Raw genomic sequence first — 122,470 nt, 5'->3', positions numbered from 1 at the left:
TATAGTTTTCCGCTTGAATGATTCATTTAGCAGACGACCTTCGATGTCTCTCACCTTCTTGCGTTCATGCTGTTTTATATCTTGTGTATTAAAGAAATGCTTTGCGACGACATATAAACAAAAGTTTGGATACATTCATTTTTTTGTAAGAATAAACTAAAACTTTCCCCTTGCCTGGGCAATGCCAGAAGACAGCGTATTAATGAAAATAAATGTGGTACTTTGTGTTATGTCGTACTTTTGTTGAAAAGGAGTTTATTATTAATTGATAACAGTTTCATAATTTCGGCGTTTCTTTACTCACAAATTATTGATATATTAGTGTTTGTTCTTATGCTATTTGAAATATGCAACTGTGTTTTTTAAGATGCCGATAATAGCCAAACAAATTAAGATTTTGATTATTAAATAGCCAAACAAAGGACGTGTCAGTCGAAGCCATGCATATTGCCTACTTTAGTTCATTTGCTAACTTCAAAAAGCATATATCTTCTCAGGCCACCCGAACATTGTATAGTCTGCTCCGAAATTCCAATCGTCTTTCACTAATGGCCAACGCATAGAACTTTATGATTAAACCTGTTTTATCATATGGTGCAGAAATCTGGGGGTTTTGTAACAATGATATTGGAAAGGGTTGAAATTCAATATTTAAAGTATTTTCTCAAATTGAAACGCTCGACGCTAAACTACATGATATACGGCGAAACCGGAATGAAACCCTTATCGGTTGATATAGAAGAAAAACATATAGCCTTTTTGGGAGATTACTTTTCCGAACAATAACCACCCCAATAGATATAAGTTAGAAAAAAATCAAGCAACAAGCATACGAAGATTTGTAACTACTATATTTTCAAGGATTAAGTAGTTAGATGGTTGTAAATACTTTAGTCAGTTGTAGCTATACTGATATGTTAATTACAGAACATTTGTATGTTTGTACTATTCTGTTTAATATTATTGTATATGCTATACTCAATGTACAGCTTTTGTCTAACCAAAGACATACACGCATAAATGTATATGTACATGTGTATGAGGACGTATGGTATGGTACAAATGAATGTTTATTCATGAATTACAAAATATAGTATATAATTTCACAAATGGCTATTTGTTAGAAATTTCATTAGCATACATTTAACAAAATACAACACTACATGTATTATGTACGACATAATTAAGTGACAACACAAAAGTAATAAAATAGCAAGCATGTAATTTAACTAGAACTAGCTGCCATTTAATGCATACATTATCTATTATAAGTAAAACATGATGCCATTTATGTTTAAAATAAGAATCACCTGCTGTGTCTATCTACATAAACTGTTACCAAGTTAAGATTCCCTATTGTTTTATTTCGGATAGTTGTCAATCATTGGGTTTCACTTCCGTGTTTGTGTCTCTAAGTTAGTTATGGCTTTACATGTGTACATTTAGAATAAAGCTCTACCATTCGGAACTACTCGGGCATTTTCCATCGAAAACAACAACGGTACATCAGCCGGGTACATCCGTAGAAGTAATTCATTAAATTTAGATAATAGTATTCATTAATTATTTATTGTTTTAACGTGTATTTTGTATATCTACGTTTAAATTGATTGTAAGTGAAGTGTATTTTTGCATAAATAATTATGTTTCCCAACAGTAAAGTCACTAATTTTAATTTCTAAATTGAAATTACTACGCAATCTACTTGTAGCGTAGTTCAATGATAAGATTTCTGACATTGTAAACCGTCCATATACATCCGAGGCTGTTATCAATCGAAAATGGCCGATGAGTTCCAAATGAAGCTCTATTCAGTATATATCGAAAACTTATTGCATGTCTCGCCAAACCTACATTCATTCGATCTAAAAAATGATGTCAGAAAGTAATTAAATAATAGCAATTTTAAGATTCTTATTGTTGTAGCAATATGAAAAAAGCATTGATGCCCAAGTTGTCTTCTTAAAACCATTTAAAACTATATGGTATTGTTGTTTACCCAATTGCCTGTATATGTTATTACATCATCAGTGTCTGATACCGTGACAAAATATAAAAAAAATATGACTTATGTGTGGTAACATCCTCATTTGCTTTAAATGTACTTTCAAGTCAAGTTACTGTTATCCTATTATCCCCCTGTCATTCACACACCTTTTCAGTCACGGACGATACTAATCGATTTTGAAACAGAGACCGGGACCGGGAAAATTTAATAGTATTGCCCTTCGACGCACTCAATAGTCTGATTCCCAGCTTACTCTGCACAAAAAGAGTAATTAAATGGTAAGGGCAGGTAACCCAGGCTACGCACTCAAGTGCTACCATTTTTGCAATTTTCACGCAGCGGTATATTTTATTTCCACAAAAATCTGCGGGAAACACCGAAGTGGGAAAAATGACAGTTGACTGCTTATTTCTGGAGAATATCGATGAATACGTTAATGATGAGAGTAAAATAGTAAGCACGCGGTCTTCTGTGTAATTTAATATTGCTCTTAACAATTGTGTTAGATCTGAATAATATGACACATGTTTTCGTGACCTCGTTGAATTAACTAAAAAATATTCCCTACTATGACATTGGGACATACTACATTGCATTTTTTACATGTGGGTGGAAAGAATGATAATTGAGGGAGAAGATCTTTATTGATTTGTTGTTGTCTGCCATCGATGTAGACACAATATAGTCCAAATAATTGTATGTTGACGGAGTTACTATTTTTGATATGGCAAATCCTTCACTACAAATTGTTTTGTTCGAAAAGTGGGTAGTTATTATGGTCGGGATTGCGGGTTAAAGCATATTACATCTATAAAAATCATAAAAACAGGAAATATTACCAGATCATGTTATTTTATATTAGTTCCGTACACAAAAAAATAAATATTCAATGAATAATTATGAGTTTGACAGTTTTCTTCATTTCATTCTGTCAAAACATAACGATATATATGAAGGGCACATGCAAGGCTTCAGGGCACTATTTTAAAACAATCGGAACATTTCAGCACTGGCCGAGTTGTTACGGTTGTATTTACAAGGTCTATCTCGAAGCTTGTCTGAGTTTGATAGTTTTCTTCATTTCATTCTGTCAAAACATAACGATATATATATGAAGGGCACATGCAAGGCTTCAGGGCACTATTTTAAAACAATCGGAACAATTCAGCACTGGCCGAGTTGTTACGGTTGTATTTACAAGGTCTATCTCGAAGCTTGTCGGAGGTGGCCGAGATATTACAATTGGGTCGAGTTGTTCCACTTGGCATAATTGTTGTCTGTGTCAGTCAACTTTCGTTTTATTGGAAAGGTAAATAATGTGTTTTAATGCATTAAATGCTTGTTTTGTACAAAATAACTTTTCACTTAACATGGTAAAATATGAATATAAACCTTTATGATCAATTTCAACCATAAAATACTTCACTTAATACAATTTCAATATTTTCAAACACCCCCTTTTTTGCACAAACCCGATTAGACGTTTGGGTGTTGGAATTTTGTGTACTGCAAATGTGTACTAATGATCAGAATAGGTACTCACAATCAGTGTCACAAAAGTGTTTTATGCTTACCTGTTATGAGTCATTAAGCATCTATGCGACATGATATTAGTTGTATCAGGGCTTCTAAAATTTTGGAACCTCAATCGGTCCAGACCCGGCGTGATTGGACCGACTGCAAGCGCCTGCTAATTAACAGATAGCCTATAGAGTGATCAGCGTAGCGGAAAAAGAAGCTGGTCGCATCGGTCTCATGGTAACCAAGACACTTTTATGACCTATTGGATGTAGTTTTGAATGTGTGAATGACCCATGAATGTTTGTGTATTACAATTTCTACATCTTTTACTGACTTAGTCGTTTTGGACCGAAATTATAAAAAAAAAATGAAAATTTCGGACCGATTTTTTTACACTTTTTGAAACTGAAATCGGTCTGGCTTGGTCAAAATCGGTCCAGACCGGCAATTTGTCGGTTTTTAGAATCCCTGAGTTGTATACTCATTAGCGTTTGTCCTCTAGTATTTTGTTTTGAAATATGGCCTTAAGGGACTTGCAAATTTTAGAAGTAGTTTTTTATGAGGTCGGCAAAACCGACTCGAATTTAGCGAGCTTAAATTGGAGCCGGACCACCCTGACAATAACAACTGTTAAAACAATGTTTGTCTGTTGTAGTATGTAGCAGAGCCACTGCTGGTATTAAAAGCTATAGGAGTGGAATAACATGTAGACTAGTACAAGTAGTAAAGAAGCACATGACACCCTCACATGATCAAATGAACAGTTACCTTAAGCTAGGACTTTAGGTGCCAGCCGGCTTTGCTATTTTTGTAGAACTTTTCGAAGATACATCACTTGGTCTGATCATTTGATAACAGGCAGTCTCACTCTTGTACCAAAGTTTCCAAATTATTATACCAGTCCACTTGTTGCACAATAAATGTGCTGCCAAAAGCTTCATGGAAGCTTCATGGTTGTTACATAAAATGTATGTTATGCTTCTTGAAATGCTCTGACATTTTACATGTTTTTTATGTTTAATGTAGATGGTTAATAATTTTTTCACTTCAGACATAGAGCAGTAAATGTTATGGAACTGGTTTTGAATATGTAATCTTTTGTTATGCTTTTCAGGTGACATACAAGTGGTTGAGTCAAACGCTACAAGTAAATTGCAATGTCGCTAAACAGTAAGTTTCATCTGTCATAAATGTGCACTTGACACATTTAGCTTTAATATTGAAGATCATATGATGAAACACGGCATTCAATGGTACATATCCGGTAGTATGTTAGTAGAAAGCCCATTTATATCAGTTTTTCCTTGTGGCTCAATTGTTTATGCTTGCAAAGAGCATTCTTCGGTTACAGAATGTAACATCAAAAATAAACTGTACAAACAAATTCTTGATGTATTTATTTTACCTACCTTACTCTTTTTCTATTGATCAACTTATTCTGTTTTTAACATGAAGCATTTCTGTAAAGAAGGTCATTTTCTTGTGAGAAGCGCTCTGCCTGCATTTTCAACTGGCTTAAAGTATGAAACATATGAATACATTAAGGATTTCAGCTTATGAGTAACAGAAGGGTTTTACACCCTGTCCTTTTTGGTAGCACCCTTGTGCCCTCATGGAGAGCAACAACCTGTCCCTCTTTTGCAAGACTATGCCCTATCAACTGTCAAAACACTAACATATTAAATACAAACCTATATAACATTTTTCTTTTTGTCCTTCAGGATGTTGTACCAGTTTGTGCAGACAGAGAGGAATGAGAAAGGCAATGACAACATCACCGTCACTTACTTTGTGTCCGGGTTGACAAAGCCGGATGGGGAAGGCGTACAGGTAATGGAGCATTGATTGATTAGAACGTTGAGAACATTGTCTCCATCTATCTACTCAACTCAATTTTATTGTAAATGAAGACCTCCGACCCAGAATACAGCATAAAAACAATGTTTACAATAATAATTAATAGTTCAACCATACTTTCTTGACTGGTTTATCTATTTTCAATCACAGTGATTATTTGGGACAAATGAATGACATATATTCGGAAGGTCAAGATTATTTTTATATTTTCGAGTGTTTTAGTACATTTAAATCAAAGTTTCACCCGAAAACTGAATAAAACAGTGCTATTAAGTATTGAAGAAGTTGAACACAATTTTAAATATGTATATAAAAGAATCATAATTCAAAAATTATTTGTATAATGTATAAAAATCTGTTTTGCTAACAGACACTTGTTTTACTTTGAAGATTAAATGGCCCAATGATTTAATATACCGGTAGTCTGTATTAATTGGGTGAAACACTGCAAGCGTTTTGCTTCAACTTACAAAAGAAATGGCGATCATTATGTCTCCCCCATTCATTGGGAGACATATTGTTTTTGCCCCGTCCGTCAGTCAGTCAGTATGTCACATTTCGTTTCCTCTCAATAACTATAGAATGCTTAGACCCAGGAACTTCTTACTTGGAATGCTAGTTGTTCATGACTAGTAGATGACCCCTATTGATTTTGATATCAAAAGGTCAAAGGTCAAGGTTACCTTCAGGTTAAAAAATCGATATGTTGGCAGTGACCCTTAAAAATGGTTTCTGCTCAATAACTAAAGAACACTTGTACCCAGGAACTTAATACGTGGTATGCTAGTTGGTCATGACTAGTAGATGACTCCTATTGATTTTGAGATCAGTATGTAAAAGGTGAAGAAACAGTTTCTGCTTAATAACTTAAGAACGCTTGCACCCAGGAACTTCATACTTTGTATGCTAGTTGGTCATGACTAGTAGATGAACCCTTTCGATTTTGAGAGTACTAGGTCATAGGTCAAGGTCAACATGACCTTGAGTAAAGAAACAGTTACCGCTCAGTTACTAAAGAATGCTTGCACCCAGGAACTTCATACTAGGTATGCAAGTTGGTCATGACTAGTAGATGACTCCTATTGATTTTGTGATCAGTCTTTTTGTCAGTCCGTCAGTCTGTACGTCACACTTTGTTTCCGCTCAATAAATAGAGAATGCTTGCACCAAGGAACTTCATACTTGGTATGCTAGTCGGTCATGACTAGTAGATGATCCCTATTGATTTTGAGATCAGTAGGTCAAAGGTCAAGGTTGCCGTGACGTTGAGGTGAAGAAACGGTTACCGCTCAGCAACTAAAGAACATTTGCACCCAAGATGACCTTGGGCTGAAAAATAGTTTCCGATCAATAATTGAATAATGCTTGCGCCCAGGAACTTCATACAATTCAAACTTTGTTTACATTTTCCAAGATTAATCAACATCAATTTTTTCTCTTCGCTATTGAATAAGGGTGAATAAACCAAACTTCACTGTTGGTTCGTCTCCAGTCCAAAATAACAATTTTCATGTCCATCATTTATTTTTTCTCAGCTACGACCACACTATAGGGGAGACAAGCGCTTTTTCAAAAAAGCAATCTCTAGTTATTATTAAATTTATTATGTATTTCAGGCTTTCAAGTGCGCAGTTGTACCGGAGGAAAAACTAACCAGTTACAAGGACTCGTATGCAGCGGTCACCAGTTGCCATGTGTACAGTGTACAAAAATCACCACTCAAGGTTGTGAATAAACATTAAGATGAGATTTTTCATCTTACAATTAATTTGAGATTTAAAAAAAACTAAATGTAGCCTTATATGACAAAACTACCAGTTAAAAATAAATAAGCACTTGATTTTTAAGCATGTGTCATCCTAAGCACATCCTTAATAAAGGTTCAAGTACAGTCATAATGGACTCATCGAAATAAGACTTTGAATGAACAAGCCCCTATTCTTACATGAGTGCATGACAATAATATTGTTGATAAATTTTGCCATTTTAAAACCAGAATATGATCAAGCCCAGATAGCAGTTATCAGTGCAGGGCTAGCAGGCCTTAGATAATTTTGACCAGTGCAAGTAATTATTATAACTTTCTACAAGTTTCTACAGCCAAACTTTTAGACACATGTATTTCCATTTTCTAACGGTTTGTTTCCTTGATATTATTTTGCAGGATTCCAACGCCTTATACACGACTGATTATGAAAAATTCAAAGAAAATGTATTTGAATCCAACAAGTAAGTATTACGGAATTACTGCTTTTTTTAATTGCGCTGGACACAATGCACCAGCCTTAAGACCCAACACTGGTCAAAATCTATTTTAGGTCAAGGGGTTTTAAAGTTTAGGCATGGTATTCATAAAAAATCTTGAGTAATTTCTTAAGTCATTTTCCTTAACTTTGCAGGTAAATTAAGAAAAGTATAGGTGTTTTTAAGGCCTTTATGTCATGTGATAAGTGAGATTCTTAACTTAAGAAAATGACTCAAGTTAGGAAAAGACTGAAGAGGATTTATGAATACCTGTCCAGGATTCGTTCTGTTATCATGATTGAGAGCTTTTAACTAATGACTATTGTACAGTTGTAAAGATTGTTTTGTGCTTGGTCATTTTGCATTAAAAACATTATTTCGTACCTAGTCATAATTATAATAACTTTGGAAACAACTTCAAAAAGGTCTTAGCCCTGAACCCCTCTTTGGGCATGAATCGCTCATACTCAAATTGACCCCCGGCTATTTTCCAGGAGTGACAATTATCAGCTATAGAACCCCTGATTAACAGAAGTTGTATTTCTCAGGCTTGTCTTGTGTTTTGGTGCTGTTCATTACAAAACTTGTGGGATTTCTCTTGGGCCTATCAATTTGAGTGTTATACTGGGGCCATATAGCTGAAATGTCTGGCAAAAAAGCACGATTTCAAAAAAAATCTATGAACTTCATAATGCTTTAATTATTTATTGCCCGATACAATGTGTCCTTTTATCCCTCAGCACCTTGTCTCTTTTCTGCAGGACCCTGTCCTTTTTAAAACCTGGCTAAAACTCTAGCATCACTTGTTCTTGAATGTCTTATAGCAGGGTTCGATTTTATACAAGAATACATGTCAGACAGTAGGTTTAAACCCTTGAAAAACCTTTATATCCGTAAGTGTGTGTAAAATATGATTGATTGATTTATTCTTATACCGGGATTTCATTCGAAAGTGTGACTCTTTGACTGCATCTTATGTTTTCATGTCAGGTTTAGCAGCATAGCGTACAGTAAGGCAGAAGCACGGTCCAAAGAGGATATGGAAATGTTGACCATGAGCCATGTGCCAGAAACTGTTTCTGAAAAGGTGATTCATTCATGTGCTTCATATTGTACACAAAGTGGCGGCATATAGGGTTGCCCTTGTCCGTACGTACGTCTGTCTGTCTGTACGTACGTACGTCCCGAAGATTGTTTCCGATCTAATTCTTGAAAACCGTTTGTCCAATCCTCACCAAACTTTAAACACATGTTTGTGACCATAATATCTTGATCAAGTTCGATAGTCATGGAAATCGCTTTAGTCATTTAGGAGTTACGGCCCTTTTTTGCCAAAAATACTTCAAAAATATATGTTTCCAATCTAATTCTTGAAAAGTATGTGTCCAATCCTCACCAAACTTTACATACATGATTGTGACCATAATATCTTGATCAAGTTCGATAGCCATGGAAATCGCTTTTGTCATTTAGGAGTTACGGCCCTTTATTTGCAAAAAAAGACTTGAAAAATACGTCCCGAAGATTGTTTCCGATCTAATTCTTGAAAACTGTTTGTCCAATCCTCACCAAACTTTTAACACATGTTTGTGACCATAATACCTTGATCAAGTTTGATAGCCATGGAAATCGCTTTAATCATTTAGGAGTTAGGGCCCTTTATTTCTCAACAATACTTAAAAAATATCTTATCCGATCTAATTTTTGAAAAGGATTTGCCCTTGTGCAGATTATCCTGAATAATCATTATGGCTTATTTTCTGTGACAAAAAATCGAAGTGGGGGCATCCGTGTCCTATGGACACATTTCTAGTTTATTTTATGTCCACCTTCAGGTCAATGACGAAGGTCAAAGTGACCTTTATTTAAGAAAAGCTTCTACCCGAATTATCAATCTTGGACCTATTTCAACTTTAAAGGTGGGAATACGCTGCTAGGCAATATTATAGGCAGAAATGTTGTAAGACAGTTTCATCTACTTGTATGAGCTGTTGAAACTAATTCCTATTTCTCTCTGTTCACTGATATATGTAAAACAAAATTAAAATATGGAAGAAATCCTCTCTCTTGCAGAAGGCAGCCCCAGTAAGCGCTAAGCCAGCACAGAAGCCGATGACAAAGTCTGCCATTCAGAACATGTTCGCAGCTAAAGCAGAGAAAAAACCCGCACAGGAGAAGGGGAAAGCTGAGAAGAGCCCACAGAAACAAGAAGAGCCCAAAGCGAAACAAGAGCAAAAGGTTTTGATTTTTTGCCTGCAAGTCGGGGCTTTCTTTCTTATAAAAATATTATTTTTGTATGGAGATTACAAAAAAATTGAGCTATCAAAGAAAATGATGCGTTAATACATAAGCAATTAATGTAATTTCAAGAGGAAAAAATGCTTACTTAATATATAACAAACTTTGGCAATTCAGACTTTTTACCACTATAAATTAAAAAAATATTCGCAAAAAAGGGGGTTAAACTCATGAGATGTCATTTACTTTTTATACAAATTTACTTTTTATACAAATATAAACACATCATTATAGTTTTAAACTGATATTGTTGGCAAACACTGATGGCAAAATTGATATAAATATTACTATTGCAGGGGAAAGGCAAGGCAGCAGCCAAAAAGCAAGGAGGAATGACAGCATTCTTTTCAAAACAAGCAGGTAAACAGTTACCTTCACATTTCAGTATTTTAAATACACAATTTAGAATTTAAGTTATAGTTACTAGGCACCCTCACCTGCGCTATTAAGATTATACACCTTCACTTTAGTTTTAGTGAATATATTCGATCACAAGAGTTGTGGGTGAAGTAACTGTATTTTACCATCTTGTCAAGGACAATGTTCAACAAGTGTGCAGTATAGGTGAATAGCTTTGTTATTCATCCACACTGTAATTTTAGAATGGTCGTCTCTTCTGTTATGGCTCTAGTTTTGATCTTTTCAGATAAGAAGCCAGAAACCTCTGTAGCTGCAGCTAAGAAGACTGAGAAGATTTCGCCTGCGAAGATGAATGTATCGCCAGCTAAATCTGCAACAAAGAAAACACCTCGTCAGGAGGACTCTGGTAGGCTATAACAGGCATCAGTAACTAGTTAAATTAGGATAAATGCTGTTAAATTATCATAATTAGGGTTCGGTGCAGAAGGGAAATAAATCTGAATAAAAATATGAAGAGAAATGTCCAGCTTTTACTGAGCCTGCAATTTCTATGTATATAATTGCATGTTATGATTTATTGCTTTAATGGCTAGTGATGGGAATTTTGGTGGCATACCTCTGCCCTTATTTAGACTTGTATGGTCACCGTTCTTACTTTATATATAATTAATTGATTAGGAATTTGAAATATTTCTTTCGTTTTGATTTTAACTTGCAACATGACTTTAAATACACACAAACTTGACATAATTATTTGACAGTTGAAACCTACTATGACTTCAATAACTTTAAACACAATTCCTTACTATTACTGTCAAATTCATGTTTGATATATTTACTGCCCAACACAGTGTGCCCTTTTCTACAGCATCCTGTCAGTGTCTGTTTTAAATCAATGTTTAATCCCTATGAATTGGATGTCATGACTTCATTTACAACAGTTTTGTAACCCAAATGTCACTCTACATGTTTACTATGACAAGATCACATGCAGCATACATATCACGCTCTTTATTTGACAATTCCCATATGCGAAATGTGTCCTGTTTATTACCTAAAGCATTGAAGAAATTACATTTGAGAGAATCAAAGACAAAAGTTGTTATCACCGTGTGTGTACTGGTAAAGTACTCTAGTTCTTTATTTTATTGTACCGGTAATTTATTTTGGCTTGATGGTGAAGACATCATTCTTAGAGTAAATCTGTTTCCTGGGTCACAAGGAAGTACTGTTGTCATGTTTCAGAGGCCAAGAGAATGTTACATGTGGTCGGAATCAAGCCAAAAATCCAGATAAAAAAAATAATTCTTGTTTTTGATCACTTGTGTTGTGTGAAATGTGCCCATTTTAAGTTCATGTAACTGGAATAAAATATGCGATGTTTGTGTGTTACAGATGATGAGGCCATCTTCCAGAGGAAACGTCGGCGTACAGATCAGGATCTGTTTGACAGCGAGAGTGAAGAGGGTCGGTGATTTTTGTTAATATAATAAAATTAGCTCCTCTAAGTGAACTAATGTATTGTGAAAACATACATGGCTTCTTTCATCAATATTTGTTCACTTGTTTACGCTGTTGACCATTCATTTGGCAGAAAGAGCCTTTAAATTAAACATTGTTGCCTTTTGTTGTAAGTGTGGGGCCTTTTTATAATATAAAAAAATTTAACATAAAATGATTACAGTCAATCTCAGTTGCTTTGTGAATAGGGCCACAGGCAATAAGTGTAGGGATGAAATTTTACTGCAGCTATTCACTTATTTTTCCAGAGATGGAAGCAGAGCCAGAAAGCCCCGTCCCACCAACTCCTCCAAGGGAGAAAACTCCTGAACCAAAACCAGACTCTCCAGTGATTGAGGTAGAAGAGGACCCCATACCAAACAATCCTCCAATTGAAGAGTCAAACAAAGGAGGGAAGGGAAAAAGAAGAGTTAAAAGGCGCAAACATGTCAATAAAACTTACATGGATAAAGATGGCTTTATGGGTATATTTTAAATCACATAATTTTTTTCACATTTTTTTTATGTTTTGATGATATATTTTTTGTAGACAAAAGACACAAAATTAACCAGCATTGAATTTAAAAGCTTGTACGTTTATTGAAGAAAAGAGCATGGGTATTGTTGTAGCCTTGGGGAAGTCATCAGTGTTGGCGTGCAAATGCTGTAACCTTGGACTCTTAAATATTGTTTTAGAAATACAAAATATTCAAATGAAATTTGTATATTTGATGCCAGAGACGATGCGCTCAAACATAGCAAGGCCCATAAATCTAGCTTTTATAATTTTCAAGAAGTGGCTCCTATTCGAATCAAATGTCAAAACTTAGGTAGTGTTGATGTTTGCACTGAAGCATTTAAGAACATGATAATTTAAAAACTGAACATTTTTAGCCAGATTTTTAATTAAAGTCTTCTGGGTTATAGATTTGCAAAGAAGTGGGCAGGCGTTCCAGTGTTGGTAACAATTTTGTGAAACTTGGTCTTAATGTATGTCAGCATGACATTTAAAGATCTTTGTGAATATCCGTCATCTCTGGTCTAAATTAGGTGACAAGGTCAAATATAAAGACAGCATTTTGTGGTAATTTCTTATTCCTTTCAAAATTCCATTAGCGTTCATCCAGTTTTCAAGACACTCAGTCTGAATATTTCTCAGCATGATATTTAAGACGAGTGTGAATATATGGTCACTTCAATCAAAAACTGGGTCACCAGGTCAAATCAAGAAAAAAATTGTTCATTTATTCAACAGTGTTTATCCAATGGTCATAAAACTTGTTGAGTATATTTTTAAGCACGCTAGTTAGGGTAAAAAAGAAGTTCAAACCAGTGTGAATATGCATCATCAGCATTTACTTTTCTCTATAAACATGTATCCTGCTTCTAAATGCATTTCCCAAATACAAAAATTTGGCTTTGATGCAATTTCAAAGTGTCCCTTGTTTTAAGTTCTTTTAAATTTTAAGCTTTGGTGATAAAATTTGTAATATAACTCGTAGTATAACTTCAATAGAAAGCTCATTGGTTAATAGATTAACATGACTATTGCCTTTCAAGTGACTGAGAAAGTTTGGGAGGAGGAGTCAACAGATGCCTCGGAGGCAGAGGAACCAGTTGCCAAGGAAGCAAAAAAGGGCCCTCAGACCAAGTCTCCGGCCAAGGTAGGGGTGTGGGGCAGTATTTTTTATGTATCTTGTTATGTACTAGGTGACCCCTTCTTCAAGTAAAGCAATGCACAGAATTATGGTTTACTGCACCTGTGAGCTAGCCTTCACTGCCTGTGTACTCTGCTAATTAATTAATTGGTTTTTAGTTAGTAAATCACATTGGTCAATATTTTGATATCTTCCTATGGTATAAAACTGGATAGTTTATTATTTGGCGAGTTTGCACATAAGAAGAATTGGAATGACTCATCGTTTATTTAGCCAACTTAAAACAAACTAAAGAAATAGCCCGTTTTTTCGCAAACTGCTGCTGGAATTTATGAAAGCATTGTTTTGCCATACATGGTAAAGTTTTGTTTCAGTGGAAAGAGTTCATTTCTAAGATAAATTACAATAGTTAAAGCCATTGGGCTTCGACTTTTTTTACCATAATAATTGCCAGACAGTTGCCAATCACATTACTTTTGTGCTTAAATTGAAATATCACATGGGGTTTTGTCTTCAGCATAGTTACGGTGTCAGACTAACATATAAGTTCATTTAAAGATGCCTGGTGACCCTGTATTACTTTGGTATCGTTTGAAAGGGTATTATGTGTAAAATAGCAAAATGTGAAAATGAGACAGATGATAGTAATATAAGAACAAGTTTTTTTGGCCTTGAAACATTGCAAATAGGTTAGTTACGGGGGTCACCAGGCAACAAAATTTAACATTATAGTTAATGGAACTATCAGAGAACTAGCTTATTTGTGGGGGAAATACCTTAAATCCCTGTTACAGCAGCTATTTGTAGTTCTACATGTGGATATGCCAACTCTTCTTTTGCCAGAAATTGCATTAAAATTGTCAGAATTGCAAAGACTTAATTGATGATTGCTAGAGTGGTTTTCAGTATGCAACTTAAGTCAATCTTATGGTCATACATCATTGACTTCATTCACTCTGTGAGTAGGTTATTAACAACAAGTAATCTGATTAGCTACATTGTTCTTAGATCCAATTTAGAGTAATATTGAATACCAGCCCAAATCTCAATTAACAGTCCTTAAAATTAGACTTTTGGATACAAGCCCAAATTCTTATACTATTTTTTGGCATCAAAATTTTGAACAAACCCTGCTATATAAAATTCAGAATTTAAGCAAGCCCAGATGACATTTTACCAGCTCAGGGCTTGCGACTTGTGTTAATTTCGACTACTGAATTAATAAACATTACATTTGTTTGAGTTAAGAGTCTGCCATAACATGTATGAACATATCTCGTATCTTTCAGGGCAAAAGAAAAGCCTCTCCCAAGAAGCCTTCACCAGGAAAGAAGAATTCAGGGAAACAGACATCACTTACGTCTTTCTTCAAGAAATCATAGTTGTTACTTTGTGACTGCTGATATTGTATTTTGTATTGGTTAATTTATTGTGTGGTTAACATTGTCCATTCTCACTCAGCAGAGGTTTGATAATGATGAATTTAAGTGTTGTACGCATAGCATCATCGCTCTTGTGTACGAGAATGACATAGTCGTGATATTAAAGTACCGAGCTTCTGCTTTATCATTCAATACTTTTCTAATATCCGAACATTGTGATCTATTTTTTAATAAAAAAAAAATGTGTTAAAATAATCCCTTTTTTGTATGAAATTTATGTCTAATGATATATACATGTACTTATTCGAAACATATTGTGAGTAGAATATGCATGTCATACATTTGTGCACCTGTAACTTAATACACATAGCAAATGGTGTTTTGAAATAAAATATGCCTATTGAAACAAATAAATGATCTTGTGCCATATTAGTGAATTAGTTGTACTTTGGCAAAATTTTGAGAGCGGAGTCTGTCAATTCAGTTTTTGCCAGACTGACAAGGACAAGACTGATTTACTGTAAATTATATAATTTAAGGGCGATAACTCAAGTGACTCGAACGATAGTCCTGGTTAACGAACTTGTCCAAGATATTTTGCCCATTCTTATTCTGACCAAATTTAGTGACGAAGGGACAAAGGCTTATTAATCGAAGAAGACCGATTCTAGGAAAATTCTGTGATTGAAGGGCGATAACTCTCAAGTGGTATGGCTGGTTATCAAACTTGTCCGAGATATTTTGTTGATACACATTCTAACCATATTTGGTGGAGATTGAATAATGTTTTAAGTTATTGATTTCACAACATACATGATACAGGACACCGCCCGAAATTCGCAGGTGAACCGAGATATGTCCAATTCTATGAACAACATATACGGCATGAACAAAGTTGGAGAATGAAGAAACTATTATAACCCAGTAAATAATGTAGGTATGCTATTCATGTCCACCGTATTGAAATCCTGGTATCCATTACCAAAAGGGGTCATCCGCTGTTAGTGTTCAGACCGCCTACCAAGTATAAGGTTCTTAGGCCCAAATGCTCATCCGTTATTGACTTTAACCTTCGATCCACTGACCTCAAAAAATGATAGGGATCATGTGCTGTTCATGGTTGAGGTCCCTGTGCTCCAGGTCCTTCAGGTATTGATCGGAACTACATGGAAAACAAACCTGTGATCAAAGGTTTATTCATTTACTTGATATTTTGTTCCATCATTGAAAACGAAATCGGTAGAGAGCAATTCTTGTCTTATGGCTTTTTTATTTGAGAAGTACACTGTATGAGGGTTTTTTAAAAGGACTAGACACCAGATGATACAATTGCATGAAAAAAAATGCCAAAAACTTACCATTAATATCGTCTTGTACAACACATTGAATCTTACTTAGTAATGAATCACATCGCTTACGACTCATTAATCTGTTGCAGTTTGTGCGTATTTTAATCAATTCGAAATTTACTGGGTATATCTACCCAGTAATTCAAAGTTAAGTTTAAAACAGTGTCCATATATGTATCGACACTCATCACGTGAATTTCACATGCCAAATAAACACACTTCATCGATGATTAAATTGATGGATGGAAACTTGTGTAAGAGAGTAACGCTGCTGAAAATGACAGCGAGTTGGCTAAAAGTTTAGTGCGTGAAACGATCTCGTGTTGGGCAAAAACACCCCGCGAGAGAATGGACGCAGTCTTAAATGAGATAAAAAATCAAAAACTTCTATTATTACAATGAGAACACATTTCACCCCAATATTCAATTCAGAGACGAAAACACATACGTTTTCTATTTCAGATACGGATGTAAAATTTGAAGCGTTTGTTCAATAATCTGAATGAATATGACATTTCCAACAACTTTTTTTTAGTCCCAAAAGCTTAAATATTTTTTAATTTCAAAACCTGTCCATCATTTTACCTAAAGTTACTGGATTATGAAAATTGTAAATTAATAAGCAATTCATTTTACATGAAATCATTACCGTCATTCAGCTGTAGATAACATGGAAAGGTCGCCCGACCTACCCTAAATCTGTCCCGACGTCAAAGGGTCAGCCCAAATCGAGAATCCTTACGCAGTTTACCTTAATTAGTTTATGTATATTTTTCAGCGCTCATTCTATTAGATGTTCTACCATTTTTGTAGTTTATAAGTTTCATAATTAATTTATACCATGGAAATCAGTACACAATTGTGCGTTTCCAAGTATATTTTAATCAATGTACAATGAATGTATAGTGAACTTTTACTCTCAATACATGAAGATGACGCGCACTGACACAGACATATACACTGTACACCAACGAAAGGTCAAACGTGCATAGACAATCATATGTCATGAAGCAAATGTATCTTTCGAAAGATCACATGTCAAAGATATAATGGACGTCGATCATGGTTACTAGTATATATTTAAAATAAAACAACCATGTTGGACGCCGAGAGACTCGGAAAGCTTTGCACGTGAACGGGTTTGGTGCCGTAGATCCGTCGTGCGGGGCTCAGCCTATGAGTGCCGGTAGGCTATTGTGGGTCTGTTCGCCTGTACTTGTTAACTGATTAAAACTTAAACCGTTGGTTTCCAGCCATGGAAATCGCCTATCAGCCTCCAATAAGTATCATTCTTTAAAATCGTTGACGGTTGCGGTTACAGACATCATATAATTAAGATGGCCTCCCTCTGGCTGAAAACATGTTTGATTACTAAGTCATTTAGAACATACTGTATACGAATTTGGTCAAATATGTTCGATCTAGTACTGAGCTTTTTTTTAGCTCGATTTGATTGTTGAATCACGCTACCGTTTCGTTCGAGTCCGTTCACTACCGTTTCGACCTCTGTGTAATAGTTGTCTGTAACCATATCAATTTTTTCGGCTAATTTATCTCTTGCGGTTAATATACCTGTGATTTAACCCCTGACCCGAATTAATGACACGCCCACCTGTCATTAATCAATTAGAATTCATAAACAAATATTGAAGCTATGTTATCAGCAATTTTGAACTGTTTGTTATAGAATATCAAATACTGTCCTTTCTCATAAAATATATTTATTTATATATATCAAATATCAACACCTGTCTAGTTACCTGCAATTAACCTATGTCACCTTATTTCGCGTCGCGTGTCAACAGGTCACCGGAAATCAGCATCAGAGACAGAATCTGGAATTCCATAGTTATTGGCATCTGTGCAATATTGCGGAAGATTTAAAACTCCAGTTTAAGACTTACCAGGTAGGAGAAGGTTTTGTTAACTTGACTGATCTATGCTTTAATAATGATTAAATAACAGGTAATTTCATTTGTTTGTATTAAAAGTCCCAGATATTAATTAAACTGTTTTCGATTTTAGATTTAAAAAAGTTTAAAAAAACGGAAGGAAGCAATTGTTTATTGGATATTTTTTGAGAAAAAATATCAAAATAATTGTAGTGCATTGAAAATGCTTGTAAGAAACATAATGTTATATGTGGCATTATAATCTTTAGGTTGATGTCATTGAAAAATAATCAAACCAGCTTATGCACCAGTCAATTGTAACCACGACCCCTAGTCCACCTTAATGGCCGTCAACAAGTCTTTTGACTATTTTTTACTATGGCAGACTCGAGACAGTGTTACAGGGATACACATGAAATGTCAAAATAATAAAAAAAAGTATCCCTGATTGCTCATTATTGTAGCTACCACAACCCCCTCCCCAGGTCTGGGGTTATACTGGGGGAAGGGCTGGGTTTTACCTTCGGGTGGCCCTGCAGTGCCGAGTGAATGCGATGGTTATGTTTTTGTGGCGGGGAATTGGCCATTACTAGAAAATCACCGGGATGTAGGGGCATTTGGCAGGGATTTTACCTGCAGTTTGTTGCTGCAGGACAGGATTTTTAACCAGGATTGGCTGGACCAAAAGCCAAAAGTCCCTGCTTATTCCCGGGTATGGGGAGCCTGTGGTAATAATTGACTGGTGCATTAGTGAATGCTATTAGCCACAATAATGCGCATTAAGGGAACCTTTTTATCATTTGGACTCCTAAGAATATCATAGAGTCCCCAAAACAAAAATCAAGAAAGACTGTGAAGCAGCAGCTGTTAATATTGTCTATGTACGCTATATGACATTAACATTTTTGTGCTTTGCTAATTAATCAGACAAATAAAATATAATGCAAATGGGAGCCATTTGTTTATTTTAGTTTGTCACAGAAATCCTCTTGATTATACAGCCAAGTGGTGTTATTCATTGACAAAATATAATTCCTTATTGGTCAATTGTTCAGGCCAAATTAGGGTGACATCCTCAATACCCCAAAATAAGGGTAACATCCTCAATACCCCAAAATTAGGGTAACATCCTCAATACCCCAAAACAAGAGTAACATCCTCAATACCACAAAATAAGGGTAACATCCTCAATACTCCAAAATAAGGGTAACATCCTCAATACTCCAAAATAAGGGTAACATCCTCAATACCACAAAATAAGGGTAACATCCTCAATACTCCAAAATAAGGGTAACATCCTCAATACTCCAAAATAAGGGTAACATCCTCAATACCACAAAATAAGGGTAACATCCTCAATACCACAAAATAAGGGTAACATCCTCAATACCACAAAATAAGGTTAACATCCTCAATACTCCAAAATAAGGGTAACATCCTCAATACCCCAAAATTAGGGTAACATCCTCAATACCCCAAAATAAGGGTAACATCCTCAATACCCCAAAATTAGGGTAACATCCTCAAAACCCCAAAATTACAAGGTCGGCTAGGTAGGATTTGTTTTTCTTCATTTTTTTGGCAAATAAACATTATCAAAATCTTTTTCTCACCATTGACACTTAAGTAATATGTGCTGTCGTTAACTTGTAATGGATTTTAATTCAGACAAAGATTGATGACAGAAGATTTTGATGTTTTGTCTTGTATTGTGTTTAATTCCAACAAATACATGTAGATTCTTTTTTACATATTGTAACATTTTTATGTAAAGCCCCCTTGTGATGAGCTTGGTGAAGTCACTTTTATAGCTGCTTAGAGTATGTGTGTCCATGCATGAATGCGTTAGTCTGTTTTATTAAGTGTTGTGCAGGTTGCATTTGGCCATGCATATGGGGTATCAAATTAACTTGGTACAAATGTTCACTATGATAAGACAGTGTGTTGTCTAACAGACCTTTCGACCTGATTACCTTAAAATTTATAGGTTCATATACTGCTCAGCCCCACCTTCCATGTCAAGTTTAAGGATCATAGGTCTAGGCATTGTCAAGGTCACTGTAATGTTGACCTTTGACCTGATGACCTCAATATCTTTAGGGATCATCAACTGGTAATGCCAAAACTCCAAGTCAAGTTTGACGACCATAGGTCTTGGCATTGTTGAGTTATTACTCTGATAAGCTTTGGTCTACCGACCTACTGACGGAGTCTGACCGAGAGACAAACTGACTAACCCACATGTGCATATCAATATACCCAATCTTTTTAAGGCAGAAAAAAGAAATGTGAATAGCAAGTATATGAAACATGTCTTGATAAGATGGCCACATTGAATATTAGTATGTGTGTAGCCTTTTATAGTCTTCAGAAGGTAGAAACAGAACCCTTGCACGTTTTTGAAATGAGTTGTGATATTATCAGCTTCCATGAGTAAAAGCCGCCTTGTGCAGGTATATTTGATTTATTTATTTATTTTTGATTGCCAATCAAACACACAATTACATCGAACCTCATCAGCGTGGTCACATATATACAGTCAGTTAATATTACTGCTTTGCTGTTTTTGATATTTCAGCAACATCTTTATATGTAACTTGCCAAGTTCAAATCATTTAATGCCTGATTTCGAAAACGAAAGACAATAAAATTAGGACTTACATACAATCGTCTTGAACATTTAATGTTCATTATTATCTCACATTGTGGACAAAAACACTAGGGTCAGGTTCATGTATCTGTAAACAAATATTTTTCTTTAGGCACATTAAAGCTGCACTCTCACAGATTGAACATTTTCACCACTTTTTTATTATATGAGCCAATTATTTTGAAAATCCATGGTAACCAGTTATAATAAAACTGCTGACAAAAAAATAGATCGCAGATTTTTATATTTAAGTTAAAAATTGATGTTTTATGCATTTCCAGAAAACATTAATTTTCAAACTGAAATATGAAAATGTACGATACTGATTTTTTGTCAGCAATCTTATATCATTGGTTTGCAGATACTAAATACGCAAAAAAAATGCTCATTCCAAGACAAAAAATAAAAACAGTTGTAAAAATGGTGTATATCTGTGAGAGTGCAGCTTAAAAGCACTATGAAATATAAATTGGCAAAAAAATATTAATAATTATTTAAATCACATGTTCCACAAATATGTTAAAACTCTAATAAGTGAAACCATTTGACTCACATGTTTTCTTTCTATTGATCTTTCAGTTCTCTTATCAATACCTCGGAAAATAAACATTGTCATGCCTATATTTAGACTAGTGATACACAGGTGATATGCATTTATACCAGTTCAGGTCTGAGTCATGAATGCGTAATTGTTTTATCATATTGTAATTGGAATCAACTTGCAATTATACAGCAGTTTAACATTTAAAAGTATGATAGTGAATGTTGTGTGAATGAATGCATTTCAATTTCTGGATTGACAAGTTTAACTGGAGTAATGTGTCAAACTATTGGTAAGATGTTAAGAGTTTTATTGTTGTTAATTGATAATTATCTATAAATGTAGTATAATTATGTGCAGTTGTACAATATTTCTTTTAAAAAAAACATATAAAGATATAATCTGCAGAAATAAATCAGATGGTAAAGAATGTGTGATTCAGATACATGTACATGTACCAGTCCTGTATACCGGTATATAGAAAATTGTATGAACATGTGTTCTATGACAGTTTGCTGTTGTTGCTTTTAAATTATGTATCTGTATATACTAAGTTGAAACTCTCTCATACATGTATATTGGCTGGTAAATTTTTAGATTTCTTTCTTCAGAATTATATATAGATTTGGTTTTTTTGGTGAATTTATGAACAGGGTTTGTGAGATAATTATATATATATATTGTACTTAACGACTGTTGACATGGCAAGAGGATTTGTTAATGCATGTTCTGATAACATCTCCTCTGCCATTGTCTGTGTGAATTTAATACTAGTTTTTGAGCTGTCCTGTGCGTGTTTTGTGGCCCTTTTTGGTGCTGAAATATGGCTCCATTCCCCGCCTGAAAAAGTATTTGTCCCCTGCCAAAGTAAAAAACTCTCTTTTAAAAGAATAATATATATGAAGTGCCATTCATGAATATTAACATATATAGCAGTGTGTGCATACCACATGTTAAATTATGTCATTTATGCTAGTTTGAAAGGCAACAATTGCTTAAAATGATGACTCAAAACTTTTATTTACTACAACATTTTAAATGAAACAAAGGGCAGTCTTTGCCGCATAAAAAGCTCCACCTTATGTTATTTTTGGAGTTTGTTACGTTGATTAGTTTCATCAAACGCTTTGACAAACTTGTTACCATAATAATGTTTTGACAGACCCCCCTTTTGTGAAAAGGTTTGCCAAAGTGTCTTAAGTAACTAAACTCTCCATCAAACTCTGTTTAAAGACCGAAGAAGGGGCTGAGTAAGAGAGAAGACTGCTCTATGTTTCATTTAGATGGTAAAGAAAAAGGGAAGTTTATATCTTTGTTAAAAGTCTTCATACGAAGCAAATATTGCACTTTGATATAGCATTTCTGACGCAAATTGTTGTGTGGTATACACACACTGACATAGGATGTTTGTTGAATACAAAGTTAGACAACAAGTTTATTGGTATCATTTAGTATTAGTCCCCTTTTTGCCAAAATGATGCTATTTTCCCCTATCAATGGACTCTGCCACCATGCCATAAAAAGTGAGAAAAACTATGCTGTCAACTAACGCCCTCTGTCACCTGTCAGTGAGTTTTGGGTGTACAAAGTCTGCCCATGCCTATATGGCTTTACAAAAAGAGCATCCACAAGGCAGAGGCAGCTGGGAGGGGGGCAGTTAGAACAGAATTTATGTGCAAACCGTGTCTGCTAGGGGGACTTGGGCATGCTCTCCTCTTAATTTATTTTTACTGTAGGTGTGTTTTCAACTGGAACTTTGAATTGAAAAAACAACATTGAAAAAAAGACCTGCTAATACTTTTATCTGAAGCGTATACCCCATACCCCTTCAGATTTAAAACCACTTTTATTTTTTAAAGACACCATATTTGAATGTCTACATGGAGCTGTGCTAGTGTGAGGCTGATACCGTAACATTGCTTCAGGTGAAACATGAAGATCGACAATCAGTGTTAAGACGGTCCCCAATATCTTGCATAACCTCCCTTGCCTGGTTCCAATGAGCGCTGTTCATGTTGTATAATGTTGTGTTTTGTAGGCCAGAACCTAATCAATACTGTGGTGGCTGGTAGCCGATTGCGCTTGGTAATTATTGATGGCTGGAAAACTGCATTTCCCCAGCTATGGTTATTGGAATTTCAAAATGATCCAAGTACAGCTTGAAAGATACCTCAAAATTATGTCATATTATGTAATTCATTCATTTTTTTGTTCAATTTTGGATATTGAATGGACATTTGGTGAATGGAGGTGATTTTCATCATGGGAATTCTTTGGAGTTAAAGGCAGAGATACTAATGGTATTAAGTGGAAAGACAGGCTGAATGTATTATGTTCTAACAATGGATTTCACCTTCAACCGGTGATGTGTTGTGATGCCGTGTTTGTAGTATCGTACTGGGAATGTTCACATGCGGGAATTCATGCTGACCTTATGTTTTAAATTGTATTTTCTTAAATACTAATCCGCATAAAAAGTACAGTATAAGTTGGCATCTTGAACCATCTTTGTATGTCTGGTGACAATTAAGGTCTCTGATTTACAAACAAGTTAAAAATTTGGATGCCTCAGGTGACCCCATGTAGGTATCATTTGAAAATGTAATACCTTTAAATAATGCAAAATACATTGCAGATTAAATGATGGCCATTTGTATTTTGTTTTTAATTCAACTAAATTCTGAAGTAAAATGAACAATTTTTCTGAAGGGAAATGAACGATTTTTCTGAAGTGTCAAATGGCCAATTTTTCTGAAATGAAATGACTGATTTTTCTGAAGTAAGGTGACCGATTTTTCTGAAGTAAAGTGACCGATTTTTCTAAAATGAAATAACCAATTCTTCTGAAATGAAATGACCAATTTTTCTATAGTGGAATGACCATTTTTTCTGTAGTGAAATGTCCAATTTTTCGGAAGTGAAATGACCGATTTTTCTGAAGTGGAATGACCAAGAGTGACCATTTTTTCTATAGTGAAATGACCGAATTTTCTATAGTGAAATGATTAATTTTTCTTAATGTAAATGACTGATTTTTCTGAAGTGAAACAACCGATTTTCTAAAATGAAATGACTGATTTTTCTGAAGTGAAATGACCAATTTTTCAATGTGTCAAGGTTAAAACAGTGTGTTTGCAATATTTTTTCTGGTTGAGATATAACGTATTCTTCCTCAAGATATTAAACCATTTTAAATGATAAAAAAATAATATAAGGTCACCAGGCCTCAACATTTATCACTGTAAATCGGTTACCTTTAAAGGACAACCAGTTTCTGAACAATTTCCTTTTGGAATTGGAATTATTGAGATTTATGATGCTCGAATGTCTTTGACTGAGTGTATAATTTCAATCATAAGGGTTGCTACCGTTTAGACTGGAAACAGCACCACCTTTTTACCCGGGCCTGGCCCCAGGAATATTTGGCTTTTATGACTCTTTTGAGTGGTATTTCAGGTTAAGTTTATAGGTGATTTAATTAATAAGGTTGTTTACTGAATCATTTAGTCATTGAATGTTAAAGCTGATTCATTTCCTCACTGTAAAAGTTTTTCTTTCCAACATGCATTTTACTTGCTTCCTATAAATGGAATGCTTGCATTAACTAATTGTCAACAATTATTCACTCCTGCATTTTATCAGCGTTGACCTTTATTCAAAGTTACAACTTTATTTTAATCATTGTGAACATTTACATGAGCTAACTCTGGCAAAATCTTGTTGATCGCTCACTGTTATTGTATTTTGGGAAGCAAATGATGAGCCATTGAAATCACATGATGGTCACTGTTAGTGCACCATGGTGATGATTATGTGTTTTTTGCTATGTCAACATCTGACAAACAATCAGAATTAATTTTTAAAACAGGTATTTGTGATTAGATGAAATCAAATTTGAATCTGTTTAATACTGATAGTACATTATGTAATAGGTATAGATTGTTAGGAAGTATGTACTTAAAAAAATCATCGGTTTGATGTGGTTTTAGTGGTCTACATTATATTGTGCAAAATATTGCAAAAAAAAGTGATCTTGTAACAACAAAAATGGCCTAGCTATGCCCTTATGTTATTTCCCAAACGTTAAAAAATGGTTCAAAGGAGTATTTGGGTATAATCAACCTACTCCATTCTTTATAAAAAAATCCAAACTTCATGAAAATAGCATGAAAATTACAAATTCCAAGTGTATAGGGCATTTCCCGAAATACTGAAATAAACCGATAATTATATAGACAGCCCTTCAAAACATTTCTTTTTTCATAGACCAGACTCTTGTTTACATTGTTAGAAATTAACTTGGGACATTCTGAGTTTCTATGTTGTCAGCTTTTCAGGGGAATCTAGACATTATTTTCTCCGAAAATAGGTCCCAAATTATGTATCTCTGCCTGAGATTCTTATTAGTGGCTGTAAGTTATTGGTCAGTTTTGTATTCTTATCTGGCTTGCGTCATTCGGTCGGCTGTAAATAAGAACGATAGTCCCTCCTGCCAATATTGGAGACTCGGTTCTGTAGAAACTGATGTCCAAAAGTGGAATTAATGGCCCTGATGTGCGGGATTATTAAAGAAGAAAGATTTTATTAATATCTGATAGTGAACTAGTCAACCAGTCTTTTATGTTGGAGTTATTGCACTTTGTGGGAACAGTAGAAACAAGAATAGGAATGACAAATTGAGCTACAATCAAATCCACATTTCAGATTATTTAATTTTATGGATGCAATGTAATTTGGTTCTCCTCTGTCTTTTTGTAGTTCAATAATGATTGATCCATGCAAACCTTTCAATTAAAAGATGCAGACATATGTTTTATATTGAAACTGTTTTTACTGCAGAATATGTTATGGGTTATAATGCCTACAATGAAATGAAGATTTTTACTTTTCCCAAAGGACTTATAAAACAAATAAGGGAAAATTGTAATACAGTACTTTATGACTTTGAGTGGAGTTTTGATGAATACATTGTCAAAATGACATTGGAAGCTTCAAGCAAGAAAATCATTATCATGATGAAAAGAGTTAAGCGAGAATATTAAACAGACACATGAGTGACAAATTTAGGCAATGCATAGAATCTGTTTATATGATGTGCATGAAATTCATAGAAAAGTAACAATGTAACACCTGCTATGAGATGCATTGTGCGCCTACGATTTGCTCGAGCGGGTCGCGACCCCACCGAGTTCGAGGTCAACGCTATTCAGGCATAGAGGCTTGTAAGATCGAGAAAGAAATTGAAAACTTTGTGGAGAACTTTAAGAAAAAGGGCTCAGTATTGGACCAACCCTCGTCAATTGACCGTCCACCAAGTCTCGAGTCCAGTTGCTCATCTTTGTCCAAATCGTCACGACCTTCAAGCTCGCTTTATTCTTCTGATTTTACTGACGAGAGTCCGGAAAAAACAGGTTACCTTATGCCGGAGATCGTTCGAAGGTATCGTTATTGCAGTACAACGACAACAAGTGACTCTGAGGGAGGGGAAGAGGACTTTCGACGTCTTCTCCTGGCATATAAGGACAGTAAAGGTGCTGCTGGTCATAGCAGAGCGGGGTCGTTGGTCAGTAGTCAGCATGGGGACACCACAAGTACAAATACAGAAGGTCCTGATGGATTTGTAGGTAAATTAATGGACATTCTTGATCAGTATGTTTATGAAAAATGTCACGGAGGAAGTAAACTTCCTCAGAGCAGTTTTCATATCAATACAAATCAACGCCTGGCCATGGGTGTTATTTATCATACTGATGTGGATATTTAATATTAAGCAAAAGATTTTCCTAAATGGTAAAAACATGATACAATAGTTGTATATATATTATGTGGCTCGACACCACATAGTCCCAAACTCAGCGAATACATTATTTCCACAAGACAATAAATTGTCAATACGATATATCGAGCTAGTCGATAATACATAATGAAAATAATATTTTGTCGCTGAATCAGCTAAGATTACTCGTTTAAAAATAGCACATAATGGTTTGCCTGTTTATAATGTGTATATTTAGCATGTGAAAGTACAGATACATATACAGATGTTATTTTTATTTGAATTAACTGGGATATACGTAGTAGACAAACCAAGTAAACTCTGAATTCAAAAAATGCATCAAAACTGGGAAAGACACTTGTGTTGTAAGCAATGCGATGCATTAGTAGGTAAGATTCAATGCGTTGTACACAACAATATCAATTTTTTGGTAATTTTCTTTTACTTGCAATTGTATAATCTGGTGTTCAGTCCCTTTACTGCATACACCATGATTATCCATACACATTGATACATAGGTGACCATGATTATCCATACACATTGATACATAGGTGACCATGATTATCCATACACATTGATACATAGGTGAAGGCCATTTAAAGTGGTACATGAAATGAAAAGTTCCAATGTACTGTTTGCGCATTTTTGAAGTCCTATTAGGTAATCATTTAACCGCAATTAATAATGTGAAGACGAGATAGAGTTTCAACATTTGTTATCCATAATAGAATTTGCCTTGATGGTAGGCGTTGTATATAAAAATGCAAAAAGATGCCGCCATTTTGTGTTTCACGAACAATTCTTGGTAACAGCTGTCTAGGCTAGGCTGATTTGTTCACATAATATCATGTGTTTGCAGAAAGATATAGTATTACAGTTGCGAAAAATCTATAACAAAATTGTGCTTGCTTTGTTCTCTGCTGCATAATTTATATGATATAATATCTGTCAATTTTAATGGATAAGAAATGGACATATTTATTTTAAAATTGTTTTTGTTTACCAGGTTTTCACATAGTGAGACAGGGTTATTTTTTATAGATTAATGTAGGATTATTATAAGTTTACTGCTATAATATAAATGTGAACTACCAGTAATATATTAAAGGGAGGCAATTCAAGATTAAGTTAAATAGTTATATGTTATGCAGGAATTTGATCTGTTTTTGAAACTGAATATTTAGGAAGGAAAATTAATTTGTTACAGGAAGTTCACTTAAAATGAATTTCAGTTTAGATGAGGTAAAATAATTTTACCGTACTGTGTTTCACAAGTTTATTTTTAGGATTTTGGGATGAATGGAGATCATTTTTCGAGTGATTGCTATACATGTAGGTACTTCTGCATTGCTTAGGGTAAATATGTTATCAAATGAATTAATCTCAAATAGTATAGAGGCATACTGGCAGAATTAATCAAGTAAGGTTATATATAAGTTCTATTATAATAGTGTATGAATGTATCGTTATATCATATTTAACTACATCTTGCAAAAAAAAATCCCTCTAAACAATACATTTCTGTAGAAGTGACATGAATATCAGACAACAATGTGTTTACTGGATTTCTTGTTACGTTCAAACATGAACGTCAATGTTGGGAAAACATGTCTGATAGCGGACATCATCAAAGCTAGATCTAAGGACTCCAATGTGTCACTTCGAAGTCTGCTTGGTTGTGAGGAAGCTGAGGTTATATACAAGATATGGGCATATCACGCAGGTAATACCAAATATGGGCATATCATTTAAGCATATTTCTCAGGTTATACCAAATATAGGCATATCACTTTAGCATATCACTCAGGTTATACCAAATATGGGCATATCACTTTAGCATATCACTCAGGTTATACCAAATATGGGCATTTTACTTTAGCATATCACTCAGGTTATACCAAATATGGGCATACCACTTTAGCATATCACTCAGGTTATACCAAATATGGGCGTAATAACTCTAGCAAATCACTCAGGTATTACCAAATATGGGCATTTTTCTTTAGCATATAACTCACAGGGTTCTCAATAAGTTGAGGTTAAACCGTCTCAAATAGTAAAGTAACTGACCAGCTTCTACCTATTCTACTTATTAAAATTTATTTAAAAAGTTTTCCAAATTTGAACCGTCCCAATTGCAATTTGGCCGGCAGCCGGCTCTTATTGAGAACACTGAACTCAGGTTATACCAAATATGGGCATAATTACTTTAGCATGTCACTCAGGTAATACCAAATAAGGGCATATCACTTAAGCATATCACTCAGGTTATACCAAATATGGGCTTATCACTTAAGCATATCACTCAGGTAAAACCAAATATGGGCATATCACTTAAGTATATCACTCAGGTTTTACCAAATATGAGCATTTCACTTTAGCATATCACTCAGGTTATACCAAATATGGGGCATATCACACTACCTCATCACTCAGGTTATACCAAAGATGGGCATATCACACTACCTCATCACTCAGGTTGTACAAAAGATGGGCATATCACACTAGCTCATCACTCAGGTTATACCAAATATGGGCATATCACTGTAGCATATCACTCAGGTAATACCAAATATGGGCATATCACTCTAGCATATCACTCAAGTAATACCAAATATGGGCATACCACTTTAGCATATCACTTTAGGTTATACCAAAAATGGACATATCACTCTTACATATCACTCAGGTAATACCAAATGTGGGCATATCACTCTAGCTTTTCACTCAGGTAATACCAAATGTGGGCATATCACTCTAGCTTTTCTCTCAGGTAATACCAAATTTGGGCATATCACTTATTCATATATATCACTCGGGTAATACCAAATATGGGCATATCACTTAAGCACAACACTCAGGGTATTCCAAATATAGGCATATAACTTATCAAAGGTTATATAAAATATGGGGAAATTATTCTGGCATATCACTCAAGTAATACCAAATTTGGGCATTGCACTAACATTATGCCAAGTACACGCTTAATATCACTCAAGTACGATCTTGTTTAATATGAGCAAATCATTCACAATACAAAATTTGGTCATATTACTCAGGTTATACCATACATAAACATATCACTTGGGTCATACCAAAAATGGGCATATCACTCAGGTAAAATCAAATATGAGCATATGACTCTGGTAAAACCAAATATGGGCATATCACTCAGGTTATACCAAATATGGGCATATCACTCAGTTAATACTAAATATATATATAATCTTGTAATACAAAATATTGGCATCTAATGTTATACTAAAAATGGTTGAACTTGTATCACTCAGGTGATACATAATATATGGGCATATCACTCTGGTATGACCAAATATGGGCATATCACTTAGGTGATACAAAATATGGGCATATCATGCTGGTAATACAATGTATGAGCTTATTACTCTTGTAATACCAAATATTGGCATCTTATGTTATACTATCACTCAGGTGATACAAAATATGGGCATATCACTCTGGTTATACAAAATATGGGCATATCACTCAGGTGATACAAAATATGGGCATATCACTCTGGTAAAACCAAATTTGCGTATATGACTCTGGTAAGACCAAATTTGGGCATATCACTCTGGTTAGACCAAATATGGGCATATCGCTCTGGTTAGACCAAATACGTGCATATCACCCTGGCTAGACCAAATACGGGCTTATAGCTGTGGTAAATCACTCAATACAAAATATGTGCATATAAACAAATGGTTAGAACAAATATTGGCATCTCAGGTATAACAAATCTGGCCAAAATATTCAGGTCATGATATCACATTATATCATTCAGGTATATTGGCATATCATTTGGGACTAATAAAATATAAGTGTATCTTGAGACAATTCAAAATGTGGGTGTTTATTTTAAGTTTTAAACATGGCCGCATCTTTCAGGTACAATATAAAACAGTGTTTCAAGGTTGTATTGTGCCAGTTTGCAGTGCCAGTTAGTATTGATCTACAGACTAGCAGTAATTGTTTTAATAGTTTTCATACAGATAGTTTTACAGGCTCTTTCTCTTAAAGCAGTCTGACAGATTTTAAATGTTTATGGAAGTCGGTCAAATTATTGGGGCGAAGGTAATATGTCCAAGGACTGTACATATACCTTTTTTGACAGCCCTGATAGCTCAGTGGTAGAGTTTTTGCTTTGTGTGCAGAGGTCGGGGGTTGAAACCCTGGCCGCTTCAAACCAAAAGACATAAAAATATGGTCCCAGTTGCTCCCTTGTCTATAGTGCTCGGCATTTAAAGGGTAGAACTGGGAAAATGGTGTAGTCCTTGTCTATAGTGCTCGGCATTTAAAGGGTAGAACTGGGAAAATGGTGTAGTCCTTGTCTATAGTGCTCGGCATTTAAAGGGTAGAACTGGGAAAATGGTGTAGTCCTTGTCTATAGTGCTCGGCATTTAAAGGGTAGAACTGGGAAAATGGTGTAGTCCTTGTCTATAGTGCTCGGCATTTAGAGGGTAGAACTGGGAAAATGGTGTAGTCCTTGCCTATAGTGCTCGGCATTTAGAGGGTAGAACTGGGAAAATGGTGTAGTCCTTGTCTATAGTGCTCGGCATTTAAAGGGTAGAACTGGGAAAATGGTGTAGTCCTTGCCTATAGTGCTCGGCATTTAGAGGGTAGAACTGGGAAAATGGTGTAGTCAGTACTGGTTCAACTCAGGAATTTTACATACGGTGTATACCTGCTTTACACAGAGCACGTTAGAGAACCAAGAGGTTTCTTTGCAAAGGGCTAGGGTATTGCACTGGGATCTTTTGTAAAAAAAATTGTCACTCTGTTTCTTCAAGTCTTCCAATGTCTGAATTTGACTGCTTATTGATGTCACTTCCATCTCATGTCACTCATGGCATTTAAACACAATTTAACTTATAATGGTTTCACAGCGGGGTCAAGCCATAATGCAGCCAATGGGCGTGGGCAGACCTTGATAAAATCAAATTTACAAAAAATATACCTTTCTGCTATTCATTGGTGTGTTTCACAGTTCCTACATATTTTAGGCATATTTCATAGTATCAGGAGAGTCCACTGATTTCTATACAGTATCTCAAGGCTGTTTCTTTTCATCATTACAAATTCATTGCCCCCATCCTATATGTAGAATAAGCTACTAGATAATTCAGGAAACGCACAAAGAGAAACAAATATGACCAGACTAATGACCTTAGTGATTGATTATTGCTGGCTGGTGACTTTTTCAAAGAATGAAGTCAAGGAATTTCCATAGCATTGGCATCGTTGACATTGTCAACTTGGCCATAACTCCCAAACCATTGAAGATATTCAAATGAAACTTGGCACACTTGTTGCCAGAGACAACAACCGGCAAGAATTCGGCTTTTGCGCAGAAGCCCTCACTTTATTACTTTTATTATGTTTTAAAAATTCTGCCATTTTCAACAACATTCAATATATACATAATAATATATTGATTTTTTTTTGTACTTTCAATAAATGTTTTAAGCTGCCAAAATAACTACATGCAAGATCAAATAAAAGGAGGCGAGAAATATAACAGTAATTAATAATAATTGAGTACTTACATTATGGGAAACATTTGTTGACATGAGCAAATGAGGCACTTAACACACAGCGATAGCTTGCAACTATGTCCCCATACTAAAATGGTAATACTTTTATAGTTTTTTTCACCACTGTACGTACATATAGCTTTGTTTTTATTATTAACAGGGGAATGTCATATATATATATTGTTATACCAGTGTTGTATTGGAAGGCAAATGACTTGTGTCCTGCAGCAGACAATTAAATATATGTTGCTCAGCTATTTCCAGGCAGCTGCTTCCATAACAACAAGGGGTCATAATTCTGCAAAGTTTTCATTTCTCATTATGTGCCCTTTGTATTTTTCAGGGGATGGTATGGGTATGGAAACATGTCCTTACAGTGTACTAGATGTTGCCCAGCTCCTGCAGACCAAGTTTGCCTTTATCTCAGGTATTTGAACTGTGCTTGGTATTTGAGATTTTAGATATATATCGCTCTGCAAAACATTTGTACTGATTTATCTCCCTTGAAATGCAGAACAGCTGTAAAATTGTTTGTTTTTGTTTTCCTGACCTACCCTATTTTTATCCTCCAGATGCTCAATTATTGTAATTCCCATGAGATGTTTGTTTTGGCATGCTAAGTTATCATCCTTAAAAACAGATGTACTGAGTTATTGCCCTTTACATGCAAAAGAGATGTACTGATTTAACTCCCTTGAAAAACAGATGAACTGAGTTATTGCCCTTGACATGCAAAAGAGATGTACTGATTTAACTCCCTTGAAAAACAGATGTACTGAGTTATTGCCCTTTACATGCAAAAGAGATGTACTGATTTAACTCCCTTGAAAAAACAGATGTACTGAGTTATTGCCCTTGACATGCAAAAAAGGTGTACTGAGTTAACTCCCTTGAATAAACAGCTGTACTGAGTTATTACTTTAAATTTGTGAAGAGACTTGTACTCCAATTATATAATATAGCTTTTTAAAGCACGTTTTGATTTCATTAATTTTTTAAATGATGAACTTTAACTGCATTGTAAATATTTGAATCTGTATTTTCAACTTTAAAGGTGGATGGCAGGGCAACTTTCTTACAATTTTGTGTATCTGCAAAATATCATGAGTTTGATTATATGGACCAAATTGAATAAAGATACCCTTGAAGTTGTATTATTAATAAAACACAAGTTTTAAAAGCTTTATATTGACTTCAGGTGCAAAGGCCCAAAATGGAGCCCCGATAATGACATTTCCTGACCGACCCCACCTCCCAGAACCCAGTGATGAAGAGTATCGGAAAGTTGTCTCCTACCTCTGCAGTATTCCTGCGTACGTATCTGCGTTATAGAATAATGTTAAACTTTATTAGAGTTTACTTCACTTATTCATAGAAATGTTCATATTCTCGTTTTCCCCCATTGCCATTAATGGGCACTGAAAAAGTGTCTCAACTTTTACACATAACTGGTCATGTGAGACACAAATGTCTAAAAACTAGCATTTTAACATCCATCATAAATTCCTCACCAGGTAATAAAATTTTGACAAACTTTAAATAAACTTTGCACCTAGTATTTCAGATTCATTGTTTCTGTTTTAATATTAACCAAAATGGTCAACTCTTTAGTTAAGAGAAACCTAAGTAGGCAGATCTGCTTTAAATAAACACAAGATTAAAAGGGATAGTTTTATTTGAACCTTTAGACTATAAGGTAAAATTTATGTTTTGCAGACATTTACTCCTAACACATTTCAGGTTACCCGAGAGTCAGCTGGGGTTCGTGTTGCTGGTGGACAGACGACAGAGTGGGTGGGGCTCAGTAAAAACAATCCTCATGAAATTCTCTGTAAGTACTCTGTAACAGGGCTTCAAAACACCAACAATTTGCTCCAGACCAATTTTGACTTTGCTGGACTGATTTTAGTAACAGAAAATGGCTGAAAAATGTGTTCATTTTTTTCCAATTTCGGTCCAAAACGGCTAAATCAGTAAAAATTGAAGAAATTTTATTTGTAATATTGTAAGAAATCAAAATACATCTTGCATTGAATATCATTATAATATTCAAATTATGACCTGCAAGTATTTATATAAAATATTCAGACTTAAACAAAAAGAGAGTATTTATATAACGACCCAATGGGAGTTAACCTTTACTGTAAGGGCAGAGTACTCTTGTTCAAAATGAAGTTAATGTGTCTTGGAAAAGCGATTAAACAGGAATCTTTAGTCTTGATACTGTTCAGTCACAAGAGAGCTATTTATATTGTATTGTTACGATATGCTTTAGGATTATTTCCCCTCCCTGATGCTGTAGACAATCTTTGTTACCATGGACACCCTTAGCTTAATTGTCCTAATCTTAGACCCGCCTGCCATTTTAAGACCTTTTTTAAACCCATGGCGTTTATTAAGAACCACAAAAATTGGGGATCGTGTTAAAAACCCAATACAGTACATTTTATGACTGATGTTAGCAGGTGCACACGAAATAAAAGGGGGTAACAGACGCAGCGTTTACAGAGAAAATAGATTTTACCAAGTCGGATTAAGCATTATTGTCCTGAAAATCTGATAAAATATTCTGCCACTCCTTAAGAACATCTATATACATTATGGTATTTGAATGATGGAACTTGTGTTTCAGGGTTATTTTCCGTGCCACCTACATATACATTATGGTAGTTGTATGATGGAACTTGTGTTTCAGGGTTATTTTCCGTGCCACCTACATTTACATTATGGTAGTTGTATGATGGAAATTGTGTTTCAGATTTATTTTCCGTGCCACCTACATATACATTATGGTAGTTGTATGATGGAACTTGTGTTTCAGGGTTATTTTCCGTGCCACCTACATATACATTATGGTAGTTGTATGATGGAACTTGTGTTTCAGGGTTATTTTCCGTGCCACCTACATATACATTATGGTAGTTGTATGATGGAACTTGTGTTTCAGGGTTATTTTCCGTGCCACCTACATATACATTATGGTAGTTGTATGATGGAACTTGTGTTTCAGGGTTATTTTCCGTGCCACCTACATATACATTATGGTAGTTGTATGATGGAACTTGTGTTTCAGGGTTATTTTCCGTGCCACATCCAGGTGGTATTTCTCCTACAACCACATGGCTTCTTCCAGCGGGCATTTTCAGACTACCGGTCCAAGTTTAAAGAAGAACTGGAATACAAGGTTAGTATGTTTAATCCTTACTTTTAAGAGAAAAAAATATATAGGTTAATTATTTGTTTTGTTTTAAGTAAGCAATATATTTCAAAGAGGAAGCACCAAAATTTATTTCACAAGTGGCTGATTGGTTTTCGCAAGGTGATATATATTGAAAATTTATCAAATGGAGTAAATTCATATTTAATTTGAAAGCCCTGCCAATTTTGAGCCCAAGGACTTCATGGATTTTACTTTCAAGCATTGCGTGCGTATCTTTCATTTTTCACGTGAAAACAGGCAAAAATTGAAAGAAAGAGTGAAATTGTATTTTGATCGAGATCAAGATCATTTCTTGGAAATGTCACTCATATATATATTGCTGTTGTTATGGAGCTTTATTCTGTCAAAAATGAAGGACAGTTCACGTCTTACTTTGTGTATGTATATGTGTGTTGTTGTATTACAGGTGGTTTCAATAGACACCCCGGAGGAGATGTTTGCTCACATAAGTGCTGACATGGTGACGACTGACATGGGTGGAAACCTGGAATTTGACGCAGAGGAATGGACACAAAACAGATCTGTAGGTTTTGAGCATTGGTGAACGCAACACTTACCTAGTTTCATATAAATACTAGTGGACTAAACTATCTGTGCTGGTCAAAAATACTCCTTCGAAATATAAGAAATAACAACTTTTTGACAGATTTTTTTTTGAAAGTTTGCCCATATTGAGTGAATAAACCCTCTGTTTAAAATGGGCATTGATATGTAAAATGAAATGGATAAACAACACAAACTTATCAGAAAATATGCGGAATAGGTATCCACCTCTCACCCTAGAGGTTGTGGGCTCGACCCCCCATCAGAGATATTTTTTCATGCCCTCTCATAAAAGACACAATACTGGTTTCTGTCCAAAATAAGCACTCAAAAGTGATTCATACAAGCTTACAGCAGCTGTTGTACAATCAATCGTAAATAAATTAGTATAATCATCAAATGTTTTCAGGCCTTTAAGATCGATTTGTTATCATGCACAGGTGTTGCTTTCTACAATCATTTTAAGAAAATGTAAACATGCCTTTGATAAGGAGTATTTAATGATACAGAATATGAATGTTGTGATGTGATGACCACTTATTTATAGTACATCAATAGTTTTTATCACTTAATGTCAACAACACTGAAAATGAAATCATGTATGCTAAAAATAAATGCTGTTTGTTCTAGGACATTAAACATTCAGCATTGTTTTAGTCTTTTAAAGCAGTTCCAATTTATAAATAATAGAGACAGATTTCTAAATGCTGGATGTTCTGTAATATGTTCAAATGTCATAATTTCTCTGAACGATTTGTTGTCAATGTACTAACAGAAAGATGAATTTAATATGGAGTAACTGTAGACACTTGAAAGGGTTTTAGCTAAAGAGTTATGGAAGGGTGCTGCACCCTGTCCTCTGGTAGCACCCTTCTGCCCTCATGGAGACAAGCATGTGCACCCTCCTGCCTATATAGAGTTAAATGCTTCAGATCATCGAATAATTCTTTTGCTTTGAACTTAACTTAAACTTATAAAATGATTATAGATTCCTACAACACTGACACATTTGGCTGTTAGTTACAAGCTTATATTACTTCAATAAAGCACTTTTCATGACATTTTCTGTGAAATTCGTATTGTTCCAATTTTTCAAAACCCGGCGCAATGTGCCCTATTCTCCCTTAGCATCCTGTGCCTTTTCAGCAGCAGCCTGTTGTTTTTAAAAACCATACACTTGTAACCAGAGATTACACAAACTTATGTGTTGGTATTAATCGATTATGATTACAACAATCACAATTTGTTTATTATACATTTAAAATTATGCTTTTGAAGGGATGAAGTTCCAAGGTCCGGTAAGAACATTCACACTGCTGCATTGTTCAATGTTGATTTTCGCACGATAAAGCAAAACTAGAATTTTGTCCTGGTTATTGCATAGATGAGTTATTGTTTTAAAAACCTAAAAATGATTTTTTTAACGGTAACTGAATGTACTAACTAGCATCGAATGATGATACGGTTACTAGTCTAAATGTCTGCTAACCCCTGTTCTGTTTGATAATGATTTTTTTTTAAATTGAGTCCAAAGACAACAGTTTCCCATTATCTACAGTCAACACAAATTTTGCAGAATATATCATATAAAAGAGAAATATTTATTATGTCTTTTATTAAATTTCATATAAGACGCTTTAAGTATCAAACTATGGTATTTTTTAGAGATAAGAAAACATTTTTATTTTACCTGTATACACAAAAAAACTCATTAATGTCTCTACCAATACAGCTTATGCCAATTATATATTCACTTACCGCTTCACTGTCCAATTTGAAGCATTATCATTAAAGTTTCATTTTCATTTATTTCCTTTTTAGGCTTTAGAAAAGTTCAGCAGTAACACAGAGAAGATAGCTCTGACGTTGACCACCCTAATACTTAAATATGAACACGCTCTCACACCAAACGATGTCGAGGGCACGGAAAAACAGATTCATGAGCATTCTGCACAGCGACGCGAGCTTTTAGAGGATCTTGAGTCGTCAACATTTCATGGCCAGACTTTGCTGACGTGTATAAAGGGAGATAATGAGAGAACTCCTCTTGTTCATGTATCACATGTGCTTGATATAGAAAGGTGAGTTGTTTCCCTTTGATATAATTTCTGATTTATTCTTAAGATGATTATTCAGATGAAATTATAACAAATTATATGATTATTTTATTATTTGTAAGGCTTTTTTTACTTTTTACCAAAGTAATGAAATATTTATTTGCTTTACATGGCCTCTGTCCCTGGCAAAAATGAAACAGAGCACCATGTTCAATTAACTACTGTTACCAATACAGTGAAACTGCGTTCCCTCGAACAAGCGGTCGCTCGAGAACCGGCGTTCCCTCGAGGTCGGAGCTTGGTCCCGAACTTTTTTATACCCCCCAAAACAAAGTTTGGGGGGGTATACTGGAATCGGGTTGTCCGTCTGTCTGTCCGTCTGTCCGTCCGGTTTTTTTTTGTCCGGGATTCATCTTTGTCGTTATTGAACAAATCTTTTTCAAACTTTCAAATATTAATGACCATGATGTAAACCTGTGCCTCCGTGGATTTGGTCAGAGTCGCATGATCCTGAGTGGAGTTGTGGCCCCTTAATGAGTTAAATTGGGCAAAATTAGCTTTGTCCAGGATTCTTCTTTGAAGCTATTGAGCAAATCTTTTTCAAACTTTCAAATATTAATGGCCATGATGTAAACCTTTGCCTCCATGAATTTGGTGGGAGTCACATGATCCTGAGTGGAGTTGTGGCCCCTTAATGAGTTAAATTGGGTAAAATTAGTTTTGTTCGTCCTACTCCTTCGTCATTTTTGAATGAATCTTTTTCAAACTTTTAGCCATGGTGAGAACATTTGCCCCTGTGATTGTGGTTGGAATCACATGATCATGTCTCCAATTATGGCCCCTGAATAAGTTAAAATAGGCAAAAATTATACAGCTTTGTCTAGCCTAATCCTTGGTCATTTTTTCTCATTTTTTCTATAAATCTTTTTCAAACTTTCAGATGTCAATGACCATGATATGAACTGTTGAATATGTGATTTGGTGCACCTGTATTAATCAGAATGTTTGCATGGCCTTAAAAAGACCTTTAATTGATTTTGTCCTTAAAAAGACCATCAAAAGTCCTGAAGTTAGGTGCATACAGGCCTTAAATTTGTTACAATATTCGCTTTGGTGGCCTACTCCTTTGTCATTTTTCAATATATTTTTCTCAAACTTTCAGCTATCCATCACCATGATGTGAACCTTTGTATATGTGATTTTGTGCACCTGTATTATTGCCTTGTGCTTTCTAATGATACCATAACTAAGGCCAGGGCAAACAACCTAGACAGGGAAGGGTTGGGGGGTATTCGTTAGCCTTTGGCTTACAGTTCTAGTTCCTTCTATATTCATATAAAATATACCCACGCTGCCTCGAAACCTAATTATGTCGAGCAGTCGAGCAATATCCTCGGTCCCAAGTACACAAATCATGCACAAAACCTTATGGCTCCCTCGAGGACATAATTTCACACTTTTTCCCGAACGCGTGTTCCAAAATAAACAAACATTTGCTAGGTGTTAAAATTTTCGCATGTTGTAAAAATTGCAATGACAGTTGAAAGGCAATTTGATAAGGTGTGAAAAACCGTTTTTCATTGTTAACGCATGACCGATATTAGTTGATATGGGCATTTGAGATGATAATTATGAGAAGTTACTGATAAGAAGTTAATTGTGAGAAATTTAAATGAGTAATAAAAATATGAATAAAACACTACCATATCAATTCAACATCGGATTGAACAGTTTCGCGAAACCGACATCTTGTCACAAGATGCGCCAATCAACAGTCCTTGATTTTGCGAAACTTAAATCTGACTAATGCCACAATATGTACTGTGATACAAATGTTACTTGTTACGAAAATGTGCTTTTTTGTTAAAATAAACATTTCTATTTATTCATTTATTGTTTTTTTTTCTTTTGCGTTTTACATTTAGTTTAAGACAAACTTTGAACATATTAGCGATTTCCACAACGCAGCACATAATCGGTGTCTTGGTAAACAGTCTGTTTGACGACTTCAAACTTAAAACACACTGAAAGATATTTCATATCAAACTGGAAAATTGAAAATCGGGTCGTTCGAAACATCGGTTCCCTCGAGGTTTTGGCTCGGTCCCTGGCGACCTCGAGCGATCGCAGTTTTACTGTATTAAATTGATAGTGTGGAACATTCTTTGAGATTCTTTTTAAATAAGTACAATTTTTGTACACTGTACACTATCATTTTAGTTTTTTTTACTGAGAATGTTTGGCACATGAATTTGTTCTTTAATAGATCAGACATGAAAAACTCATCATACTAATTTTAAGATCGGGGGCCAAACTTCTTACATGTGAAATTTCTTTAAAAAAAATCAGTATTTCTTGAGTTATCCAAGAACAACTCCATTTCCGAACGAGTCCCTTACAAGCATGCTTTTATATATTCAACTTAAAGGATAAATTTTTTTTATTCTTTTAGTGAGTAGGTGATTCACTTTCATCAATAAAGATCAGTGAATGGCTACAACCCTATCAGTAAAAAACCTTTATTGTTTTCAGAGTTATCTCTCTTGATATAACAAATATCCATTTTACTCTGTTGAGTTCTAATTCTATAAACTTTTATAACAAAATTAATATATACCGATACATGTATCACAATGCCAGCATTTTGATTAAATAAAGTAATATTTAGTTTACTTGTTTACAGACAATATTGCATTCCAGTTTGCTTGACGAACTCTTCTACACTTCACCAGCCCAATATCAATTCAGCCCATGGCTAAAATTGTTCACAATCAGTCGAGGGTATTGTATGATATTGACCTCATAAGATTGTATTTTCCTTCTTGTCAGACTTCTGGTACAGCTGGATGAAACAAAGAACAAGTTTGAGGAATACTGGCAGAAACATCACCTCAAACAAAAGCAGTCCCTCCAGATGAGAAAGTTCGAGGATCAGTTCAAACAGGTAACCTTGTCTGACTTTGATGTAAGGTGCTGAGGTAAACATTTAAGTTATCTGAGTTTGATATTAGGTGATTTGAGAAACATTTAAGCATATGACCATACTGTTAGGTGCTTGGGGAAACAGGTTAGTGTGAGGTGCTGAAAAAACAAATAAGAATGTCTGACCTTGCTGTTAGGTGCTGAGGGAAATGTGTAAGCATGTCAGGCATTGATGTTATGTGGTGAGGGAAATGAGTAAGCATGTCAGGCCTAGATGTTAGGTGGTGAGGGAAATGGGTAAGCATGTCAGGCATTGATGTAAGGTGGTGAGGGAAATGAGTAAGCATGTCAGGCATTGATGTAAGGTGGTGAGGGAAATGAGTAAGCATGTCAGGCATTGATGTAAGGTGGTGAGAGAAATGGGTAAGCATGTCAGGCATTGATGTAAGGTGGTGAGGGAAATGAGTAAGCATGTCAGGCATTGATGTAAGGTGGTGAGAGAAATGAGTAAGCATGTCAGGCCTTGATGTTAGGTGGTGAGGGAAATGAGTAAGCGTGTCAGGCATTGATGTAAGGTGGTGAGGGAAATGAGTAAGCATGTCATGCAGGCATTGATGTAAGGTGGTGAGAGAAATGAGTAAGCATGTCAGGCATTGATGTAAGGTGGTGAGAGAAATGGGTAAGCATGTCAGGCATTGATGTAAGGTGGTGAGGGAAATGAGTAAGCATGTCAGGCATTGATGTAAGGTGGTGAGGGAAATGAGTAAGCATGTCAGGCCTTGATGTTAGGTGGTGAGGGAAATGAGTAAGCATGTCAGGCCTTGATGTTAGGTGGTGAGGGAAATGAGTAAGCATGTCAGGCATTGATGTAAGGTGGTGAGGGAAATGAGTAAGCATGTCATGCAGGCATTGATGTAAGGTGGTGAGGGAAATGAGTAAGCATGTCAGGCATTGATGTAAGGTGGTGAGGGAAATGAGTAAGCATGTCATGCAGGCATTGATGTAAGGTGGTGAGAGAAATGAGTAAGCATGTCAGGCATTGATGTAAGGTGGTGAGGGAAATGAGTAAGCATGTCAGGCATTGATGTAAGGTGGTGAGGGAAATGAGTAAGCATGTCAGGCCTTGATGTTAGGTGGTGAGGGAAATGAGTAAGCATGTCAGGCATTGATGTAAGGTGGTGAGGGAAATGAGTAAGCATGTCATGCAGGCATTGATGTAAGGTGGTGAGGGAAATGAGTAAGCATGTCAGGCCTTGATGTTAGGTGGTGAGGGAAATGAGTAAGCATGTCATGCAGGCATTGATGTAAGGTGGTGAGAGAAATGAGTAAGCATGTCAGGCCTTGATGTTAGGTGGTGAGGGAAATGAGTAAGCATGTCATGCAGGCATTGATGTAAGGTGGTGAGAGAAATGAGTAAGCATGTCAGGCCTTGATGTAAGGTGGTGAGGGAAATGAGTAAGCATGTCAGGCATTGATGTAAGGTGGTGAGGGAAATGAGTAAGCATGTCATGCAGGCATTGATGTAAGGTGGTGAGAGAAATGAGTAAGCATGTCAGGCCTTGATGTTAGGTGGTGAGGGAAATGGGTAAGCATGTCTGGCCTTGATGTAAGGTGCAGGTAGGAACATGATGGCATGGCTAACTTTGATATTAGGTGCTCAGAAAAACAGGTAAGCAAGGCTGTTTTGATGTTAGGTTCTGGGAGGAAGAGGTAGGCATGGCTTCTGATGGTTTATAGGTCCATGGCGTGGCTGACCTTGCTGTAAGGTGCTTGGAGAGAAGTTAGCTATTTCAACAGGCATAAGTATTCACACTAATGTTCACTTTGAATTATTGAATAAAACTTATGAAAGCCTATTTTACTGAATGATAAGCAATCTTTTGATATTAAACAATTAAACCTGGTGCAATGTAAGACCAAAATCAATTAAGCATTGAAACCATTGAGTTATCCAGACAAGACAGTGACAATCCAACATACTCGCAAGATATTAATGTTTGAAATGAATTTAAAAGGCCCTTATTTCTTTTTTCAGCTCCAAGTTGTATGTGACAGTCGCACATCCTGGCTTGAGGAGAGCATGAAGGAGATCGGTGACAGTGTAAAACGTGTGGACGAATTAACTGCGGAGTTTGATGTCTTCGAGAAACAGGCAAAGGTAATAAGCTCACAATGGAATTGTGTGTAGTGTGATTTGGATACCACTGTTTTGTAGCCTTTGAGCGTGCACAAACATCCCAAAAACCAACCTAATGAAATATTAGTGTACAGTGTAAATAATGCCATTCTTATATCTTATACAGAAAGAAAATATATAGAGGGTAATTGTTTGTTTCAGTGTAAGATCGTAATATATTTTACCGAGTGAGCACCAAAGATATTTTTCACGAGTGGTGTTTGTGGAGGTGAAAAATATTGCTATTAACACTGAAACAAACAATTGTTCTTTTAATTATAATATGCCTTAAATAAGAATTGATTATCATTTAATTACACCTTTTTAGGAAAACACACCAGCGCATTTACCGTCATTTTGGAACGAGGTGTGTGAAATAGTGTCCCAGCCCTGTGGGCGCTGATGTTTGATTTAGAACAAAGAGCAGGCAGAGATTTCAAAAATTGTTTTTAAGTGAATTATGAATTTATTCAATATCAAAAAGAGGATGCTGAAAATGTCCTATGAACTGGTACAAATACTCCCAGACGCAGCTTATTATGAGTTGATATGGAAGAGAATTAAGTTGTTCCATAAGACAAACATCAATATTTTCTCTTTGCGTTTTAAGCATGTCACCAGTATTTGAAAATTGACATTTGACATTTTAAATATTTTTAAATATTTAAAAAACAATCCTTTTTCTCGATTTTAAAATATTGATCTGACATAGATAATGGGGTTTATGATTAATAGGTTAGTTTTACCCCGTGTTCAAAGGTTATAAAAGAAATGAAAACAGATCTAGGTAACAATACTTTGGTATTTTTTCTTTTAACCATTGTTGACTTAAAGCTGGAGTCCAATATCTACATTGAAATCATATTTTGTTTAGGCGAATGTTATCAACTGAAACTAATTATGCAGATAACATGTTTAACTGACTTTTACTTAAGTTATCCGATAAACTTGGCCGTTATCATGATCACCTTAAGAAATTTGAAGTTTTTTATTAAGATAACGCTGACACCATTTAATATATTAGTGATTATCTCAGATGACATTCAATCAAATAATGTATTCAATTACATGTATAATATTGTAGTCTGATTCTCTGTACACAGGAATGGTGTCAAGTTTGTTTTCTTTCGGTACAACGTTCTTAAATTTTCATGAATAATTTTCCATATAATTTTTCATTTTAATCAAAAGCTAGGCTCTCAGTATTAATATTGAGAAAAGTGATCAATTGTTATCCAATCCCATTCCTTTGGAATATTTTGTTAATATTTCAACAATAAGCTGCAAAAATGAACCTTGATTAAAAATACATAAAATTGATAAGGAAAAGTGTTTAACATTCTAGATAAGAATTGGGTTTTTTTCATATTAAAAAGTTAAATCTTGTTGAACTTAATATAATACGGTATTTTAATAAAAAGCAATTATTGATAAAAAAATTGAAACTGCACTTAATGTACTTTAGGGTTTTAGCTTAGAAGAGTTATGGGAGGGTGCTTCAGCACCCTGTCACTTTTGGTATCACCCTTCTGCCCTCAAGGTGACCAGGACGGGCACCCTTGTGTCTTCAGAGAATGCATTAGACTGTGAAATATTTCTTTTGTTTTGATTAAAACTTATGATATGAATATTATAAAATACTTAAAAATACATTCTTTACATATTTAGCAGTTGAAACCTAATATAACTTCAATAAAACACAATTCTGTAACATTTGCTGACATTTATATTATTCAATCTTTTCACAGCCCTATGATACAGTGTGGCATTTCTCCCTTAACACACAGTCCCTTTTCTGCATCCCCTTTTCCCATTTAAAACTTGGCTTTATGTACCTTATGTAATAATAATATTAATAATAATAATAGTAATATTAATAATAATAATAATAATAATAATAATAATAAAAATAATAGTAATATTAATAATAATAAAATAATAATAATAATAAAAATAATAATAATAAACAAAATGTGTATCAATAAAAAGAGCCCTTCCTAGTCACTAGGTGTGTACATTTTTCATTCTAAACAAATTTTGCAAGCTGTGCTTTCTTCTGTAAATATCCTCATAGAAAATGGAATAATAGTGAAGCCGAGCGCTAAATGTGTCCCTGTTCTTCTGTATGATTATAGGACATGGTATGAAAGAGGAAATTGATATCGGGAAGGTTCTTTAGTCCACATGGTAAAACATTTGCTCAGCCTTAATTGTCACTTAATTGTTGGTGCGTACATAGACTGAATTGAGCACATGCTTTTGGGACGGTATACTGAATTAAAAAGTTAATTGAGGAAAATAATTCTTAATTCATGCATTAAGACTTTTTTTAAACAAAAGTTAATGAAATGATAAGAACATTTTACAAATATGGTATATCGTTAAAAGAAAGCATGAACAGAACACAGTTTTTGTTGAAGTTAAAAGTTCAATACTATTTATATCGGGCCATGTTTTATTGAAAAAATGAGATATTAATGTGTGTACTCATAGTGATTAAGTCTTTCCCCTGCGAAAATGATGGCCAATAACCATGGACTACCATGGACTACCATGGTAGTTCATGGTCATATGACCATGGACTACCATGTTACGTCAAATGGCCGCCCCACGGTATCACACCATGGTAGACCATGGTATTATACCATGGTAGACCATGGTCTACCATGGTTTGATACCATGGTAGACCATGGTAGCACACCATGGTAGACCATGGTAGCACACCATGGTAGACCATGGTCATAAACCATGGGGCGGCCATTTGACGTTACATGGTATACCATGATATATCATGAACTACCATGATATATCATGAACTACCATGGTATATGACCATGAACTACCATGGTAGACCATGAACTACCATGGTAGACCATGGACACATACCATGGTCACATACCATGGTAGACCATGGTCACATACCATGGTAGATCATGGTCACATACCATTGTAGATCATGGTCACATACCATGGTAGATCATGGTCACATACCATGGTAGACCATGGTCACATACCATGGTAGACCATGGTCACATAAATAGGATTGACAACAAACTTAACAAAGATCAAAATCAAATGGAATTGTATTGATTAAAATATGTTTATGGCGTCATCTAGTTTAGCATGCCGAGTACTGTATTCTGTTGATATCCCATTTACATGTATATGAGAAGGAAAAAAAATGTCTTATTTCTCTGCAATAGCTAACAACTTGTGCCAAACTTTGACTAGAACAAAATTATAGTATATATATCTATATATATATATATATTTAGTATGATATAGGCCTCAAACTGTCCATTATGTAAAATATTGGAGCGTCTTCGGCGGCGGCACGTAGCGCCGAAGACCCTCCAATATTTTGCATAATGGACAGTTGAGGCTTATTAATTATCTATTACAGAATAACACATTTTTAACAAAAAGATCAAACCCGAAATGCATTTTAGGAACAGATCTTGAACAGTTGTTCCTACAATATAGTTCTTAAACTGAAACTGTTACATTTCAAGAACTTGAATTGTTCCTGCACACTTAAAGAGTAGTAAAAGTACAGTTCTTAAACAGTTCAAGAACAATTCATGCACATTTCTTAAATAGTAGTAAAAGTACAGTTCTTGAACAGTTCAAGAACAATTCATGCACATTTCTTAAAATGTTCTTATCATTTTCTAGTGGTTCTTGTACACGTTAAGAATAGATCAAGTACGGATCTAGAAATGTTCTTGCATGGATTAAAATCTTGAAATCTACCCAGTACATTCCTGACTAGATGTGATAACAATTGTTAAACGATAACGTTTTAGGAACAAATCTTGAACAATTGTTACATTATAACTTTCTTGTTTAAAATGTCAACCACTATTATGAAAGAAATAGTCAACAAGAAAATTGAAAACACTTTCTTATAAGCTCCAGTTTTAGGTAACCAATTTCAATTCTTCATGAAAAGTAGATTACTTTTCTTAACTGCTTCTGTTTTACCACAATGAACATTTTTTTCATTTATGATTATGTATTAAAGTTACAAGTATTGCTCACATTTTACTGCGCTTATGCTGTATGAACGCAGTAGGGTAAGAAAGCAAATGACCCAAGATGCTCTAACATGCTTTATGAAATTTGCTCACATGCCCTACTGCGCTCTTACAGCATAGACGCAAGTAAAACTGTTATCTCTCCTTAATTATATCATTACATTTTTCAAACATGTACTTTTAACCAATGTGCATAAAAACATGGATAAAAAATTCAAACTAACACAGTTGATAAAGTTATTGTATTTAAGAAACAAAAAGTATGCACCTGTACATTAATGGTTCTTAAAGGTAATTCTGGAGTTTAAATGCAGTTATTAATGACTTAATTTTTTGCATCAGCGCGCCAAACTCAGTTTTGTATTTACTGATAAAAGTTAGTCATACAGTTTTTATTTTGATTCTAGAACGACAGCGTATTAATTGATTTGCATTTATCATTTTCCATGTATCGAGCTTCTTTAGTCCAGCAAATTACTTATCCATGTCAGTGACGTCAAGCGTTTGATGAGAATAACATGAACTATTCATGAATGACAATTTGGACAAATCATGTTCATGAACTCCCACTAAGTTCATGAACTCCTGCTTAGTAAATGAACTTGACAGTTCATGAACATTATTTTTTCAAAATATCATTCATGAACTAAATTCATGAATAGTTAATGTCATTCGACACAGGGTGATAATTTCATCATTACTACACATCCATTTATAACAGTTTTAATTTCTTATGACGCATATAAACACAATTAGTAAGAAACCATTGAATTGCTCATTTCAGTCCTTGACATTTACATCTAGTCTCTGTACCCAGGTCCCTTTTCTTTATACACTTGATGATGAAACGCATCTGCGAAAAGATTTTTTGCAGTCATTCTTTGCATGATTGTTTTTGTTGAAGTGGTCTTTTCTTAACTCTGGAAGCCTTTCGTTGTCTGAGACTTTGACATCCATCTTCCAACCTGAAAAATATTTCTTTTATTTATTTGTACTGCCAACATTTTCAAATAACTAACGGCCAGTTGGTTATCAAATCAGTGCGAATTAAGATTTCAATGTTGCAGGTATATAAATTAATGATAGCTTATTTAATTCTTTCGAACCAAAGAGCTCAAATTTATTGAGTCTGATTTTTTTTTAAAGATTCTCATTAGTGTTTGTCTGTTACATATAAAATCCACTCCACACATCCAACCATGTTGTTTTCAAAACCAGAATGAAAATCTTACCATTTGCTTTAAAAAATAGTCTACTCACTGATGGATTTGACAATTTACGGCTTTGAATGTTTTTCTCCTTCACTGGTTGCTTCTTTTGAGGACTGATGATTTATTTGTTAGCTCCTTTGGGTTGGCTAAAATAGACGAAACAACATTTCAGACACTTAACCATAATTTGCTTGCATAGTGGTTATTTAAAAGGTCAAGGGATGGCAGCAATGCAAAAGTCCATTGAAGGACTAAAATTTAAAAATGTTAAAAAAATCAATTTCTTCTTAGTTTTGAGGTTCAATATTTAACAAGCATGATTCATACCCATTTATCCATTGCAACATGAGGAGCTGTAATTAGGATTTGAGCATATTTTATGAAAATAAGATTTTATCAGATTTCAAATCAAAAAGCTATATTGTCTTTAAACAAAAAGAGTATATTTGTGACTGAGTCGAAGTTATTGAAACTGTCCAATCAACAATGTCTTTGTTTTGATTGCAGCTATATTTAAAAAGATATTAACATATTTGTAACCCGGAAATGATCTCTCATCCACTACTTTTCATTATTAACCTGAAGAACTTTTTTTTTTATTTGACAAGATATAATAACGAACTCACAACATTGTTAAATAGGTAGTCTGGAGCATTTTGACATGAAAACAAAGTGATAATGTCAACAGACTTTTTAGAATAAATGTGAGTTTTTTTATAAAAAATATTAATATTCTATTGTAAAATTTGTTAACTCCCTACTAACATGTCGCCAAAAATATATGTTTCACTCCCCTAAAAGATCGTTCCTCAAAACAATAAAAACTTTTTTAAAGGTTTTAGTTTTTGACCTTCCCCACCCACTTTTGCATCCCTGCCGGCCCATTACAATTGATCCTTTTTCTCGACAAAAATAGCTTACCAACGTTAAGAAACAAATTTAAAAGCTGCTTTAATATATATATATAAATTAAGTATTAGCTGAACGTTAGTCAAAAACAAGCATTTAACTGTGTTTCTACACAAACGTATTTCGTATGTTTGTCGCGAAAATGTATTACAACAAAACATATTTGCTCATTACTTCAAAATGTTGCTATGTTATTTTAAACAATAATATTAGCGTAAAAGATCGTTATAAACGTTACTGAATTATACTCCTTACATCGCTTGAACTTACCTTAAATAAACGAAACAAGACATCAGTTTATTTGGCGCATTATTTCGACAAAAATGGCGGGCGTTCGAAACTATCTCCGCCAGTGAAGAGCGTTTCGTCTTAAATGCGTAACCGTTAGAATATAGTTATATAGCTACGTTAGAATATGGCTATAGTATTTTGTAAATATTATATTTAACCGGTTTAACAACTAATTAACCAGTGTTGACCACAGGTGCTCGTCACATTGCCTGGATACAGTAATTTTATATAAAATAAAATATTTTTTTATATTTTTTTATTTTTAATTTTTTTTTTTACAAGATAGTGAATATATGTCATTTAAAAAAATATTCCACATTTTTCATGAAAAAAAGTTACTAATAACTTGACAAAATCTTGACAAAAAATAAATAAAAAAATCTATTAAAAAAAAATATATAAAAAATATAAATTACTGTATCCAGGCAATGTGACCAGCAATCCATGGCACCTTACATGATACATATGATATATGTGGTGCTTTAATTAAAATAAATTTAATTTTAATGTTCATGTTATTTTGATATGGAATTTTCTTTACGTTTGTTATTTTTTTTATTTATAATCTTTGGGTTATAACTGGGCCAAATGTGTTACACTAAATGCACCAGCCAGTTGTAACCACAGCTACCTCAACTTCCTGCCTGTTGCTGATGCAACTACTTGTTTTTGTACAAGTTTCCTTTCAAAGACATATGCAGAACATTTTAAGAACTTGCCATGTTCATAAGCTGTTCCTATGATGTGCCATATTGTTTAAAAAGAACATTTCAAGAACATATTAAGAACATAAAAGTTCATAAACTATTCTTTAAATGTGCCAACTTGTCTTTATGAACAGTTCAAGAACATTTTAAGTGCAAACACTATTCATGAACTGTTTTTATATTGTACTAGACTTTAATATAGAACAGTATTAGAACAACAATAGTCTTTAAAAATTTCAAGAACTGTTCTTAAAAAGTATTCTTGAACTGTTCAAGTACAACTGTTCTTAAAAGTGATCAGTTACTGTTCTAGTACAGTTTTGCATAGTTCTTGAACAGTAATTAAACACAAGAACATCATTTCACAGAGGAATGGAGCATAGATGCTCGGTAATGAGCAAATGCTCTATTTCCCACAATGTTTTCAAATGTTTTCAAATTTGGCATTCTTCCTTTCCAATAGATATTCTTCCTTTCCATCAGATGCTTTCGTTGTGGATGAGTCTAAAATTAGCAGAACAGCTGGTAAAGGGTTAATACTGAAACACAACTTCTGTTGTTGACAAGTTGTGTGTTTACTAAATATCAGTAAAGAATAAGACCACATTTATTAAGTTGCTATTTCTGTTATTTACCAAAATCAACAAATCATTTTTAGACTTATCCAAAGTAAAGAATCAGATAAAAAATGATGATGGTAGACTATGGTAAGCTGTCACAGTGGCTGACCATGGTCAACCTTGGTGTACCATGGTAGACCATGGTTGAAATGGTGACTCTCGGAGTAAAACTTTTGTACCATGGTCTACTGTGGGTTTTTTCACGGTACTTGATGGTTGACCTTCAAAAACCATGGTATACCATGGTGATCTTTTTTTGTACCATGGTAGACCATGGTCAAACCATGGTATACCATGGTGATCTTTTTTTGTACCATGGTAGACCATGGTCGACCATGGTCGACCACGGTCGACCACGGTCGACCATGGTCAACCATGGTCCAGGCAATGATTTTCCCTCGGTACTTGATGGTTAACCATGATAAAACATGGTTGACCGTCAAAAACTGTCAAAAACCGTGGGGACCATGGTCGACCATGGTCATTATTTCGCCGGGGTTCTTCTGCTGGATATCTCTTAGTTTGATCGAATATTAAAGTGCATAAAGAGGTAAGTTTAGAAATTCAATTGCTTGCACTTTGCTGCAGAATAATTTATCATAATCTAGGTGTAACGTTATCTTAGGAGATATTTCAATGATAATGCATTTTTTGTCGGTGGAAAATGCACCATTTTGAACCATGATTTGAACATTAACAGGGAAAATCTGTGTTTTAAATGTGTGGCGCTTCATCATTCTTTTTATATTATGTGAAATAATTTCTTATGACAATTGATCAATTTGTTTTCTTTTATTGTGTTTAAATTTTGTTCAATTCATTTTCTCTCTCTATAATTTTGTTAACGGATCGAGTAACAATAACCTGGAGGTTTGTAGGTTTTTACATCAGTCTATATTTAGTCATATTTACAGGTTTATTTCAGTTTTATCTTTTAATCAGGATTAAGAAATATATTTACTAGATGTAATTGCCATTTACCGATGTTGACGATAGTGTGACTATGACTTAAAGTTATAATGAGATTAAAGTCTTATAGTTCTTAGTCATTGCTAATTCTGGTGGTTGTAATTTAGAATGTTCAAGTTTTACTCTGGGAATTTTGAATGTGATTGTAACTCTCTAAGGTAAATGAATTTGATAAATAATTGATTATTGAAAATTAATTGATGTACCGTAGATATGGTATGAAAACAGTGCTTGCCCCCCTTAACAGTGTGCTTACTTTCTTCATTTTCTTAAACTTAAAAATTAGTGTTCAGACTCATACCACAGCCAATTGGATTGCCGGAGGACATACAGGCATTCGAGGGGCATTTCCTGCTGAACACTTGGAAAGTTAGCATTTATTTTCAGTCTTCTCAACAATCAGTGATGGACTGTGTCTCAGGCCAGAATGCTGGATCGTTTTAAAGACCAAAAATGAACACTAACTATAACATAAAGCTGCGCCCAAAAGCCAGAAACAAGATCTAGAGACAGGCATGGGTAACTTAATATCGAAAAACAAAACACACACAAAAACTTACAAACAAACAAGTGCTTAAATTTGTTAAGGACATTGTCATTATTAATACAGTCGAAACTAGATGGCTTGATATTCTAGGGACCGGCCAAAATACTTCGTTTGAAGAAATATTTTACGCTTACATGTATTTTGTTGAGTATATTAATTTTTACCCATGTCCTTATAAGGGTTAATTAAATATTCCAACATGTCCAAATATTGGCATTACTTAAATACCAACCCAACATTTACTACATATGTATTTGTTAAACTAAATAAAACCCGACAGCTAGATAAATATCATTATCCTTCCCCGCTCTGAACAGCAGATAAAAGTAACATGGCTCTTGATAGACTGATTATAAATGATCATAGTAACTGTTTAATGTGATATTTTGTCACTATGGGAAGCAGCCATAGTAGATACTATGGAATTTTTCCCTCTTCTGAAGATAAATGGTTTTTGTAGTAGAGTTTTGAGGTTATCTTGTAAGCTTTGTTTGTTGAAGAAGCTTAGCATTAAATAACAGTTTTTAACAGAAATTCACATGTTTAAGTGCACTTAAGTTGTTGATAGGCTCTTTCATAAACTGAGCTTTCTTATTATTTAACTTTTTGTTGTATAATTCATTAACTTTTCTCATAATTACGATTAATAAGATAATAACATTAAAATAGCTTTAAAATTGACTATATAAGTAAAAAAGAGTTTAAGATATTTGCATAAAACTTAATTAGTAATAAATCATACTTAATTGATAATATGCATGACATTACTGTGCAAAAGCCAGGCCCACAACTCTAAGCTGTTATAATTGTCTAGTAAAATACAAGCATTAAGCATCAGTTTGTCTGCAATAATCTTGTATGTGGCATGGTGAGTTTGTGAGATATTAACTTTGTTTGTGATATGGTAGTTTATGATATGTTTTTATGTGATATAATAGTTTGTGAGGTGTTTTGTATGGGAGATGTTTGCGATATGGTAGTTTGTTAAATGTTTCAAATGTGATATGGTGGTTTGTGAGGTCTTTTGTATGTGATATGGTGGTAACCTTTTGTGAGGTGTTTTGTAAGTAAAATTAATGTTTGTAAGGTGTTTTGTATGTGATATGATAGTTTGTGAAATGTTTTGTATGTGATATGGTTGTTTGTGAGGTGTTTTGTATGTGATATGATAGTTTGTGAGGTGTTTTGTATGTGATATGGTTGTTTGTGAGGTGTTTTGTATGTGATATGATAGTTTGTGAGGTGTTTTGTATGTGATATGATAGTTTGTGAGGTGTTTTGTATGTGTGATATGGTGGTTTGTGAGGTGTTTTGTATGTGATACGGTGGTTTGTGAGGTGTTTTGTATGTGATATGATAGTTTGTGAGGTGTTTTGTATGTGATATGATAGTTTGTGAGGTGTTTTATATGTGATATGATAGTTTGTGAGGTGTTTTGTATGTGATATTAAAGTTTGTGAGGTGTTTTGTTTGTGATATGATAGTTTGTAAGGTGTTTTGTATGTGATATGGTGGTTTGCGATGTGTTTTGTATATGGTAGTTTGTGAGGTGTTTTGTATGTGATATGGTAGTTTGTGAGATGTTTAGAATGTGATATGGTAGCTTGTTAGATGTTTTAAATGTGATTTGGTTACAGTTTGTGAGATGTTTTAAATGTAATATGGTAGTTTGTGAGATGTTTAGAATGTGATATGGTAGTTTGTGAGATGTTTTAAATATGCTATGGTAGTTTATGAGATGTTTTGAAGGTGATATGGTAGTTTGTGAGATGTTTTAAAAGATTATATGGTGATTTGTGAGATGTTTTAAATATGATATGGTAGTTTGTGAGATGTTTTGAATATGATATGATAGTTTGTGAGATGTTTTAAATGTAATATGGTAGTTTGTGAGATGTTTTGAATGTGATATGGTAGTTTGTGAGATGTTTTAAATGTGATATGGTAGTTTGTGAGATGTTTTGAAGGTGATATGGTAGTTTGTGAGATGTTTTAAATATGATATGGTAGTTTGTGAGATGTTTTAAATGTGATATGGTAGTTTGTGAGATGTTTTAAAGGTGAAATGGTAGTTTTTATTTTGAAGGTGATATGGTAGTTTGTGAGATGTTTTGTATGTGATATGGTAGATTGTGAGATGTTTTGAAGGTGAAATGGTAGTTTTTATTTTGAAGGTGATGTGGTAGTTTGTGAGATGTTTTGTATGTGATATGGTAGTTTGTGAGATACTTTTAATGTGACATGGTAGTCTGTGAGATTATCATAAATAGCAATTTCACAGTTATTTAGGCTCTTGACCAGAACCATTTCTCCATGCCATTATTGAACAATAAATCAAGGTTGTTGATATTTTATGTCATTAAACAAAGTCACCCACTAAGGTTAATGGATAATCAATTGTTGCCATTTAAAGCAAGACCTATTACAGATACCAGATCTATAAAACATTGATTACAGGGTACGAAATGGGAAAATCTTGCTGTGAAAAATGAACAAAAGGATTCCACTATTATTACTTCATAAAACTGAAGATATTGCAATTTTGGTAATAAAAGGTCTTTAATTACAAGGTTAACAAAGTTGTGTCTTAAATCTAACTCCTAAGAGCTGAGAGAATTTTGTCTTGGGTTTAAGACATCAAAACTCTCTCTGGTCAAGACTGTTTCCCTCAGTTGCCACGCGCATTCTCTATGTAATTTCATGCTGCCCTGAGACCCCCATTCAAAATATTGTTATGTGCATTATAAGAGCATCTCAAGGTTTGATTTCCTCAACCCAACAACGCATAACAGATTTCATCCTGTCTTTATTTTTACCTATTTCACAAAATGCTCTTACACATGCAGATATGAACATGTTTGGTACTTCATTAAATAAACTTTTTGATATTCCTAATAAGCTATCTTGGCAATATTGACATAAGCGATAGGTTTAAAGCAATTTTGTTGAATGTTTTCGATCAATCTATATCCCCCCACAATAGGCATCGGGTTAAAACTTGAGGACAATTATCTTATTCAGGTCAGTTTACATTATATCTGGAAGAGTTTTATTTATTTAAAAATAACATTGATTTAGTTTGAATTCATTATTCTGTAGGCATTAATAAATAACAAGGCAACATAACAATGAGATGAAAATTTATGTAGTATGATGTCTGCAATATGTCAGTAATGCAGCATGGTTTTATATATAACGATTTTTTTCAAGCAGGTTACAAATTGCTGCATCTTGAGAAATGTCTACCTGGTCTGTCCGTATGTCTGTTTGTCAAAACATCTTTCTGTATACGTAGTATATATGTCAGTAATGCAGCCTGGTTTTGTTGGTATGTCATGTCGCTAATATCTTGTTAAGTATCTATCTGTCTGTCCGTCCATCTGTTTTTCAATGTATCTGTCTTTTCACCTGTCTATGTCTATCTGTCTGTGCCCTGTCTGTTGTTTATATGCTCACTTGAATGTGAGTCTGTTTTTTTTCTTTAAAGGGACTATAAACCAGATTTGCACCAAAAGTTTTTTCAGTAATGAATCTCAGGACTATTATTTAATGAATTGTCATCATAATTGATAAAGAAGTACCAAAATGTCGAGTGTATAGTCCCTAATAAAGCATGAAGTACAAAAATATATGTTTATTTTATGTTTTTGAGGGCACCTAAACATCTGAGTGACATTAATATTACATTTTGAACAATCATTAGAATAGTTGGATTGAGTAAGATTTACCAATCGAGAATGATTTAAGAAAGCATTATGCTAACCAGGAAGACACTTGAGGATTTAAATTTCTTTTTATGAAAGAGGCTTAGTAATGGTTACATATCAATGTCATGAATTATTAGTGTAATAGATATCAAATTATGCTATAAAATACCTGCTCACAGTAAAACAGGCTGTTTTTCAAAGTACAAAATCGAGGTATGAATTGTGGCGTCATGCAGGTATGAATTGTCAGATACCTTGGCATCCCATTGTTCACTGCAATCTTTAACCTTGGCTGTAACCTGCTACATTATGCTTCAAATAATGGCATGAACATAATAACTAGCAAGAAATTCTAGCTTTTGAGATTTTAATCTTGGACAAACTTTTGCACCCCATAGCTTATTCTTGTTCAAAATAAGAAAGAAGATGAAAGATTTATGAGTTTCATATCAATAACAATTAAAATCTGCTTATTTTAACCTAGGTTGTTTTTTTTTAACTTTCTTGTACATGTAGATACTTTTAATAAATGTGTTCATATTTTTTTAGGCGCACAATATAGGTTGAATGATGCAAAAAAACAATCTTTTTATTTGTACCTAAATCAACTGCCTTATTTTATCATCATTTAGTCAAATGAGTTAAACATGATTATGCATTTATTATGCATTTTTAAAAAAAAAAATTGCATCAACCTATTTTGTTCGCAACTGAAAGCAGCATTTCTAGATTTCAATGACTATTACTGCTTTATGAATCAATTTTACACAGGATAGATAATCATGTTTTTTTGCTGATAAATCAGAATATTTTGAGAAACTTAAACATTTTGATGTTTAACAAATTAGTCAATTTAATGTGAAAATTAACTACTTCTAGCCCAGAATGAAGTGATTTTTATTACAAAATTTGATACCAAAATTGACATTTATGAGTGACTTAAATCCCCTTATACCTTTAAAGTTCATTTGACATGCTTAACTGTAAATTCAAGGCAAAATATTTGGATTTAACTTTCAAAAATAATTTAAAATACCTTTGCAAAATTTAAGCCTTCAGATAAAAATATGTTATATAGGATATTAAGGTGAATTTTCCATTTTTGAGTTGTTATTTTCAAAATCAATATTGAACAAAAAGTAAGAAAAGTTTTACTGATAAAATATCTTACAATGAACTAAAACAGTTCAACTGGAAATCATTTAATTGGATTTAGAGATTTATTGTATAATTGTGGAATATTTGTGTAAGATTATATAACTGTGTGTCAATTTGAACTCTTATAATCTTCTTATGTGTGACTTTATTAAAACTTGCATGAACAAGCATGTTTGTATTACCATTTCAATAAAACATGTAGTATTGGCATTTCTGTTTCAATACAAAACATGTGTTACTTGCAATTGTACCTTACTTTGACAATTGAATTTAATCACAGTTTTTGGAATACTGTTTTCAAGGAAATATGTCAATGAAATGCATGAGATAAGATGTCGCTAAAGTGCATATTGCTTTGAGGAATTAACTGAAGTCACAATATTCTTATGCAGAAAAAAGTGTCTGTGATAATTGTACTATATAACTTACACATTCTACAGGTGATGAAATTTGATAAATTTAAAAGACCAAGTTATACATGTTTAATATATGTTAATAAGGTGAAGCTGGATTCGGGGTTGATTCAAACCTACCCCCGATATACTTGGTTAAAGAACTGTGAAATTCCAAGGAATAATGATAAAATTATAGTTATGGTGGTCAGTTTATAATGGTCATCCCTATATGAACCTTCTACGTTAGTGACGGTTGATAAATCAGGGAAATTTATTTATAAAAGCTTCTTGGAAAGGGGCTAAAAAAAGTGGCTTCTATAGTTACATAAAATATGCCTCTGTACAGGAAGTGGAGATGGTCAACTTCCTGTGTGCCCTCGATGGTGATCTTGCAAGAAGAGGTAAATGCTGCCGCTCTTCCTTCATAAATTTGTTATCACTTAATTAAAAAAGCTAAAAAAATTAGTGTCTAATAAATAATTAAGGGTCTGTGTTTAAATTTAGAAATGGAACATGTAATAAATACTGTTTTGTAAAAATATTTCATTTTTTCTCGAAAGATTGGGCCTCTCATGGCAATAAACATGATGACCATATAGATGACCATTTAATGAATGCAATTACGCAGTATCTCAGTATACCATATGGTTTAATGACGAGATAATTTGATAAACAATTTCCTCTCCCTTCTTAACACATCTATACTAGTTTTGAAAGCAAATAGCTGTTATTAATTATTTACCTTTTTTTGTTTTAAGTGTAAAAATCCAATTTCTGAATTATAGGGTAATTTTCATTATTTATAGTTTTTCCCAAATGGAGCAGGTGTTCTGAATTTTATATGAATGGGTCTGTAATAAGAATAATCTGTTATATAGGCTTTTTCTCAACCATTTATATATTAAGCATCTTATGTCATAACATTGATTAGCCGAAAAATGCACATTTTGTTGCATATATTTCAGGAAAATAATAAGGAAATCTGTGGGTCTGTAAACAAAATGTAATACTGTCAGAAAACATTTTAACTGGATGTGTTCACTTTTGTTACATTCTTAAAACAAATTTATAATCAATATTTTTTTTTTAAATGATAACTTTCACAGTATCTTCTGAAATGATAACTTTCACAGTATCTTCTGAAATAGGAGTGTGATAGCTATTAATTTAATGTATTTAAAGTTTAAGCATTCCATTTTGATAGCATAAATTATGGTCTCAAAGGCAGAATACTTAAACAAAATAGATATAAATCCTACGTCTAACATTGCTGGAAAAATATATATAAATTGATGGAATTAATCAAGCTGTTTATATAACAATTTTCTTCTATTTTTTGTTTTATATGTCAACTATTTGCAGTATTATAAACCCTGCCAAAGGGGGATAATCAATTGTTGCATTTATACTTTGGTAAAATTAATGATTCCACAAATATCTGTGTAGTCTAGCCAGTGTGCATGTGTGGAAAGAATTTTCTAAATATGCTGTCTAATAAAATCCAATTAATGACTTAATACAACTTTGGCATTTGTTTTCTTCAGATGTTTTCTAAATGACGAAATTAGAATCTATCCTGCAATTCCATTGGTTGAAACATGAGCTTTAAACACTATGTACTTTTCTAAAGTCTTTAACCCGTGGCAAGACCTTGCCCCTAGCGTACAACAGATAGGGTTTTTAGGCCTTTAGACTTAAATTTGAGTAAATAGATTACAAGGTCTATACAATTACCTGCCATCTACCTGATATGGGTCTAAGCAGGTCTCCGATTTATTGATCCTCTTGAATTATTGATAGAGCCAATTATAATATCTTTTGATTGCTATGTGCAGCCGAAATAAAAACCTTTTATTTCATGCCTTGATCAATGGATATATTGCCCTGTAAATTAAAGATAGTCGTATGGAGATAGGTATTAAAGACACTGATTATTTGAAAGACATTTTATCAAGCCACAGTTAATACCAAAGGACATAGTGGTGATTTACAAATTTTAAATTCTAAATGAAGAAAAGGATTCTTTTGTCAACTGTTTTATCTCATGTCTGGATTATGGAATAAAACAAATTACAGGTAATTGTGACATTTTCTTTAAAAACTGATTAAATCTTACTGTTCTAGACAGCAATTTTTTGGAAACAAAAAATTAATGATATATTTGCATGTGACATTTTCTTAATTTCTTAAAACAATTTCAGCAGGGCTAAAATGCATGTAAAATTGTACAATATTTTATGGGTTGTGATGTTGGTAGGGGGTTAATGCTCTTTAAGTAACCAATTAAGCTGTTTATCTAATCAATGTTGCTGAATGTAAAATTTTAAGAAATGAAATTTTTAATATTCAGTTTTCATTCTAAAGACTTGCAATTTGTAGTAATTATAAGTTTGACAGTCAAGTCAAACGGGTATCAATAAAGTTTCTGCATTTCTATCTGCATGGAGTTATCTGGCCTCTGCCAATGGAGATTTCTCGTGACAGATCGAAAATCCACCAAGCAGAATTCAGTCACCAAATTAAGTAATTATAATTTCAGGGTTTTTTATTAAATGGTTTATTTTGATACTCTTGCTTGGGTGCTAGCCTCAAAAAGAGACAAAAAAATCACAAAGTAACAAAAATAACATGTAGAACTTGACAAAAAAAACACTGTATAAATTCAAAGCACAGTCATACATGTAAATTTAAGGGAAGTAGAAATTTCAAGGTAAGGGAAGTAACCCGTGAATGAGGCTACACTACACCATATTTATTGAACTACAGCATTATATAATTGGTGCGTTTGCTGTGATACAAAATATATGTACCGTATTATATCATGTATAGGACGCTATCATAGATAGGACGCAGGCAGAAAAATAGTTGAGAAAACGGGTAAAACCCTTAATATATAAGATAGGACGCATCGGAAAAATGTCGAAATCGGAGCCGAAAAATTGAGGTTGGTAAAGTATTTATAACATATATTGAAGTAAAAAACAAACAAAAAATTGTATATACTTGGCATATTTTGATAACTGTCTTGTGTATTTTGATAATTACCGTCGTATTTTGGTAATTTAGCTTACACAACAATGATATATTTCTTGACATTTTGAGAACATTCACGCAAATTATACGACTTATACAAATGCCGACTTATACAAATGCCGTAATAGTCCCGACTGACAGTCAACTGTTGCAACCGTTGCAATAGTCTTTACATGCCTTCTGAATGTCAGTCAACCGTTGCAATCGCAACAAAATGTGTATTGTCAAAACTGATGATTGTTTTGATAAGGCTTGTCGCTGCGCGGATTAAAGCATGTCGGCATAATTAATGCGTGTCAGTAATAAGCCTTGCCAGCGGAAGGCACGTCGGGTAAAGTGCGAACAAACAACCATACGGTATTACCATCGCAATAGTTTGTTCTATTGATGTTTTTCTAATGACAGACAGCGGGTGTTTTTCACACCTTCGCACATTTGAAAAGATTTGATTGTGACAATAATGCTACTTTGCGTTATGCACATTCCTTTATTATTTTTTTAAAACAATAACATACAACAAAATGTTTTGTAAAATATCAATACATTAAAATCATGAACAACGATTAATTGATATTTATCTCCTTTCCCGATTTTCCGTTGCCGTTATAACTCAATCCAGTTAAAGTGCTGACTCACATCGAGTTTTTGTGAGTAGCGTCCCTTGTATAAAAAAGTAAACACTCATGTGTTTTTTTCAATTTATTGAGAAATAAATCATTTCAAAGTAAACATTCAATATATTTCTGAGTGTGTTAACTTGCGTGATTTTACCTGTGTCAGTTGTTCTCTTCGGTTACGCAGTACAGATACTTACTATTTCCGCGGTCTTCCCCGGTCCGATATTTTCGACCTGAAATGGACTTGGAAAAAAAGAGATGAAATTCTAATAGCATAGAAAGGACGCAGGCAATTTTTAAGACGAGAATTGGGGGTAAAAAAGTGCGTCCTATGCATGATATAATACGGTATGTCTGAAATATTTCTTTTGAAACACTTTTTTGTTAAATCAATTTGATTGGGTATTTTCGTTATGTATATTTGTAAGTGTCACAAGGGGTACCCCAATCCCCGATAGCATGTACGGTATATATTTTGGGGAAAATAAAAGTGACTTCATTAGAGTCTCAAAAAGAAAAAATAATCATGAACTATTACTCAAAGATTGTAACAAAGACTGTTTAATTCATTATCTGTTGTGTGCGCCTTACGCAAATTGTGTCATCTAACTTCTTTTCATCAGTTGTTTTGTTTAAGGTTCAGTCGCAAATGAATGAAATGTCGTTCGAGGCGAGAAAAATAACAGAAAAATAGACTACTCAACACTTAACGCCTATCATTAATAACAGCTGGCAAACACCTTTTATCCTATGGTTCTTTTGAAGATACTTACATAAAAAAAGAGAAAAACAACTGTGTTCAGGGAAAGTAGAACAAGTTTAGTAAATATAAGGCAAAGTTTATCACAACAAAATTGAGGTAAATAAATCTGTTGATAAACATGCAATAGTCCAACTGTTTGGCTTACAGATCATATCTATTTACCATTTTTTAATACAGAAAATAAAAACATTATTGTATTTTCATGTCTCTTTATTTTCTAGACATCCTTATTTAGCTTAATCTTATCATAAGGTAATCCAACTATTCATTTCGGTCCTGTATTTTCTTTCTTCTATGATCTTCTCTTCTCTCCTAAACAAATCAATCCTTTCAATTCTTTCTATCAGTTCTGCACTTTCTCAACATCTCAGATACCTTCCCATTCTCCCTTTCCTTTAAATTCCTTTATATTTTTTCTATCCTTTCTTTTTTCTTTGCTTTCTTTTTAAGCTTCTTTGTTATTTTGTAAAATTATTCCCTTAACCATCCTTAGTATCCTCAATAACCTTCCATTTCTTTCCGTCTTTTTCCCTCTTCTTCTGTCTTTTTCCCTCTTTCATCTTATTCCCTCTTCTAATTCTTCCATCTTCTCCTCTTCTAGTTCTTCCATCTTCTTCCCTCTTCTAATTCTTCCATCTTCTTCCCTCTTCTAATTCTTCCATCTTCTTCCCTCTTCTAGTTCTTCCATCTTCTTTCTTCCATCTTCTTCCCTCTTCCTTTTTCCATCTTCTAATCCCTCTGTTTTCGCTCTTCCTTCCCTCTTTTTTCCATCTGCTCTTCCTTTTAAATGCTCCATCCATTCATTCCCTTCCCCTTTGTCTTTCCCTTATACCATTTCTTCCTTCCTTCTTTCCTTTCTTCTTTCCCTCCCTCCATTTTCTTCCATTTCTTCATTTCTTCCCTGGCCTCCTTCATTCCAACATAGTGGTCATTTCCATTCCCCATTCAGACCTTCTACATATACCAGCCCTATTCAATGAAAGACGTTTTAAAGCTTTCAAAAGATCTTTAGCTACAGCATATAAAATCTAACAATTCAACATCCCATCCTTAGGTGACACATTGAATGGTGTGAAAAGGTCACTGTCAAATTTTATAGGTGAACGTTGTGAAGAAGGCAGTAATTGAAATGAGTAAGCCGGAAATTTGACAACTAAGCCCCTTAAGGGATCTTCTTCTCACACAGATTGTAGGGGACATTAGATTGTTATCCTGTCTTTAGATTAAAAAATGTTGAATTGAGGGATGAAAAGTGAAAAGAAAATCTGAAATAAAATATACAGTGTAGTTTGATCGCCCTACAGTATCATAAAATCATGATTTGTATTATGCCTGAGTAACTTAAAGGCAGTCTCAGACTTTAGGACACCTACGTAAATTACCTACTTACATTTAGGATACATGGGGATCAGAATTACCCTTTCCTCTCACTCCAGGGGTCATAGGTTTGAGCTCCACTTGCACAGGCATTAAGTTTAGTTTTTGTTAGTAATTATACTTATAACTTGTGCCCACTTTATTGATATTCAATCAGTCTGCCTTCTGAACTTGTTGACATTCCATTAAGTGCAGTACTTACCCAGATCTTTGAGTAAGGAGTATGTAAATATTACGTAGATTTATGATAAAACCTTTCATTGGTTTTGAGTATTATTAGTAAGGGTGTGTCATTATACTGGTTTTCAAGGATTGCCTACCGTATTTAGTACCGTAGTACCAAGTTTGAGAGTGTTTTCGGTGTCTCAGACTATACACTAACTCCCATATTGATATTGTAAGAAGTAGGAGCTTAACTGTTCAATAACTAGCATGTGGATAAATAACAAGGCTATTCACTAACAGCATTCTTGTTATTTAATGTTGACACCATGTCTCAAAAAGAAATGCGCATGTCACCCACTTTCAGCTCACTAGCGTATAATTTTAATAACTGGGGTACAGTACCTTGCTATTATTTATTTATTCTATGAATTGAGGATGGCTAAAAATCACTTTTGACACATTGTGTCAAACTTTTATCACCAATTTGTAAATTTTCTGTCAATTAAATTTCAGAATGACGTAACATTATGTAAACCTTATCAATCTTAATTTTTATTGCAGTATTGTGTTAGGGTTACATTAAAAGTATGAAATATTTAGGTCAAATATTTTTTCCTTATATTTTTTTCACATCTTTTCACTTAAATTACAATTTACACCCAGACTGATTGAAATAGAACTCTTGTGTCTGTTTTTTATAGAATATATCATTGTTTTTCTTCATTCTTCTGTCAAATTTGATGGAAATAGTAAGAGTCATATGATCATCATTAGATGTAACCAAGTGACATGACAACATCTTTTAAAATGTCCAGTGGACAAAAAATGAGAAATGTAGCTTTCAGCAATTGTGTTTATCATTTTGGTGAGGACTGTAAGATGTCATTTCAATTTAACATTTGACATGAGTCGCTAATTTTCATTTTATATCTGCTCCATATTGTGCTGCTTCATTGCTATCGGATGTATATACAAATTATATAAAGCCTGTTAACAAAGCGCTCTGTGGTGACATTATGCATTCACATTAATCTGTGGTTTTATTGCTTAAAAGGATCGACTCATGATTTTGCTTTGTACGGTTGTTAGAACGGAAATATTACACGTACGTTTTATTAGCGACTTATATTTTTCCGATCTCGAATTCAATATCAAATCAATGGAACGGAAAATAGTGTTAAGCTTTGTCGATAAATTGTGATGGAACAGTAGTTGAGTCAAATAATTGGGTGAAGTTGAGTACAGTATGAGAAGTGTGGCGGTGGATTAAATAAACTACTTGACGGTCAGTGGTCAGTTTACTAAGTGGACATCAGTTGAACTTTGTTAGGATAATATTGTGCAAGTGAAAGAAAACATGTTTTTTTTGTCAACATCATTATAACACTCTTTATAACACTCCTTTATACTTGTGGACTATGTCAAAAAGAAGAATTTAGGATAGAAACAGTGCAAAGTTCTTGAGATATTGCACTGGTTAATGTATCTTTCTGAAATTGGGTATGGAAATATGACTTCTTTTCTTGAAGAAATCGAATCATTATGTAATTTAAACATTTGATGAAGTTTCCAAGGAATTTAACATCAAAGGTGGATGTTATTAAGTGAACATAATACTAATATTTCAAAATTTGTGTTGATGAATTCCAAAAAAGTGTGGAGATATTTTGAACACAAAAGTGCATCAAAGAGATGTGAAAAATAATATAAATCAGTAAATGGAAATATGTTGAAATTTGTTGTGAAGAAGGTAAGGGATATTCATTGCTTCTTGTCTTTTTACTATATTTTTATGATAAATGAGACGTATGCTGTAGAGGAGGTAATATTAAAAATGTAAAGATTTTTTTTGGGGGGGGGGTCTCCCGGGGGGCTTATATATTAAGTTTTCAGTCAAATATTCCAAGATCAAGAATTTTTGCTGATTTTAAGTATTAAGGAACATTAAGTATTAAGGCAATTATTGAGATGAAATTCTTATCTGCACATTTTGAATTAAGCACACTTCGTTAAGTGTCTAACATGACCAATAAAACATTATTTTTTTTCCAAATAAATGATAATTTACTGCTTGGATTTACCAGCTGGAAACAGTGATGGTTTCATAGGATTCAATCCTAAGTAAAAGCGGTATCTTCGTCTTTGACTCTGATGCCGTTTTATCATGCAGCATGCAGCTACCTACCTTAATATACAATAGAAGAATAAACTAAATTTTAAGTAAAAAAAATTTGACTGATTTCATTCGCTTAGACAATTTACACTCTCTTCCCTATATTTTTTTCTTTCTTTAATGGAGACTGAGTCACAAAGCCTTAAATTGAGTGTATTCCCACATGAGGAACAACCGAACCTCAACATTTTAAAACTCATTAGCAACTTAAGCATTTAAACATTCAATTTAGGAGGGTGAAACTTATTTTCTTTTACCACCTTGTTATCAATTAATAAACAGAATAGAACAGAACAGAGGTTCATTTGACGTAAGCATTACCACTAGCGGATTTAGAGGTGGGCGCATCCAGCAAGCACCTCCTCTAAAATCGTCCAAAATAAATAATGCATTATCGCCAACTACAAATTGTAAAAAAAAATGATAGAGTAATCCCAATTCACCAAGCAAACAGTTTATACCATATACTATCGGTTCTGAGGGAGGGGCGCATGCCGAAAGGTAATGCGCCCCTAAGTTACGCCCCCTCTAGGCAATTGCTCAGGATCCACCCCTGATTACAAGCTCATCCCAATACAAATATACAGACAAACACATGGCATAAATACAAATATACATACAAAAACAGCATTACCCCAATGAATTATATTTCTTTTACAAATTGTGAGATTAAATTTATTTTATCTTATCATGGATATAGATGTTTTTATAATGAAACACTTGTAATGAGGATTTATCACAATACAATTTTCTATTTAAATTTAAGGAGTATACTTTTTTATTATGTTAATGAGTCTTTTAATTTGAAGATTTATCACAATTCAATTTTTCTAAGGAGTATTTTATTACTTCATTGCATCATTATAATGTATTTCATAAAACTTGTGGGGGTGTTATAATACCTCGGGAATATATTAACATCTGAAGTCTAAACACTTGAAGAAGTCAACAAGCAGAAAGTTTGTTAAAAAGATTCACTGTCATAAATAAATTATAATGATGAGGTGTGGTATTTTATGCACAATTAATTAATGGTTACAATGATTTACAAATATATGATACAAAAATAATCATAATTATTATATAGCTATAATTTTAGTTTGGAAGTTAAGAACTGTATATTTTGTTAAAGATTATTTTTTTAAATAACATCATATTAAACACTTCTGTGGATTGTAAAATTTGGAAAACAGAGATTGTAAATTGTGATGCGTTTCATTATTTTTTTCATGCTTGGAAGCTTTATCTAAAATAATTTGAACAAATTTATAACTTCTTCATTGACAATTGATTGCTCCACAGGTTTTAAAAGTGAATTCTTTTAAAGTGTATTTGAAATTTTGACATTGATAAATGTTACATTAGCTTTATTTGACAAGGTGATCTTATTTCAAAATATACAAATTTGATTTTAATTTCCTAATTGCTTTGTTGTTCATGAATGAAGATTTTTGTTTTCTTTGAACCTAAAGAAAAGTACATTCATGGTATTTTTACCTATTAACATCTTATAAGGCAATTTAGAGATTATTACATAATCTGAATACTAATTAAATAAAATTTCAATGGGCTGATTTTTTGTTCAAAATGAGGCAGCATGTCACTGTGTACTGATATGCTTAAACTAATTTGGTGCCTAATTATATCCCAGATTTTTTTACCACTCATGACAAGGCCACATGTTTGACAAATATTAAAGTTATATCAGGGGCAAAGCTAACCCCTATATTCATAATTCAGAAAATTTGAAAAACATTGTGGTGCATTCTGGGCGTTCTGAGGACTGCTTTATTTTTTTTATCATGTAGTCAAGTACACAAACTGCAACTGTGGCTGATTTTTTATCAAAATCATGTGGATTCAGCCGCCTACTCTGGTATAGGCAGCTTCAGGCCTGTATATTATGTTGGGATGTGGGTGGAGGTTCAGACCCTGAAGCTGGTAGGAATGATAATTAATGTTGTAAAACCTAGAAACCAGTATTTTTTGGAATTTGCTTATTTCAGCAATAATGTGTTAGTTGTAGACTGGTTATCTATAAGAGGGAAATAAATGCTTCATTGTAATGTGATTTATGCTAAATAGAACCATTATCAATATTGAAGGTTTGAGCCAGATGATATATAAGCAAAGCTATTTACTGGTCTTTCTTGATTAAATAGTCTGATTTTGGAAGACATTATCATCTTTGAGTGCTCTCCAAATGTGGCATGTCAACAGATCATTTGGTCAGTTTTAAATCATCCTTGACATTATATTGGCACGCTTTTGACCTTCGGTGTTAAAAAACAGAAGCTTTATATACACCTACCAAAGGCTCAGAACCAATTAGGAAGAGACAGTCTTCTGTCAAAATTGTCATGTTGCTGAGTGGAAAAATACCTTTTATACCATTATGCCCATTCTTCCAATTTCATCCATATCTTTTAAAAAAATGGGGCTACAGGCAAAGTTTAACTTTGCTGTTAACAAATTTCTGTTGATTTTCTTTCTGGCCCATTTTTGGCCAGGTTTGACACATCTTGGCTTAACTTGGTATTAATTAAGGAAGAGTTAAAGAATCATTGGATTGCGTTTGAGGCTCCTGGGATCGAGTCAAAGTCTATGATACTTAAAATAGAAAAAATGTAACTGAAACTAACAATGAAGGCTAAAGTTCTTCTGTCAATCAAAGAAGACCTGGTTTCGTTGCATTGTGGTGTTTCTTGTTATACATTTCAAGTCATAATTAAAATTGTTTTTTCTTCATCCATTTTCAGCAAGAACTAGAAACCGGGGAAAAGATGAGGTCAGACGGGGAGCAGTATATTCTCGATGACCACTACGCCGTGGACAGTATACGACCAAAATGTATCGAGCTCCAGCGTATGTGCGACCAGTACAGACAGTTGTTGCGTCGACGACGGGAAATACTGACAAAGTCACATGATCTGCAAGAGCGAATTGAAAAGGTAGTAATATATATAATATATATATAAAAGCTCAAAATTTAGATATAATATTTCTGAGCTGACGTTATATACAATTGAAGCAAATCACACTGACAGTTTCTTCTTTATCCAATGTAACAGTTTATATATGGTATTCAATGTAATAGATTTATAGGTTTCCTGGTCATAAGGCCCCAAATATATTTGCTTTTTAGGATGACATCCCCATAATTATACGGTCGGGTTGCAATTATGGTAGTGTTTTTTATTTTATTTTTTCCAAATATACTATGTCTAGATTATTTTCTTCCAAATAGCACTATTTCTTGCATAGGTCACTCATATATTGCTGTTGTTTATAATGCACCTTTGTTCCCTGTCAAAATTAATGACAGTTTATGGCGGGATCGAGGACCATTTTTGTTTGATTTTTCTATTTTTTTGTTAGGCCTAATTTGGTGACACTTTCCTGAGGCCCTGATAAATAGGATTTGTGGATTAACTACTTTAAAAACGATTGGCAATAAGCTGTGTCATCATTAATTAATAAAAAAGATGTCTTCATAAATCAGCTAAGAGGGCCTGAAGTATTTGAATTAGTGATAGGTTAGATACAGCGTATCCATGAGACAGTCCTCATAGTTGTTACAACAATTATCTTTACCTTTAATTATGAATGGAATACACCTATGGCCATCAATGTGTGTACACACTAATGAAGCACTTGGCTGCGATCTTTCATTTGTAAGAATATCGTGGTGTTTTCTTTCATGCGACAGCCCAAGCTTCCAAATCATAAAGAGACTTTCTTTAATGTCTACATTTATCTAATGTGTAGTCAAGAAATGCCGGCTGTTCCCAAACCCACCATGCCTCTGTAAATATTGAGTAATGAGTTGTATGGATAATGTTTTAATAATAGTGTTGGAGTAATGATGTATGAATAATGCTTCAATTATATTTATTTTTTCAGGCCAACAAATGGTGTACGTCAGGGGTTGACATGTTGACTACAGTCCAGTTGGAAGGTTGCCATAGCAATGAGGCCGTAACTAAGGCGGTGGAGGACATTGACAAATTTGTGGCTTCTGTGAAAGAACTCAAACTTAACAACCCTAAAGAGTTCCGTCAGCTGTTTGATAGCGTCATTACGTCAGACACCAGGGTAAGCTTGCCTTAGAATGTTCCTTCCTATGGGAATATAATTTTGAATGATTGGATGTAGGGTTTTTAAAGCAATGCAGAGACTTTGTATGAATCCATTTAAATGGTGGTGGTGTGTAAGATTGTTTATACTTGCACTTGGACTTTGCCCATTCGGCAAGTGTTCCGATAAGATTGTTATTCATTTTAGGTTTTTGGAGCATAGTGCACAGACAGAATGTAACCCTGGTTAGAGCTAGCCTAGTTCTTTAACGTGCACCAGTGTAGAGCACTGTCACACAAGACCCCCATTTAACATTCCTCCGGGAAGACAATTGGTATTTTTTAGTGATGCGGTGGGGAATCGAACCCGCGACCCCTGGATTGACTGTCAAGTGTGTTACATTCTGTATGAATCCACTTAAATTGAGTGTATAGCCTGTTGGTTTTGTTGTGACAAATTTTTTTTTGGTGTAGGGTGACAGCAGGGTTGGGTGGAAGAGAAGGGTATCTGCAATTATCTCATGGATGTCAATGTGGGTTAATTTTGCATAAAGAATAATTAATAAGATAATGAGCCCCTGTCCTGTGCAGTAAATGTACTTAATGATCTATATCTAATTATCCATCATCAAGTTACCACATGGCCTAAATTAAGGAAACATTGATTTATTTATCATTTAATGCTTTTTATTTAGCTCATTAAGTATTTATACATTTCCTGTATTTGATGATCATGTTCTTAAATAATTCAGAGTCAATGAGTTTTATTCTATTTCAATGAAAAATAGGACAACATTGAATAACTAAGTCAAGTTGAAATTTAAGTCCATTTTCGTGTTGCTGGCAAAACATAGCAGACACATAGAAGTTACTTTCTCCTGCATCTTTTTCATCGTTAGTGTTTTATTTTCATTTTCAATCAATTGCTTTTGAATGACTTGTTGTGTAGCCATCATGTACTGATACTATACACTTTGGTCATTGTTATTGCATGGCCTCTGTCGATTATGGGGTTAGTAGGTCAAAGTAATTGTGACATTTAATACTGGAATGATCAGCCATCCCCGACTTGTTTCACAGAATTGGTTTACCAAGATATCATAAAAGGCCACAGTAAAGCATTTTTTCCATATATTCTTTTTTACAACTTCTTTATCACAACTTCTTTTTCACAGCATTATTGTATTTAAATTTGGATTGTTATAAACATAATAAGTATTTTAACAAAGAAAAATACATGAACTTTTAAATGTTGGCTTAAAGCAACAAATCAGTAATATATTGTTGATATTAGTATATAATACAAATGGTCAATCTTTAAAATTAATTTAGTGATCCATAAAAAACAAGCAATCAGGAATGAATAGGTATTTTTTTGTTCACCTTTTTCACAGATTGCATTCTGAAAGTGTGAAAGCTATTTATGAAAACAATTTACAAGGGGTTTCAAAAGTTTTCACAGCTTCCAAACCAGCCATACATGTGTGTGTAGAGAGATTGCCTGCCATTATTTACTCTAATTGAGGCATTGTACTCTTCTTTTGAGATTATCTTTAAAGATAGGCAGATAAATTTCTTGCAATAACATCCATCATATCAGTGTTTGATCTTAGGCTTAAGGGGTTGGAATGTACTACCTATGATACTGTGGAATTAAACAGCTTATATAATAAGACAACATTACACAGGACGTGAAATTGTTTGCAAAAATATTTTATCTATTTCAAAACATTATAATGGCTCAGTTCTCAAAGCGTGACATAAATTATACATGTGCTTCATTCCTGAAACATAAATTGAAATGGACGCATAAGCAAAAAATTCAAATGAACATAGGAAATATTTTGGATACAACTTTTGGAAATATGAACATGTTTTTTCCTCAGGCGAGTGTTCAGAAAGTTCTTAAAAAAATGGAGGACGTACAAACAATGTGTGCCACCAAGCGGGCAGAGTTGGTCGCCCAATCTCGGTCCAAGCCTGTTCAACATCCAGCTCAGGCAGATTTTGTTACGGCTGCCTCTCGTGGGCAGACGACAGTGCCAGATTATGACCTGCGGAGAAAAGGCGGGGCTCATTCTGGGCCAGGTAATCACGGGAACCAGCCGCGGGACAGACACAGGCGGGATGCTGGGAAGGGTGGCCAGCAGAATCAAGCTCCTGCCATGCCATCTGTGGAGAAATCAGCAAGGGTGAGATTTAATGTACATGTTTTTGCTATGCATTGTTTTGTTTGATTAAAAGCCCTTTGTCTGTACTTTGTATCGTCTAGTTGTTATAGCTACTGCAGCTGATTACAAAGTTTTTAAGAATCCATAAGCTGTCATGGCGTAGCTACGTGTACTTGTAGGACTAAGCTTACATATCTGAATGTTGACCTAGCTCAAATATACAATGCAATAAATGGGTAAAACGTTGATGTATGTTAAGCTGGATCTTTAAGTCACTGGGCTTGTAGTGTCATAGTGAACAATTTCAGTTATGAGGTTTTTCAACAATGCTAATTTAATTCCCCTCTACTCCTTCATTTAATTATTTCATATTAACTCAACGTCCAGACAATTTTCTTTCATATTTTCATGCACTGATGTACAAATACACTCAGATCACTAAAATCAGATTAGAAAAAATGTAAGTAACGGTTTAATTTAAGCCATAAAACATTAATTTTCGAAGGCAAATATGAAAATCTGCGATCTGATTTTTTGTCAGCAATATTTTATCATTGGTTTGCAGGTATTTACGCAAAAATTTGCTCTCCAAGACAAAAAATAAAAAAGTTGTAAAAATTGTATATCAGTGAGAGTGCAGCTTTAAGATGCTTTATGGATACAGCCCCAAGTCATCATTAACCCCCCCCCCCCCCCCATAAATGTCTCATTTTTTCCAGTGTATAATAGTTAAATATTATAACATCTGGTAGTTGCAAGTTTTTCTGTCTACAATTGCACTCGATTTGTTGTTGTTGTTTTTCAGATTAAACCAGACATTGGGCCACCCCAACACCATGCCAAAGGTAAAGGTCATTCAGGGTCAAGGTCACACCACGGGTCATCCAGTACATGTAGTAGTCTCTCAACAGTGGACAGTGTGGATGCGGGACATAACTCTGCAGTGATGTCAGAAGGGGCACGCAACTCTGTCGCGTCAATGTCTACTACCTCGGGTTCCAGTGCATTGTCAGATCATATGATCGAATCATTACAGGAAAAAAGACAGTAAGAAACATTTTTTCATTATGTTGTTTTGTTTTGAAGTTTCAATGGCATGGACTTTGATACATATTTATGTCTGCAATGACAATGCACCTTTATGTAGCAAGTCCAATCACTAATGTTGAAGTATTTTTGGCTCGACTATTCGAAGAATATGGGGAGCTAAACTGCTCGACCTAGGGTCGCCGTCACACTTTGGTACATGCTTTGCATGAAAGCACCTTAAAGTCATTGTCCCAGCAAATGCATCATGTATTGCATTGTAACTTTAAACATGTTTTCCCAACTATCAGTCCTACCTGTTTAATGAATTTACATGTAGATAACTCTGTTTTGCATACTATGCAAAATATGGCCGTTTATTATTTGAGTTCTGGTTTAGTTAGGCTATTCAATCAACAAGGATAAGCATCTGCTTACAATTATCTTAAATACATATATTTTAACAAGTTAATTCTAATAGAGTAGAGAAAAAAAGCAGAAAAACTTGATAAGATATTAATTATCAAACATAACAGCTTTACATGAGTGGAGTAACTATAACAGCCGATCATTTAGGACTGTCCTCTACAATTTTTCTGTTAACATAAACTCAGATGGTTAACTTGATGAAAAATAATAATGTAAATAATAACAGCTTTTGTCTCTCAATGCAGACATGTGATGAATGAGCTGATAGAGACAGAGATGATGTATGTTCAACAACTGCATGATATACTGAGGGTAAGTCAAACTTGTAATCATTGTGAAACACTCTGGCGATGCAATATTTTTAACAATATTTGAGTTGGACTCACAAATGAGAACGCTTTCAGCCTGTCACCCTTGACTCCTTGGTTTGATCAGTTCTGTAAGAAGATTAGCTAGAACAGGTAGCTTTCTGGCTCCAATATCTCGAAACTTCTTAAGCTTAACAGGCTTAAGTAGCTTTTTTAAATAAGCCAAAAAACATACTAAAATTGAATTTTGATAAGTAAAAAAATGTTTATTCTGATAATCATGATGATAATTTCTATCTCAAGTATAAAAACTCTTAAATAAGTAAACATTAAGCAATTTATTGAAAACGAAAAATGGGGAGCTTAGCTTAATTCTGTTATAAGGGACTTAAGAAGTTTTGAGAAATCGGGGCCTGATGCTTCTGTTCACCACCTGAACTGATGAAACAGACTCTGAGACTCCAGGCTTATTATACGTATTCAGCATTCATGGCATTCAAGAATCTATGAGAGTGTATAAGCTAAAATTGTTTGAATCAGAAAGGCATATCACTAACATTCCTCCTTTAAAACTCATTTATTATAAATACATATTTAGTAAGAAGTTATATTAAGGTCACTGAGAAATATATCTGCACTTAAACTGCACTTTGAAGTCTTCAGACTAATTTCCTACATTATAATTTATTGTTAAACATCTTGCTATAAAGATTGTAGCCTCACTTCAGTTGTATAGCCTTGTTTCACCACTGTATGTTATTCTAGGGTTACTATTGTGAGATGGACAACCGCGCCATGATACACCTCATTCCCCCAGGCCTCGCCAGCAAGAAGGACATCTTGTTTGGCAATTTGGATCAGATATACAACTTTCACCATGAGTAAGTTTTAACATTTTTTACATTTAGTAGAATTATTTATGGAGAAAATGCACAAGGTTTCATCATATGCCTGGTGATGTTGTTCTTAACAAATTTGTAATGACTGAATTGTTCATTGTACTGTAAATATTGCTCACTTGGATATTGAAGCTGAAATGAGTTTGGTAGGTAATTGAAATAATGGTCATTCCAACAGATTGCGAAACCATGACAAACACAATCCAATACTCAACCTTGTGTTTATAGTATGAAATAAAAGGATAAGATAATTAATGGGGGGTTTTAATACATAAAACAACATATCTGTCATGATCTGGCTTGTCAGTGGAAATATTTTGGCATTTTCCAGCAAAATTACTGCTACAATGGGCAAAGGGAGAGTATTACCAGATGACAAAATGTAAACACAGATTATCTCCCTTAAATTATATAAGCTATGTTGTGTTGCCAAGTCAATATATGTATGCATATGTGTGTAGCAACACTGTGTCCCCTTCACCCTTGCATAATATTTCTTTGGTCACGTTACTTTGATATACAGAAAAAATACAGATTAGTTTTGAACATCAAAATTAATAAGTGCAAATGGATTAAGATTAATTATCCAAGCTTTGTGCGTATTTTTACAAAACATTCTCATTATGCAGAAACATAATAATATATTTTCTTCATTCCAGTGTATTTCTGAAAGATCTACAAAGCTGTGCCGACTGTCCAATGAGACTGGGAAAATGTTTTGTAAATAGAGTAAGTGTCGATGGTAAAAACTTTTAAAGTTTCATTTGAGTTTTATCAAGCTGATCTAACCAAATCTGCTGGTAACTTAGTCATTTTTTTGAATCAAAATGAAGTGGTCAAAGTTACTTTTAATTGACATACTTCTGATAAGAATTATCAAGTTTTTATCTTGAATGATGAAAACTATTTTATCAAATTGTAATGACTGTAGTCTGACAGTGATAAATACTGTACTATTGACTGTTAAAAATTCAATTATATTAGCAAATTCATGATCAAATGTCAGACATCAAATCTACATAAACATAACATAAAGGACTAAATCTAATATATTTATCAAACCTTCCGCCTTACAGAAAGACGAGTTTCAGAGGTACAGTATTTACTGTATGAACAAGCCCCGCTCGGAGGAACTGCGGACCCAGGTTGGCGACCACAACCCATTCTTCAAGGAGTGTCAGAGGAAACTAGGCCACAAACTTCCCCTGGGGGCGTACCTCCTGAAACCTGTTCAGAGGATTACAAAGTACCAGCTGCTTTTGAAGGTCAGTGCTTTTTATAACTCCCAAGTCTTAATGTATGGCAGACTCATAGGGATGGTGATTTAAAATTTGGAGTCAATAGGTCAAAGGTCAAGGTTGTGGTGACCTTTTCTAAAACTAGGGCTTTCTATATCATTTGACCTTAAGATAATTGATCATGATCAGTAGATGACCCATATTGATTTTGCGGTGGATAGTTGATCATGATCAGTAGAAGACCCATATTGATTTTGTGGTCGATAATTGATCATGACCAGTAGATGACCAATATTGATTTTGCGGTTGATAATTGATCATGATCAATAGATGACCAATATCAGTACTTGACCAATATTGATTTTGCAGTTGATAATTGATCATGATCAGTAGATGACGAATATCAGTAGTTGACCAATATTGATTTTGCATCGATAATTGATCATGAACAATTGATGACCCATATTGATTTTGCGATCGATAATTGATCATGATAGTAGATGATCCATATTGATTTTGTGGTCAAGGTCATGGTAACAAAATATGAATTAAATTTGTTCCCTCAACTTTTGATGCTGTTGACAGGTGGCTGAAATTTGCGGAGATCAGATTTATAACTAAAATAAAAGAATGTGTAGCCAAGACATTAATATCAGTAAGCACTAAAACACACACTGTACAAGCTTCTTATGAGGGAGTTCTTCACTGTCAGACTTAAATGTTCTGTCAAGTCAAGACACTGAACAGTTATGGAATAGTTGCTGTTTAAGAGTTCCCTATGTTATGATGTATTTTCACAGTAAAAGTCATGTATAATCCTTTCTTTTCTATAGGAGATGCTGAAATATGCGGGCGACAACAAGACTTGTCGAGACCAGCTGGAGGAATCCCTCAACACGATGTTGGAGGTAGCGCGTATTGTCAACAACAGCATGTACCAGGTCGCCATCCAAGGATTCCCTGTAAGTGATAAAAAGACTGAGATTTGTGTTTTTTTAAGCTATTCACTTCTTGAAAGTTGGTATTAAAATATTTATCTGTTGGTGTTCGACAATTGAAAAGGGAATATTTTGTAAATCGGTTGATCTGAGGGTATTGTATCACTTATGTTGTGTTAAGTCAATAATGCCTGAGACTGAAAATAACTATTTTTACAAAAGCATTAAAATTAAACATCCTATTTCTTTTGAGTAATATTGGAAATGGATGCTAGGCAACTGTGTGGGACAGAATAAAGAATCGCAGTGTGTAATACAGATATTTTATCCCGTTTCCATTTTTAATGTTCAGATCATACAATATTTAAGACAAAAAATAACAGGTATGAAATAAATCTGTTTACATAAAATATGTACATGTATGTAAGTGTAGAATGTTGTTACTTGGTGTTTGTGGAAATTTTGTTTGAAACGTAAGAATTACACAGCAATTGCAATTGACTACTGATTTCCTTTATAAATAACAAAGCTATAACAACCATTTACATTATTTTACTCAAAAGAAACAGGATGTTTGATGTCCAATTTTAATGCTTTCGTAAAAAAAATGATATTATTATTTACATATAAATGAAAAGTAAATATCCCATATTAAACTACTTTCATTTCATTATTCAGGGCAACTTAAGTGACCTAGGTAAGCTGTTGATGCAGGGCAGTTTTAACGTATCGACAGAACACAAGCACGAGAAGATACGTGACATCCGCTTCAAGCCAATGCATCGACACTTGTTCCTCTACGAGAAGGCGATCCTCATGTGTAAACGTAAGGAGGATACGAACAATGAGGGACGCGATGGGTACAGCTACAAAAACATGCTACGGGTATGTTAGGGAATATTTATGTTCAGCATTTAATGTATTTCACATATATAATTAATAACTTGTTAATTGTTAAATTTAGTTTTGTTTAGAGATAGATTGTTTTGGGGAGATATATGTTATTAATTGATATAACTGCTCCTTATTAAAGAGAGAGTTGTTGCCATGGGTATTATATGGAACAATTTCGAGTTATTTGCAGTTATTTATGATTATACATAAAAAATCGTATATTATTGTGTATTCACTTTACAACATAATTTTACAGTCATTTTTATATAAAAAGCAAAGTAGAGTAAAAAACAACAAAAATTGATAAAGCAAATTTGATATAAAAACAAATGTTTTTTCAGTGTAACCAAGTTGGATTGACGGAGAATATAAAGGGAGACAAGCGCAAGTTTGAGCTCTGGCTGCGAGGCCGAGAGGAAGTTTATATTGTGACGGTGAGACTTGTGGCTATTATAAACTGGCTAAGGATTTGTTAACACTGAGATTGGAATAAAATATTCATTAAAAATGCTTATTATCAAGATTAAGTGATGACCAGCAAATTTATTAAATGATGATCGCGAAAATGTCTAAACTTTATTTTTCTCGCACAGGCAGAGTAGAGATTATTTAGAATTTCTTTTGACTTGGAGAATGATAAATGCAATATAATTGTTATTGCTGAAAAACACTGTTTAAAAGATAACCTATGCACATTTATGAATGATGTGTCTTATCATGAATAATGATATTTTTCTTGCAGTCCCCCAGTCTTGAAGTGAAAGATTTTTGGGTGAAAGAAATCAAAAAGGTCCTAATGGGACAGTTTGACGAAATCAAATGTAAGTACAGGAAAATCATTGGTCAGAAAAATGAAATCAAATGTGGGTAGAGGAAAATCATTTTGTTTAGGCTGCATCACTAATTGACTTTCTATATATTGTATCCAGTCCTGGGTTGTGAAAACAGAAAGGGCACATAAGTTCTAGAAATTAAGCTGAAATATTATTTAACAGTGAAAATGTTGAATGCAGATCACATTATAAATGTAAAAAACTGAGGATCAGTATTCAATACTTAATTTGTTAAACAATTTTTCTAAAATTTATAAAAATGAGGGGAGGTTTTATAAATTTCACTGAACAAGTTTTATATATTCAAATAGAATTGTGATATTTACGGTATATAATAAATACTAACTTGATGATTTATAGCATTAAATACTTAAAACTTTGATTTATATTAAGGCATACAATTGTTGCAATGCTTTTAGTTTATAAATTAAGTTTTGCAGGAATAATGAATCAATTATTTATGAAAAATATATATTAACTTTACTTCATGATCCGGGGCTGTTTTCAATGACCACCTTAGATTTCACTGAATTTTAAAAATTTTGACAGTAAAAATAACTGACCAATGGACTGAATGGAATCACTGAGGCGTGTCTAAGGACCCGGATAAGAACAATATTGACTACGATCCCAGGACATCATTTATGATAAAAAAAAGTTGATAACTTTAGTGTCAAGATTTATTTCTTAGAAAGCAATAATGGGATACATGTATGAAAACTATTTTTTTTCCTCATATTATTTTCAGTGACTAGGTTGAACCTGGGCGACAACTCTCCGGAGGATTTGACAAGATCCGGTAGCGACAGCGGCATGGAGAGTTGGCGGCACCGACAAGGATCAGGCAACAACAACAGCTCTACACTTCCACAGGTACTTGGAGCACCTGTTTTCAAGAGATTTCTGTGAGACAGACATTCATGTGCAATTATTGTCAGGGTCTTTGTTGCCTTATACTCAGCAGTGTCCACATTTGTTTATCAGTAAAAGAAAAATAAATGTTAGCCATGACATTAATAAAAGAAAAGGTTTTAAGCTTCACTAGATGTCTTGGGGCGTCGTTAAGAATTTGAAATTGGAAGCATGAACTTCCTTGCCATCTGTTTTATAAGTTTTCTCCCAAATGTTGAAGTTCCAGTCGCCCATACTCGAAAGGTTTCTCCATTATTGTATAACTATTCTGGTAAAATATGAAAAAAATGATGCTAAAACATGCCAACTCCTCATGTATTCAAACAATTCAAAAGTTCAACTTAACGTGGCCATAAATGCAAACTTGACACCAGGTTTTCCAAGCTTTCAACTTTGGAAGTTTTATTTACATTTAAAATGTAGTGGAAGTTTTTTGCTACCGTAAATGTTGGAAATGATATCATTCCAAACTCTCAAACTCTGAAGCCCTTTTACAGTATGCATATCTTGAATTATGTTAAGATAAATTGCTCTAGCAGTTATAAACTTAGGCTTTACATACTAGAGGAACATGATACAAACTCTCACGTTATTTGAACATGTTGGCTGTTGGTTCACTTAAAAAATATAGTTGCATTAAACAATTAAGACCACTTTAAAAACAAAGAAAATGAACAAAATATAAAGAATTAGATAGAGTTATTTCGAAGTTTATTACAATATTTTCAAATGTAATTTGACATGTATAAATGGTTATATCACACAGGGTCTGGCGATGTTGTCCCCGGAAACGCCTCCAGACACGAGGGAGAGAAGTGAACGCTGGTCTGACGTCTCTTACACAGATTCTGAGCCCGAAGTGGAAACAAAAAAAGGGCAACACACTTCACCACTTGAGGTAGGGTTAGGCTTTGTCATTTATGAAAATCAAATTTACCATCCAAGAATATTTGGCAGCTGTGAAGATGGAATCGCTATATACATACTTTCAGTTTTGTTAGGTTACAATATAATGTATATTATTAGACCATACTCAAAAACTGACATGAATACAGCAGTGTATTAAATATGTTATCCACTTCAAATAAAGATATTATTTACTTTCTGAATATAAGTTTGGCATGCCATATGAATCAATATTTTGGATTTACAAATTTTGTCATGTCAAATAATTTTTGAATCAGGTAGTTTTATAAATAAATTTCCATTCCACAGCCTGCATATTTGCAGCAGTTTATCGCAATAGCGGACTACGCCCCAGTGGATGATGTTGAGATGGCGCTGCGGGAGGGGGATCGTGTGGAGATTCTCCGCACGGGATCTACGGGATGGTGGCTGGCACATCACATGGACACCAACGAGGAGGGCTGGGTCCCTTCAACGTTTCTGGATCCCCTACCTAACACCGGACCTCGGTCATTGGCCTCCCTCTCCAGCATAGGTAAGGTTTCTCATGTTTTATCATTTTGAATTATTATTTAAAAAAACCCCAAAGGTATTGACATACTGAAAAGTTTTAAAGAATATGTATAGGAAACTTAGTACATAGTCGTGCTACTAGTGACAATGTGTTTATTGCTATAATTGGAATAACCCATAACTCTGGGTTTGATAATTGATGAGTTATGCCCCTTGACCCAGGTAAGTATTGGCATCCTTTTATGATGCATATGTAAATGGTCAAATAATACTCCTTTAACAAGATCTTTGTCTCCAAAAAAGTATTTAGAAGAACATGAGTATGGATGATATCATTCTAAATATAGTCATTTCTGTACAAGAATTTACCTTGTTATTATATTGTCTTAAAGTCATAGAAAAAAGCTCAGAAAAACTGATAATGTTCTCATTCACTTCTTAAAGCATTGGATAAAGACTGTTATTCAACACTTCTTCCTATCTTATAACAGGTTCCGGGAGTCAGCCAGACCAGACAAGCCACTCAAGTGTGACTAGTGGTTACAGCGCAACCAGTCCAGTAGATGAAACCACCATATGAGTCTTAAACCAGTCTGTCACATCCAACACAACCAGTCAAGTAGATGAAAACACCATACGAGTCTTAAAACAGTCTTGAATGCACAACATGACCAGTCTAGTAGATATGTTTGTTCAACCAGTCTGGAATTACCAACTTATACAGAGTAACAATTATTGATTTATTCTGAATATGCCATCAAAACATATGAGGAACTTTTTGATTGGCCGATCATAAGAATATGCTTCTTATGAAAGGGCTTTCAATGTCATCGTGGTTTTTAAAGATAGTTATAATGATAGAGCCTGTTAGTTTTCATCACTATAGCAAGAGATCTGTTCTTAATAACAGTAATAAGTTAATTGCATTTGAAGTAAGTTGTTGTTTTTAAAGTTTGAAATAGATTCTATTGAGATATTTTTCAAACAAATTAAGTGTGTTGATTTAATATTATTATGTAAACTGTGCAATATGTTAAATACAGTCAGATGTATATATGTATTACATTTGATAAGTGTATTGGAGCAAGTTTGTTCATCTTAATAGGCTGTAAATAAATCAGTATTGCGCCAATTCTCACATTGATTTACATGTCTGACAGAACTTAGATATTGAGTTGCCTTGCCTGTGGATTGGAGCGTTGTTGTTGTTGTTTTTGTTGAAATGAATACAAAATGTGATGTCAAACTGACAACTAGAATGTATATAAGTAGCAATTTATCTATCTGTGTTAGAATAATCTTCAAAATGTTGATACAATGTATTGATGTTTCATGTATACAAATACTGCCCAAATGTGGATAGAAGTCCCTGGATGCAATATCTTATCATTAGTAACATGTTATTACTTATAAAGCCACCTGTACATAGAATATTATGTTTTATATTTAGTGTTACAATATATTAGCTCAGTTGTTGTGGTTCACTAGTCAATATGCTATGTTGTAAAGTTGTCATAAATGGGACTCCAAAGTGTGTACATCATGATCCTAACACAGGCACTTTTCATGGGAAGTTTCTGAAGTTTTTCATCCTTTCAATTACCTACCAACCATATTTACTTAATTGAGGAACTTTCTGATGCTATATGGCAAATTTGGGGGTCTGATTATAACAGGATCTGTTTTTCTTTCTGCGGTGCATTTAAAATGTTGTATTAATGATTATGGTCTGGTATTCATTTATTTTTTGGAAATGTTATTAGATGGAATAGTGCTGTTGAAGCAGATGTTGTTACCACTGGCAAAACTTTATGTTTATACAGTCGAAACCTGTTTTGCTTGATACCACACGGCTCGATTTCCTTGTTGGCTCAAACTTTATGTAAAGGAACAAATTATTTTAACTCTATGTATGAGCATTCCAGCTTGACTCTGTATTTGCAAGGCTCGAAGTATTCTTGCTGGTCCTGGAAATATAGAGCTGACTTGTTTCTGCTGTATGTAACACTTTCTGTAGAATGAAAACTGTAAATCATAAGTGCTTTACAGTTATTAAAAAATGTATTTAAAATTTTCTGAAATTGTTCATCATTCATTTTGGTTGTGTGCTGAGACTTTAAATACAAATATAGTTTCAGTTTAAACTCACATAAATATAAAGATGTTTTTGAGATGCATCTTAAGATGAACATGTAGAGTTACTATACTTGGGTTGCCAGCGACAATGAGCTGTGGAGGTATTCACATTAATCATGAAACCAATTACGAAAACCATGAGACACATTACAAAACAGTTTTATAACAATGTGTAAATTAAAAAAATAACCTTTTCAAAGAAAAATATGTAAAAACAACTTAGATTGCCTGGTTATGAGGCATGGAACTTAGCAAGGTGAAATTGTCAATTTTACCTCGACAAAACTCATTTTCGCTGGCAGCACCACATATGTCTATAAGTGGAATTGTTTTCCAATGGAGTTACCTATACGTGTTGTGTTTCTCTGTTGAATTGTTGAAACTCCGCAGCTAATATTTAAGAAGTGTGGTTGTTAAAATTGTTGATTTTTCAAAGTTTAGATACGTGATCATTCCATTTTTCCGGATTCCATTGTAAAGTGATACATTCTAAGATTATTTTTTATCTCGGTTAAACTGTGACCATAGGTGACGGTATCAACCTGGCCCCAATATCTCAATGTGACCATAGGTGACGGTATCAACCTGGCCCCAATATCTCACTGTGACCTAGGTGACAGTATCAACCTGGCCCCCAATATCTCACTGTGACCATAGGTGACGGTATCAACCTGGCCCCAATATCTCACTGTGACCATAGGTGATGGTATCAACCTGGCCCCCAATATCTCACTGTGACCATAGGTGACGGTATCAACCTGGCCCCCAATATCTCACTGTGACCATAGGTGACGGTATCAACCTGGCCCCAATATCTCACTGTGACCATAGGTGACAGTATCAACCTGGCCCCAATATCTCACTGTGACCATAGGTGACAGTATCAACCTGGCCCCAATATCTCACTGTGACCTAGGTGACGGTATCAACCTGGCCCCAATATCTCACTGTGACCATAGGTGACAGTATCAACCTGGCCCCCAATATCTCACTGTGACCATAGGTGACGGTATCAACCTGGCCCCAATATCTCACTGTGACCATAGGTGACGGTATCAACCTGGCCCCAATATCTCACTGTGACCATAGGTGACGGTATCAACCTGGCCCCAATATCTCACTGTGACCATAGGTGACGGTATCAACCTGGCCCCAATATCTCACTGTGACCATAGGTGACGGTATCAACCTGGCCCCCAATATCTCACTGTGACCATAGGTGACGGTATCAACCTGGCCCCAATATCTCACTGTGACCATAGGTGACGGTATCAACCTGGCCCCCAATATCTCACTGTGACCATAGGTGACGGTATCAACCTGGCCCCAATATCTCACTGTGACCATAGGTGACGGTATCAACCTGGCCCCCAATATCTCACTGTGACCATAGGTGACGGTATCAACCTGGCCCCAATATCTCACTGTGACCATAGGTGACGGTATCAACCTGGCCCCAATATCTCACTGTGACATAGGTGACGGTATCAACCTGGCCCCCAATATCTCACTGTGACCATAGGTGACGGTATCAACCTGGCCCCAATATCTCACTGTGACATAGGTGACGGTATCAACCTGGCCCCAATATCTCAACCCAGGTTAACTCCCTTATAACAGGATCAACCTAACCTTACTTTTTCGGTTTGGTACAAATTGTGTACTTTTCTCATTTAAAGGAGTTTTGAGACTTTTTATTAGTTTTAAAGGAGAGTATTTTTTGTCACATAAAATCAAATATTATCAAGGAATTTTGCTAACTTAAATAAGATATTTAAATCTGTTATGCTTAAGATGCTCTGAGACAATGGGGCCAGGGAAAAGGAAAAATGCTGTTTTGCTTTTTATGTGCTTCTGTTAAGGATTGAAGGGCTTTAGTGATACAAATTATAGTTATCTGTTAGTAAGATAAACATATTTTTACAATTCCTTGAAAAAATTGATGATTGATATATTATGTTGCCAATCAGAAATGAAATCACACTGGGACCTTTCTTTGCATCAATTCATTTAAGTATGTTTCCAAGTTAGAATGTACCTTGGATATACTGTGTCAGGTCAGATTTTTGATCATTTGTCAGTTTCAAAGCATGACATGTGAAAGATTTTAACATGCAACATAATTGTTTTAACATTCATATTTAGGTTAAAACATTCATTCACACTGCATATGTGATTGTATGATTTACTTTTGGGCTGCATACAATGTAATTCATACTTCCTGGCATTTTTATTTCCCTTATACAAAATCGATTTGGTTAATGTAACAACTGTAGTCAAAGCTTGATACTTGATATTTAAAGGTACATTTATTACCATGGTGTAGCAAATATCATTGTCCCATAGATTTATTTCAGTATAAAATGCACATACCAGTAAAATACAGTATGGTAATAAGAACAACATGTTGCATAAATAAACTAATGTTTAAATAAATGTCTACAAAAAGTCTCAACCCTGCACTGACAGGGTTCCCGGTCCTACAACCTTGCCCTGACAGGGTTCCCGGTCCCCCAACCCTTCACTGACAGGTTTCCCGGTCCCCCAACCCTTCACTGACAGGGTTCCCGGTCTTCCAACCCTGCACTGACAGGTTTCCCGGTCCTACAACCTTGCACTGACAGGGTTCCCGGTCCTACAACCTTGCACTGACAGGGTTCCCGGTCTTCCAACCCTGCACTGACAGGGTTCCCGGTCCTCCAACCCTGCACTGACAGGGTTCCAGGTCCTCCAACCCTGCACTGACAGGGTTCCCGGTCCTCCAACCCTGCACTGACAGGGTTCCCGGTCCTACAACCTTGCACTGACAGGGTTCCCGGTCTTCCAACCCTGCACTGACAGGGTTCCCGGTCCTCCAACCCTGCACTGACAGGGTTCCAGGTCCTCCAACCCTGCACTGACAGGGTTCCCGGTCCTCCAACCCTGCACTGACAGGGTTCCCGGTCCTCCAACCCTGCACTGACAGGGTTCCCGGTCATTGACAGGGTTTCCGGTCCTCCTGGGTATTCAAAAGTTGTCACCACTTTTCACAGAAAAAACACAATTTGAATTGTTACATAAATTGTTACTTATTTTTTACAAAATATTTAAGACAACAGTGATGTTTATGGGGTAAAATACACAACATTTTTTTTATTTTAAATAAATTTACAATACATGATGAAGATTGGCAGTGTTTGAATCTCAAGTTTGAACTTCGTTTGTTAACATGCATGTAGTCCCTGGAAATCTGCAGAATGTATGGCCGCTGGTGGTTGTGATACTAGATTGTTTTTGTTATTGTGATTTTGTTATTTATCTCACACTTTTATGCTTTGTATTTATTTATTGAGTCTTAACAAGCAAGCAAAATTAAAATCATGCAAACCTTTTTTGGAGTTTGTTATGTTATAATGTATTTGCTATTTTGTTGTTTAATTGATGCCTTTATTCAACAAATATTGTTTCAACTAAAGCTATTGTCGACAAATCGCGGATTGATCTTCATTTATAATGGAATAAAACCAGGTCGAAATTCGTCTATATCCTTGCCTCAAATTCGGTGACTTTCAGGCACAGATTCAGCCTCAGATTTAGCCTGGGAGCAATTATCATTAAAAGGTACGATTGTTTCTACTCAAATTCTAATTACAAGGTGCATTTCAATCAAACCTAACAATATTTTGGTTTCATTCGAAAATGAAACGGTCTCAAGCAAGATTAGACCCCTTGTGAAGTAATGTTGGCAAGAAACAAAAAGTTGAAAACTCATCTGAATCAGCTTTAAGTTACCATAAAAGGAAGTGACTTAACGTTTTTCACCTCAGTGAGGGTTTGGATTTCAAATAGTCGAGTCAAACATGACAATTTTGTTCGAAAAACGAGAACATAGGATGAGGAGGAAAGTGAAAAGAAGTGGGTCTCGAAAACGCCATGAGCCTCGCTCGGAAATGTACCTAAGGGTGGTTCTCTCGGTTGGACAGAAATTAGAAAAAAACAACCATTATGAAAAAAAATCGACAGGATTATAATTGATATTGCTGTGGAATCCAGGTCATTGGCCAATGGACGGTACCTTCCACAGAACGACAATAAAGATGTTTAATACGGAACTCATATGCGATTGTTGACCGTGGTTCTATGAGCAATTTTATAGCGCTTTTGATGAATCTTATGACTGGAATTATTTTCTTAGAGCATATCAATTACTCGCGCTTAACTATTACCAGTGTGAACGCTTTAGAAACAAGTTTCGCCGGAAGACTTACTACGCATTCTTACTTGAAAAGGAGTTGAAGCAAGAAGCAAGGGAGTTTACGGAACTGGTGAACTCTAACAAGTAACGCGCCAAGGAGACACACAAACAAGAAACGCGCCAAGAAAACACGCAAACATGAAACGCGCTAAGAAAACATACGAAAAAGAAATGCACCAGGAAACATACAAACTAGATTAAGGCCAAGAAAGAACGCACACATGACACGCGCCAAGAAAACATACCAACAAGAAACGCGCCAAGGAAACATACAAACAAGAAACAGGACAGGAAAACACGCAAACATGAAACACGCAAAGAAACCATAAATCATGAAACGCGTCAAGAAAACATAAAACATGACACGCGCCAAGAAAGCATAAAACATGACACGCGCCAAGAAAGCATAAAACATGACACGCGCAAAGAAAACATAAAACATGACACGCGCAAAGAAAACATAAAACATGACACGCGCCAAGTAAGCATAAAACATGACACGCGCAAAGGAAACAAGCAGACATGAAACGCGCCAAGAAAACATATAAACAAGACACAGGCCAAGAAAACATGCAAACATGAAACGTGCCAAGAAAACAAGCAGATATGAAACGCGCCAAGAAAGCATACAAACAAGAAACAGGCCAAGAAAACACGCAAACATGACACGCGCCAAGAAAACAAGCAGACATGAAACGCGCCAAATAAACATTTAAACAAGAACCAGGTCAAGAAAACAAGAAGACATGAAACGCGCCAATAAAACATACACACAGGAAACAGGCCAAGAAAACACGCAAACATGAAACGCGCCAAGAAAACATGCAAACAGGAAACGCGCCAAGAAAACATGCAGACATGAAAGGCGCCAAGAAAACATGCAGACATGAAAGGCGCCAAGAAAACACGCAAACAGGAAACAGGCCAAGAAAACACGCAAACATGACACGCGCCAAGAAAACATACAAACAGGAAACGCGCCAAGAAAACACGCAAACATGAAACGCGCCAAGAAAACATGCAAACAGGAAACAGGCCAAGAAAACACGCAAACATGACACGCGCCAAGAAAACATACAAACAGGAAACGCGCCAAGAAAACACGCAAATATGAAACGCGCCAAGAAAACACGCAAATATGACACGCGCCAAGGAAGCCTACAAACATAGAACGCTTCAAGAAAACAAACAGACATGAAACGCGCCAAGAAAACACGCAGATATGAAACGCGCCAAGAAAACATGCAGACATGAAACGCGCCAAGAAAACATACAAACAGGAAACAGGTCAAGAAAACACGCAAACATGAAACGCGCCAAGAAAACATGCAAACAGGAAACAGGCCAAGAAAACACGCAGACATGAAACGCTCCAAGAAAACATACAAACAGGAAACAGGCCAAGAAAACACGCAAACATGAAACGCGCCAAGAAAACACGCAAATATGAAACGCGCCAAGGAAGCCTACAAACATAGAACGCTTCAAGAAAACAAACAGACATGAAACGCGCCAAGAAAACACGCAGATATGAAACGCGCCAAGAAAACATGCAGACATGAAACGCGCCAAGAAAACATACAAACAGGAAACAGGCCAAGAAAACACGCAAACATGAAACGCGCCAAGATAACACGCACATATGACACGCGCCAAGGAAGCCTGCAAACATAGAACGCTTCAAGAAAACAAACAGACATGAAACGCGCCAAGAAAACACGCAGACATGAAACGCGCCAAGAAATTACGCAGATATGAAACGCGTCAAGAAAACATGCAGACATGAAACGCTCCAAGAAAACATACAAACAGGAAATAGGCCAAGAAAACACGCAAACATGAAACGCGCCAAGAAAACATGCAAACAGGAAACAGGCCAAGAAAACACGCAGACATGAAACGCTCCAAGAAAACATACAAACAGGAAACAGGCCAAGAAAACACGCAGATATGAAACGCGCCAAGAAAACACGCAGACATGAAACGCGCCAAGAAAACACGCACATATGACACGCGCCAAGGAAGCCTGCAAACATAGAACGCTTCAAGAAAACAAACAGACATGAAACGCGCCAAGAAAACACGCACATATGACACGCGCCAAGGAAGCCTGCAAACATAGAACGCTTCAAGAAAACAAACAGACATGAAACGCGCCAAGAAAACATGCAAACAGGAAACAGGCCAAGAAAACACGCAGACATGAAACGCGCCAAGATAACACGCACATATGACACGCGCCAAGGAAGCCTGCAAACATAGAACGCTTCAAGAAAACAAACAGACATGAAACGCGCCAAGAAAACACGCAGACATGAAACGCGCCAAGAAAACACGCAGATATGAAACGCGTCAAGAAAACATGCAGACATGAAACGCGCCAAGAAAACACGCAGACATGAAACGCGCCAAGAAAACACGCAGATATGAAACGCGCCAAGAAAACATGCAGACATGAAACGCTCCAAGAAAACATACAAACAGGAAACAGGCCAAGAAAACACGCAGACATGAAACGCGCCAAGAAAACACGCAGATATGAAACGCGCCAAGAAAACACGCAGATATGAAACGCGTCAAGAAAACATGCAGACATGAAACGCTCCAAGAAAACATACAAACAGGAAACAGGCCAAGAAAACACGCAGACATGAAACGCGCCAAGAAAACACGCAGATATGAAACGCGCCAAGAAAACACGCAGATATGAAACGCGCCAAGAAAACATGCAGACATGAAACGCTCCAAGAAAACATACAAACAGGAAACAGGCCAAGTAAACACGCAAACATGAAACGCGCCAAGAAAACATGCAAACAGGAAACAGGCCAAGAAAACACGCAGACATGAAACGCGCCAAGAAAACATACAAACAGGAAACAGGCCAAGAAAACACGCAGATATGAAACGCGCCAAGAAAACATGCAAACAGGAAACAGGCCAAGAAAACACGCAAACATGAAACGCGTCAAGAAAACATGCAGACATGAAACGCGCCAAGAAAACACGCAGACATGAAACGCGCCAAGAAAACATACAAACAGGAAACAGGCCAAGAAAACATGCAGACATGAAACGCTCCAAGAAAACATACAAACAGGAAACAGGCCAAGAAAACACGCAAACATGAAACGCGCCAAGAAAACATGCAAACAGGAAACAGGCCAAGAAAACACGCAGACATGAAACGCGCCAAGAAAACATACAAACAGGAAACAGGCCAAGAAAACACGCAGATATGAAACGCGCCAAGATAACACGCACATATGACACGCGCCAAGGAAGCCTGCAAACATAGAACGCTTCAAGAAAACAAACAGACATGAAACGCGCCAAGAAAACACGCAGACATGAAACGCGCCAAGAAAACACGCAGATATGAAACGCGTCAAGAAAACATGCAGACATGAAACGCGCCAAGAAAACATACAAACAGGAAACACAAAAATAAGAAACGCTCCAAGAAAACACACGAACAAGAAACACCTAAACATCTCAAGTCCCTTTTGACTTGACTTTGTATGGCCGGCCTTAATAAAGAGCAGCCGGAAGTTGTGGTTTTAGCTGGTTATGTCTTATATTGTAATAACTCGGCTCCAATTTTTGTACGCACGTAAGATTTATATAAAAAGAAGGTAACATTTGATAATTTTAAAGAAAACCTTAACTCATATTTTTTTTCTTATAGATTTCAAATAATTTCCCGCCCTTTTTTAAAAAAAATAAATAAACGCCGAGCAAAATCATTTCAATACCGCCGTTTCTTTTGATCGCGTGAGTTTAAATGCGATAAATTGATCAAGCACATTAGCCAAGGAAAGTGAAAGTCAACGAAAGCTAGCAACTGAGATACGAATAGCAAAATCTATACTTTCTTTCGGAACCACTCTTGCGGTTCAATTATTTTCTAAAAGAACGGAAACTAATTAAAAATGTTACATATTAAAGTCATGAAATAATTAAACGATTAATTTAAGACTATGTGGCAGATAAATACAAGATGGCATTAAGTAAGTCTCTTTAAACTTTTTATCTGAATTGTGGACTATCTGCAGCTGTTGTATCTTTCATGGTGAAGTTAGCACAATTAAGGATATTTGCTGTGAATGAAAGTAAATATTAGGTGAAATAACGACGTTAACAATCTTTGTGAGTGGAAAGTGTACATAAGACATTCTTGTAAATGATACTGTGTGAATAGTATACATGTTGGAATACTGCAACGAGTTGGTTAGAAGGTACGTGCATGTATACTGCAATGTGATGGTGAGAGCGTATGTGCATGTTGGCATATTCGGACGACAGTTTCTCGAACAAGCTTAAATCCCTTATAACAGATTCAAGCCAAGCTCACTAGTTTAGTTTTTTTTTTTAACTTCTGTTATATTCTCATTTTAACGAGCTTAAAGATATTTAAAGGAAATTATTTTTAACTAATTATGATAAAATGCCTTTTGTTTTGAAACATCAATTATAGGAAAGTAGTATTCCTAAAATGAAATAAATTACTTTGGCCCGCCCGTTATGTTTAAAGCTGCACTTTCACAGATTAAACGTTTTGACAACTTATTTTAATTTTATTTTTTTGTCTTGGAATGAGCCAATGTTTGTGAAAATGCATGGAAACAAGTGATATAAGACTGCTGATCGTAAGTTTTCATATTTATATTCAAAGGTTGATGTTTTTTATGCATTTTTCTTAGAGCGTCATTAACGCTTTTAGCCATAAAACATTAATTTTCGAAGGGAAATATGAAATTTACAATCTGATCTTGGATGTTAGATATTTACGCAAAAATGACTCGTTTCAAGACAAAAAATTAAAAAGTTATCAAAACTTTGAATGTGTGAGTGCAGCATTAAGATGTTTCCATGGGAAAATGGGATTTTAAGTTTTTACCTGTCTGTACGGTTGTTCATTGGAACTCATTAGTCAATAGATTTGTCTGATGAACCAACGTACATTGATAAAACCAATTAGACATTCAAGACGTTTAGGAATTAATTATAATATGATTAGCATTTCTCTCGCATGGTGTACATTTTGTTTATACAGCATAAACAAACCTTGCATGACTTAGAGAGAATAGTTTTGTTTTAAAAAAACGGACCTGCTTAAAATTGGTTAAACGACAGATCTGGTATAATACATATGCGACATTTTAAGTGTAGGTAAGTGTTGTTGAAATGCATATATCAATTTTCATGTTGTCAGGCTGTGAAATGTTGTTTGAAAAACACTGCCATTCCATTGGACAACATACTCATTTGGACAAAATATAATTTCAATCACTAAGATAATGAGCCAGAATCAATTCTTAAATTGAAAACGATCGCAACATTGCGTTGCCGCGCTGTGGGCAAAGATATTGTATATAAGGGTTTGTATCATGTAATCATATTCTTTATGCTGTATTATAAGCCGGTTATAGTCGAAAAAAGATTTTACATCCAATATCCTAAACTTTTCACTGTGCCATGTTTGACAAATTGTTTTTTCGACTTATATGGTCAATCTGGTTTAGATAATAAAACAATGCCCTATGTCTTTATAACAACCATTAAAACAATATTAAAACACTGTCATTCACTCAAGAGGGATATAAAATGGCAGTTCAAGTTTATTTCGTCTTAAGAAGTCTTAAATTGTCCCAAACATGGGAACGCACTTTAAATCTTTAAAGTTTGAAAATGAGAAAAGTGTTTTTTACTTTGAATAGATGCCCATAGATTCATACGCATGAAATATACACGTATCTTATCTTCGGCGTTTTCAAAAGATTGCTAAAACTCACAAACTCTTGATGAAATGTTTAAGTCCATACGTTTATACATTTCCACTCTTTATCGATAGAAGAAATTGATAAAATACGACTGCGAAATGAATAACGACATTTTAATATCCAAATCTGGACCGGAGCCGAATGGTTATATTCAACTGTGGGGGTTTATATCTTTAAATATGTTTATTTTTTTACTAAGGTTATAGGAATAGGAATATATTAATGCTTATCGTGAATGGTATTCCCCTTTACTTAGTTTATTTTTAACCCAAAATCATTGAAATCGTATGAATGTTATACGTTACAAAACAAAAGTCAGAACTATGTAATAGTTAGTGTTCATTAATGGTCGTCCAAACGATCAAGTCAGCAGGCCGGGCGCAGCCCCGCGACGACTTATCGTTAGGAATACTTAACGTCAATGCTAGCTATCTTAGTGTTTTGTGCGAATTAACTTTTATATGAGCCAGTACATACGCACGAGCTCCTAAACAACTAACAATGGACCAATGAATGACTGAATTAGAATTTTTCGGTTGTTTTCGTGACTAAATGGAAATTTAGCGGTATTGTTCTTCGAATGATTGAATGTGAACCTCTCCAGAAATGCCATTGGAGGAAGCATGAGCCTGAGCGCTTGAATTGAATATATCTTATTTCTGTTTCATTTATGAGACCAATCAGTAACAAATTATTTGTTGCTGTCGTACGAGCCAAACACTGATACCTTGTACTTTCCATATCTAAAGTACCTGTTAAATCATATGTAGAAACTATTCTATTGCGTAACTTTATTTTTTATCAGATCTTTAATGCGTCTTTCGAGAGGTTTAGAACGTATGTCCTAGTTTATTTTTAAAGTCAGGCCGTGGGATTTCAAATTAAACGTGTTTGGTGCCTTAGCCACTTTTTTCTACTTACCTTAATCAAGCACCTTTTTAATATTTAAACAGCGTTGAAAGCAATTTCAGATACAAAGTAAACATGGGCTCATTACAATAATCAATTATGTTTACTCTGTGAGAATATAGCTACTTGAAATTTCATAAAATGATCTGAAGTTAACTTCATTCTTACAACGAAACAATGGTATTATCATATAGACGATTTGCAACTGATAGAGGCGTAAACGTTTGACATGCGCCCGACAGTCAGTACCAAAAAATATTTGGTTTAAAGTGTTAGCGTGGGAGAGGGGGCTTTGAGAGTGCTCCCAAAAGTAAACTTAAACAATTTGTAGTTTCGGACGTATTGTATTACTTCTTTTTACTATATTGAAATAAAAAGTAATCTTGAACGATTTACGGAGGCCGGGGCACTGGGTGTACCCCACCCCCCACCCCGAATCCGTTAGTGGTACATATTGTTTATTACTTAATTTGACCTGTAATCAAACTGTATACATATAACATAATTTAAAGTGACACTCGTATTGAAAATCAATACATAAACATTTATAACAAACATAAGTTTTGAGTGATAAACCTTACTCAATAATGCATTTATGCAAAATATTAATTATTGATGACAAGATCGTAACCGTATATTTAATAGCTGAAAATGCCAAATATTAATGGTGGGTCATAAAATATATACATTGATCACCTATCGTCCCATAAGGTAGAAAAACCTTGTTTTCTGCACGTTTTCCTTCAAATTAAACACGGTATCCTTCATAACAAACCATTGTTTTCGATATTTGTTCATCCTTATCGGTAATAAATACAATTGTTTTAATTGTGCTACATCTTATTTGAGAGTAAGGGTGCATCTTTAACATGGCCTATTGATCGAACCTTGTTTTATAAAATTGAAAATAAGGACAAATATAGAGATATCCAGGCAAGCATATACAACAGGAACTATTTTACACGTTCACTTTAACTGGACGCTCATTATCTGTTCTAGACGTGCCACCCTATGTGTATTAGTTTTATTATAAATCAACACTTGGACAGTTTATTCAGTCGTGTTCACTTGGATGCAGGCGTAAACACCCAGATCGGTGTTGGTTACTGGGCATGGTCTGATCACCGAATGCAATAACTCACACAAATCAATCATATCTTCAATGTACCTTCCGTCTTAGATCTGCCAGCGCTTTTCACTTTAATAACATGCCGTCGCATAAGTCTTCAATAAATACATGTTGTATTTATAGTAATATACATTAGCCGGATTTGTATGTGATTATACTGGAACTCGGGAATATATTATACTCTCTAAATGGTATGTGCATACAGTTCTGTTCATTTGATTAATGGCTTCTTTATGTTTGACAAAAACTATTTTTTAATATACTGAGTCAGAATTATGCGGTATTAAGTTTACGCAACCACGACATTTCCCACGTATATAGCCAGTCTCAAATGACTATAATTATTAAGTCGCTTAGAACAGAAATAAGCTTACCTCACTAGTTTTGTTTTCTATAAACCGCGTTAATATACTTTTTTCAAGATCCTTTTCTTCATGATTATCACATAAACAGTGTTCATTTATCAAAATAAATCAGTATGTATTTTGGCTAGTTGAAATAAGCTACGTAAGCATGTTAAAGGCCTAGCTAGTTTAAGCCTTCTATAAGTGACCCCGCTCGTAAAATAGATAATCTTTCGAAAGTCCCGTTGTGCTCCCAGATCGCCTTTTCATGACTTCGACTTCACCATTTCACGTTTTCTGCTTCTTTTTTCCAACATTTTCACGATTCCAGCCTCACGTATCCCCGATTTTCTGATTTAGATAATAGATCCCTGAAGCTGAAATCTTGAAATCGTGAAGTTGAAATCGTGAATTCTTTAACATGTTTTTTTGTGTGTAAAAACTCCGTCGTGTATACATTTCATGTAATCATGAATCGCCTTATTGTTAAAATAAGTACTTTCATAAAATATGTAGGGGCATTTTCTATATTATAATAAGAATGGTACTCTTTATTGCCTTTCATCATTATTATTAACCTGACTTCCTTTTCAAATTATAAGTGTTTATTGAATTATTGAACAAGGTTGTAGGTAAAACGCCAATGTTGACATTAGTAAATATTTGTTTTGTAAGACCCTTGCTGAAATGCATCATAGAAGTCAATTGTTTGAAGCTTACTTATATATAGCTATGTATAAGACCGCTGAGTATACTTAAGTCATCGTCTGGTTTTAAAAGATAAAAACTACAAAACCTTACAGATAAAAGTCCCATGTCATTTTGAATCTTTTTCTCGTTCACAAGTTTTATCAATCTCAAATCTAACATGATATTTTGTAAAGAAAAACAAACTAAATTGTTTTTGCTCATAACTTTTAAGGTAAAAAATAAACACATGATTCTTCGCGAAGTGTTTACTTTGGGCGATTTTGTTGGTTATAAACTAGTTTTGGTTTTACAAACTGTGTATTTGTTGTGACTGATTCAAATAGACTATCGAAATCCCCTCCGGATTCGGTTTCGTCGGTTCGTTCCATCCAAAAACTAGCTCATTTTGAAAAAAACCCACGACGGACAGCGATCAAACACGTGTGTTGGGACACCATTTAGTTAACACAGGCAAACCACCGTCTGTGGTATCATTGTTTGGAAGACATTTAGAAATAATTGCTACATTCAGAAGATCCGTCGTGTTTTTGAAGTTGTACACAAACTATACGATAGGTTCAAGCAAAACTTTTGAAATAGTTTTCCAAACCGCCAAAACCCTTGATACCAAAACTGAAACTAGTTTGACAATAACAAAAACGCCCTTAATTTTCCCGAATATTTGGAAATGCAGAAACACACACCATACTGTGATTTATATATTGTTATTTTATGCTTATTTCTTTTTGCTCAATTTTGGTTAACCCTGGCTCTCACTATAATGATTCCAGGCCCAATTTATCCGACGTATTGTAGAGATATCAGGAGCATATGACAGGTTTTTTACGAACGCTAAATAGTACCATGCAACGGTGGAAGAATCCGCATCTTGGTGTGTCTAAATTCCGTCATGTATACAGGAACAATACAACATCAACTTTATTCATTGTAATAAGCCGTCAAGTTGAAATTTTTGGGATTGAAAGGATTGCATCTTTAAAATACAAGCAAATATTTCAAACGTATAGAGGCAGGAAACAGCACAGCCTTTTATAGGCTAATAGATATTTTAATATTTTTCTTTCAAAAAAGTTATTTAGAAATTAACGTCACTTACTTCTTTGTTTACATCAGTTGTGACCCGTGGTGACCCATGTGAGAACCCCTTTAAAGTCACGTGATTCCTCACCCTGCGATCGTAATGCCACAGCGCCCATGCAGGCTAAATGTATCGCTTGATTCCTAAATTTGCTGATAGTAAATACATTATGTTCTGTATTTGCAGATTGATCGTAACGATGTTACAGCGTACGGCAGCCATTACAAAACGTCGACAGGTCTAAAAAACAACAACAAATACGTTACTTCAAAATCATAGAAAGATGATGTCGAGGTATTCTGACGGACACGGCTTGGAGTACTCTTCGAGATCACCATCCAGTCCGCGAGGGAGAAGATATGTTTTGAAAAACTTAAACTACAAGAAACGAAAACAGATAACTTTGGACAAATCTAGAAATGAAGAATACTTCGACCTACGGAAGGTGCAAACTTCTAGAGATTCAGTAAACACGTACCAAAGTCTTAGCAAACCTGTGGGAACCTCAAACAAAGTCATGCCGACTGAATCTCCCAGGAAACAACCAGTGTATGTATCTCCTCGGAAAGATGTCAGGGCAGAGGTAGCTTCAAAGAAGCAAGCAGACGACAAGAAAACTCCTAGAAAAGGTGATACTAAGACTGACAGTAATGCCGTAAGTAGTCGTAAGAATGAACATGGTCTTACGCCAAGAGATGAGTATATGGTCACTAAGCTGTATGACAGAGAGATAATATACCTTAAGCCATCTGAGGTGCGATACACTCATGATCAGATACCGGCTCATTTCCAAGATGGACGTTCAATGATTTCCTCGTTCATTGCACTACTTTACGGACGCGTAGAGATACGTTTAGGCGGCAAAGACATTCCACCAATAGAGGTGATGCAAACTGAAGAGATGGAAAGTGGGAGGTCAGGAAAACTTTGGTACGTGGTGAATGGTAATAGACGCTTGTTTGTGTTTAGAAGACTTGAAAAATGCGGCGCTTTATCTACCATGCAGGTGGTAACTAGGAAATATGATGCCATTGAAATGGACAAACATTTTCTAACCAGAAACCATGGGCGAGCTATATCCATAACGAACGATGCAGGTATCAGTGCAAAGATAGCCAAGGAAGTAGCGAAATGGAAGGAATGGAAAGCCAAACAACCGAAACAGAATGACGTGAAAGGGAGAAAAGGAAAAGGGCCAAATAAAGGGGCCAACAAAGGAAGAAAACAGGGACCATCGGAGGGAGTACCGGGAGCCAGTAAGTTCAGTCTGACAAGGAGTTTTAAGGTTGTTTTTTTATATATATTTCAGGGATCATTCATATATCTTTCCATATTCCGTTAATCTTTAATCTAAGACTTTGACTTGAATACTTTTATAAACTGTTCAATTTGTAAACGTCACTTTTCGTTCATTTAAAGCACAGCATAAATGCGATGTAAACACTTAATGCATTTCTTTATTGAAGTAAACGCATAACTTGATAAGTGTATCTTGTGTTTGACCAAATGGTATTTTACTATTGCAGAATCGAGCTGTTGTGTTATAAGCTAGCAGCATACATTTTTCATCCACACCGACTAAATGGCCACATTCAGCTGACGTCTGTGAAAACTGAACGTGACCAATAAGAAAAGCCCTTAAAAGTGATTAGCGTAAATAGTAGTCTTGGCAAAAGTAAGATTTCTCTGGCATTACCGATTTAATTTTACATCTTGAACAGCCTTTATGACCTTAACGTTCATTATATCATTTGAAAAGGTACACATCTGCAGGTGAATAATATAACATGAACATCACGTTCATGTTATTGTTCGTCAAGGTACAAATCTGCAAGTAAAGAACATACATTGACATTCACGTTTAATAATTATATTGTTCATCAAGATACATATCTGCAAGTGAAGAACTTACATAGACCTTCACGTTCAATATATTTGTCGTTGAAGAACACATCTGCAAGCTAAGAACAGAGAAGGACCTCACGTTCAATATATTGCTCGTCGAAGAACACATCTGCAAGCTAAGAACAGAGAAGGACCTCACGTTCAATATATTGCTCGTCGAAGAACACATCTGCAAGCTAAGAACAGAGAAGGACCTCACGTTCAATATATTGCTCGTCGAAGAACACATCTGCAAGTAAAGAACAGAGAAGGACCTCACGTTCAATATATTGCTCGTCGAAGAACACATCTGCAAGCTAAGAACAGAGAAGGACCTCACGTTCAATATATTGCTCGTCGAAGAACACATCTGCAAGTAAAGAACAGAGAAGGACCTCACGTTCAATATATTGCTCGTCGAAGAACACATCTGCAAGCTAAGAACAGAGAAGGACCTCACGTTCAATATATTGCTCGTCGAAGAACACATCTGCAAGTTAAGAACAGGGAAGGACCTCACGTTCAATATATTGCTCGTCGAAGAACACATCTGCAAGTTAAGAACATGTATAGACCCTACGTTCAAGATATTAAACACGTAAAACAAAATGGGATGTAGGATTGAACACCTTTTACCAACCGAGTTTTGTTTTCGACGTCTTGTGTTTGAATTTAGCCTTCTTGTTAAAACATGCACATTTCTCAAAACGCACCAAAACATGGATAATCTATTAAAATTTGAATTCTTATAATTTGCAAGTACCTTAAACTACATGTGATGGTAAAGAAACTGTATCTCTTCAATTTCGTAGGGTTTTGGTCACGATGTATGCACGTCTTACATACTTCCGGCCTTCTCTGACTAACATGTAGTACGCAAAACGTTATTGCCTGGTATGCTGTCAATAGATATGTTACATGTTTATGTGTATTATCTGTATATACATAGCTATTTATTTAATAAAACAAATTATAATGAAACATAAATATCTGTCTCATGTTTTCATTTCTGTCACATTGCCATGGTTGTGATGCAAACACGTTTGCCTACCATTTGTGAATGATTAGCCCAAAGAGCGCGCTTTATGAATATACATACAAAACATACCAAACATACTGACAGGTGGAAGGACGTAATATAGTTTCATGCAAGCATTAAGTGAGCAAAATGTTGGGATGCAAACAAAATGGCGGAATTCTGGAGAACAACCGATTCTGGTACCTTCGCCTGCCTGGTAAGTGTTTGTTTTCTTCCGTTTTAAAAGAATTAAGTTAGTTACGGCACAACAAATCGGCCAGAAAAAGTGTACAGTCAAGTGATAACCATCACGTTTGGAAAATTGGAATAGATACATGCAAGCACAGTTACAACATGCATAGAAATGCCATTGGTACCGAGAAAATCAGCATACTTGTGGATATAATCAACATGTTCGTTTGCCAATAACTGTTTTGGTCTTTAATGTTCTGATACCAAAATATGAAAAATTAAAGAAAAAGTTCACTTACAAGGTGAAAGTAGGTAACAGAAGCGGTACTTTTCCTTACAAATCCGGCATCTGTTTTGGCATCAAACAAACATTTATCTCATTTAATGTTTGCATAAAACAAAATTATGTATTTCCCTGTTCTGAGTGGGTTGGCCATGGCATTCACTTCGATGAAAAATGTCATGAAATATGCATTGGCAAATATTTGTGAAACGCAATTTCAATCTGTTTATCGTCTCTGTTCATTTAATCAGAATCATATTCGATAGCTATTCAATGTAAGTGATGAAGTATTAATGAGCTCTCACTTAATTCTATGATTAATTTTACCAAGGGACATATTAAACGTTCATCCTGAATTGACCAACCACCGCCAGTGCGAAATTCCCATTAAAATAATGAACCTATCATATAGGGATTTCATATATTAAGATGTTAGTGCTGACATGGTGGACAACAACTTATACTGTGGCTATAGACACAGGAACTACTTTTGTTCCAGTTGCTGATGGAATATATGAGATAAAACACAACACTTAAGCTTAAATGGTCAGATTGAACAGCTATACGTCATTTGACTTTTAAATAAAGGAAGAAGGGGGATGTAGGTGTTAGTTCCCCAAGGGAAAAACTTTATGAAACTATAAAAATGTTGTGTGGCACCAACCTTTGGATATTCCTAAAACTGAACGCAGCACATATGCTGAAGAGATTAAATTACACGTAATCTAAACTAATTGATGTGAGTGTTGTCGCTGAGGAAAGTGATTGAGTCCCACGCAATGTGATTAAATGAATGGACACATAATACATTAAACTGACGTGATCTCGCAGTTACACTACATTAATCATTTATTGCCAGTGCACAATGTTTTAATCTACAGGATTGGTTAAATCAAAAAGCACCCAATAACACCACAGCATCAAGCGATTGAACGATCTCAAGCACATTTGGTGCAAAACATCCAGAGAAAAAAGGGACAAACGTCTCTGCCCTCCAGCGCGCGAAGAATGGGTTCATCAAAAGCATATCATATAATTTATTTGTTTTTATTTTTTAAATGTGAGAAAGTTTCGCCGATAAGCAATGGAACAATAGATATCACAATTGCTATGGACTTTAAACAACTTTGTCCAAACACGGATCTTTGCCGGGTTGAAAATTCCAGCATTTCGGAAAACCACACTGACTACGACATGTACTATTTACATATTATGGATAAAAAATTGGCATGCTGTAGGGACTGTCTGTGTACGGATTGTGACAGAGATTGTTGCCCAGGCGTCAACCTTAAGCCACTTGACGAAGAGGAAATTGTTGGCATTAAAACAAAATCTAAAGATTGCAAATACCCACAACTTCGTCCATTCGACGGTTCCAAGAAGAACGTTGACCCGGTGGAGATGATAGTCCGCTGTCCTGATGCTTTCATAGACGCCAACGTAACTACAAAGTGTGAAGAGAACTACATATTGAATTCAAATAGTGGCTCATATGCACTAAACTTGCTTCGTCCCGTAAGCTCGAAGATGAACAACATGACCTTCAAGAATTATTTTTGTGCTAAATGTCACGACTTTGATGACAACAGATTTACACAGTGGGAAACGACTTTAACTTGTGATTCCATGGCAAGCGAGATACCAAATATACAAAGCTTCAGAGACATTTATCCCCAACTAGCTATACACGACCACTGCAATGTAGCATTCAGGCCCCCCTTGGACTTTTACCCGCAAGTTTGCGAATACGGAATATCTCGTTGTAACCAGACTGGAAAATGGAGGGTGTATGATGACATGTTGGAGAAGGCATGCCTATCATATACTTCCACATACAAGTTCCAGTACAAGAATGTCCACTGCGCACTCTGTAATGGTTTTGAGAGAGAAGATGTAGAGCCATTTTGCGGATCCAATGCACAAATGGATCCTGTTTCTTCACAATTCTCATTTCTCGCTCTGCTGGATTTTACTGGCTTGGAAGATGGCGAAGATCAGTTCGAAAGCGATTGCTCTTCGGGAATGATATACGACATATTTCAGGTATCATTTTTATACATAGCTTTACTTCTTCATTTACAAGCTGTTTAAATAACGAAATTGGACCGAATAATTTAGATTAAAACTAGCGATATTGCAATTATACGGCAATATAATGGAAGTCTTACAAATATTGCCAAGTTTTCTCTAGATTATTTAAATATAACTGACCGTACGAAGGCGGTACCTAATAATCCTTGATAAACAACGCTAGTTTTATATATTATAATTTAGTGTGTTTAGGTTTTCATATAAATATTGTTGGTATATACATAGAGAGAGTATTGCTTTTACCTTATGTTTCAAAAGCGACTCTCTGTTCAAACAAATTGAATGTGCATTTATTATAATATTACATTTCTTTTACAGCGAAAATGTCGCGAAATCTTCTGTCCAAAAAGCTATTTCCTTGATGGTAATGAATGCCGTCCAGTCATCAATGGCGAGTCCCGATACACCTTTGGGCCTTTTTCCGTCATCAGCATGGACATCACGTTCCATCTCAAGCCGCTCGGGAGCCTTGGAGAAGATTCTCTGTCTACATTTGAATTATCATCCGATACTAATGTTGCACGCATTTTATACAACAAATTAATGATTCCACCATTAGGTCAACATCGCCAAGCAAGGGTCGAAATCTGTAATTTAAGAAGTTTTCTAAAAATGACGAAAAGTATGAATGAAACAATTGAAGAAATTCGACAAACGAATGAATCTGCACTGCTTTCAAACATTGATTTCATAGGAATTCACGTTCAATTGAAGGTGTTTGACTTCACTGACCTTACCTCTTTGATAGATCATACGGCGTCCGTGATAAGAGGAACAGAACTGATGTTTCAAGATTTGCATTTAATATACCAGGCTTTTGATGATCTTACTTTTCTGGACTATCATACGACTCTCGGGTTTGATTTTAAAACATTTTTAAGAGTAATAGATTTAAACGCATCCGCGATAACGACGACGCGACTGTTAGGCAGTTTTGACGGCGCGGATGGTCTAGGAATAATGCCGTTGTTTAACGAGGAGGATACATGGCCATGTCAGTCATCGATATCTATTTTTCCAACACGTAGGTGTCCTCTTGTTCTTTTCCCAAAAACAATTGCAAACGTCTTAACAGAGGATGCTACAGTTGAAGTTATTGTTAATGGGCACTATCTTCATTTTTACAGATGGATCTTGTCTGGAAATGGCCAGGAAGTGTTTGTTTGTTGGAATGAGTACCTACAAAATATGGAGAAACAAACATCAAATGTTGATGACATAAAGACAACTGCCGGTGATACCGGTATGAAAATACTGACCATTGTGTGTTTGTGTTTCTCAGTAGTGTCTTTGATAGTCACATTCATTGTTTACTCTGTTCTTCCACCACTGCGGTCTCTACCAGGAATGAACAATATGGCGTTGGTGATTACATTGTTTATTGCACACTTTTTGACACTCGTAAATACTTTGACCGAGAGTGTTTCTAATAGCTTATGCACTGTCATTGGGTTGCTGTTACACTTTTCACTTCTCTCGAGTTTTGCTTGGATGTTTATATGTTCTTTTCACATGATGAAGGTATTTATAACCATCACGGACCGATCATTATCAACGCGTCCATCAAGACAATTTTTGAAATATTTGGCATGGGCAGAACTATTTTCAACAGTTGTCGTTGTTTTACATGTTCTCGTGTCTAAGTTTACTACCGACGATATTGGCTACGGTGCGAATACCTGCTATATTGACAGTTCTAAAAGTATAGTGTACTTTGTTGGAGTTCCCATAGGCGTCATTGTCCTTCTGAACATTGTAATGTTCGTTTTTGTCGTCGTCAAGGTGAGCACAATGCCCGAAATGGGCAAAGGAAGTAGTACACATGACCGTAACAACCTGGCCATATTTGTCAAACTCTCCACCATAACTGGCATGACTTGGATCTTTGGTTTCCTCTACCAGTTTATCGAGTTCGACCTCTTTGCCTATTTGTTTATAATTCTTAACGCTGGTCAAGGTGTGTTCATTATGTTGTCTTTCGTAGTAAACGTACGCGTGTTTAGACAGTTGTGTGCCCTTTTCGGTATCCGGATGCAGTACTTGCATACGACGGATTCAACAAAACTGACGACTACCAATAGTGTAAAAACTATTAATCACTCTAAAAAATGAGGTTTTAGTTATTGAAGTTACTTTATCAGTTTATATGTTTGTTTGTCAATATATTTCATTGTTCTCGTGTTGGTATTTCTACCGATGAGGCATATATTTTAATTTTGTAGTTATAAAAATCCTTAGGACAAGTTTCATGTATTCCAAAGTTAAACTTTATGTAGTTTACACCCCAAGTAAACTCGTGTTCCAGTGAAATATTTCACTGTCAATTCAAAGGCGGTAGAAGTTAGTTATTTTTATTCGTGTGTTGTCCGTTTGTGGTGCTTGAACTCTTGTGTCTCTCCTGTTGTGTCGCTCTGTCCCCAACCTTGCACTTCTAAAACCAGGGATTACTTTTTTGGTTGTTCTATAGGGATTGTCCCTGTTTTTTACTGTATTATTGAAATCGTTGGATATTACATTTATACGACTGGGTTAAGCTTTATGAAAATCAGTATCAGCTTCTAAATGTTGTGATTTTGCCATTGTGGTGAAGAAATAAGAGTAGCTGCAATAAATCTTCAATTTCTAAACGTGTTTCAATTATTTTTCCTTTACTAAGTAACGGTGAGACAAGTATGTTTACAGCACTCAGATGTAAAAAGTTTAAATGTTAGATGGTAAATGTCATGCATTTCCCTACCAGTGATAGAAGATCCAAATATTTGACCATGCTTTTACATGGCAAAAATGAAAAAAGTACCAGTATGTAAAGATAAATTAAAATACAGTTGTACTACATTTTTTGGAGGAAAAGCATATTTCATGGTCGCTCGTATAAGTAAAAACAGTTCATCTTAATAACTCGAAAACTTAGTTTCCGAATAACACTCTACGCTCGGGTTTGACAACCTCGGCCATTGAAAATAACCTTGGCTTATTTTAAAATTTGTCCTTATATGCTATAAATTGTCTTCTTTATGGATGTGTATTTCCGTTGTAATGAATTTGTTCCTTATCCAACGAAAACGAATGCTCGGGCAGATTTAGGCTTATTTGTTATGTGAAAAAGGATAACCATTAGTCATACTAGTAACAGTTATAAATGGTAAGTTTTGTTTATTTAGATATACAAGCATTTGAACTAAAATAACAGATAATCTGTTTTGAATCTCAAATCATTATTTTGACAAATTTTAATTGTTCTAGAAGTGATGAAGTCCAACTTTTATTCAAGGGAAGTACATAGAGCTGCTAAAAAGTATTCCTTAAAGCAGTTATATTTACTGTAATAACAATGTCAAACTTTCCACAAAAACCATTACGTAAACATAATACCATTAGTCAAAAACATTTTATTGTCTTGTATTTTAAATTTTTATGCGATTTGGATGAAACAATTTTCACGAAGTGTAGAAAATTAATTGAAGAATTACTTTGAAGTCAGTTGTTGTAATTTTCTTTTCGTCAAAACTGCGTAACCCACTTTAGAAACAGATGATGATATGATATTAAAACAAGATTGCATGTTTCAATTTAGATTTGTTTTTATGCACATAACTTACCGTTTGATAGGGAAAATGTTATCCCAAACGTGTTCTCGTACTAAGTCATTACGAACGAAACAGGTGCTCGGACATAAATTCGATGTTATAATATATACTTGTTATATTTTCAAACTATTTGACTTCGTAATATGACCTTCCCGAAAATCGACATACAAATGACTGATAAATAAACCAAAATACCCAACCATAAATACGCTGAACTAACTCAAATGACGAATAATGGTCATCACACTTCAGTCGAAAAACGACAAGCGAATCAGACTGATCTCTGACACAGTGGGGGTTATTGGATACCCATGAAGCAAACTAAACAAAGCTTGAAAAACTTATTATATCCGCTATTCATCCTGATTTGTTTGTCTACATTTGTCCCTTTTATCTATTTAATTCAGTAAATGGCGACCAGTGTATGTTTGGCCATATGTTTTCATGTTCTGTTCAAATCATTTTGTTTTGCACATCAACATTTATTGTTTGGAACACAAATGCATTACCCCTTTTTTCTGATAAATCTGTATAAAATGTAACTGAAACACTAAAAAATAGACTTTAAAAAACAATCTTGGAAAATTACTTCTCAACAAGCTGGCGTAAGAATGATAGTGTACGTCTTCAGTAATCACAATAATGTTTGAGGGGCGTTCCACGGGTAGCTACGTTGAATGTCTAAAAGAAGGTCTAAAAGTGGATATTTAGAAATATAGTTTAAGATACCAATAAACCTCTGTAAATATGCATTTAAGTAATAGTTCGGCACCCAAACGAAGTATTTAAGCCGAACTCTGTAAGGCGGTGTAAAGAAGATGTTTTTCTAATTTAAAAATGCAATTGATTTGGCCGGACAACGTTTGGTGATTTTTTATATTCACGATGGCGTCCAAGTCCACCAAGTTTGACCAAATCGACTATTTACTTGTAATTGTTTCTTTATGATTTGATAATTGTGCAAAAATGTTCTTTTATGATTTCTAAGTATAATCCAATAAATTCCGAGAACATTCTAATGAAATCATGCCACATTTCAGCCATCATGACGTCCAAAATGACTTCCCAAATAAAAACAAAACACATTAGTAAGATTGGGATATCGAATGTGATGTCAACATTTCCTTGATGCTATTGATTGATATTCATTAACTTATAAAGTATACAGAGGGTTCAAATGAGTGTTTATTTTGTATCGAATTTACTCAACGAATTTGTTTTAAAACGATAAAACGAGGCTCTGCCACTATCATCATTTTTAAATGACGAATTTGACAAATTTGATACAAAATAAGCGCTCATTTGAGATTATATTTATAGCATAACTCATTTACGGTCGAAATCTAGGTCAAAGTTTCTTTAACACACTTTTCTTTTCATAGTGCGAAGAATTTACATTGTGTGTTATAAGGTTGCTAATCATCCGCAGGAAAGAAAAAAAGACCGACGTAAAAACATTTTATCAACAATAAAAAAACATAGATTATGTCTCAATTATCAACCTAATTTCAAAGGTTTCACTTAAAAACAACAAGAACTCATATTTCAATCCATTTAAACCAATCAAATAAATAATAAGAGCAATGTCAACTACGTGACGTTATAAGTAATCACGTTAGAGTGTACATGTCATTTGGCGGTTTAAGCTTAAAAAGTTCATAAGTCAGCGTCACAGTCGCTTTCAATAGCGCAAATCGCGTTGTAGTTGGTCGATTACAGCATGGATTTTGATGGATGTTCACAAGGACATTACCTCCGTGAACTGGAACACCACAAATGTTGTAACATCCACCAGAAAACAATGGGATTTCATGTAGTATTTTCACTGGAGTACTGGATGCTGGACATTTCCTTGTGTTGATTTGGATTTATGTGGCTATAGTTGTTTATAGATTCGATGTTCTTGTGTACCGATGTTTGCATAATCTGGTTCGGAGAAACATCGTTGTCATTCAATTTCTGGTATATTTCGGCACTGCGATCAGGGAGATGTTTGTTTGGATTAATACTTATTTGAAAAACTACAGATACAAGTTCAGTAGCCAAACGTTTAAACATAAACAAGGTTTGTAATAGTGTTATTGTTGTCTGCTACTGGAAAAAGCGTACATGGTGTATAATGTTGTTTGTATCGTTTATTTTAAAACAGTCCTTTTCAGCTTTTAAATTATTATAACATTAAATTACGAATAGTTTTAAAAACAATTCGGTTGTTCTAAGGCCAACCAAAAGCTATAAAAAACAATGATTTACCAAACGTATTATATTTCGACAGAACAGTAACACTATCTCTGCCCTAACGTATTATCTCGAATAGTTTGCTATGTTATGCTTAAATTGTGTCTAAGGATGCCATAAATACGGTGTTATTCGTCAAAATCTGCTACGTTACGAACGCTTACATCAGTCTTCATTTCGTACACTGCGAATGAAACTCAAGTTCTATAGTTCAACCATCAGATTACAGTGTGATGAAATAAAGCGAACGATACGATATGATCCAAATCAGATTGTTTTGAAACAAAACCATTGGCGCCTTTGCATTTTTGCACGTTGAATGGGCCTTTCATTAACTGATAAACCGATAATGCACTAACAATTACAAATTTAATACACTTTCAGCATTATGATATTAAACAAAATAACACCGTTGTGTGCCGCTTTTCGTTGAATTTTTCCATTAGTAAATGGTTTCTGAATTAATGAATATAATGTCTATGACCTTTTGGACGATCTCAGAAGCACAGACATTAAGTTCAGTTAAATAAAACTAGTTTAATAAACCTTGTAGCAAGTCCTAGTGCTCAAGACCTTTTAAATAATGTATTTTGGACAATACTTTTTGGTCACAAACCTTTTGATGAAAGCCTCTTGGCCAGTACAAGTTTGATTATGACTTGTGGTCAATATCTATTTGAAAATGTTCTTTGGACAATGCCTTTTGGTCAATACCTTTTGGACAATGATTTTTGAACCAGTAGGTTTTTGAAAATGCCTTTAATAGATACCTTTTGGTAAAAGCCTTTTGGCCATTACTATTCAAACAAAGTCTTTAGGCCAATACTTCTTCGACAATTCCTTTTTGACTATTGGTCAAGACCTGATAGACAATGCGTTTTGGTTTAGATCCTTTTGACAAAGCCTTTTGGTCATGGCGTTTTGGACAGTGCCTTTTGGTCATGGCGTTTTGGACAAAGCCTTTTGGTCATGACGTTTTGGACAATGCCTTTTGGTCATGACGTTTTGGACAGTGCCTTTTCGTCATGACGTTTTGGACAATGCCTTTTGGTCATGGCGTTTTGGACAGTGCCTTTTCGTCATGACGTTTTGGACAATCCCTTTTGGTCATGGCGTTTTGGAAAGTGCCTTTTGGTCATGACGTTTTGGACAATGCCTTTTGGTCATGGCGTTTTGGAAAAAGCCTTTTGGTCATGGCGTTTTGGACAGTGCCTTTTGGTCATGACGTTTTGGACAGTGCCTTTTGGTCATGGCGTTTTGGACAGTGCCTTTTGGTCATGACGTCTTGGACAGTGCCTTTTGGTCATGACGTTTTGGACAGTGCCTTTTGGTCATGACGTTTTAGACAGTGCCTTTTAGTTATGGCGTTTTGGACAGTGCCTTTTGGTCATGACGTTTCGTACAATGCCTTTTGGTCATGGCGTTTTGGACAATGCCTTTTCGTCATGGCGTTTTGGACAGTGCCTTTTGGTCATTACGTTTTGGACAGTGCCTTTTGGTCATGACGTTTTGGAAAGTGCCTTTTGGTCATGACGTTTTGGACAGTGCCTTTTGGTCATGACGTCTTGGACAATGCCTTTTGGTCATGACGTTTTGGACAATACCTTTTGGTCATGGCGTTTTGGACCATACCTTTTGGTCATGGCGTTTTGGACCATGCCTTTTGGTCATGGCGTTTTGGACAATGCCTTTTGGTCATGGCGTTTTGGACAGTGCCTTTTGGTCATGACGTTTTGGACATTTCCTTTTGGTCATGGCGTTTTGGACCATGCCTTTTGGTCATGGCGTTTTGGACAGTGCCTTTTGGTCATGACGTTTTGGACAGAGCCTTTTGGTCATGACGTTTTGGACAGTGCCTTTTGGTCATGGCGTTTTGGAAAGAGCCTTTTGGTCATGACGTTTTGGACAGTGCCTTTTGGTCATGACGTCTTGGACAGTGCCTTTTGGTCATGACGTTTTGGACAGTGCCTTTTGGTCATGACGTTTTGGAAAGTGCCTTTTGGTCATGACGTTTTGGAAAGTACCTTTTGGTCATGGCGTTTTGGACAATTCCTTTAGGTAATGAAGTTTTGGACAATGCCTTTTGGTCAATATCTTTTTTGACTCCACATACTTAAACCAGCCCAACTGCGTTCATACCCCGATATTGACATCAATCTCGCAATTAATTCCTTAAATATTTACAATACAACTTCAATTTTTTAAATGAAATGCTTTTCGGCAATTGCAAATATTTTCCGGTGAACGCAATTTATTCGGATATATTCGGGTCGCGAATCGTCGCTTAACACTATACATGTAAATAGAAGATTGTTTATCTTGTTATTGTTTGTATTGTGTCAGCAGGCCAAAAAATAATAAATGAACATGTCAGAAAGAGTATATTTATGTAATGTTAAATGTATTTTGTCATTCGTGTTTCAATTTCACGTTTTAGAATAATTTGAAGTGATTGATTTTTCCCGCGTTATTGTGATTTAACAATTCTTGAATAAAATAATGAGCCATTGTTGTAATGAGCCCTTAAATGAATCCCTCATATGTTCGATACAGATACTGTTTGAATTGTTATACTGTTAACGTTCTTTTTTGCAAATAATTGTAAGAAAGCAAATTAGGTTCTGCCCATTTTCGTTTAATATTTGTTTCGTTCACCAGGACGTCCTGAACGTAGAAGCTTCCAGTGCGAGTGAACTTATCGGCCAATTAATACATAGTCTGATCTTTGATTCAGCTTTCTTTTTTTTAACATGCAAAAAAGTTCAACTAAGTGCCTGTTTTTAAACTTGTTTTCATCAGTTCCCTTTGACCAAATAAGGGAACGTAACTCTAGCGCTATCAATGGTATCTTGCTTTACGATGAGCTAGGTCTAAGCTTAAAAACCCATAAGTAATGATCTAGACTTTCAATAAGTAACATTAGTAAATGGTTTCTGAATTAATGAATATAATGTCTATGACCTTTTGGACGATCTCAGAAGCACAGACATTAAGTTCAGTTAAATAAACCTAGTTTAATAAACCTTGTAGCAAGTCCTAGTGCTCAAGACCTTTTAAATAATGTATTTTGGACAATACTTTTTGGTCACAAACCTTTTGATGAAAGCCTCTTGGCCAGTACAAGTTTGATTATGACTTGTGGTCAATATCTATTTGAAAATGTTCTTTGGACAATGCCTTTTGGTCAATACCTTTTGGACAATGATTTTTGAACCAGTAGGTTTTTGAAAATGCCTTTAATAGATACCTTTTGGTAAAAGCCTTTTGGCCATTACTATTCAAACAAAGTCTTTAGGCCAATACTTCTTCGACAATTCCTTTTTGACTATTGGTCAAGACCTGATAGACAATGCCTTTTGGTTTAGATCCTTTTGACAAAGCCTTTTGGTCATGGCGTTTTGGACAGTGCCTTTTGGTCATGGCGTTTTGGACAAAGCCTTTTGGTCATGACGTTTTGGACAATGCCTTTTGGTCATGACGTTTTGGACAGTGCCTTTTCGTCATGACGTTTTGGACAATGCCTTTTGGTCATGGCGTTTTGGACAGTGCCTTTTCGTCATGACGTTTTGGACAATCCCTTTTGGTCATGGCGTTTTGGAAAGTGCCTTTTGGTCATGACGTTTTGGACAATGCCTTTTGGTCATGGCGTTTTGGAAAAAGCCTTTTGGTCATGGCGTTTTGGACAGTGCCTTTTGGTCATGACGTTTTGGACAGTGCCTTTTGGTCATGGCGTTTTGGACAGTGCCTTTTGGTCATGACGCCTTGGACAGTGCCTTTTGGTCATGACGTTTTGGACAGTGCCTTTTGGTCATGACGTTTTGGAAAGTGCCTTTTGGTCATGACGTTTTAGACAGTGCCTTTTCGTCATGGCGTTTTGGACAGTGCCTTTTGGTCATGACGTTTTGTACAATGCCTTTTGGTCATGGCGTTTTGGACAATGCCTTTTCGTCATGGCGTTTTGGACAGTGCCTTTTGGTCATTACGTTTTGGACAGTGCCTTTTGGTCATGACGTTTTGTACAATGCCTTTTGGTCATGGCGTTTTGGACAATGCCTTTTCGTCATGGCGTTTTGGACAGTGCCTTTTGGTCATTACGTTTTGGACAGTGCCTTTTGGTCATGACGTTTTGGAAAGTGCCTTTTGGTCATGACGTTTTGGACAGTGCCTTTTGGTCATGACGTTTTGGACAATGCCTTTTGGTCATGACGTTTTGGACAATACCTTTTGGTCATGGCGTTTTGGACAATGCCTTTTGGTCATGGCGTTTTGGACCATGCCTTTTGGTCATGGCGTTTTGGACAATGCCTTTTGGTCATGGCGTTTTGGACAGTGCCTTTTGGTCATGACGTTTTGGACATTTCCTTTTGGTCATGGCGTTTTGGACCATGCCTTTTGGTCATGGCGTTTTGGACAGTGCCTTTTGGTCATGACGTTTTGGACAGAGCCTTTTGGTCATGACGTTTTGGACAGTGCCTTTTGGTCATGGCGTTTTGGAAAGAGCCTTTTGGTCATGACGTTTTGGACAGTGCCTTTTGGTCATGACGTCTTGGACAGTGCCTTTTGGTCATGACGTTTTGGACAGTGCCTTTTGGTCATGACGTTTTGGAAAGTGCCTTTTGGTCATGACGTTTTGGAAAGTACCTTTTGGTCATGGCGTTTTGGACAATTCCTTTAGGTAATGAAGTTTTGGACAATGCCTTTTGGTCAATATCTTTTTTGACTCCACATACTTAACCAGCCCAACTGCGTTCATACCCCGATATTGACATCAATCTCGCAATTAATTCCTTAAATATTTATAATACAACTTCAATTTTTTAAATGAAATGCTTTTCGGCAATTGCAAATATTTTCCGGTGAACGCAATTTATTCGGATATATTCGGGTCGCGAATCGTCGCTTAACACTATACATGTAAATAGAAGATTGTTTATCTTGTTATTGTTTGTATTGTGGCCAAAAAATAATAAATGAACATGTCAGAAAGAGTATATTTATGTAATGTTAAATGTATTTTGTCATTCGTGTTTCAATTTCACGTTTTAGAATAATTTGAAGTGATTGATTTTTCCCGCGTTATTGTGATTTAACAATTCTTGAATAAAATAATGAGCCATTGTTGTAATGAGCCCTTAAATGAATCCCTCATATGTTCGATACAGATACTGTTTGAATTGTTATACTGTTAACGTTCTTTTTTGCAAATAATTGTAAGAAAGCAAATTAGGTTCTGCCCATTTTCGTTTAATATTTGTTTCGTTCACCAGGACGTCCTGAACGTAGAAGCTTCCAGTGCGAGTGAACTTATCGGCCAATTAATACATAGTCTGATCTTTGATTCAGCTTTCTTTTTTTTAACATGCAAAAAAGTTCAACTAAATGCCTGTTTTTAAACTTGTTTTCATCAGTTCCCTTTGACCAAATAAGGGAACGTAACTCTAGCGCTATCAATGGTATCTTGCTTTACGATGAGCTAGGTCTAAGCTTAAAAACCCATATGTAATGATCTAGACTTTCAATAAGTAACATTAGTAAATGGTTTCTGAATTAATGAATATAATGTCTATGACCTTTTGGACGATCTCAGAAGCACAGACATTAAGTACAGTTAAATAAACCTAGTTTAATAAACCTTGTAGCAAGTCCTAGTGCTCAAGACCTTTTAAATAATGTATTTTGGACAATACTTTTTGGTCACAAACCTTTTGATGAAAGCCTCTTGGCCAGTACAAGTTTGATTATGACTTGTGGTCAATATCTATTTGAAAATGTTCTTTGGACAATGCCTTTTGGTCAATACCTTTTGGACAATGATTTTTGAACCAGTAGGTTTTTGAAAATGCCTTTAATAGATACCTTTTGGTAAAAGCCTTTTGGCCATTACTATTCAAACAAAGTCTTTAGGCCAATACTTCTTCGACAATTCCTTTTTGACTATTGGTCAAGACCTGATAGACAATGCCTTTTGGTTTAGATCCTTTTGACAAAGCCTTTTGGTCATGGCGTTTTGGACAGTGCCTTTTGGTCATGGCGTTTTGGACAAAGCCTTTTGGTCATGACGTTTTGGACAATGCCTTTTGGTCATGACGTTTTGGACAGTGCCTTTTCGTCATGACGTTTTGGACAATGCCTTTTGGTCATGGCGTTTTGGACAGTGCCTTTTCGTCATGACGTTTTGGACAATCCCTTTTGGTCATGGCGTTTTGGAAAGTGCCTTTTGGTCATGACGTTTTGGACAATGCCTTTTGGTCATGGCGTTTTGGAAAAAGCCTTTTGGTCATGGCGTTTTGGACAGTGCCTTTTGGTCATGACGTTTTGGACAGTGCCTTTTGGTCATGGCGTTTTGGACAGTGCCTTTTGGTCATGACGTCTTGGACAGTGCCTTTTGGTCATGACGTTTTGGACAGTGCCTTTTGGTCATGACGTTTTGGAAAGTGCCTTTTGGTCATGACGTTTTGGACAGTGCCTTTTCGTCATGGCGTTTTGGACAGTGCCTTTTGGTCATGACGTTTTGTACAATGCCTTTTGGTCATGGCGTTTTGGACAGTGCCTTTTCGTCATGGCGTTTTGGACAGTGCCTTTTGGTCATGACGTTTTGGACAGTGCCTTTTGGTCATGACGTTTTGGAAAGTGCCTTTTGGTCATGACGTTTTGGAAAGTGCCTTTTGGTCATGACGTTTTGGACAATGCCTTTTGGTCATGACGTTTTGGACAATACCTTTTGGTCATGGCGTTTTGGACAATGCCTTTTGGTCATGGCGTTTTGGACCATGCCTTTTGGTCATGGCGTTTTGGACAATGCCTTTTGGTCATGGCGTTTTGGACAGTGCCTTTTGGTCATGACGTTTTGGACATTTCCTTTTGGTCATGGCGTTTTGGACCATGCCTTTTGGTCATGGCGTTTTGGACAGTGCCTTTTGGTCATGACGTTTTGGACAGAGCCTTTTGGTCATGACGTTTTGGACAGTGCCTTTTGGTCATGGCGTTTTGGAAAGAGCCTTTTGGTCATGACGTTTTGGACAGTGCCTTTTGGTCATGACGTCTTGGACAGTGCCTTTTGGTCATGACGTTTTGGACAGTGCCTTTTGGTCATGACGTTTTGGAAAGTGCCTTTTGGTCATGACGTTTTGGAAAGTACCTTTTGGTCATGGCGTTTTGGACAATTCCTTTAGGTAATGAAGTTTTGGACAATGCCTTTTGGTCAATATCTTTTTTGACTCCACATACTTAAACCAGCCCAACTGCGTTCATACCCCGATATTGACATCAATCTCGCAATTAATTCCTTAAATATTTACAATACAACTTCAATTTTTTAAATGAAATGCTTTTCGGCAATTGCAAATATTTTCCGGTGAACGCAATTTATTCGGATATATTCGGGTCGCGAATCGTCGCTTAACACTATACATGTAAATAGAAGATTGTTTATCTTGTTATTGTTTGTATTGTGTCAGCAGGCCAAAAAATAATAAATGAACATGTCAGAAAGAGTATATTTATGTAATGTTAAATGTATTTTGTCATTCGTGTTTCAATTTCACGTTTTAGAATAATTTGAAGTGATTGATTTTTCCCGCGTTATTGTGATTTAACAATTCTTGAATAAAATAATGAGCCATTGTTGTAATGAGCCCTTAAATGAATCCCTCATATGTTCGATACAGATACTGTTTGAATTGTTATACTGTTAACGTTCTTTTTTGCAAATAATTGTAAGAAAGCAAATTAGGTTCTGCCCATTTTCGTTTAATATTTGTTTCGTTCACCAGGACGTCCTGAACGTAGAAGCTTCCAGTGCGAGTGAACTTATCGGCCAATTAATACATAGTCTGATCTTTGATTCAGCTTTCTTTTTTTTAACATGCAAAAAAGTTCAACTAAATGCCTGTTTTTAAACTTGTTTTCATCAGTTCCCTTTGACCAAATAAGGGAACGTAACTGTAGCGCTATCAATGGTATCTTGCTTTACGATGAGCTAGGTCTAAGCTTAAAAACCCATATGTAATGATCTAGACTTTCAATAAGTAACATTGGAACGTGTTCAAGAATGAAGGTGGGACAGAAATATTAAGGTTACATCATTACATGAACTGGTGTTGATAATGCGATATATCTTAAGTAAAACAAGGGCAAATCCTTTTCAAAAATTAGATCGGATAAGATATTTTTTAAGTATTGTTGGGAAATAAAGGGCCCTAACTCCTAAATGATTAAAGCGATTTCCATGGCTATCGAACTTGATCAAGGTATTATGGTCACAAACATGTGTTAAAAGTTTGGTGAGGATTGGACAAACAGTTTTCAAGAATTAGATCGGAAACAATCTTCGGGACGTATTTTTCAAGTCTTATTTTGCAAATAAAGGGCCGCAACTCCTAAATGACAAAAGCGATTTCCATGGCTATCGAACTTGATCAAGATATTATGGTCACAATCATGTATGTAAAGTTTGGTGAGGATTGGACACATACTTTTCAAGAATTAGATTGGAAACATATATTTTTGAAGTATTTTTGGCAAAAAAGGGCCGTAACTCCTAAATGACTAAAGCGATTTCCATGACTATCGAACTTGATCAAGATATTATGGTCACAAACATGTGTTTAAAGTTTGGTGAGGATTGGACAAACGGTTTTCAAGAATTAGATCGGAAACAATCTTCGGGACGTACGTACGTACAGACAGACAGACGTACGTACGGACAAGGGCAACCCTATATGCCACCACTTTGTGGGGGCATAAATATTGAATACGTATCCATTATTTGATTAAACTGGCCTTAGTGAATAGTGTAACGTTTCATTACATTTTTTTTTGTATTAGGGGCCCGGAAAGGCGAGTTCGCAGACGACGCCTGACACATTGACCCGCTTGTGTCTGCGATGGTAAGGCTTTGACAGTCTAATAAATATGATAGCAATGTTCACTAGCGCATTCTGGGGGAGGGGATTAAATCGGATAAGTTAACTTTTTATTTCAATATAGGAGAAGAAAAGTAGTAAATTACGCCCATAGTGCACCATTTCGGACTAGAAATTATTAAAATTTTCTTGGGGGAGGACACCAAAACCCCCCAGCCAACACTTAAAATCAAATAAATTTCGTTTCTGAGGGAGGGGCGCATGACAAAATGGAACGCCCCTTAGTTACGCACCCTCTAACATCGAATCCTGGATCCGTCCCTTAAGTTAATTGATGAATCTGGTACAAATTATTGAAAACAGGTGCCCGTCAATGTCGAGTGCTTAATATAGACAAATCATGACACAACAATATAGTGATTATTACAAACATAATTCATAAAATAGTGCTCATGTTACGGGTCGTCTGCTTCTTCCCTATACGGAACTTCCGATTTGTTAATAAAGGTGATGCAGCATTGCACTACGGGGCTTCCGCTGTGATACCATGTTCCTGTTTAATCCCTGGACGGAAGTTCGGTTTGGTATCACGGATCAGATATGCGATTTGTGTTTTATTAGTATATGATACTTCGGGGCTGGTTTCACGGTTAGTTTCTCGGCTCAATGGCAGTCTTTTCACGCGGCCTCTGCTTGATAACACAATATCTAGTCTGGTAGGATAAGGTGTGTGCCATTAACTCACTTGGTTAAACAAATACTGGGTGCGCTGTATCATGATGCACAACTTCCGGGGAGTGATTACGAACAGTCTCAAGTCTGAGTTCAGACTCAAGACTCAATATGGCAAAACTGCATTTCATTGTGATTTTCCTTCTTTCAAAGCATTGATGGTGAAATTCGCTGAAATATATTATTATTTAAATGTTTTACTATTATTTACCAAAAAATGTAAAAGAAATGGAATAAATATACTTTTGTTCCTGTATAAAAAAGCTTTTCTGTGTCTGAGTGTAGACTTGGACTTGAGACTGTTCGTTATCATGGCCCCCGGTCCGGTATCACGGGGTTCTGCTGGATCACACCGCGCAATGCACGGTTTTGTATCGTTTTTTCTGACGATTTTCAACGCGTGATGTCTGGACTGGGGTCTCAGATTTTCTTGAAAAGGTTCTCGTAACTTCCGGTCTAGTGTCGCGGTTGTCGATGGCTTGCACCACAGCATCACCTAAAATAGAATCAAGAGTTTTGGTTGATGGCAGTTCATGTATCATTATTTGAAAAGTAGTTCGAATAATGTAATAGAAAGGAAGAGAGTCCATTTTTCCTTTGAAAAATTGTATTTATAGTTGTTAGGTAAAAAGTTACAGTGCTGCATCCTATCCTCTTTTGGTAGCACCATTCTGGCCTCATTGAGACCAGCATGGGAACCCCTCTACCTTCATGGAATTAAATACAATTAAATGCTTAATACTGTCAAATATTTTTATTTTTGTTTTGATTAAAACTCATAATAAGCATCTATACACACACACACGCTTTCCATAGTTGGCAGTTGCAGAAACCGGATATTGCTTTAAAAACATGATTTCATACATTTTTCTGTCAAATTCATAATTGTTCAGTTCTTCACAGTCTGTTTCAATGTACCCTTTTCTTCTGAAGTAAACTGTCCTTTTTAGAAAACAACAACAAAGAAACAAATAAACCTTAGTGATATTCTAATAACACTGGACAGTTTAGTAATCACCATATTGCATCGTGGTCACATTCAAATCTATCGACGTTAACTTTTGCCTGTACAAACGGTTGGGTAAGGATGGTCTACTAGTATATGTGTCCACCCAGCAGGGTTGCTTTCTTACGATCCTAAATGTGTGTAGAGACACATACGATGCCAATATTCAATGAATAATTGTAAAAATATAGATTTTCTAATTTTCTAGTAACGACGTTTTCGCGATATGACCCCCCCACACACACACACACCAAAAAAAAATCACACACAAAAAAAAAACAACAACACTATTATAACATTTTTTTTATTTTTTCCTTTAGTTGATCAAAGGACATCAACCTATTTTAAGAGTGAATTATACACCTTGAGGCTTGACTAATACTATGTGTGTTTTTTTATTGGCAGTATGTTTTTTAAAGCTTCATGTGAATATCTCAAACTGCAAACTGTTAATATTGATGAAGCCAATCATTAGTTCAGTGTCGTCAGGGAATAGTTTATTGTCTAAACTGTCGTGCTAGGACTTTCAGTTTCAAGTTTCAGGGACTAAGAAACATAATACCTTCATTCTCCGAAAAATTGCCTTAATATAATTTGCAAACAGTTTGGATATTTATACCATTATTGGGTCTAACATATAAACTTAATTGTGTTACTGCGGGTAATTGAACTTTTGACCTCATGACCTACATTGGTTTACCCAGACATGACCCATGGTCAACATTGACCTATAATAAACAACAAGGTTCCATATCCTAATGTTGAACAACTTTTGTTTACAACCCAGATGACACTAGTGTTGGTTAAATTATGTTACCCTAGAATACAATAACGATGTAATATTACCAAGTTTGGTCTCTTTATGTCAAACCTAACTAAAATTATTCGATACATAAGGTGACTTTGATGCTGCCCTCCCACCAGCCCGCCCATGAAATAACTTGATTTCCCATTATGAAAATGTGGTTAAGAATATATACAAAAATGCCTTTCAAAAGAAATTAAAAAAAATAAATAAAAAAATTCAAGGACCATAATTTGTATTTAGATTAAAATGGAGTTATTTTTCATGTTGTAAGATGGTCGTAAATATTTTTGAATTTTATTAAGTGCATTTAATGAACGGTATAGAAGTTTTTTTTATTAAAATCCCAACTTGCCCTTAACTTTTACTTGCCTAAAACTTTAACCTAAGTCAATCAGGGGCCATAACTTGTATTTAGAATAATATGGAGTTATGTAACCTCATTGGGTGATTGTCCTGAACAATTGTGTGAAGTATTAAGTCAATTGAATGAAGGGTATAGGACTTATAAGTGAAAATCCCAACTTACCCTTAAACTTTAACCGGACGCCGACGCCGACGCTGGGGCGAGTAGTATAGACCACCTATTCTTCGAATAGTCGAGCTAAAATGAAAACTAAATTAAAAGTACTTTCTTAATTAATGACCCAGTAAAAAATGCTTAATCGGCATGACTTCGAACTGAATCGCACGCATTCTTAATGAGTTCTATGTAGCATAGGTAGAGTGGCATAAAGAAAAAAATCGACTTATTTGCATAACCAATTAAGTCCATATTAGACCATAGAATGATAATTTTACTGATGATTTTATATTAGTGAGATATTTGCAATGATGCAATTATTCTGTTTGGGAGATTAATAAATGGTTAAACTTGCTTTTCAAATCACCGTGATCGAACAATCATACTGACATTGAAATGAGAAAAATCACACATTTAACAAGGTTTTCGCAGAAATGTGAAAACCATGGAAATATGGTAACATGGAAATAAGGTGACGTGGAAATAAGGTTACATGTAAATAGGGTAACATGGATATAAGGTTACATGGAAATTGGGTAACATGGAAATAAGGTAACCTGGAAATAAGGTTACATGGAAATAGGGTAACATGGAAATAAGGTTACATGGAAATAGGGTAACATGGAAATAAGGTAACATGGAAATAAAGATACATGGGAATAAGGCGATGAAATGTTGGCGATAGCGGAACACCGACGAACAACGCTCCATCGATCACAGAAGCTAACCAAGAACACTTCAACTGCGCTTTATGATAAGCCAAGAAATGACAGACATTTTAATATTCTGCAGATCCTTTTACAATATCCGTGAACTTGAATTTTAACTGTGACCTACTTAATGTTCAAAACACTTACCCTAAAAAATCATCGCTCTGTGAATTCCAGCAACTTTGTCATTTATCCCGGTCTAATACTAGTCTATTCCAGGCTTACCCGTCATGGATAAATAGTCTGCCCGGCCTAAGCCACAAGCATCTACGTATCTGGATACATGCATCTGAAAGGAACAGAATACAAAACCTCGAGTAATATCCATACACCATAAATATCTAGTGTAAAGAATACTTTATATTCAATATTTTCTTGTTGATCAATGTCAACAGTGCTTTTATCATGTGCAACCGTCGTGGGTTCGGTTCCCGATTGGCCACTTTTTACACGTCAATGGTGATCAAATATGGGTTAAATTGTAGAGGGCAATTTCGAAACCGCATTTAACTTTTATAGAAAAGAATCAAGCAGACAGTAACACGTTAAGTCTGTCTGCAGTGCCAATTTTTATTGCTTATGTTTGTTCTTGAGCAATGTTTCCATAAAGTATTGTTATGGTTTTCTTACACAGATCATGCATTTGATGATTTTATTTGTTATGATATGGTTGACATTTTCTGTAATCAAATGTCAATAAAAACGCCTTTAAAATGACAAGGTGGGGAACGAAAACACTGTTGGAAACTAATGCAGTATTAACCAAAGTTTGAACAACCTGTTCATCGTTTAAACCTTGTTTAATGAGCATATAAACGCTTCTATTTGTTGACATTACATTTAAGTAAATGCAAGAACAAAACTCTTAATATGCAATAATACTA

The 122,470-nt window shown here is 35.1% G+C and overlaps 4 protein-coding genes across 17 annotated transcripts; all 4 read left to right on the top strand.

The window, feature by feature from the left end:
• Positions 1 to 2,332: 2,332 nt before the first annotated feature.
• LOC128218960 (DNA polymerase delta subunit 3-like) lies at positions 2,333 to 15,257 on the top strand. 3 transcript variants are annotated; one of them, XM_052926739.1, is made up of 13 exons: positions 2,333 to 2,461; positions 4,644 to 4,699; positions 5,251 to 5,359; positions 7,003 to 7,110; positions 7,551 to 7,615; positions 8,621 to 8,717; positions 9,704 to 9,868; positions 10,225 to 10,288; positions 10,575 to 10,694; positions 11,684 to 11,755; positions 12,058 to 12,273; positions 13,349 to 13,452; positions 14,736 to 15,257. In XM_052926739.1, exons 1-13 carry the CDS (start codon positions 2,399 to 2,401, stop codon positions 14,826 to 14,828), a joined length of 1,332 nt encoding a protein of 443 aa, XP_052782699.1. In that variant the 5' UTR covers positions 2,333 to 2,398; the 3' UTR covers positions 14,829 to 15,257. The 3 variants fall into 3 exon arrangements, with proteins under 3 accessions (XP_052782699.1, XP_052782700.1, XP_052782701.1); XM_052926740.1 differs by lacking the exon at positions 2,333 to 2,461 and adding an exon at positions 3,248 to 3,317; XM_052926741.1 differs by lacking the exon at positions 2,333 to 2,461 and adding an exon at positions 4,140 to 4,205.
• Positions 15,258 to 17,777: 2,520 nt separating this feature from the next.
• LOC128219847 (guanine nucleotide exchange factor DBS-like) lies at positions 17,778 to 86,835 on the top strand. 10 transcript variants are annotated; one of them, XM_052927961.1, is made up of 27 exons: positions 28,040 to 28,084; positions 28,324 to 28,369; positions 28,565 to 28,760; positions 32,933 to 33,016; positions 33,788 to 33,902; positions 34,330 to 34,420; positions 35,663 to 35,773; positions 36,216 to 36,332; positions 38,174 to 38,433; positions 41,239 to 41,353; positions 43,367 to 43,489; positions 68,946 to 69,137; positions 70,090 to 70,281; positions 72,149 to 72,454; positions 73,239 to 73,480; positions 74,134 to 74,200; positions 74,962 to 75,077; positions 75,755 to 75,824; positions 76,172 to 76,360; positions 77,167 to 77,295; positions 77,950 to 78,156; positions 78,507 to 78,599; positions 78,908 to 78,986; positions 79,747 to 79,871; positions 80,677 to 80,808; positions 81,126 to 81,351; positions 81,821 to 86,835. In XM_052927961.1, the coding sequence occupies exons 3-27, from the start codon at positions 28,589 to 28,591 to the stop codon at positions 81,907 to 81,909; spliced, it is 3,642 nt and encodes a 1,213-aa protein (XP_052783921.1). In that variant the 5' UTR covers positions 28,040 to 28,084; positions 28,324 to 28,369; positions 28,565 to 28,588; the 3' UTR covers positions 81,910 to 86,835. The 10 variants fall into 10 exon arrangements, 8 of the variants coding, with proteins under 8 accessions (XP_052783925.1, XP_052783924.1, XP_052783923.1 ...); XR_008258676.1 differs by lacking the exons at positions 28,040 to 28,084; positions 28,324 to 28,369; positions 28,565 to 28,760 and adding an exon at positions 26,157 to 26,884 and having other exon boundaries at positions 81,821 to 84,296; positions 84,382 to 86,835; XR_008258675.1 differs by lacking the exons at positions 28,040 to 28,084; positions 28,324 to 28,369; positions 28,565 to 28,760 and adding an exon at positions 26,157 to 26,884 and having other exon boundaries at positions 81,821 to 84,339; positions 84,382 to 86,835.
• A 4,722-nt stretch (positions 86,836 to 91,557) lies between these two features.
• Positions 91,558 to 100,512, top strand: LOC128220405 (uncharacterized). 3 transcript variants are annotated; one of them, XM_052928781.1, is made up of 3 exons: positions 91,558 to 91,937; positions 97,840 to 98,909; positions 99,180 to 100,512. In XM_052928781.1, the coding sequence occupies exons 2-3, from the start codon at positions 97,937 to 97,939 to the stop codon at positions 99,203 to 99,205; spliced, it is 999 nt and encodes a 332-aa protein (XP_052784741.1). In that variant the 5' UTR covers positions 91,558 to 91,937; positions 97,840 to 97,936; the 3' UTR covers positions 99,206 to 100,512. The 3 variants fall into 3 exon arrangements, with proteins under 3 accessions (XP_052784741.1, XP_052784742.1, XP_052784743.1); XM_052928782.1 differs by having other exon boundaries at positions 91,559 to 91,709; XM_052928783.1 differs by lacking the exon at positions 91,558 to 91,937 and adding an exon at positions 95,590 to 95,711.
• A 1,568-nt stretch (positions 100,513 to 102,080) lies between these two features.
• LOC128220124 (uncharacterized) lies at positions 102,081 to 105,658 on the top strand. The gene is made up of 2 exons (XM_052928389.1): positions 102,081 to 103,073; positions 103,440 to 105,658. The coding sequence occupies exons 1-2, from the start codon at positions 102,141 to 102,143 to the stop codon at positions 105,231 to 105,233; spliced, it is 2,727 nt and encodes a 908-aa protein (XP_052784349.1). The 5' UTR covers positions 102,081 to 102,140; the 3' UTR covers positions 105,234 to 105,658.
• The last annotated feature ends 16,812 nt before the right edge of the window (positions 105,659 to 122,470 follow it).

Source organism: Mya arenaria, chromosome 15 (assembly GCF_026914265.1).
Source record: "Mya arenaria isolate MELC-2E11 chromosome 15, ASM2691426v1".
NCBI lineage: Eukaryota > Metazoa > Mollusca > Bivalvia > Myida > Myidae > Mya > Mya arenaria.
This window is presented reverse-complemented; position numbering and strand designations above follow the sequence as displayed.

What these genes read in the sequence shown, in the direction of transcription:
- LOC128218960 (XM_052926739.1), top strand. Translation starts at nt 2,399, where the DNA reads ATGACAGTTGACTGCTTATTTCTGGAGAATATCGATGAATACGTTAAT. An exon ending in AATTGCAATGTCGCTAAACA is followed by an intron (nt 4,700 to 5,250) that starts GTAAGTTTCATC and finishes TTTGTCCTTCAG; the next exon opens with GATGTTGTACCAGTTTGTGC. An exon ending in TGACAGCGAGAGTGAAGAGG is followed by an intron (nt 11,756 to 12,057) that starts GTCGGTGATTTT and finishes TTATTTTTCCAG; the next exon opens with AGATGGAAGCAGAGCCAGAA.
- LOC128219847 (XM_052927958.1), top strand. Translation starts at nt 26,401, where the DNA reads ATGCATTGTGCGCCTACGATTTGCTCGAGCGGGTCGCGACCCCACCGA. An exon ending in TCATTACGTCAGACACCAGG is followed by an intron (nt 70,282 to 72,148) that starts GTAAGCTTGCCT and finishes TTTTTTCCTCAG; the next exon opens with GCGAGTGTTCAGAAAGTTCT. An exon ending in AGGAAGTTTATATTGTGACG is followed by an intron (nt 78,600 to 78,907) that starts GTGAGACTTGTG and finishes TTTTTCTTGCAG; the next exon opens with TCCCCCAGTCTTGAAGTGAA.
- LOC128220124 (XM_052928389.1), top strand. Translation starts at nt 102,141, where the DNA reads ATGGACTTTAAACAACTTTGTCCAAACACGGATCTTTGCCGGGTTGAA. An exon ending in TGATATACGACATATTTCAG is followed by an intron (nt 103,074 to 103,439) that starts GTATCATTTTTA and finishes TTTCTTTTACAG; the next exon opens with CGAAAATGTCGCGAAATCTT.
- LOC128220405 (XM_052928781.1), top strand. Translation starts at nt 97,937, where the DNA reads ATGATGTCGAGGTATTCTGACGGACACGGCTTGGAGTACTCTTCGAGA. An exon ending in GGAGGGAGTACCGGGAGCCA is followed by an intron (nt 98,910 to 99,179) that starts GTAAGTTCAGTC and finishes TTACTATTGCAG; the next exon opens with AATCGAGCTGTTGTGTTATA.